This window comes from Salvelinus fontinalis, chromosome 17 (genome assembly GCF_029448725.1).
Source record: "Salvelinus fontinalis isolate EN_2023a chromosome 17, ASM2944872v1, whole genome shotgun sequence".
NCBI lineage: Eukaryota > Metazoa > Chordata > Actinopteri > Salmoniformes > Salmonidae > Salvelinus > Salvelinus fontinalis.
The window spans coordinates 7,431,309-7,572,399 of record NC_074681.1 but is presented as its reverse complement, the minus strand read 5'-3'; the positions used below and the strand labels follow the sequence as shown (position 1 = coordinate 7,572,399).

Below are 141,091 nucleotides of genomic sequence, written 5' to 3'. Positions count from 1 at the left end.
AACCTCTGGTCTACACTCAGCTAACCCTACCCGCTGACCCCTAACCTCTAACCCTAACCCCTAAACCTCTGGTCTACACTCAGCTAACCCTACCCGCTGACCCCTAACCTCTAACCCTAACCCCTAAACCTCTGGTCTACACTCAGCTAACCCTACCCGCTGACCCCTAACCTCTAACCCCTAACCCTCTGGTCTACACTCAGGTAACCCAGTTATAGGCTGGGTTCAAACCCCAAGACTGTTAACCTAAGTTTAGCTCAGTGGGCTAACTTAGGGAGCTAACACAAGTCGTCAGGTCTCAGCCAAGGTTATTTATCAGCCACGGTTATTTATCAGCCAATGTTATTTTTCAGCCAAGGTTATTTATCAGCCAAGGTTATTTATCAGCCAAGGTTATTTTTCAGCCAAGGTTATTTTACAGCCAAGGTTATTTATCAGCCAAGGTTATTTTTCAGCCAAGCTTGGTTCACTTAACCACCTCTGTTACATGTGGTGGTCAGTAATGGTGAAAGTATCTTCAGCTGTAAAAACAAAAGCTATTACTAGAAACTGCTGAGGCCTGTATAATACCAAACTACTGCCTGTATAATACCAAACTACTGCCTGTATAACACCAAACTACTGCCTGTATAATACCAAACTACTGCCTGTATAACACCAAACTACTGCCTGTATAATACCAAACTACTGCCTGTATAACACCAAACTACTGCCTGTATAACACCAAACTACTGCCTGTATAATACCAAACTACTGCCTGTATAACACCAAACTACTGCCTGTACAATACCAAACTACTGCCTGTATAATACCAAACTACTGTCTGCCTGTATAATACCAAACTACTGCCTGCCTGTATAATACCAAACTACTGCCTGTATATCACCAAACTACTGTCTGCCTGTATAACACCAAACTACTGTCTGCCTGTATAATACCAAACTACTGCCTGCCTGTATAATACCAAACTACTGCCTGTATAACACCAAACTACTGCCTGTATAATACCAAACTACTGCCTGTATAATACCAAACTACTGCCTGTATAACACCAAACTACTGCCTGTATAATACCAAACTACTGCCTGTATAATACCAAACTACTGCCTGTATAATACCAAACTACTGCCTGCCTGTATAATACCAAACTACTGCCTGTATAACACCAAACTACTGCCTGTATAATACCAAACTACTGCCTGTATAATACCAAACTACTGCCTGTATATCACCAAACTACTGTCTGTATAATACCAAACTACTGCCTGTATATCACCAAACTACTGTCTGTATAATACCAAACTACTGCCTGCCTGTATAATACCAAACTACTGCCTGTATAATACCAAACTACTGCCTGTATAATACCAAACTACTGCCTGTATAATACCAAACTACTGCCTGCCTGTATAATACCAAACTACTGCCTGTATAATACCAAACTACTGCCTGTATAATACCAAACTACTGCCTGTATAATACCAAACTACTGCCTGTATAATACCAAACTACTGCCTGTATAATACCAAACTACTGCCTGTATATCACCAAACTACTGTCTGTATAATACCAAACTACTGCCTGCCTGTATAACACCAAACTACTGCCTGTATAATACCAAACTACTGCCTGCCTGTATAACACCAAACTACTGCCTGTATAATACCAAACTACTGCCTGTATAATACCAAACTACTGCCTGTATATCACCAAACTACTGCCTGTATATCACCAAACTACTGCCTGTATAACACCAAACTACTGCCTGTATAACACCAAACTACTGCCTGTATAATACCAAACTACTGCCTGCCTGTATAATACCAAACTACTGCCTGTATAATACCAAACTACTGCCTGTATAATACCAAACTACTGCCTGTATAATACCAAACTACTGCCTGTATAATACCAAACTACTGCCTGTATATCACCAAACTACTGCCTGTATAATACCAAACTACTGCCTGTATAATACCAAACTACTGCCTGTATAATACCAAACTACTGCCTGTATAATACCAAACTACTGCCTGTATAATACCAAACTACTGCCTCTATAATACCAAACTACTGCCTCTATAATACCAAACTACTGCCTGTATATCACCAAACTACTGTCTGTATAATACCAAACTACTGCCTGTATAATACCAAACTACTGCCTGTATAATACCAAACTACTGCCTGCCTGTATAATACCAAACTACTGCCTGCCTGTATAATACCAAACTACTGCCTGCCTGTATAATACCAAACTACTGCCTGCCTGTATAATACCAAACTACTGCCTGCCTGTATAATACCAAACTACTGCCTGCCTGTATAATACCAAACTACTGCCTGCCTGTATAATACCAAACTACTGCCTGCCTGTATAATACCAAACTACTGCCTGCCTGTATAATACCAAACTACTATCTGTATAATACCAAACTACTGCCTGCCTGTATAATACCAAACTACTGCCTGCCTGTATAATACCAAACTACTGCCTGCCTGTATAATACCAAACTACTGCCTGCCTGTATAATACCAAACTACTGCCTGTATAACACCAAACTACTGCCTGTATAATACCAAACTACTGCCTGTATAATACCAAACTACTGCCTGTACAATACCAAACTACTGCCTGCCTGTATAATACCAAACTACTGCCTGTATAACACCAAACTACTGCCTGTATAATACCAAACTACTGCCTGTATAATACCAAACTACTGCCTGCCTGTATAATACCAAACTACTGCCTGCCTGTATAATACCAAACTACTACCTGTATAATACCAAACTACTGCCTGCCTGTATAACACCAAACTACTGTCTGCCTGTATAATACCAAACTACTGCCTGCCTGTATAATACCAAACTACTGCCTGTATAACACCAAACTACTGCCTGTATAATACCAAACTACTGCCTGTATAATACCAAACTACTGCCTGTATAACACCAAACTACTGCCTGTATAATACCAAACTACTGCCTGTATAATACCAAACTACTGCCTGTATAATACCAAACTACTGCCTGCCTGTATAATACCAAACTACTGCCTGTATAACACCAAACTACTGCCTGTATAATACCAAACTACTGCCTGTATAATACCAAACTACTGCCTGTATATCACCAAACTACTGTCTGTATAATACCAAACTACTGCCTGTATATCACCAAACTACTGTCTGTATAATACCAAACTACTGCCTGCCTGTATAATACCAAACTACTGCCTGTATAATACCAAACTACTGCCTGTATAATACCAAACTACTGCCTGTATAATACCAAACTACTGCCTGCCTGTATAATACCAAACTACTGCCTGTATAATACCAAACTACTGCCTGTATAATACCAAACTACTGCCTGTATAATACCAAACTACTGCCTGTATAATACCAAACTACTGCCTGTATAATACCAAACTACTGCCTGTATATCACCAAACTACTGTCTGTATAATACCAAACTACTGCCTGCCTGTATAACACCAAACTACTGCCTGTATAATACCAAACTACTGCCTGCCTGTATAACACCAAACTACTGCCTGTATAATACCAAACTACTGCCTGTATAATACCAAACTACTGCCTGTATATCACCAAACTACTGCCTGTATAATATCAAACTACTGCCTGTATAATACCAAACTACTGCCTGTATATCACCAAACTACTGCCTGTATATCACCAAACTACTGCCTGTATAACACCAAACTACTGCCTGTATAACACCAAACTACTGCCTGTATAATACCAAACTACTGCCTGCCTGTATAATACCAAACTACTGCCTGTATAATACCAAACTACTGCCTGTATAATACCAAACTACTGCCTGTATAATACCAAACTACTGCCTGTATAATACCAAACTACTGCCTGTATATCACCAAACTACTGCCTGTATAATACCAAACTACTGCCTGTATAATACCAAACTACTGCCTGTATAATACCAAACTACTGCCTGTATAATACCAAACTACTGCCTGTATAATACCAAACTACTGCCTCTATAATACCAAACTACTGCCTCTATAATACCAAACTACTGCCTGTATATCACCAAACTACTGTCTGTATAATACCAAACTACTGCCTGTATAATACCAAACTACTGCCTGTATAATACCAAACTACTGCCTGCCTGTATAATACCAAACTACTGCCTGCCTGTATAATACCAAACTACTGCCTGCCTGTATAATACCAAACTACTGCCTGCCTGTATAATACCAAACTACTGCCTGCCTGTATAATACCAAACTACTGCCTGCCTGTATAATACCAAACTACTGCCTGCCTGTATAATACCAAACTACTGCCTGCCTGTATAATACCAAACTACTGCCTGCCTGTATAATACCAAACTACTATCTGTATAATACCAAACTACTGCCTGCCTGTATAATACCAAACTACTGCCTGCCTGTATAATACCAAACTACTGCCTGCCTGTATAATACCAAACTACTGCCTGCCTGTATAATACCAAACTACTGCCTGTATAACACCAAACTACTGCCTGTATAATACCAAACTACTGCCTGTATAATACCAAACTACTGCCTGTACAATACCAAACTACTGCCTGCCTGTATAATACCAAACTACTGCCTGTATAACACCAAACTACTGCCTGTATAATACCAAACTACTGCCTGTATAATACCAAACTACTGCCTGCCTGTATAATACCAAACTACTGCCTGCCTGTATAATACCAAACTACTACCTGTATAATACCAAACTACTGCCTGCCTGTATAATACCAAACTACTGCCTGCCTGTATAATACCAAACTACTACCTGTATAATACCAAACTACTGCCTGTATAATACCAAACTACTGCCTGTATAATACCAAACTACTGCCTGTATAATACCAAACTACTGCCTGCCTGTATAATACCAAACTACTACCTGTATAATACCAAACTACTGCCTGTATAATGCCAAACTACTGCCTGCCTGTATAATACCAAACTACTGCCTGTATAATACCAAACTACTGCCTGTATAATACCAAACTACTGCCTGTATAATGCCAAACTACTGCCTGCCTGTATAATACCAAACTACTGCCTGTATAATACCAAACTACTGCCTGTATAATACCAAACTACTGCCTGTATAACACCAAACTACTGCCTGCCTGTATAATACCAAACTACTGCCTGTATAATGCCAAACTACTGCCTGCCTGTATAATACCAAACTACTGCCTGTATAATACCAAACTACTGCCTGTATAATACCAAACTGCTGCCTGTATAATACCAAACTACTGCCTGTATAACACCAAACTACTGCCTGTATAATACCAAACTACTGCCTGCCTGTATAATACCAAACTACTGCCTGTATAATACCAAACTACTGCCTGTATAATACCAAACGACTGCCTGCCTGTATAATACCAAACTACTGCCTGTATAACACCAAACTACTACCTGTATAACACCAAACTACTGCCTGTATAACACCAAACTACTGCCTGTATAATACCAAATTACTGCCTGTATAATACCAAACTACTGCCTGCCTGTATAATACCAAACTACTGCCTGCCTGTATAACACCAAACTACTGCCTGTATAACACCAAACTACTGCCTGTATAATACCAAACTACTGCCTGTATAATACCAAACTACTACCTGTATAATACCAAACTACTGCCTGTATAACACCAAACTACTGCCTGTATAATACCAAACTACTGCCTGTATAACACCAAACTACTGCCTGTATAATACCAAACTACTGCCTGTATAATACCAAACTACTGCCTGTATAATACCAAACTACTGCCTGTATAATACCAAACTACTGCCTCTATAATACCAAACTACTGCCTGTATATCACCAAACTACTGCCTGTATAACACCAAACTACTGCCTGTATAACACCAAACTACTGCCTGTATAATACCAAACTACTGCCTGTATAATACCAAACTACTGCCTGCCTGTATAACACCAAACTACTGCCTGTATAACACCAAACTACTGCCTGTATAATACCAAACTACTGCCTGTATAATACCAAACTACTGCCTGTATAATACCAAACTACTGCCTGTATAATACCAAACTACTGCCTGCCTGTATAATACCAAACTACTGCCTGCCTGTATAACACCAAACTACTGCCTGTATAACACCAAACTACTGCCTGTATAATACCAAACTACTGCCTGCCTGTATAATACCAAACTACTGCCTGTATAATACCAAACTTCTTCCTCTATCATACCAAACTGCTGCCTGTATAATTCGATGTGATTACGTCCCTCCACACAAGGTAGTGACCCTGGCTGTGTACTCGTTCTTTGGCTTCTGTCTGATTGGTCGACAGTTCCTGAACCCTGAGAAGGGGTATAAAGGTCACCAGCTGGACTTGTACGTCCCCGTCTTCACCCTGCTTCAGTTTTTCTTCTATGCAGGCTGGCTCAAGGTGAGTTCCTTATCGATTGATTTGATATTGATTGGTTAGTTTATTGATTGATTGAATATTGATTAGTTGGATAATTGATTGATAGGATATTGATTGGTTAATTAATTGATTGGATGTTGATTTGTTGGTTGATTGATTGGGTGTTGATTTGTTGATTGATTGATTGATTGATTGGATGTAAAATTGGTTGGTTAATTGGTTTATTTAATATTGATTGGGTGGTTAATTGATTGATTGGTTTTCATTGTTACTTGCAGTCTGAATTATGCAGAATGTACAGTCAAGATATGTTATTGTAAGGGACCAGAGTTTTCCTTTCCCAGAGTTTATTTTGGCTGAGACATGGTCAGGAACAACTCTTGGCCTTAGTTATGCTGTATTCCTTGACTGTCCTTCCTTCTCTCTGTTCCCTAGGTGGGGGAGTTGACTGTCCTTCTCTCTGTTCCCTTGGTGGGGGAGTTGACTGTCCTTCTCTCTGTTCCCTTGGTGGGGGAGTTGACTGACCTTAGTTATGCTGAAGTCTTTGACTGTCCTTCCTTCTCTCTGTTCCCTAGGTGGGGGAGTTGACTGACCTTAGTTATGCTGAAGTCCTTGACTGTCCTTCTCTCTGTTCCCTAGGTGGGGGAGTTGACTGACCTTAGTTATGCTGAAGTCTTTGACTGTCCTTCTCTCTGTTCCCTAGGTGGGGGAGTTGACTGGCCTTAGTTATGCTGAAGTCTTTGACTGTCCTTCTCTCTGTTCCCTAGGTGGGGGAGTTGACTGGCCTTAGTTATGCTGAAGTCCTTGACTGTCCTCTCTGTTCCCTAGGTGGGGGAACTGATCATCAATCCCTTCGGAGAGGACGATGACGACTTTGAAACCAACCAACTAATCGACCGGAATATTCAGGTGTGTTCATCTCACTTCAATTGAATTTAAGCCATCAGTTACCAGCGACTGCTGAGTGATAAAGTAATTATCTGAGCATTTGTACCTTTGCTGTATTTTCTGTTAAAAAAAATAAAAATCTCAGTTCACTTTCCTGAACCAATCATTTACCATCTCCTATAAAGTATTGTCTGACCATATTCACTGTTGGGGTTTTATCCAGAAAGACAGTGATACATCTGCTGTCTTTCATTGGTTATTTTGCTGTCTTTCTCCCCCACACATTTCTTTCCAGGTGTCCATGCTGGCTGTAGATGACATGTACCAGAACCTGCCCCCAACAGAGAAGGACAAGTTCTGGGTAGAAAGATACTTATCTGTCCCCTACTCTACTGCTGCTGAGACCCTCAGACCTACCTTCATGGGCTCAACATATGACATAAGGTATCCTACAATGACTGTGATTCATTTGTTCATTCGTTTGTTAATTCATTCATTTATTTGTTTGTTAATTCATTGATTCGTTGGGCAGCTTTGAATCTGGTCCGGCCGTCTCCATGCCCTTCGTCTATAAGGATGAGTGCGGTGATGTGGACAGGAAGGTGAAGGATGTGTCTTTAGTGAGAGACAGACAGCTGAAGGCGTCTCATCTGCAGACAGAACGAGGGGAGGGGCAGTTCAAGGTGGCTGTGGAACTCATCCAAGCCAATGACAATGAGCAGAGCTCTTGTTGAAAGATCTGGGCAACTTGTTTATGGGTTTATTTTTTGGGATAATTCCTGCATTTTCCATGCACCTGTGTGTCAATGATTGTGTGAAATGTCTTCTACAATCATGTTTAGATTGTTTGTAATTCTGGTTATTAAAAAATGATTTTGAAAAACATTCATTCTTTTTTAAAAGAATATAAAAACCATTAAATAAAACAGCTGTGACAGTGATGCATGACTTTTACATTTGAAGCCTGATTCCGTCGATATAACATTGTAGATGGATTTCACGAACTAAATTATAGTTTATCTGCATAAATTAATATACTGTAGGTAGTGAACGAATCTGCCAAGACTGACATACGTATGTAAGGAATAAAGGTGTGATTGTTTTTTCATTTTTTTGTATTCTCTTGTATTGTTTATTTTCTGGTGTATATCCTACGCAATTTGTTGTGTAATTGTAAAATGCAGGGCTTTCTTGGTCTCAATGGGACACCCTGTTAAAATAAAGGTCAAATAAAAAGTACACATTTTTCGATAGCTATTGACTGTCATGGAATGTAAACACGTTGCTAGCTAACATGTTTGCTGCATCGTGGAACGTTAGCTAGCTAGCCAGCTAAATAGAAGGCTAGCAAATGTTAACTTCCTGCCAATGCTTTAACGGTGTAAAAATCGTTGGTGTAAGCTAGCTTGCTAGGCTACTTGCAGACGGAAGCCGACACGGTAACATAACTTGTCGAATTGAAAGCTAGCTGAAGTTATGGGCGGTTCGCCCTTTAGATCCGATTAAGTGCTACCAGTGAGAGCTACGGAAAGTGTCTGCTAGCTGTCAGTTAGCTGAAGCGGTGGCACCGGATGAGAATGTTCCGTTTCGTTTGAAACGGGCGGTGGAGAAATAGCTTTGTGTTGCATTTTTGTTTGTTCAAATATAGAAGCTTTATCCACGACAATCCTGGGCAACAAAGGGAGAACTGAACGGAAAAACTGAAATGTCAGGTGACGTCCACTATTCAAATATGTGTTGACTGTGACGCATAGTTAGCTAGTTAACTAGCCCTGCGACGGACTGTTGTGCCTGGTTAGCTTGAGTTACCTAGCTTTAAAAAACCAGAAAGCGATGTCACCGGGCGACAACCCTCACGTTTTACTGGGAAGGATTCGGTTTCTGAACAAGTGCATAGAATGTTTCAGGAAGAGCGAAGCTGTGCCCGAGTGCCTATGTTTCGTCCCAAAAGAGGTATGTTATAAAATCTGCAAAGATTCGTCATCGAATTCAACCGCTTCGTCTAGTACGTCCACCGCCAACTCATCCGTCGGTAAGACCCTGGTTTCAGTTTGGGAGAGCCCACATCAAGCTCTCCACAGTAAGAAACTATGCAAGTGCAACATCGAACCAAAGAAAGGGACATGTATTCGGACAACGGGGGAAGAGTATTGCAACAGCCACGGCCTGTGGGTTAAAATCAACAAGGTAAGAAAGAGTTGAATGATTAATTGCTTTACACACTTCCTGGTTAGTGGACAACAGAGAATCTCCATTCTTGTTGCAGGACTGATCGCCTTTGCTCAGTACACATTTTGAGGCAGTTGTCCTTTAACCGTCTGTGTTTCTGCTTGTCTATCTCTGTGTCTGCTTGTCTCTCTGTGTGTGTCTGCTTGTCTCTCTGTGTGTGTCTGCTTGTCTCTCTGTGTGTGTCTGCTTGTCTCTCTGTGTGTGTCTGCTTGTCTCTCTGTGTGTGTCTGCTTGTCTCTCTGTGTGTGTCTGCTTGTCTCTCTGTGTGTCTTATAGGATCAGTTGGAGGAGCACCGAGTGGGTCAGGAGTGTGAGGAGGGCTGGGTCCTGGTCTGTAAACACACGGAGGGAGGAGACCGACTGGTACCTGTAGAATCACCTGAGACACTCGGCAGACACCAGCAGCTCTTCGGATATGACCACAAGCCCTGTGACAGGTATATGTGTGTGTGTGTGTGTGAGACAGAGGTGGTGAGTAACTTTGAGACCTGAAGACTTGTAATGGCTCTGCTTGATGCTTTAGCTCAGCGGTTTAACACGGTCTGCTCTCTGTCAGGTGGGAACAGGTGGTGGATGTAGAGAGTTCTCTTCACATCGGCTCTAAACCCAAGGTCGCGGAGCGTGATGAAGCTGCTGTTCAGAAGCTCAGGTCAGTGTGTTTGGAGGCAAAGCCAGCTCATGGTCAAGCCCTGGTCAGTGATGGGTGATAACAGGCTCTGATGAGCTACACAGCTACCTGTTCAAGCCCTGGTCCATGGGTGATAACAGGCTCTGATGAGCTACACAGCTACCTGTTCAACCCCTGGTCCATGGGTGATAACAGGCTCTGATGAGCTACACAGCTACCTGTTCGAGCCCTGGTCCATGGGTGATAACAGGCTCTGATGAGCTACACAGCTACCTGTTCAAGCCTTGGTCCATGGGTGATAACAGGCTCTGATGAGCTACACAGCTACCTGTTTAAGCCCTGGTCCATGGGTGATAACAGGCTCTGATGAGCTACACAGCTACCTGTTAAAGCCCTGGTCCATGGGTGATAACAGGCTCTGATGAGCTACACAGCTACCTGTTCGAGCCCTGGTCCATGGGTGATAACAGGCTCTGATGAGCTACACAGCTACCTGTTCAAGCCTTGGTCCATGGGTGATAACAGGCTCTGATGAGCTACACAGCTACCTGTTCAACCCCTGGTCCATGGGTGATAACAGGCTCTGATGAGCTACACAGCTACCTGTTCAAGCCCTGGTCCATGGGTGATAACAGGCTCTGATGAGCTACACAGCTACCTGTTCAACCCCTGGTCCATGGGTGATAACAGGCTCTGATGAGCTACACAGCTACCTGTTCAACCCCTGGTCCATGGGTGATAACAGGCTCTGATGAGCTACACAGCTACCTGTTCAACCCCTGGTCCATGGGTGATAACAGGCTCTGATGAGCTACACAGCTACCTGTTCAAGCCCTGGTCCATGGGTGATGACAGGCTCTGATGAGCTACACAGCTACCTGTTAAAGCCCTGGTCCATGGGTGATGACAGGCTCTGATGAGCTACACAGCTACCTGTTCGACCCCTGGTCCGTGGGTGATAACAGGCTCTGATGAGCTACACAGCTACCTGTTCAACCCCTGGTCCATTTGGTGATGACAGGCTCTGATGAGCTACAGCAGATATTGAGTCAGTTTGGACACTTTCTGTGAAAAGTGAATGAAGTTAAGGTGGTCTAACCAACAGTACTGTTCACCTTCTCTGTTGTCCAGATATGTTCCTCCCACCTGGACGTTTGAATATGATGAGGATCTGGTGCACTACTTCTACGACCACATTGGAAAGGAGGATGAGAACCTGGGCAGTGTCAAACAGTGTGTCACCAGCATCGATGTGTCCTCCTGCTCAGTGAGTAGTGTGTGTGTGTGTGTGTGTGTGTGTGTGTGTGTGTCAGTCAGTGTTAATTTCGTCAACAATAAATATGACGAAAAATACTCGTCAATAAACCTATTTATCCTGACTAAAACTAGGACAGTGACGCAATACCCTGGAATAAAACGATAACTGTTAAAATGATTTCAAATTTTAGTCAACGGAAACGTGAGATGAGAATTACATGTGAGACTAATGGACATTTGACAAGAAGCTCATTTTTAACCTGTTTCATCTCATCATTAGTATGCTTGACAAGAAGGTTCCTTTTCACCTGTTTCATCATCATTAGTATGCTTGACAAGAAGCTCATTTTTAACCTGTTTCATCTCATCATTAGTATGCTTGACAAGAAGCTCCTTTTTAACCTGTTTCATCTCATCATTAGTATGCTTGACAAGAAGCTCATTTTTAACCTGTTTCATCTCATCATTAGTATGCTTGACATGAAGCTTATTTCCACCTGTTTCATTCCATCATTAGTATGCTTGACAAGAAGCTCATTTTTAACCTGTTTCATCATCATCATTAGTATGCTTGACATGAAGGTTCCTTTTCACCTGTTTCATCATCATTAGTATGCTTGACATGAAGGTTCCTTTTCACCTGTTTCATCATCATTAGTATGCTTGACAAGAAGCTCCTTTTTAACCTGTTTCATCATCATTAGTATGCTTGACATTAAGCTTATTTCCACCTGTTTCATTCCATGTGCATGCAGAATATTTTCACGCAATCCTCTCATTGGACAGAATGAATATCTTTCAGTTGTGTCGTCTGATTGGTCAGATCTGCCCAGCACACATCTCACAGGAGGTCTGATTGGCCTGATCTGAACATTTGAACATCTTGGCCATGTTCTGTTATAATCTCCACCCGGCACAGCCAGAAGAGGACTGGCCACCCCTCATAGCCTGGTTCCTCTCTAGGTTTCTTCCTAGGTTTTGGCCTTTCTAGGGAGTTTTTCCTAGCCACCGTGCTTCTACACCTGCATTCTGTACAGCACTTTGAGACATCAGCTGATGTACGAAGGGCTATATAAATACATTTGATTTGATTTGATCTTCCCAGTACACAGCTCACAGGAGGTCTCTTCAGTCACTCTCTTGAACTGATGTGAAGCCAGAACACTAACTAACCTCAATTAGAAACCATTTTTACTCTTTTACTTTCATGGGTTTTTGCTTTGATCACATCAGCAGGTCTATTTTCCCAAGTGCTCTGTAATTTATTCATCCGTGTTGCCACGCCGCGCTTCGCAGATGCAAGTTGCGGTTGATTTTTGGGGGAAAAACAAATGCTATTTGTTGACTATTTTCAAGGAAACCACTATTATTTACCTCCATGACGGTTATGATGGGGAGAAACTCAGCTGTGAGAATGTTTTACCTGTAGCCTATATGGTTATTATGGCTGGCATTGGTTACAATCTGACACAATTAGCCTATATGGTTAATTATGGCTGGCATTGGTTACAATCTGACACAATTAGCCTATATGGTTAATTATGGCTGGCATTGGTTACAATCTGACACAATTAGCCTATATGGTTAATTATGGCTGGCATTGGTTACAATCTGACACAATTAGCCTATATGGTTAATTATGGCTGGCATTGGTTACAATCTGACACAATTAGCCTATATGGTTAATTATGGCTGGCATTGGTTACAATCTGACACAATTAGCCTATATGGTTAATTATGGCTGGCATTGGTTACAATCTGACACAATTAGCCTATATGGTTAATTATGGCTGGCATTGGTTACAATCTGACACAATTAGCCTATATGGTTAATTATGGCTGGCATTGGTTACAATCTGACACAATTAGCCTATATGGTTAATTATGGCTGGCATTGGTTACAATCTGACACAATTAGCCTATATGGTTAATTATGGCTGGCATTGGTTACAATCTGACACAATTAGCCTATATGGTTAATTATGGCTGGCATTGGTTACAATCTGACACAATTAGCCTATATGGTTAATTATGGCTGGCATTGGTTACAATCTGACACAATTAGCCTATATGGTTAATTATGGCTGGCATTGGTTACAATCTGACACAATTAGCCTATATGGTTAATTATGGCTGGCATTGGTTACAATCTGACACAATTAGCCTATATGGTTAATTATGGCTGGCATTGGTTACAATCTGACACAATTAGCCTATATGGTTAATTATGGCTGGCATTGGTTACAATCTGACACAACATCAGTGTTGTCAGCTAAGGTATATGAGGAGATAGTAGGCATAGTTGGACAAGGCTATCTGAATGTGCACATGATGGAAGTTAGAGGTAGCCTAAACATTCATAATTTAATAGAAAAATGACACTGACTATAAAATGGCCGACTAAAACTAGACTAAAATTTTCCAAGAGTTTTAGTCAACTGATAACTAAGAAGAGAATAAAATGGGACTAAGACTAAAAGGTATTTTAAAACAAAAAAATGGTTGACAAAATGAACGTGCGTGTGCGTGTGCGTGTGTGTGTGTCAGGAGGACCCTAGTGGCGGGGCAGGTTGCCTGACAGATGGAGACACGGAGACCTACTGGGAGAGTGATGGGATGCAGGGACAACACTGGATCAGACTGCACATGAAGAGAGGCACCGTAGTCAAGTAAGTGGTACTGTCAAACAGTCCTGTTACTGCCAACCTGGGGTTTATGTAGGTGGAGAATAGTGTGGGGCCTAGTATGGAGCCTGGGGGCACTCCCTTGGGGACAGGAGGGGCCTAGTATGGAGCCTGGGGGCACTCCCTTGGGGACAGGAGGGGCCTAGTATGTAGCCTGGGGGCACTCCCTTGGGGACAGGAGGGGCCTAGTATGTAGCCTGGGGGCACTCCCTTGGAGACAGGTGGGGCCTAGTATGGAGCCTGAGGGCACTCCCTTGGGGACAGATGGGGCCTAGTATGGAGCCTGGAGGCACTCCCTTGGGGACAGGTGGGGCCTAGTATGGAGCCTGGAGGCACTCCCTTGGGGACAGATGGGGCCTAGTATGGAGCCTGGAGGCACTCCCTTGGGGACAGGTGGGGCCTAGTATGGAGCCTGGAGGCAATCCCTTGGGGACAGGTGGAGAATAGTGTGGGGCCTAGTATGGAGCCTGGGGGCACTCCTTTGGGGGTAGGTGGAGAATAGTGTGGGGCCTAGTATGGAGCCTGGGGGCACTCCCTTGGGGACAGGTGGGGCCTAGTATGGAGCCTGGAGGCACTCCCTTGGGGACAGGTGGGGCCTAGTATGGAGCCTGGAGGCACTCCCTTGGGGACAGGTGGGGCCTAGTATGGAGCCTGGAGGCAATCCCTTGGGGACAGGTGGAGAATAGTGTGGGGCCTAGTATGGAGCCTGGGGGCACTCCCTTGGGGACAGGAGGGGCCTAGTATGGAGCCTGGGGGCACTCCTTTGGGGGTAGGTGGAGAATAGTATGGAGCCTGGGGGCACTCCCTTGGGGACAGTACATCATCAGATGACCACTAGCCCACCAAAAAAAAACATGACTTTATTCAAGTCTTAGGAAGCCCTGAAGAATAACCTTTAACTTGTATTGTTTTTGTGTCCTTGTCCGGCAGTAAGCTGATATTGACCGTTGACTCAACCGATGACAACTACATGCCTAAAAGAGTGACTGTGTTCGGAGGAGAAGGAGACAACCTGAAGAAGCTCAGCGACGTCACCATAGACGAGTGAGTTACAAGAACACCTGGGCTGTATTCAGCAGAGCAAACGGAAGAAAAGGTTTTGAAACAGAGGAGGTGCTACATGAACTTGTAACTTTGTGTGTTTTTTTTTTAAATTTTTAAATTATTTATCTGTCCCTCAGCAATCTGATTGGTGAGGTGTGTGTGCTGGAAGACATGACGGCCCACCTGCCTGTCATAGAGGTCCGCATCGAGGAGTGCAGGGGTGAGAATGGTGGCTACACATTGAATAATTAATATACACACAACTGTACTTATCATTTACGGGCCTGTATTGGCAAAGCATCTCAGTACGAGTGCTGGTATAGGATCAGTTAAGCCTTTTTTGAAATAATAATGAATAACATATGGGCAGGGGAGGAGACCTGATCCTAGATCAGCACTCTGTTCAAAGTTGTAGAGCCGTGACCGACATCACATCCTGTCCAGCTGATGAACTAGACCAACCTCAGATCTACCCTGTCACCTTTATCTGGGAGTGGCTCAGCTGATGGACTAGACCAACCGTAGATCTACCCTGTCACCTTTATCTGGGAGTGGCTCAGCTGATGAACTAGACCAACCTCAGATCTACCCTGTCACCTTTATCTGGGAGTGGCTCAGCTGATGAACTAGACCAACCTTAGATCTACCCTGTCACCTTTATCTGGGAGTGGCTCAGCTGATGAACTAGACCAACCGTAGCTCTACCCTGTCACCTTTATCTGGGAGTGGCTCAGCTGATGAACTAGACCAACCTCAGCTCTACCCTGTCACCTTTATCTGGGAGTGGCTCAGCTGATGAACTAGACCAACCGTAGCTCTACCCTGTCACCTTTATCTGGGAGTGGCTCAGCTGATGAACTAGACCAACCTCAGCTCTACCCTGTCACCTTTATCAGGGAGTGGCTCAGCTAATGAACTAGACCAACCTCAGCTCTACCCTGTCACCTTTATCTGGGAGTGGCTCAGCTAATGGACTAGACCAACCTCAGCTCTACCCTGTCACCTTTATCTGGGAGTGGCTCAGCTGATGAACTAGACCAACCGTAGCTCTACCCTGTCACCTTTATCTGGGAGTGGCTCAGCTGATGAACTAGACCAACCTCAGCTCTACCCTGTCACCTTTATCTGGGAGTGGCTCAGCTGATGAACTAGACCAACCGTAGCTCTACCCTGTCACCTTTATCTGGGAGTGGCTCAGCTGATGAACTAGACCAACCGTAGCTCTACCCTGTCACCTTTATCTGGGAGTGGCTCAGCTGATGAACTAGACCAACCGTAGCTCTACCCTGTCACCTTTATCTGGGAGTGGCTCAGCTGATGAACTAGACCAACCTCAGATCTACCCTGTCACCTTTATCTGGGAGTGGCTCAGCTGATGAACTAGACCAACCTTAGATCTACCCTGTCACCTTTATCTGGGAGTGGCTCAGCTGATGGACTAGACCAACCGTAGCTCTACCCTGTCACCTTTATCTGGGAGTAGCTCAGCTGATGAACTAGACCAACCGTAGCTCTACCCTGTCACCTTTATCTGGGAGTGGCTCAGCTGATGGACTAGACCAACCGTAGCTCTACCCTGTCACCTTTATCTGGGAGTGGCTCAGCTGATGAACTAGACCAACCTCAGCTCTACCCTGTCACCTTTATCTGGGAGTGGCTCAGCTGATGAACTAGACCAACCTCAGCTCTACCCTGTCACCTTTATCTGGGAGTGGCTCAGCTGATGAACTAGACCAACCTCAGCTCTACCCTGTCACCTTTATCTGGGAGTGGCTCAGCTGATGAACTAGACCAACCGTAGCTCTACCCTGTCACCTTTATCTGGGAGTGGCTCAGCTGATGAACTAGACCAACCTTAGATCTACCCTGTCACCTTTATCTGGGAGTGGCTCAGCTGATGAACTAGACCAACCTCAGCTCTACCCTGTCACCTTTATCTGGGAGTGGCTCAGCTGATGAACTAGACCAACCTTAGATCTACCCTGTCACCTTTATCTGGGAGTGGCTCAGCTGATGGACTAGACCAACCGTAGCTCTACCCTGTCACCTTTATCTGGGAGTGGCTCAGCTGATGAACTAGACCAACCTCAGATCTACCCTGTCACCTTTATCTGGGAGTGGCTCAGCTGATGAACTAGACCAACCTCAGATCTACCCTGTCACCTTTATCAGGGAGTGGCTCAGCTGATGAACTAGACCAACCGTAGATCTACCCTGTCACCTTTATCTGGGAGTGGCTCAGCTGATGAACTAGACCAACCGTAGATCTACCCTGTCACCTTTATCTGGGAGTGGCTCAGCTGATGAACTAGACCAACCGTAGCTCTACCCTGTCACCTTTATCTGGGAGTGGCTCAGCTGATGAACTAGACCAACCGTAGATCTACCCTGTCACCTTTATCTGGGAGTGGCTCAGCTGATGAACTAGACCAACCTTAGATCTACCCTGTCACCTTTATCAGGGAGTGGCTCAGCTGATGAACTAGACCAACCTCAGCTCTACCCTGTCACCTTTATCTGGGAGTGACTCAGCTGATGAACTAGACCAACCGTAGCGCTACCCTGTCACCTTTATCTGGGAGTGACTCAGCTGATGAACTAGACCAACCGTAGCTCTACCCTGTCACCTTTATCTGGGAGTGACTCAGCTGATGAACTAGACCAACCGTAGCTCTACCCTGTCACCTTTATCTGGGAGTGGCTCAGCTGATGAACTAGACCAACCGTAGATCTACCCTGTCACCTTTATCAGGGAGTGGCTCAGCTGATGGACTAGACCAACCGTAGATCTACCCTGTCACCTTTATCTGGGAGTGGCTCAGCTGATGGACTAGACCAACCGTAGCTCTACCCTGTCACCTTTATCTGGGAGTGGCTCAGCTGATGGACTAGACCAACCTTAGATCTACCCTGTCACCTTTATCTGGGAGTGGCTCAGCTGATGAACTAGACCAACCGTAGATCTACCCTGTCACCTTTATCTGGGAGTGGCTCAGCTGATGAACTAGACCAACCTCAGATCTACCCTGTCACCTTTATCTGGGAGTGGCTCAGCTGATGAACTAGACCAACCTTAGATCTACCCTGTCACCTTTATCTGGGAGTGGCTCAGCTGATGAACTAGACCAACCTCAGCTCTACCCTGTCACCTTTATCTGGGAGTGGCTCAGCTGATGAACTAGACCAACCTCAGATCTACCCTGTCACCTTTATCTGGGAGTGGCTCAGCTGATGAACTAGACCAACCTTAGATCTACCCTGTCACCTTTATCTGGGAGTGGCTCAGCTGATGGACTAGACCAACCGTAGATCTACCCTGTCACCTTTATCTGGGAGTGGCTCAGCTGATGAACTAGACCAACCTCAGATCTACCCTGTCACCTTTATCTGGGAGTGGCTCAGCTGATGAACTAGACCAACCTTAGATCTACCCTGTCACCTTTATCTGGGAGTGGCTCAGCTGATGAACTAGACCAACCGTAGCTCTACCCTGTCACCTTTATCTGGGAGTGGCTCAGCTGATGAACTAGACCAACCTCAGCTCTACCCTGTCACCTTTATCTGGGAGTGGCTCAGCTGATGAACTAGACCAACCGTAGCTCTACCCTGTCACCTTTATCTGGGAGTGGCTCAGCTGATGAACTAGACCAACCTCAGCTCTACCCTGTCACCTTTATCAGGGAGTGGCTCAGCTAATGAACTAGACCAACCTCAGCTCTACCCTGTCACCTTTATCTGGGAGTGGCTCAGCTAATGGACTAGACCAACCTCAGCTCTACCCTGTCACCTTTATCTGGGAGTGGCTCAGCTGATGGACTAGACCAACCGTAGCTCTACCCTGTCACCTTTATCTGGGAGTGGCTCAGCTGATGAACTAGACCAACCTCAGCTCTACCCTGTCACCTTTATCTGGGAGTGGCTCAGCTGATGAACTAGACCAACCGTAGCTCTACCCTGTCACCTTTATCTGGGAGTGGCTCAGCTGATGAACTAGACCAACCGTAGCTCTACCCTGTCACCTTTATCTGGGAGTGGCTCAGCTGATGAACTAGACCAACCGTAGCTCTACCCTGTCACCTTTATCTGGGAGTGGCTCAGCTGATGAACTAGACCAACCTCAGATCTACCCTGTCACCTTTATCTGGGAGTGGCTCAGCTGATGAACTAGACCAACCTTAGATCTACCCTGTCACCTTTATCTGGGAGTGGCTCAGCTGATGGACTAGACCAACCGTAGCTCTACCCTGTCACCTTTATCTGGGAGTAGCTCAGCTGATGAACTAGACCAACCGTAGCTCTACCCTGTCACCTTTATCTGGGAGTGGCTCAGCTGATGGACTAGACCAACCGTAGCTCTACCCTGTCACCTTTATCTGGGAGTGGCTCAGCTGATGAACTAGACCAACCTCAGCTCTACCCTGTCACCTTTATCTGGGAGTGGCTCAGCTGATGAACTAGACCAACCTCAGCTCTACCCTGTCACCTTTATCTGGGAGTGGCTCAGCTGATGAACTAGACCAACCTCAGCTCTACCCTGTCACCTTTATCTGGGAGTGGCTCAGCTGATGAACTAGACCAACCGTAGCTCTACCCTGTCACCTTTATCTGGGAGTGGCTCAGCTGATGAACTAGACCAACCTTAGATCTACCCTGTCACCTTTATCTGGGAGTGGCTCAGCTGATGAACTAGACCAACCTCAGCTCTACCCTGTCACCTTTATCTGGGAGTGGCTCAGCTGATGAACTAGACCAACCTTAGATCTACCCTGTCACCTTTATCTGGGAGTGGCTCAGCTGATGGACTAGACCAACCGTAGCTCTACCCTGTCACCTTTATCTGGGAGTGGCTCAGCTGATGAACTAGACCAACCTCAGATCTACCCTGTCACCTTTATCTGGGAGTGGCTCAGCTGATGAACTAGACCAACCTCAGATCTACCCTGTCACCTTTATCAGGGAGTGGCTCAGCTGATGAACTAGACCAACCGTAGATCTACCCTGTCACCTTTATCTGGGAGTGGCTCAGCTGATGAACTAGACCAACCGTAGATCTACCCTGTCACCTTTATCTGGGAGTGGCTCAGCTGATGAACTAGACCAACCGTAGCTCTACCCTGTCACCTTTATCTGGGAGTGGCTCAGCTGATGAACTAGACCAACCGTAGATCTACCCTGTCACCTTTATCTGGGAGTGGCTCAGCTGATGAACTAGACCAACCTTAGATCTACCCTGTCACCTTTATCAGGGAGTGGCTCAGCTGATGAACTAGACCAACCTCAGCTCTACCCTGTCACCTTTATCTGGGAGTGACTCAGCTGATGAACTAGACCAACCGTAGCGCTACCCTGTCACCTTTATCTGGGAGTGACTCAGCTGATGAACTAGACCAACCGTAGCTCTACCCTGTCACCTTTATCTGGGAGTGACTCAGCTGATGAACTAGACCAACCGTAGCTCTACCCTGTCACCTTTATCTGGGAGTGGCTCAGCTGATGAACTAGACCAACCGTAGATCTACCCTGTCACCTTTATCAGGGAGTGGCTCAGCTGATGGACTAGACCAACCGTAGATCTACCCTGTCACCTTTATCTGGGAGTGGCTCAGCTGATGGACTAGACCAACCGTAGCTCTACCCTGTCACCTTTATCTGGGAGTGGCTCAGCTGATGGACTAGACCAACCTTAGATCTACCCTGTCACCTTTATCTGGGAGTGGCTCAGCTGATGAACTAGACCAACCGTAGATCTACCCTGTCACCTTTATCTGGGAGTGGCTCAGCTGATGAACTAGACCAACCTCAGATCTACCCTGTCACCTTTATCTGGGAGTGGCTCAGCTGATGAACTAGACCAACCTTAGATCTACCCTGTCACCTTTATCTGGGAGTGGCTCAGCTGATGAACTAGACCAACCGTAGATCTACCCTGTCACCTTTATCTGGGAGTGGCTCAGCTGATGAACTAGACCAACCGTAGCTCTACCCTGTCACCTTTATCTGGGAGTGACTCAGCTGATGAACTAGACCAACCTCAGATCTACCCTGTCACCTTTATCTGGGAGTGGCTCAGCTGATGAACTAGACCAACCGTAGCTCTACCCTGTCACCTTTATCTGGGAGTGGCTCAGCTGATGAACTAGACCAACCGTAGATCTACCCTGTCACCTTTATCTGGGAGTGGCTCAGCTGATGAACTAGACCAACCTTAGATCTACCCTGTCACCTTTATCTGGGAGTGACTCAGCTGATGAACTAGACCAACCGTAGATCTACCCTGTCACCTTTATCTGGGAGTGGCTCAGCTGATGAACTAGACCAACCGTAGCTCTACCCTGTCACCTTTATCTGGGAGTGGCTCAGCTGATGAACTAGACCAACCGTAGCTCTAACCTGTCACCTTTATCTGGGAGGGGCTCAGCTGATGAACTAGACCAACCGTAGATCTACCCTGTCACCTTTATCTGGGAGTGGCTCAGCTGATGAACTAGACCAACCATAGCTCTACCCTGTCACCTTTATCTGGGAGTGACTCAGCTGATGAACTAGACCAACCGTAGCTCTATCCTGTCACCTTTATCTGGGAGTGGCTCAGCTGATGAACTAGACCAACCGTAGATCTACCCTGTCACCTTTATCTGGGAGTGGCTCAGCTGATGAACTCGACCAACCTCAGATCTACCCTGTCACCTTTATCTGGGAGTGGCTCAGCTGATGAACTAGACCAACCGTAGCTCTACCCTGTCACCTTTATCTGGGAGTGGCTCAGCTGATGAACTAGACCAACCTCAGCTCTACCCTGTCACCTTTATCTGGGAGTGGCTCAGCTGATGAACTAGACCAACCGTAGCTCTACCCTGTCACCTTTATCTGGGAGTGGCTCAGCTGATGAACTAGACCAACCGTAGATCTACCCTGTCACCTTTATCTGGGAGTGGCTCAGCTGATGAACTAGACCAACCTTAGATCTACCCTGTCACCTTTATCTGGGAGTGACTCAGCTGATGAACTAGACCAACCGTAGATCTACCCTGTCACCTTTTTCTGGGAGTGGCTCAGCTGATGAACTAGACCAACCGTAGCTCTACCCTGTCACCTTTATCTGGGAGTGGCTCAGCTGATGAACTAGACCAACCGTAGCTCTAACCTGTCACCTTTATCTGGGAGGGGCTCAGCTGATGAACTAGACCAACCGTAGATCTACCCTGTCACCTTTATCTGGGAGTGGCTCAGCTGATGAACTAGACCAACCATAGCTCTACCCTGTCACCTTTATCTGGGAGTGACTCAGCTGATGAACTAGACCAACCGTAGCTCTATCCTGTCACCTTTATCTGGGAGTGGCTCAGCTGATGAACTAGACCAACCGTAGATCTACCCTGTCACCTTTATCTGGGAGTGGCTCAGCTGATGAACTCGACCAACCGTAGTTCTACCCTGTCACCTTTATCTGGGAGTGACTCAGCTGATGAACTAGACCAACCTCAGCTCTACCCTGTCACTTTTATCTGGGAGTGGCTCAGCTGATGAACTAGACCAACCGTAGCTCTATCCTGTCACCTTTATCTGGGAGTGACTCAGTGTCTTTGTTGGCACACTGTAGATATCAGCTTGGACTTTGGAAATAGAGAACTGTGCCTTGAATTAAATACGTTATCAGGCTTATCCTCTCCTGTCAGGACCTCAGCATGTCCCTTCAGTGAATAGAACTATGATACATTCTAGTTGAAAATGAATAACACTTTATTTTTTACATTGAAATAGACTCAAGCTCTTCCTAACCTGTCTCTGGCGTTTGTCTTCCCGTCTCAGACGAGGGGATAGACGTTCGGATCAGAGGGTTGAAGATCAAGTCATCATGTGAGAGAGACCTGGGGCTCAACGCTGACGTGTTTCAGTCTCCTAACCTAGTGCGTTATCCTCGACTGGAGGGGACCCTGCCTGATGTCCTCTACCGCAGGGCCCTGGTTATACAGAGGTAAGACCCTGTCTGATGTCCTCTACCGCAGGGCCCTGGTTATACAGAGGTAAGACCCTGTCTGATGTCCTCTACCGCAGGGCCCTGGTTATACAGAGGTAAGACCCTGTCTGATGTCCTCTACCGCAGGGCCCTGGTTATACAGAGGTAAGACCCTGTCTGATGTCCTCTACCGCAGGGCCCTGGTTATACAGAGGTAAGACCCTGTCTGATGTCCTCTACCGCAGGGCCCTGGTTATACAGAGGTAAGACCCTGTCTGATGTCCTCTACCGCAGGGCCCTGGTTATACAGAGGTAAGACCCTGTCTGATGTCCTCTACCGCAGGGCCCTGGTTATACAGAGGTAAGACCCTGTCTGATGTCCTCTACCGCAGGGCCCTGGTTATACAGAGGTAAGACCCTGTCTGATGTCCTCTACCGCAGGGCCCTGGTTATACAGAGGTAAGACCCTGTCTGATGTCCTCTACCGCAGGGCCCTGGTTATACAGAGGTAAGACCCTGTCTGATGTCCTCTACCGCAGGGCCCTGGTTATACAGAGGTAAGACCCTGTCTGATGTCCTCTACCGCAGGGCCCTGGTTATACAGAGGTAAGACCCTGTCTGATGTCCTCTACCGCAGGGCCCTGGTTATACAGAGGTAAGACCCTGCCTGGAGGGGAGCCTGGTTATACAGAGGTAAGACCCTGCCTGGTTATACAGAGGTAAGACCCTGCCTGGTTATACAGAGGTAAGACCCTGCCTGGTTATACAGAGGTAAGACCCTGCCTGGTTATACAGAGGTAAGACCCTGCCTGGTTATACAGAGGTAAGACCCTGCCTGGTTATACAGAGGTAAGACCCTGCCTGGTTATACAGAGGTAAGACCCTGCCTGGTTATACAGAGGTAAGAACCTACCTGGAGGAGAGCCTGGTTATACAGAGGTAAGACTCTGCCTGGTTATACAGAGGTAAGACCATGCCTGGAGGAGAGCCTGGTTATACAGAGGTAAGACCCTACCTGGAGGAGAGCCTGGTTATACAGAGGTAAGACCCTGCCTGGAGGAGAGCCTGGTTATACAGAGGTAAGACCCTGCCTGGAGGAGAGCCTGGTTATACAGAGGTAAGACCCTACCTGGAGGAGAGCCTGGTTATACAGAGGTAAGACCCTGCCTGGAGGAGAGCCTGGTTATACAGAGGTAAGACCCTGCCTGGAGGAGAGCCTGGTTATACAGAGGTAAGACCCTGCCTGGTTATACAGAGGTAAGACCCTGCCTGGTGGTGAACATGGAGCTTGTAGTGGTCATCATGAAACTCTCCTGATCCTCTTCTACTACCAAGATGCATGCTGGTCTGCGGTGCTCTTCTCCTGTCTGGTCAGTTGGTGTTGTGACTCAGCTTGTGTGTCTCTCAGGTTCATCTCGCTGCTGGACAGTCTCCTGCCCCACCTGGTTCCAGCCTGGGACTACAGCCTGGCCACCTTCAACCACATCAAGGTACGTCTAGTGCTGGGCTGGAACAAAAGCCTGGACTAGCTCCCCAGGACCAGGGTTGGAGACATACCACGGATGTCACGTCTAATCTGCTGGGTGTAAAATAACATCTCTGTCCTCCCTTTCCTTTCATCTTTAAAGGGACGCTGACAGATTTTCATTTACCTACTTAACCCAGAGTTAGACCAACTCATGGATGCCATTTTCGTATAGAGATTACAATGTTGTATCTGTCACATTTTATAGCATCTGTGAGCTCACGGGCATCTCCGTGAGACTGATACAACGTGGCGATCTCTAAGACAACTGGGAAAGAATGAGGAAGTGGATATTAACACATTTTTATAAAATGTTGATTACTATGTATTTGAAGACCTATAAATGGCCAACCACACATTTTTTTGGAGTAGAAAGTTAATTCCCTTGCTTTTGAGAGGAGCTGGCTACTGTACCTGGAGACTTCCAGCAATTGTGCTAAGCTAACTTCAATCATCTCCAAACTACACGCAGAGACATAACATAGTATTTATGAGTTGGTCTGACTCTGGTTAAAAAGATAAACTACATAAATCTTGCGGGTGTCCCTTTTTTAAAGTTTTATTATTCCATCCAGTACATGGACCGTTGTGCTCTATGCTGCCCCCTAGAGTATCAAACCGTTCCTGCTGCTGTCGAAGCGTCGCTCGGCCCTCATCACCCAGTGTCTGAAGGACTCGGAGACCAGCAAGCCCAACTTCATGCCCCGGCTCTATATCAACCGTAGACTGGCCATGGAGCACAGAGACAACCCCTCGCTGGACCCTACTGCCAAGAACGCAGTCTTCACACAGGTAGAGGAGGGGGGGGGGGGGTGTTGGGGTGGGAGGGTGTTGGTGCGGGAGGGGGGATGTGTGTTGGGGAGGGGGGGGATGTGTGTTGGGGAGGGGGGGGGGGGTGTGTTGGGGAGGGGGGGGGGGGTGTTGGGGAGGGGGGGGGGTGTGTGTTGGGGCGGGAGGGGAGGGGGTGTTGGGGAGGGAGGGGGGGGGGTGTTGGGGAGGGGGGGGGGTGTGTGTTGGGGCGGGAGGGGAGGGGGTGTTGGGGTGGGGGGGGGATGTGTGTGTTGGGGTGGGGGGGGGATGTGTGTGTTGGGGTGGGAGGGGGGGGGGATGCGTGTGTTGGGGCGGGAGGGGAGGGGGGGATGTGTGTGTTGGGGCGGGAGGGGAGGGGGGGTGGGGTGGGGGGGATGTGTGTGTTGGGGTGGGAGGGGAGGGGGGGGGGGGGGGGTGTGTTGGGGAGGGAGGGGAGGGGGGGATGCGTGTGTTGGGGTGGGAGGGGGGGGGGGTGCGTGTGTTGGGGCAGGAGGGGAGGGGGGGATGTGTGTGTTGGGGCGGGAGGGGAGGGGGGGTGGGGTGGGGGGGATGTGTGTGTTGGGGCGGGAGGGGAGGGGGGGATGTGTGTGTTGGGGCGGGAGGGGAGGGGTGTTGGGAGGGGGGGGGGGGGTGTGTTGGGGTGGGGGGGGGGGGGGTGTGTGTTGGGGCGGGAGGGGAGGGGGGGATGTGTGTGTTGGGGCGGGAGGGGAGGGGGTGTTGGGAGGGGGGGGGGGTGTGTTGGGGTGGGGGGGGGGGGGTGTGTGTTGGGGCGGGAGGGGGGGGGGGTGTGTGTGTGTTGTAACTTTATGATTTTGGACATCTGACTTTAATCCGTGCAGGTGTACGAGGGTCTGAAGCCATCCGATAAGTTTGAGAAGATTTTGGACTACAGGTACAGTGATTTTCTCTACCCAGAATCCTTATTGACCGTCACAGGAAGCTGAATTTGTTATCTAAAAGATGGTGAAATTAATGTGTTAACAATAAGCTGTTATCATAACAGACTTCCAAGGAAAATAAACCAGTGGTCAATATGTTGTTGTTGATCAGATGGCCGGCGCGGTACGACCAGTCAATATGTTGTTGTTGTTGTTGATCAGATGGCCGGCGCGATACGACCAGTCAATATGTTGTTGTTGTTGTTGATCAGATGGCCGGCGCGGTACGACCAGTCAATATGTTGTTGTTGTTGTTGATCAGATGGCCGGCGCGGTACGACCAGTCAATATGTTGTTGTTGTTGTTGTTGATCAGATGGCCGGCGCGATACGACCAGTCAATATGTTGTTGTTGTTGTTGATCAGATGGCCGGCGCGATACGACCAGTCAATATGTTGTTGTTGTTGTTGATCAGATGGCCGGCGCGATACGACCAGTCAATATGTTGTTGTTGTTGTTGATCAGATGGCCGGCGCGATACGACCAGTCAATATGTTGTTGTTGTTGTTGATCAGATGGCCGGCGCGATACGACCAGTCAATATGTTGTTGTTGTTGTTGTTGATCAGATGGCCGGCGCGGTACGACCAGTCAATATGTTGTTGTTGTTGTTGTTGATCAGATGGCCGGCGCGGTACGACCAGTCAATATGTTGTTGTTGTTGTTGATCAGATGGCCGGCGCGGTACGACCAGTCAATATGTTGTTGTTGTTGATCAGATGGCCGGCGCGATACGACCAGTCAATATGTTGTTGTTGTTGTTGTTGATCAGATGGCCGGCGCGGTACGACCAGTCAATATGTTGTTGTTGTTGTTGTTGATCAGATGGCCGGCGCGATACGACCAGTCAATATGTTGTTGTTGTTGATCAGATGGCCGGCGCGATACGACCAGTCAATATGTTGTTGTTGTTGTTGATCAGATGGCCGGCGCGGTACGACCAGTCAATATGTTGTTGTTGTTGATCAGATGGCCGGCGCGGTACGACCAGTCAATATGTTGTTGATGTTGTTGTTGATCAGATGGCCGGCGCGATACGACCAGTCAATATGTTGTTGATGTTGTTGTTGATCAGATGGCCGGCGCGGTACGACCAGTGGTGGGAGTGTAAGTTCATAGCAGAAGGCATCATCGACCAAGGAGGTGGATTTAGAGACAGTCTGGCAGACATGTCTGAAGAGCTGTGTCCCAGTTCAGCAGAATGCCCCCTGCCTTTACCCTTCTTCAACAGGACATCTAATCAGGTAACTATCCCTAACCTCTTTTACATTTAACCAGGTAACTAAACCTAACCTCTACCTCTTTTACATCTAACCAGGTAACTATCCCTAACCTCTTTTACATCTAACCAGGTAACTAAACCTAACCTCTACCTCTTTTACTACTAACCAGGTAACTAACCCTAACCTCTACCTCTTTTACTACTAACCAGGTAACTAACCCTAACCTCTACCTCTTTTACTACTAACCAGGTAACTAACCCTAACCTCTACCTCTTTTACTACTAACCAGGTAACTAACCCTAACCTCTACCTCTTTTACTACTAACCAGGTAACTATCCCTAACCTCTTTTACATCTAACCAGGTAACTAACCCTAACCTCTACCTCTTTTACATCTAACCAGATAACTAACCCTAACCTCTACCTCTTTTACATCTAACCAGGTAACTAACCCTAACCTCTACCTCTTTTACATCTAACTAACCCTAACCTCTACCTCTTTTACATTTAACCAGGTAACTAACCCTAACCGCTACCTCTTTTACAACTAACCAGGTAACTAACCCTAACCTCTACCTCTTTTACACCTAACCAGGTAACTAAACCTAACCTCTACCTCTTTTACAACTAACCAGGGAACTAACCCTAACCTCTTTTACAACTAACCAGGTAACTAAACCTAACCTCTACCTCTTTTACATCTAACCAGGTAACTAACCCTAACCTCTACCTCTTTTACATCTAACTAACCCTAACCTCTACCTCTTTTACTACTAACCAGGGAACTAACCCTAACCTCTACCTCTTTTACATCTAACCAGATAACTAACCCTAACCTCTACCTCTTTTACATCTAACTAGGTAACTAAACCTAACCTCTACTTCTTTTACTACTAACCAGGTAACTAACCCTAACCTCTACCTCTTTTACATCTAACCAGATAACTAACCCTAACCTCTACCTCTTTTACATCTAACTAGGTAACTAAACCTAACCTCTACCTCTTTTACTACTAACCAGGTAACTAACCCTAACCTCTACCTCTTTTACTACTAACCAGGTAATGAATCCTAACTGTTCTCTCCAGCCCGGACCCATTGTTACCCATGTGGGTTCATACTGAAATAGGAGGATTGATTTTTCTTTCTTACTTTGCTATATGTTTGCTATTTGGAAGAAGTGGTGTCAGGGGGAAACCAGGGGGGGGCTAGTAGTACAACCAGGGGGGGGGGGGGCTAGTAGTACAACCAGGGGGGGGGGGGGGGGCTAGTAGTACAACCGGGGGGGGGGGCTAGTAGTACAACCAGGGGGGGGGGGGGGGCTAGTAGTACAACCGGGGGGGGGGGGGGCTAGTAGTACAACCGGGGGGGGGGCTAGTAGTACAACCGGGGGGGGGGGCTAGTAGTACAACCGGGGGGGGGGGGGGGCTAGTATTTCCACCTAGGGGGTGGCTAGTAGTACAACCAGGACCAGGGGGGGGGGGCTAGTAGTACCAGGGGGAGGGGAGGGCTAGTAGTACAACCAGGGGGGGGGGGGGGGTAGTAGTACAACCAGGGGGGGGGGAATAGTAGTACAACCAGGGGGGGGGGCTAGTAGTACAACCAGGGGGGGGGGGGGGCTAGTAGTACAGCCAGGGGGGGGCTAGTAGTACAGCCAGGGGGGGGGGGGGCTAGTAGTACCAGGGGGAGGGGAGGGCTAGTAGTACAACCGGGGGGGAGGGCTAGTAGTACAACCGGGGGGGAGGGCTAGTAGTACAACCGGGGGGGGAGGGCTAGTAGTACAACCGGGGGGGAGGGCTAGTAGTACAACCGGGGGGGGGGGGGGGGGGGGCTAGTAGTACAACCGGGGGGGGGGGGGGGGGGGGCTAGTAGTACAACCGGGGGGGGGGGGGGGGCTAGTAGTACAACCGGGGGGGGGGGGGGGGGCTAGTAGTACAACCGGGGGGGGGTGGCTAGTAGTACAACCGGGGGGGGGGGTGGCTAGTAGTACAACCGGGGGGGGAGGGCTAGTAGTACAACCGGGGGGGGGGGGTGGCTAGTAGTACAACCAGGGGGGGGGCTAGTAGTACAGCCAGGGGGGGGGGGTAGTACAACCAGGGGGGGGGCTAGTAGTACAACCAGGGGGGGGGGCTAGTAGTACAACCAGGGGGGGGGGGCCTAGTAGTACAACCGGGGGCTAGTAGTACAACCGGGGGCTAGTAGTACAACCGGGGGGGGAGGGCTAGTAGTACAACCGGGGGGGGAGGGCTAGTAGTACAACCGGGGGGGGGGGGGGGGGCTAGTAGTACAACCGGGGGGGGGGGGGGGGGGCTAGTAGTACAACCGGGGGGGGGGGGCTAGTAGTACAACCGGGGGGGGGGGGCTAGTAGTACAACCGGGGGGGGGGCTAGTAGTACAACCGGGGGGGGGGGGCGGCTAGTAGTACAACCGGGGGGGGGGCTAGTAGTACAACCGGGGGGGGGGGCTAGTAGTACAACCGGGGGGGGGGGGGCTAGTAGTACAACCGGGGGGGGGGCTAGTAGTACAACCGGGGGGGGGGGGGCTAGTAGTACAACCGGGGGGGGGGGGGGCTAGTAGTACAACCGGGGGGGGGGGGGCTAGTAGTACAACCGGGGGGGGGGCTAGTAGTACAGGGGGGGGGGGGGGGGTAGTACAACCAGGGGGGGGGGGGGGGTAGTACAACCAGGGGGGGGGGCTAGTAGTACAACCAGGGGGGGGCTAGTAGTACAGCCAGGGGGGGGGGGGCTAGTAGTACCAGGGGGAGGGGAGGGCTAGTAGTACCAGGGGGAGGGGAGGGCTAGTAGTACGAGGGGGAGAGGGCTAGTAGTACGACCGGGGGGAGAGGGCTAGTAGTACGACCGGGGGGAGAGGGCTAGTAGTACGACCGGGGGGAGAGGGCTAGTAGTACGACCGGGGGGAGAGGGCTAGTAGTACGGCCGGGGGGAGAGGGCTAGTAGTACGGCCGGGGGGAGAGGGCTAGTAGTACGGCCGGGGGGAGAGGGCTAGTAGTACGGCCGGGGGGGAGAGGGCTAGTAGTACGGCCGGGGGGGAGAGGGCTAGTAGTACGACCGGGGGGGAGAGGGCTAGTAGTACGACCGGGGGGGAGAGGGCTAGTAGTACGACCGGGGGGGAGAGGGCTAGTAGTACGACCGGGGGGGAGAGGGCTAGTAGTACGACCGGGGGGGAGAGGGCTAGTAGTACGACCGGGGGGGAGAGGGCTAGTAGTACGACCGGGGGGGGGGGGTGGCTAGTAGTACGACCGGGGGGGGAGGGCTAGTAGTACGACCGGGGGGGGGGGGGGGTGGCTAGTAGTACAACCAGGGGGGGGGCTAGTAGTACAGCCAGGGGGGGGGGGTAGTACAACCAGGGGGGGGGCTAGTAGTACAACCAGGGGGGGGGGCTAGTAGTACAACCAGGGGGGGGGGCCTAGTAGTACAACCGGGGGCTAGTAGTACAACCGGGGGGGGAGGGCTAGTAGTACAACCGGGGGGGGAGGGCTAGTAGTACAACCGGGGGGGGAGGGCTAGTAGTACAACCGGGGGGGGGGGGGGGGGGGGGCTAGTAGTACAACCGGGGGGGGGGGGCTAGTAGTACAACCGGGGGGGGGGGGGCTAGTAGTACAACCGGGGGGGGGGGGGGCTAGTAGTACAACCGGGGGGGGGGGGGCTAGTAGTACAACCGGGGGGGGGGGGGGCTAGTAGTACAACCGGGGGGGGGGCTAGTAGTACAACCGGGGGGGGGGCTAGTAGTACAACCGGGGGGGGGGGCTAGTAGTACAACCGGGGGGGGGGGGGGCTAGTAGTACAACCGGGGGGGGGGGGCTAGTAGTACAACCGGGGGGGGGGCTAGTAGTACAACCGGGGGGGGGGGGGGCTAGTAGTACAGCCAGGGGGGGGGGGGGGGTAGTACAACCAGGGGGGGGGGCTAGTAGTACAACCAGGGGGGGGCTAGTAGTACAGCCAGGGGGGGGGGGGGCTAGTAGTACCAGGGGGAGGGGAGGGCTAGTAGTACCAGGGGGAGGGGAGGGCTAGTAGTACGAGGGGGAGAGGGCTAGTAGTACGACCGGGAGGGGAGGGCTAGTAGTACGAGGGGGAGAGGGCTAGTAGTACGACCGGGGGGAGAGGGCTAGTAGTACGACCGGGGGGAGAGGGCTAGTAGTACGACCGGGGGGAGAGGGCTAGTAGTACGACCGGGGGGAGAGGGCTAGTAGTACGACCGGGGGGAGAGGGCTAGTAGTACGGCCGGGGGGAGAGGGCTAGTAGTACGGCCGGGGGGAGAGGGCTAGTAGTACGGCCGGGGGGAGAGGGCTAGTAGTACGGCCGGGGGGAGAGGGCTAGTAGTACGGCCGGGGGGAGAGGGCTAGTAGTACGACCGGGGGGGAGAGGGCTAGTAGTACGACCGGGGGGGAGAGGGCTAGTAGTACGACCGGGGGGGAGAGGGCTAGTAGTACGACCGGGGGGGAGAGGGCTAGTAGTACGACCGGGGGGGAGAGGGCTAGTAGTACGACCGGGGGGGAGAGGGCTAGTAGTACGACCGGGGGGGAGAGGGCTAGTAGTACGACCGGGGGGGAGAGGGCTAGTAGTACGACCGGGGGGGAGAGGGCTAGTAGTACGACCGGGGGGGAGAGGGCTAGTAGTACGGCCGGGGGGGAGAGGGCTAGTAGTACGGCCGGGGGGGAGAGGGCTAGTAGTACGGCCGGGGGGGAGAGGGCTAGTAGTACGGCCGGGGGGGAGAGGGCTAGTAGTACGGCCGGGGAGGGGAGGGCTAGTAGTACGACCGGGGAGGGGAGGGCTAGTAGTACGACCGGGGAGGGGAGGGCTAGTAGTACGACCGGGGAGGGGAGGGCTAGTAGTACGACCGGGGAGGGGAGGGCTAGTAGTACGACCGGGGAGGGGAGGGCTAGTAGTACGACCGGGGGGGGGAGGGCTAGTAGTACGACCGGGGGGGGGAGGGCTAGTAGTACGACCGGGGGGGGGGAGGGCTAGTAGTACGACCGGGGGGGGGGGAGGGCTAGTAGTACGACCGGGGGGGGGGGAGGGCTAGTAGTACGACCGGGGGGGGGGGGAGGGCTAGTAGTACGACCGGGGGGGGGGGAGGGCTAGTAGTACGACCGGGGGGGGGGGAGGGCTAGTAGTACGACCGGGGGGGGGGGGAGGGCTAGTAGTACGACCGGGGGGGGGGGAGGGCTAGTAGTACGACCGGGGGGGGGGGGGGGGGCTAGTAGTACGGCCGGGGGGGGGGGGGCTAGTAGTACGGCCGGGGGGGGGGGGGGCTAGTAGTACGGCCGGGGGGGGGGGGCTAGTAGTACGGCCGGGGGGGGGGGGGGGGTAGTACAACCGGGGGGGGGGGGGGGGGGGGGGCCTAGTAGTACAACCGGGGGGGGGGGGGGGGCTAGTAGTACAGCCGGGGGGGGGGGGGGGGGTAGTACAACCAGGGGGGGGCTAGTAGTACAACCAGGGGGGGGCTGGTAGGACAGCCAGGGGGGGGGGGGGGCTAGTAGTACAACCAGGGGGGGGCTGGTAGTACAGCCAGGGGGGGGGGGGGCTAGTAGTACAGCCAGGGAGGGGAGGGCTAGTAGTACAACCGGGGGGGAGGGCTAGTAGTACAACCCGGGGGGGAGGGCTAGTAGTACAACCGGGGGGGGAGGGCTAGTAGTACAACCGGGGGGGAGGGCTAGTAGTACAACCGGGGGGGGGGGGGGGCTAGTAGTACAACCGGGGGGGGGGGGGGGGGCTAGTAGTACAACCGGGGGGGGGGGGGGGCTAGTAGTACAACCGGGGGGGGGGGGGGGCTAGTAGTACAACCGGGGGGGGGGGGGGGGCTAGTAGTACAACCGGGGGGGGGTGGCTAGTAGTACAACCGGGGGGGGGGGGTGGCTAGTAGTACAACCGGGGGGGGAGGGCTAGTAGTACAACCGGGGGGGGGGGGGGTGGCTAGTAGTACAACCAGGGGGGGGGCTAGTAGTACAGCCAGGGGGGGGGGTAGTACAACCAGGGGGGGGGCTAGTAGTACAACCAGGGGGGGGGGCTAGTAGTACAACCAGGGGGGGGGGGCCTAGTAGTACAACCGGGGGCTAGTAGTACAACCGGGGGGGAGGGCTAGTAGTACAACCGGGGGGGGAGGGCTAGTAGTACAACCGGGGGGGGGGGGGGTGGCTAGTAGTACAACCAGGGGGGGGGCTAGTAGTACAGCCAGGGGGGGGGGTAGTACAACCAGGGGGGGGGCTAGTAGTACAACCAGGGGGGGGGGCTAGTAGTACAACCAGGGGGGGGGCCTAGTAGTACAACCGGGGGCTAGTAGTACAACCGGGGGGGAGGGCTAGTAGTACAACCGGGGGGGGAGGGCTAGTAGTACAACCGGGGGGGAGGGCTAGTAGTACAACCGGGGGGGGGGGGGGGGGCTAGTAGTACAACCGGGGGGGGGGGGGGGCTAGTAGTACAACCGGGGGGGGGGGGCTAGTAGTACAACCGGGGGGGGGGGGGGCTAGTAGTACAACCGGGGGGGGGGGGGGCTAGTAGTACAACCGGGGGGGGGGGCTAGTAGTACAACCGGGGGGGGGGGCTAGTAGTACAACCGGGGGGGGGGGCTAGTAGTACAACCGGGGGGGGGGGGGGGCTAGTAGTACAACCGGGGGGGGGGGGGGCTAGTAGTACAACCGGGGGGGGGGGGCTAGTAGTACAACCAGGGGGGGGCTAGTAGTACAGCCAGGGGGGGGGGGCTAGTAGTACCAGGGGGAGGGGAGGGCTAGTAGTACCAGGGGGAGGGGAGGGCTAGTAGTACGAGGGGGAGAGGGCTAGTAGTACGACCGGGAGGGGAGGGCTAGTAGTACGAGGGGGAGAGGGCTAGTAGTACGACCGGGGGGAGAGGGCTAGTAGTACGACCGGGGGGAGAGGGCTAGTAGTACGGCCGGGGGGAGAGGGCTAGTAGTACGGCCGGGGGGAGAGGGCTAGTAGTACGGCCGGGGGGAGAGGGCTAGTAGTACGGCCGGGGGGAGAGGGCTAGTAGTACGGCCGGGGGGAGAGGGCTAGTAGTACGGCCGGGGGGAGAGGGCTAGTAGTACGGCCGGGGGGAGAGGGCTAGTAGTACGGCCGGGGGGAGAGGGCTAGTAGTACGGCCGGGGGGAGAGGGCTAGTAGTACGGCCGGGGGGAGAGGGCTAGTAGTACGGCCGGGGGGAGAGGGCTAGTAGTACGACCGGGGGGGAGAGGGCTAGTAGTACGACCGGGGGGGAGAGGGCTAGTAGTACGACCGGGGGGGAGAGGGCTAGTAGTACGACCGGGGGGGGGAGGGCTAGTAGTACGACCGGGGGGGGGAGGGCTAGTAGTACGACCGGGGGGGGGAGGGCTAGTAGTACGGCCGGGGGGGGGAGGGCTAGTAGTACGCCCGGGGGGGGGAGGGCTAGTAGTACGACCGGGGAGGGGAGGGCTAGTAGTACGACCGGGGAGGGGAGGGCTAGTAGTACGACCGGGGAGGGGAGGGCTAGTAGTACGACCGGGGAGGGGAGGGCTAGTAGTACGACCGGGGAGGGGAGGGCTAGTAGTACGACCGGGGAGGGGAGGGCTAGTAGTACGACCGGGGAGGGGAGGGCTAGTAGTACGACCGGGGAGGGGAGGGCTAGTAGTACGACCGGGGAGGGGAGGGCTAGTAGTACGACCGGGGAGGGGAGGGCTAGTAGTACGACCGGGGAGGGGAGGGCTAGTAGTACGACCGGGGAGGGGAGGGCTAGTAGTACGGCCGGGGAGGGGAGGGCTAGTAGTACGGCCGGGGAGGGGAGGGCTAGTAGTACGGCCGGGGAGGGGAGGGCTAGTAGTACGGCCGGGGAGGGGAGGGCTAGTAGTACGGCCGGGGAGGGGAGGGCTAGTAGTACGGCCGGGGAGGGGAGGGCTAGTAGTACGGCCGGGGAGGGGAGGGCTAGTAGTACGGCCGGGGAGGGGAGGGCTAGTAGTACGGCCGGGGAGGGGAGGGCTAGTAGTACGGCCGGGGAGGGGAGGGCTAGTAGTACGGCCGGGGAGGGGAGGGCTAGTAGTACGGCCGGGGAGGGGAGGGCTAGTAGTACGGCCGGGGAGGGGAGGGCTAGTAGTACGGCCGGGGAGGGGAGGGCTAGTAGTACGGCCGGGGAGGGGAGGGCTAGTAGTACGGCCGGGGAGGGGAGGGCTAGTAGTACGGCCGGGGAGGGGAGGGCTAGTAGTACGGCCGGGGAGGGGAGGGCTAGTAGTACGGCCGGGGGGGGGAGGGCTAGTAGTACGGCCGGGGGGGGGAGGGCTAGTAGTACGGCCGGGGGGGGGAGGGCTAGTAGTACGGCCGGGGGGGGGAGGGCTAGTAGTACGGCCGGGGGGGGGAGGGCTAGTAGTACGGCCGGGGGGGGGAGGGCTAGTAGTACGGCCGGGGGGGGGAGGGCTAGTAGTACGGCCGGGGGGGGGAGGGCTAGTAGTACGGCCGGGGGGGGGAGGGCTAGTAGTACGGCCGGGGGGGGGAGGGCTAGTAGTACGGCCGGGGGGGGGAGGGCTAGTAGTACGGCCGGGGAGGGGAGGGCTAGTAGTACGGCCGGGGAGGGGAGGGCTAGTAGTACGACCGGGGAGGGGAGGGCTAGTAGTACGACCGGGGAGGGGAGGGCTAGTAGTACGACCGGGGAGGGGAGGGCTAGTAGTACGACCGGGGAGGGGAGGGCTAGTAGTACGACCGGGGAGGGGAGGGCTAGTAGTACGACGGGGGAGGGGAGGGCTAGTAGTACGACCGGGGAGGGGAGGGCTAGTAGTACGACCGGGGAGGGGAGGGCTAGTAGTACGACCGGGGAGGGGAGGGCTAGTAGTACGACCGGGGAGGGGAGGGCTAGTAGTACGACCGGGGAGGGGAGGGCTAGTAGTACGACCGGGGGGAGAGGGAGGGCTAGTAGTACGACCGGGGGGAGAGGGAGGGCTAGTAGTACGACCGGGGGGAGAGGGAGGGCTAGTAGTACGACCGGGGGGAGAGGGAGGGCTAGTAGTACGACCGGGGGGAGAGGGAGGGCTAGTAGTACGACCGGGGGGAGAGGGAGGGCTAGTAGTACGACCGGGGGGAGAGGGAGGGCTAGTAGTACGACCGGGGGGAGAGGGAGGGCTAGTAGTACGACCGGGGGGAGAGGGAGGGCTAGTAGTACGACCGGGGGGAGAGGGAGGGCTAGTAGTACGACCGGGGGGAGAGGGAGGGCTAGTAGTACGACCGGGGGGAGAGGGAGGGCTAGTAGTACGACCGGGGGGAGAGGGAGGGCTAGTAGTACGACCGGGGGGAGAGGGAGGGCTAGTAGTACGACCGGGGGGAGAGGGAGGGCTAGTAGTACGACCGGGGGGAGAGGGAGGGCTAGTAGTACGACCAGGGGGGGGAGAGGGCTAGTAGTACGAGGGGGAGAGGGCTAGTAGTACGAGGGGGGGGAGCTAGTAGGACAACCAGGGGGGGGAGAGGGCTAGTAGTACGACCGGGAGGGGAGGCTAGTAGTACGAGGGGGGGAGGGCTAGTAGTACGAGGGGGAGAGGGCTAGTAGTACGACCAGGGGGAGGGGAGAGGGCTAGTAGTACGAGGGAGAGGGCTAGTAGTACGACCAGGGGGAGGGGAGAGGGCTAGTAGTACGAGGGGGAGGGGAGAGGGCTAGTAGTACGACCAGGGGGAGGGGAGAGGGCTAGTAGTACAACCAGGGGGGGGGGGCTAGTAGTACAGCCAGGGGGGGGGGTAGTACAACCAGGGGGGGGGCCTAGTAGTACAACCAGGGGGGGGGGGCCTAGTAGTACAACCGGGGGCTAGTAGTACAACCGGGGGGGGGGGAGGGGGCTAGTAGTACAACCGGGGGGGGGGGGGGGGGCTAGTAGTACAGCCAGGGGGGGGGGGGGTAGTACAACCAGGGGGGGGGGGCTAGTAGTACAGCCAGGGGGGGGGGGGGTAGTACAACCAGGGGGGGGGGGGCTAGTAGTACAACCAGGGGGGGGGCTGGTAGTACAGCCAGGGGGGGGGCTAGTAGTACAGCCAGGGGGGGGGGGGGCTAGTAGTACCAGGGGGAGGGGAGGGCTAGTAGTACGAGGGGGAGAGGGCTAGTAGTACGAGGGGGAGAGGGCTAGTAGTACGAGGGGGAGAGGGCTAGTAGTACGAGGGGGAGAGGGCTAGTAGTACGACGGGGAGGGGAGGGCTAGTAGTACGACGGGGAGGGGGCTAGTAGTACGAGGGGGAGAGGGCTAGTAGTACGACCGGGAGGGAGGGCTAGTAGTACGACCGGGAGGGGAGGCTAGTAGTACAACCAGGGGGGGGAGAGGGCTAGTAGTACGAGGGGGAGAGGGCTAGTAGTACGAGGGGGAGAGGGCTAGTAGTACGAGGGGGAGAGGGCTAGTAGTACGAGGGGGAGAGGGCTAGTAGTACGAGGGGGGGGAGCTAGTAGGACAACCAGGGGGGGGGGGCTAGTAGGACAACCAGGGGGGGCTAGTAGTACGACCGGGAGGGGAGGCTAGTAGTACGAGGGGGAGAGGGCTAGTAGTACGAGGGGGAGAGGGCTAGTAGTACGACCAGGGGGAGGGGAGAGGGCTAGTAGTACGAGGGGGAGGGGAGAGGGCTAGTAGTACGAGGGGGAGAGGGCTAGTAGTACGAGGGGGAGGGGAGAGGGCTAGTAGTACGGCCAGGGGAGGGGAGAGGGCTAGTAGTACGACCAGGGGAGGGGAGAGGGCTAGTAGTACCAGGGGGAGGGGAGGGCTAGTAGTACGAGGGGGAGGGGGCTAGTAGTACGAGGGGGAGAGGGCTAGTAGTACGACCGGGAGGGGAGGCTAGTAGTACAACCAGGGGGGGGAGAGGGCTAGTAGTACGAGGGGGAGAGGGCTAGTAGTACGAGGGGGAGAGGGCTAGTAGTACGAGGGGGAGAGGGCTAGTAGTACGAGGGGGGGGGCTAGTAGGACAACCAGGGGGGGGGGCTAGTAGGACAACCAGGGGGGGGAGAGGGCTAGTAGTACGAGGGGGAGAGGGCTAGTAGTACGAGGGGGAGGGGGCTAGTAGTACGAGGGGGAGAGGGCTAGTAGTACGAGGGGGAGAGGGCTAGTAGTTCGACCAGGGGGAGGGGAGAGGGCTAGTAGTACGAGGGGGAGAGGGCTAGTAGTACAGCCAGGGGGGGGGGGGCTAGTAGTACAACCAGGGGGAGGGGAGTGCTAGTAGTACAACCAGGGGGGGGGGGGTTAGTAGTACGTGACCCACAGTTAGTTTCTGCTCCCAGGGAACAGGCGAGGCCAGAGACCACTATGTTCCCAACCCGTCCTGCAGAGAGTTGCACAAGTTTGAGTGGATCGGACAGCTGATGGGAGCCGCTCTCCGAGGAAAGGACTTCCTGGTGTTGGCTCTGCCTGGTCTGGTGTGGAAACAGTTAACAGGCGAGGCTGTCAGCTGGAGCAAAGACTTCCCTGCTGTCGACTCTGTCCTGGTGAGCGCTGTGCTGTTGTCACATCTAACATCACTGACTTGAGCGTAAAATCATACATTCATGGAAAAGACAACTGTGAAAATGGCAGAACTCAAAAGTTAGGATTCTGTCCACCAACATTTTCATCCTTGGCATACGTTTCTATTCTGTTTCTACAATCGCTAGTTGCAATATTCTGACACTGCGTTGGATAATGTGATTTCCCCGTCTGTTTTTTTTTAAAGTTAGTTTTTTCTTCTGTTCTGTTTCTCTCTCTACAGGTCAAGCTGCTAGAGGCCATGGAGGTCATGGACCAGGAGACGTTTGACTTTAAGTTTGGCGAGGAATTGGTGTACACTACCCTGCTGAGTGACGGCAGACTGGTAGAGCTGGTACCAGGCGGCAGCAACCAGGTGGTACGCTACCAAGACCGCAGGGAGTTCATTCACCTGGTACAGAAGGCACGCCTGGAGGAGAGCAGACACCAGGTGGGGAAGGGGGTTTTCAGATGGCCTTCCATGTCGGTCTGGGTTGTCTCGTGCGGAGGGAGACGCTGTAACCAGACGTGTGTCTGTTCCAGATCTGTGCTATGCAGGCGGGGCTGGTGAAGGTAGTGCCTCAGGCCGTGCTGGATCTGCTGACCTGGCAGGAGGTGGAGAAGAAAGTCTGCGGAGACCCGGAGATCACTGTGGAGGCACTCAAACGACTCAGTGAGTCATCAGACAGACCTTGATGTAGTTGAAGATGGCTGTAGTCCCAGACTGACTCGGTACCATCACATGTGGCCCCATCTTATGTCCCCTCTCTTACATTAGTTTGATAATAAGCCATAGTGTTGTCTGTCTCCATTAGGTTGATAATAAACCATAGTGTTGTCTGTCTCCATTAGTTTGATAATAAACCATAGTGTTGTCTGTCTCCATTAGGTTGATAATAAACCATAGTGTTGTCTGTCTCCATTAGTTTGATAATAAACCATAGTGTTGTCTGTCTCCATTAGGTTGATAATAAACCATAGTGTTGTCTGTCTCCATTAGGTTGATAATAAACCATAGTGTTGTCTGTCTCCATTAGTTTGATAATAAACCATAGTGTTGTCTGTCTCCATTAGGTTGATAATAAACCATAGTGTTGTCTGTCTCCATTAGTTTGATAATAAACCATAGTGTTGTCTGTCTCCATTAGGTTGATAATAAACCATAGTGTTGTCTCTCTCTCCTACAGCTCGATATGAGGACTTGGAGCAGACTGATGTCAGGGTACAGTACCTGTGGGAAGCTCTCATGAACTTCACTAACGGTCAGTTAAAACCGTCTTCTTTCTGTCTCTGTGGCTCTATCTTCTGTCCTCTATTCACTCACTAACTCTCTGCCTGTTCCCTCCTCTCCTCTTCCAGAGGACCGCAGCCGGTTCCTGAGGTTTGTGACCGGGAGGAGCCGTCTTCCGGCTCCCATCTACATCTTCCCTGACAAACAAGGGTATGTTATTAGGACGCCTTTTAGCGTAGGTTAGGAGGACACCTTTTAGCGTAAGTTAGGAGGACACCTTTTAGCGTAGGTTAGTAGGACGCCTTTTAGCGTAGGTTAGGAGGACGCCTTTTAGCGTAGGTTAGTAGGACGCCTTTTAGCGTAGCTTAGGAGGACGCCTTTTAGCGTAGGTTAGTAGGACGCCTTTTAGCGTAGCTTAGGAGGACGCCTTTTAGCGTAGCTTAGGAGGACGCCTTTTAGCGTAGCTTAGGAGGACGCCTTTTAGCGTAGCTTAGGAGGACGCCTTTTAGCGTAGCTTAGGAGGACGCCTTTTAGCGTAGCTTAGGAGGACGCCTTTTAGCGTAGGACGCCTTTTAGCGTAGGTTAGCGGGACGCCTTTTGGCGTGGCTTAGCGGGACACAATCCTATAGCAAATACCTTATAAGATAATGCTCTTATGCAGATGTTATTGCATCTGGGGGAGTAGTATATTGTATAGTAGTAGTATATATTGCACTTTTTATAACAATTTGGTTTCCCTAACCTCTAGCTCTGAGACTACAGATGCATTAACACATCTCTCCCTAACCTCTAGCTCTGAGACTACAGATGCATTAACACATCTCTCCCTAATCTCTAGCTCTGAGACTACAGATGCATTAACACACAGGTGTCAAACTCATTCCACGGAGGGCCGAGTGTCTGCGGGTTTTCGCTCCTCCCTTGTACTTGATTGATGAATTAACATCACTAATTAGTTAGGAACTCCCCACACCTGGTTGTCTAGGGCTTTATTGAAAGGAAAAACCAAAAACCTGCAGACACTAGGCCCTCCGTGGAATGAGTTTGACACCCCTGCATTAACACATCTCTCCCTAACCTCTAGCTCTGAGACTACAGATGCATTAACACATCTCTCCCTAACCTCTAGCTCTGAGACTACAGATGCATTAACACATCTCTCCCTAACCTCTAGCTCTGAGACTACAGATGCATTAACACATCTCTCCCTAACCTCTAGCTCTGAGACTACAGATGCATTAACACATCTCTCCCTAACCTCTAGCTCTGAGACTACAGATGCATTAACACATCTCTCCCTAACCTCTAGCTCTGAGACTACAGATGCATTAACACATCTCTCCCTAACCTCTAGCTCTGAGACTACAGATGCATTGCCACAGTCCTCAACCTGCTCAAGTACCCTGTATCTACCCAACTACCCCAGGTGAGTTTTAATGGCAATTCTCTCTACTGTTATCAGAATATTTAGACAGTAAGTGGTTTCTTTGGTTCCATGTAACGGAGATTGTAGATATGAAATTGCAATGGTTATACTCTTCCACGGTCTCTAGTGAAAGCTCATGAAATAATACTTAAGTCTCTAATTCCCTAACTTTGTTGTCCCCTGCAGTGCGAAAGTGTGTGAGGACAAGCTGCGCTATGCTGCCTACAACTGTGTTGCCATAGACACTGACATGAGTCCCTGGGAGGAGTGACCACGCCCATCTAGCAGTTTTATGCCACGCCCACCTGTATTTATGCAGCGTTTATAACAAGTGGGGGGGGGAAATGCCGAAAATAGTACTTGTAAACTGGGAACAACAAGTTGTGTGCATTCATGTGCTTTGAACTTACTGAGAATGCTGATTGGCTAATGTAATGAACGCCTCATTAGCATCATTATCTGAAGCTGCTGCCAAGCCCATTATCATTTATAAACTGGGTGGTTTGAGCTCTGAATGCTGATTGGCTGAAAGCTGTGGTATATCCAACCGTATACCTTGAGTATGACAAAACAGATTTTTACTGCTCTAATTATGTTGGTAACCAGTTTATAATAGCCTATAAGGCACCTCGGGGGGGGGGGGGGGGGGGGGTGTGTTGTGGTATATGGCCAATATACTTCAATTAAGGGCTGTGTCCGAGCACTCTGCGTTGCGTCGTGTCTAAGAACAGCCCTAAGCTGTGGTATATTGGCCGTATACCACACCCCCCTCGGGCCTTATTGCTTAAATATACCATATCTACAACGTTGCCAACGTATTACAGCTGTACTGTACATAATAAACTAATGTGGAAATGGAATAAACATGACTTCTGATGTTTTACTTTTCATAATATGGGGAATATTACAATGTATGAACCAGTCAAAAGTCTGTGTCTTGAACTCTGTGAAGCATTTATTTGAGCTGTGATTTCTGAGGTTGGTATCTCTAATGAACTTGTCCTCTGCAGCAGAGGTAACTCTGGGTCTTCCTTTCCTGTGGCTGGTAACTCCTAATGAACTTGTCCTCTGCAGCAGAAGTAACTCTGGGTCTTCCTTTCCTGTGGCTGGTAACTCCTAATGAACTTGTCCTCTGCAGCAGAGGTAACTCTGGGTCTTCCTTTCCTGTGGCTGGTAACTCCTAATGAACTTATCCTCTGCAGCAGAGGTAACTCTGGGTCTTCCTTTCCTGTGGCTGGTAACTCCTAATGAACTTATCCTCTGCAGCAGAGGTAACTCTGGGTCTTCCTTTCCTGTGGCTGGTAACTCCTAATGAACTTATCCTCTGCAGCAGAGGTAACTCTGGGTCTTCCTTTCCTGTGTCGGTCCTCATGAGAGCCAGTTTCATCATCGCGCTTGATGGTTGTTGCGACTGCACTTGAAGAAACGTAAAAAGTTCTTGAAAGGTCCCGGATTGACTGACCTTCATGTCTTAAAGTAATGATGGACTGTTGTTTCTCTGCTTCTTTGAGCCGTTCTTGCCATAATATGGACTTGGTCTTTTTCCAAATAGGGCTATCTTCTGTATACCACCCCTACCTTGTCACAACACAACTGATTGGCTCAAACGCATTAAGATGGAAAGAAATTACACATTAACTTTTGACAAGGCACACCTGTTAATTGAAATGCATTCCAGGTGACTACCTCTATTTGTATTTATTAAGGATCCAAAGCAGCAGCTACTCTTCCTGGGGTTTATTATGGATCCCCATTAGTTCCTGCCAAGGCAGCAGCTACTCTTCCTGGAGTTTATTATGGATCCCCATTAGTTCCTGCCAAGGCAGCAGCTACTCTTCCTGGGTTTATTATGGATCCCCATTAGTTCCTGCCAAAGCAGCAGCTACTCTTCCTGGGGTTTATTATGGATCCCCATTAGTTCCTGCCAAGGCAGCAGCTACTCTTCCTGGGTTTATTATGGATCCCCATTAGTTCCTGCCAAGGCAGAAGCTACTCTTCCTGGGGTTTATTATGGATCCCCATTAGTTCCTGCCAAGGCAGCAGCTACTCTTCCTGGGTTTATTATGGATCCCCATTAGTTCCTGCCAAGGCAGCAGCTACTCTTCCTGGGGTTTATTATGGATCCCCATTAGTTCCTGCCAAGGCAGCAGCTACTCTTCCTGGGGTTTATTATGGATCCCCATTAGTTCCTGCCAAAGCAGCAGCTACTCTTCCTGGGCTTTATTATGGATCCCCATTAGTTCCTGCCAAGGCAGCAGCTACTCTTCCTGGGTTTATTATGGATCCCCATTAGTTCCTGCCAAAGCAGCAGCTACTCTTCCTGGGGTTTATTATGGATCCCCATTAGTTCCTGCCAAGGCAGCAGCTACTCTTCCTGGGTTTATTATGGATCCCCATTAGTTCCTGCCAAGGCAGAAGCTACTCTTCCTGGGGTTTATTATGGATCCCCATTAGTTCCTGCCAAGGCAGCAGCTACTCTTCCTGGGTTTATTATGGATCCCCATTAGTTCCTGCCAAGGCAGCAGCTACTCTTCCTGGGGTTTATTATGGATCCCCATTAGTTCCTGCCAAGGCAGCAGCTACTCTTCCTGGGGTTTATTATGGATCCCCATTAGTTCCTGCCAAAGCAGCAGCTACTCTTCCTGGGCTTTATTATGGATCAGCATTAGTTCCTGCCAAGGCAGCAGCTACTCTTCCTGGGTTTATTATGGATCCCCATTAGTTCCTGCCAAGGCAGAAGCTACTCTTCCTGGGGTTTATTTTGGATGCCCATTAGTTCCTGCCAAGGCAGCAGCTACTCTTCCTGGGTTTATTATGGATCCCCATTAGTTCCTGCCAAGGCAGAAGCTACTCTTCCTGGGCTTTATTATGGATCCCCATTAGTTCCTGCCAAGGCAGCAGCTACTCTTCCTGGGTTTATTATGGATCCCCATTAGTTCCTGCCAAGGCAGCAGCTACTCTTCCTGGGGTTTATTATGGATCCCCATTAGTTCCTGCCAAGGCAGCAGCTACTCTTCCCGGGGTTTATTATGGATCCCCATTAGTTCCTGCCAAGGCAGCAGCTACTCTTCCTGGGGTTTATTATGGATCCCCATTAGTTCCTGCCAAGGTAGCAGCTACTCTTCCCGGGGTTTATTATGGATCCCCATTAGTTCCTGCCAAGGCAGCAGCTACTCTTCCCGGGGTTTATTATGGATACCCATTAGTTCCTGCCAAGGCAGCAGCTACTCTTCCCGGGGTTTATTATGGATACCCATTAGTTCCTGCCAAGGCAGCGGCTACTCTTCCTGGGGTTTATTATGGATCCCCATTAGTTCCTGCCAAGGCAGCAGCTACTCTTCCTGGGGTCCAACAAAATTAAGGCAGTTTATACAATTTTAAAAACATTACAATACATTCACAGATTTCACAACACACTGTGTGCCCTCAGGCCCGTACTCCACCACTACCACATCTACAGTACTAAATCTATGTGTGTGTATATGTAACAGTATAACTTTAAACCGTCCCCTCGCGAACCAGGGACCCTCTCCACACATCAACAACGGTCGCCCACGAAGCGTCGTTACCCATTGCTCCACAAAGGCCGCGGCTCTTGCAGAGCAAGGGGAAACACTACTTCTAGGTTTCAGAGCAAGTGACGTAACTGATTGAAACGCTACTAGCGCGTACCCGCTAACTAGCTAGCCATTTCACATCCGTTACATATAGTGCGTATGTTATCGTGTATGCATCTGTCTGTGCCTATGTATGTTTTGCTTCACAGTCCTCGCTGTTCCATAAGGTGTTTTTTTAATCTGTTTTTTTTTGCCTTGTTGATAGTGTTAAGGCAGAGCGGCGCTTTATTATGGACAGACTTCTCCCTATCTTAGCTACTATTGTATCAATATGTTTTGACCATGACAGTTTACCATCCAGGGTTATGTTTCACTATATTGGATCGCTCCAATATATTGGTATCACTCCGCGGCGGAGGGATACATCCGAGTTGAGGATTGACAGATTTACTCCCGTGTACACCTGTGTCACGGCTGGGGTCCGCCCCTATATATAGACCCCATGGCCACATGTTCTCTTTCATTTTCTCGGCGGACGTCCGTATAGTTTGATGTTCAAACTTTATGAAGTTCGCTTGGTAAGTAATATCTTGCGTGGACGTATACTCACTGGCTGTTTGCAGCTGTCCGCATGACCAGATCCTCTTGAGTGCTGCACTCACTGCGCGTGGTTGATCTGTATCTTCCGTCCGTGGTTTGTCGTGCGTGCTTGTTTCGTTGACGTTACACTACGACTCCGTGTGCATCCTGGCTTGTTCTGTGTGTGTGTTGTGAATTGCTTAATATCTGCTAATTGCCCTACAAGTTTTTTTTTTTCTTGGTCTTTCCCCTACATAATGTAAGAGTAATGTGGTGGGCTTCCACTATATTGAGACATTAAGAGTTACTCCATCATATGGTGCTGTTTTTACTGCTTGGATTTTAAACCAGCTAGGTAATATTGCAGTTGGCGTAAAAAAATATAATTTTAAACTCACATGTATCAAATCCATTACCTGGTTGCTGTTTTGTCTACCTGTTTTCCCCACAGGGGTCTTCCCCATTTTTTGCAGAGGTACTGGGTAATTTAATCCTCACCGAGTTCCTATTCTTCCAAGTGGGTCATGACATCAGCTCTCCCAGGGTGTTGGACCCCTGCTCCGTGGCCTTGCTGGCTTGGCTGAGTTTCTGGCTTCCCTTTGTGACAGGTGTAATGGTGGCATCCCCCTAGAGCTCTGCATACCTCGTGTATGCACTGCCTGGGCAGAGGGGAGCGGGCCATGGCGCATGTGGTTACCTCCCGGTGCCATCTCTGGCTGGCCCAATCCCGTCTGCCAACTGCTCTCCAGAGCACATTTACCACTCTCCCCATCACCCAAGGGCTGACCTTTGTCACAGGGGTTAATGACATTCTGGAACAGACCGATAAGGTTCGGAGGGACGGGGAGACCCTGAGACAGTTCATGCCACCCTCTTCAGGCCCTGGGTCCAAGGCAAACGGACTGTCGCCACCCACCTGCACCCAAACGACGGTGCTGAGGAACGACAGTGGGGAGGGGCACAGCGTGCGGTGGAACAACAACCTGTCAACCGTCACCGCCATAGGGACGTGACTGAGGGACCCAGGCGCTCGGGGCTCCAGAGGAAAGGCGGGCCCCGGCAGGACCCCTGACACACCCTTCCGCTTCTCCTGGTCAAAGGGCAAAGTGGGAGGCATGTGTGGAGTCCCCATGGGTGTTGTCCACAATGCTCGAGAGGTACCGACTCCAATTCCGGTGCCGGCCCCCGTCCTTCAGGGGCCTTCGTGTCACCACGGTGGCCGACCACCTGAAGAAAACCCTGCGGCTGGAGATCTCACTCCTGGACAAGGGTGCCATCTGCAGGATCAAGAGTTCAGAACGTCTAGGTGGGTTCTACTCCACTTATTTTGTGGTCCCAAAAAGAGACAGAGGGTTTCGACCGATTCTGGACCTCCTCGACCTCAATGTGTACTTAAAGGTACTGAGGTTCCACATGCTGTCCCCAGCCTGCGTGTTGCAGGCCATGTCCAGGGACCAGTGGTTTGTGATGCTGGACCTGAGGGATGTGTATTTACATGTTTCTGTTCACCCAGCTCATTAGCAGTACCTCAGATTCACTTACAAATTCATGGTTCTTCCCTTCGCCCTCACTTTCACAAAGTACATGGACTCTGTCCTGGTACCTCGCTCGTCCCGAGGGTTGTTGATCCTCAATTACCTGGACGATTGGTATGAACTGGGTCGATTTGTGCCCCAACCAGGACCCAGGTCCTGTCAGAGACATGCTCCTGACCCACATTGGCGGGCTGGGCATTACTGTAAATGACAAGAGTGATCTGACGCCAACCCAGAGGGTGGACTTCACATTTACATTTACATTTAAGTCATTTAGCAGACGCTCTTATCCAGAGCGACTTACAAATTGGTGCATTCACCTTATGACATCCAGTGGAACAGCCACTTTACAATAGTGCATCTAGATCTTTTAAGGGGGGGGGGGGGGGGGGCAGAAGGATTGCTTTATCCTAGGTATTCCTTGAAGAGGTGGGGTTTCAGGTGTCTCCGGAAGGTGGTGATTGACTCCGCTGTCCTGGCGTCGTGAGGGAGTTTGTTCCACCATTGGGGTGCCAGAGCAGCGAACAGTTTTGACTGGGCTGAGCGGGAACTGTACTTCCTCAGTGGTAGGGAGGCGAGCAGGCCAGAGGTGGATGAACGCAGTGCCCTTGTTTGGGTGTAGGGCCTGATCAGAGCCTGAAGGTACTGAGGTGCCGTTCCCCTCACAGCTCCGTAGGCAAGCACCATGGTCTTGTAGCGGATGCGAGCTTCAACTGGAAGCCAGTGGAGAGAGCGGAGGAGCGGGGTGACGTGAGAGAACTTGGGAAGGTTGAACACCAGACGGGCTGCGGCGTTCTGGATGAGTTGTAGGGGTTTAATGGCACAGGCAGGGAGCCCAGCCAACAGCGAGTTGCAGTAATCCAGACGGGAGATGACAAGTGCCTGGATTAGGACCTGCGCCGCTTCCTGTGTGAGGCAGGGTCGTACTCTGCGGATGTTGTAGAGCATGAACCTACAGGAACGGGCCACCGCCTTGATGTTGGTGGAGAACGACAGGGTGTTGTCCAGGATCACGCCAAGGTTCTTAGCGCTCTGGGAGGAGGACACAATGGAGTTGTCAACCGTGATGGCGAGATCATGGAACGGACAGTCCTTCCCCGGGAGGAAGAGCAGCTCCGTCTTGCCGAGGTTCAGCTTGAGGTGGTGATCCGTCATCCACACTGATATGTCTGCCAGACATGCAGAGATGCGATTCGCCACCTGGTCATCAGAAGGGGGAAAGGAGAAGATTAATTGTGTGTCGTCTGCATAGCAATGATAGGAGAGACCATGTGAGGTTATGACAGAGCCAAGTGACTTGGTGTATAGCGAGAATAGGAGAGGGCCTAGAACAGAGCCCTGGGGGACACCAGTGGTGAGAGCGCGTGGTGAGGAGACAGATTCTCGCCACGCCACCTGGTAGGAGCGACCTGTCAGGTAGGACGCAATCCAAGCGTGGGCCGCGCCGGAGATGCCCAACTCGGAGAGGGTGGAGAGGAGGATCTGATGGTTCACAGTATCGAAGGCAGCCGATAGGTCTAGAAGGATGAGAGCAGAGGAGAGAGAGTTAGCTTTAGCAGTGCGGAGCGCCTCCGTGATACAGAGAAGAGCAGTCTCAGTTGAGTGACTAGTCTTGAAACCTGACTGATTTGGATCAAGAAGGTCATTCTGAGAGAGATAGCAGGAGAGCTGGCCAAGGACGGCACGTTCAAGAGTTTTGGAGAGAAAAGAAAGAAGGGATACTGGTCTGTAGTTGTTGACATCGGAGGGATCGAGTGTAGGTTTTTTCAGAAGGGGTGCAACTCTCGCTCTCTTGAAGACGGAAGGGACGTAGCCAGCGGTCAAGGATGAGTTGATGAGCGAGGTGAGGTAAGGTAGAAGGTCTCCGGAAATGGTCTGGAGAAGAGAGGAGGGGATAGGGTCAAGCGGGCAGGTTGTTGGGCGGCCGGCCGTCACAAGACGCGAGATTTCATCTGGAGAGAGAGGGGAGAAAGAGGTCAAAGCACAGGGTTGGGCAGTGTGAGCAGAACCAGCGGTGTCGTTTGACTTAGCAAACGAGGATCGGATGTCGTCGACCTTCTTTTCAAAATGGTTGACGAAGTCGTCTGCAGAGAGGGAGGAGGGGGGGGGAGGGGGAGGAGGATTCAGGAGGGAGGAGAAGGTGGCAAAGAGCTTCCTAGGGTTAGAGGCAGATGCTTGGAATTTAGAGTGGTAGAAAGTGGCTTTAGCAGCAGAGACAGAAGAGGAAAATGTAGAGAGGAGGGAGTGAAAGGATGCCAGGTCCGCAGGGAGGCGAGTTTTCCTCCATTTCCGCTCGGCTGCCCGGAGCCCTGTTCTGTGAGCTCGCAATGAGTCGTCGAGCCACGGAGCGGGAGGGGAGGACCGAGCCGGCCTGGAGGATAGGGGACATAGAGAGTCAAAGGATGCAGAAAGGGAGGAGAGGAGGGTTGAGGAGGCAGAATCAGGAGATAGGTTGGAGAAGGTTTGGGCAGAGGGAAGAGATGATAGGATGGAAGAGGAGAGAGTAGCGGGGGAGAGAGAGCGGAGGTTGGGACGGCGCGATACCATCCGAGTAGGGGCAGTGTGGGAAGTGTTGGATGAGAGCGAGAGGGAAAAGGATACAAGGTAGTGGTCGGAGACTTGGAGGGGAGTTGCAATGAGGTTAGTGGAAGAACAGCATCTAGTAAAGATGAGGTCAAGCGTATTGCCTGCCTTGTGAGTAGGGGGGGAAGGTGAGAGGGTGAGGTCAAAAGAGGAGAGGAGTGGAAAGAAGGAGGCAGAGAGGAATGAGTCAAAGGTAGACATGGGGAGGTTAAAGTCACCCAGAACTGTGAGAGGTGAGCCGTCCTCAGGAAAGGAGCTTATCAAGGCATCAAGCTCATTGATGAACTCTCCAAGGGAACCTGGAGGGCGATAAATGATAAGGATGTTAAGCTTGAAAGGGCTGGTAACTGTGACAGCATGGAATTCAAAGGAGGCGATAGACAGATGGGTAAGGGGAGAAAGAGAGAATGACCACTTGGGAGAGATGAGGATCCCGGTGCCACCACCCCGCTGACCAGAAGGTCTCGGGGTGTGCGAGAACACGTGGGCAGACGAAGAGAGAGCAGTAGGAGTAGCAGTGTTATCTGTGGTGAGCCATGTTTCCGTCAGTGCCAGGAAGTCGAGGGACTGGAGGGACGCATAGGCTGAGATGAGCTCTGCCTTGTTGGCCGCAGATCGGCAGTTCCAGAGGCTACCGGAGACCTGGAACTCCACGTGGGTCGTGCGGGCTGGGACCACCAGGTTAGGGTGGGCGCGGCCACGCGGTGTGAAGCGTTTGTATGGTCTGTGCAGAGAGGAGAGAACAGGGATAGACAGACACATGGTTGACAGGCTACAGAAGAGGCTACGCTAATGCAAAGGAGATTAGAATGACAAGTGGGCTACACGTCTCGAATGTTCAGAAAGTTAAGCTTACGTTGCATAAAAATAAAAATAAAATAAAAACTTCACTGGCATAGAACTGAACTCAGTCCTCATGAGAGCACGCCTGCGCACCAGAAGGGTTCAGGCGATCTTATCTTGCCTCAACCACTTTCGGCAGGGGGGGATGGTATCCGTCCTAACCTGCCAACACCTGTTGGGCTCGATGACGGCGGCCTCGTCCATCTCCGGCCTCTTCAACTGTGTTTCAACTCCCACTGCACCCAAAGCTCCACCGTCACCGCCAGCTGCGGGTGACCGCACAGTGCCTCAAGGCATTGTTGAGGTGGTGCTGTCACTCCTTTCTCTCAGGTGGGCTGGAGATGCTGAGGATGTGCTGCTGGGAGCTGGTCAGCACAGATGCCTCCCAGATCGGCTGGGGAGGTGTGACCAAGGGCAGGTTGGCCAAGGGCTGTTGGCTACCCACTTGGAGCAGCAGGCACATCTATACACTAGTGCTCCGAGTGGTACTGCTGACTCTGTGGTCTTTCCTTCCACATCTGAAGGGAAGACATGTACTGGTGAGAACGGACAACATTACAGTGGTGGCTTACATCAACCATCAGGGTAGACGGAGGTCGCACCGCCTCCATCTTATGGCACGGGAGCTCCTTCTCTGGGTTCAGGGACGTCTGGCGTCTCTACTCGCAGCACACGTACCTGGCATCCTGAATGTGGCAGCGGATATGCTCTCGAGGGAGAACCCGCCACCTTGGGACAGGAGCCTACATCCCCAGGTTGTGCAGCACCTGTGGGACCAGTTCGGGAGGGTGCAGGTGGACCTGTTTGCCTCCCTGGACAATCCACACTCCCCCTGCGGTACTCCATGTCGGAGCCACTGCCCTCGCTCTGGGCTTGTTCTGGCTCAAGATTGGCCAGGGCTCGAGCTTTACGTATTCTCCCCTGATCTAGGCTGTGCTGAGCAGGACCAGGTTGGCAGAGAATCGTCTGCTTCTGGTGGCCCCATACTGGCCCAGACAAATCTGCTTCAGCCTTCTCATGTCACTGTTGTCTGGCACACCTTGGCAACTTTCCCTGAGACCGGACCTGCCCTTGGCAACTTTCCCTGAGACCGGACCTGCCCTTGGCAACTTTCCCTGAGACCGGACCTGCCCTTGGCAACTTTCCCTGAGACCGGACCTGCCCTTGGCAACTTTCCCTGAGACCGGACCTGCCCTTGGCAACTTTCCCTGAGACCGGACCTGCCCTTGGCAACTTTCCCTGAGACCGGACCTGCCCTTGGCAACTTTCCCTGAGACCGGACCTGCCCTTGGCAACGTTCCCTGAGACCGGACCTGCCCTTGGCAACGTTCCCTGAGACCGGACCTCCCCTTGGCAACGTTCCCTGAGACCGGACCTGCCCTTGGCAACGTTCCCTGAGACCGGACCTGCCCTTGGCAACGTTCCCTGAGACCGGACCTGCCCTTGGCAGCGTTCCCTGAGACCGGACCTGCCCTTGGCAACGTTCCCTGAGACCGGACCTGCCCTTGGCAACGTTCCCTGAGACCGGACCTGCCCTTGGCAACGTTCCCTGAGACCGGACCTGCTGTCTCATGCCGGTGGAACTCTGTGGCATCCAAGGCGGCACCGCCTCCGTCTGTGGGCTTGGCCACTGAACAGCACCAACGGTCCATGTTAGGACTACAGGAGGGTGTAATGAACACCATGCAGAACGGACCTGCCTTTAACCCCCAACATAGTCTGTGAAAAAGAAGTACCACACAAACTATACATGGATATTGGTCCAAGACCTTGTCCTTATTTTATTTTTGTCCCTCAACAACTAGGACTATGCCTTTGAGTTTTTCTACAACCGCCGGTTCTGCTCTTGGTGCTCTGGTATGGAGGTTGTGCAGTACGTCCTCCAATACCTGCAGTCTCGCTTGGATGAGGGCTTGACAGCCTCTACACTGCGGGTATTTGGCTGCTATATCTGCCTGCCATGTGGGGTGGATGGACAGGCCAGTGGGATGCCATCCCTTGATCTCCAGGTTGATGAAGGGGGTTCGTCGCCTGTGTCCAGCTAGGACTCGCTCAATGGCGAGCTGGGATCTGGATGTGGTCTTGGCAGCTTTGGCAAAGCCGCCTTTCGAACCGTTGGAGTCAGCCTCCCTGAAACACCTCTCTATGAAGGTGGTTTTATTGGTAGCGATTACTTCCATGAAGAGGGTGGGTGAGCTCCATGCTCTTTCAGTAAGTTCTGAGTGCTACTGGATGGACCCCAGGGGGAGGAGTATATCTCTCTGCCCCAACCCTTCATTCCTCCCAAAGGTTCTGTCTGACAGGCATGTGAACATCCTTAATATCCTGTCTGCTTACGACCCCCCCCCCGGCAGTGGCGGGGGAGTCTGGGCCTCCCTCTGGCATGCTGTGCCCTGTGAGGGCACTGGCTGCCTATGTGGAGCGGACACGGTCAGTGAGACAACAGACCAGCTCTTTGCTATGGTGAGAGTCCTCGGGGCTGGGCTATCAAATCAGAGGCTCTCTCACTGGAAATGTGGAAACGATTTACGACAGCATACTTCCTGGCTGGCAGGCCAGTGCTGGGATCTGTTGTGGCACATTTGACACGCGGTGTGTTTGCGTCCTGGGCTCTACTGAGAGGAGTGTCCCTCGCTGTTGTCTGTGCTGCGGCCAGCTGGTCTTCCTCTTGCACCTTTGGTAGGTACTATCGGGTAAATGTGGCACCTCCCTCTGCGGTTGGTTCAGCGGTCCTGGGCATCGCCTCCCCTTCCGGGGACTGTGCCGAGACCCCCCCCCCCCTTCCACATTGATGGCCCCTGCATCTCGGTCCTGCGCTGGGACTTCGCCGCTGGCTGGCCAGGTCCCTCTAGCACCGACTAATCTGGTACGTGTATACCAATATATTGAAACATAACGAATGTTACGTATGTAACCATGGTTATGTGAGCTATTTGGATCACTCCAATCCTCTACGGTGCTACAGGCGCCTCAAAAATGATGTAGAGAAGGTGTCGCGGCCATGGGGTCTATATATAGGGGCGGACCACAGCTGTGACACACAGGTGTACACAGGAGTAAATCTGGAAATCCTCACTTCGGATGTATCCCTCCGCCGCGGAGTGATACCAATATATTGGAGTGATCCAAATAGCTCACATAACCGTGGTTCCATACGTAACCTTTGTTACTCCAAGCAGTTTAGTCATCTCAACTTGCTCAATGTCCACATTATTTATTACAAGATTTAGTGAATGATTTGTCCCAAATACGCTGCTTTAAGTTTTAGAAATAATTAGGGTTAAGGTGGTTGGGAGAAGACCGAGTGTGTGCAAAGCTGTCATCAAGGTAAAACGTGGCTTCTTTGAAGAATCTCAAATATAAAATATATTTTGATTTAACTTTTTTTGTTTTTTGTTACATGATTCGATATGTTATTTCATAGTTTTGATGCCTTCACTATTATTCTACAATGTAGAAAATAGTCCAAATAAACTCTGTAATGAGGCGTGTCCAAGGTTTTGACTGGTACTCGGAAGTATACATTTCTGCAGTAATAGTTTTGGGGCTTTCAGATGGCGGTAGTCACTGGTTCAGTTTGCGCTCATGTGTTTCTAGAGTTATCGTACAGTCTCGCGATATCTGACACCTTCAAACTTCCCCATGAACCTTTGCGTGTTCTCTTTCTAGCCGGCGCCTGAGAATGGGTACGTGTTTTCATCCTCCGGTCGCTGCGAGAATCCTTGTCCATCACTTGTTTTACATCAAGAATATAACTATAATGGTTTGGCAGATTATATTTTATTTGAATATCTACTGGAATGTTGTTGAATTGCACTAATATCCCCATAGATTATTTTTTTCACTGAATTATTGTAAAAGGATGTCATGTTACAAGATGGCGGCTCTCATGGGCTTGTCTAGCTGACTTGCAATTGAGCATTTGCAGATAGTTCTCAAATTGCCTCTTGTATTAATAGTTACCTAGTTTAGTCTACCTTAGAGCTAAAATACATTGCTGTGTTGCGTTGTTTTGGTAAACATTTTGCTGGCAAGTCTTGCTCGTTAGCTAGGGATTTTAGTTGTAAGCTAGCGATAGGCCTCTGGATAAGTTTTAATTTTAAATATTATAAACGCTCTCTATTTAGTACCTCTTTTACTAATTCATCTATCGACTAAATCGTTTAATGCTTACGAAGATATGTGTATCTACTGGACTATGTTCAGTGATTAACGGGGTACTTTTCTTAGTACTATGCTAATGTTGGGCAATGTGCTACTCAATCACGCTAGTTAAGGCGAACGTGCTAGCGGTACATAGGTAGTGGTACACTCATTCGGAGAAGCTTTGTGTTTGAGTGAATATGATGACAATTAGGTTTCCCAGATTACTGTGCGGATAACCACCTTGGAGAACTGACACTCGCAAACACAATGGCTTTCTTTTGGCTTGAATGTTTTTTTGTTGCGGAGTTTGTCTCTTTCTCACTCGTGTCTTGTATCTCTGGCCCAGGTATCTCTAGGGACAACTGGCATAAACGCCGCAAGACCGGCGGCAAACGCAAACCCTACCACAAGAAGAGGAAGTATGAACTGGGTCGTCCCCCTGCAAACACCAAGGTAAAGATGCCGAACACGTGTTGCGGTATTGTGGACAGTGGCAGGTAAAATGAGAGTTGATAGTTTGTGGTGTGGATGATTACAAATTGACCATAGGTAGGTCTGATTTGACCGTTTTGGTTAAAGTTTTAGGACCTACCAATGACCCGGACTGTCATAGTTACACTGACACACCTATGCCAAACAATGGGACACATGTGGCCACCGGCTATCCCTATGCACGTAATGCAATGATTTCACTCATGATTTGTTTGGTTTGTACAACAACAAAAAATGTTTCTATTGTCCTAGATCGGACCTCGCCGTATTCACACGGTGAGGACCCGCGGCGGCAACAAGAAGTACCGTGCTCTGAGGGTCGACCTGGGTAACTTCTCATGGGGCTCTGAGTGTAAGTTTCCATATGGTCGTTCTGCTATGGATATCAGCTGTTATATCAGCTGTACACATTAGTTAAATCTACAAGGGTGTCGTGAGTCTTTCCATGAAGATAACCATGTCCAGTTCTGCTACTGAATGTTTGTGATGATGTTCGTGACTCTGAGAAAGACAAAACGCTAGATTCACCCATGAAACGCAATGTGTTTTGAGAGCTCAATTAATTTCGCTTGATTTACTACCTACATGTGTGCATTTGACCATAATGTTACTTTTGAAATGTAAACTTATACTGAACATAACATGCAACAATTATCCAATATTTTATTGAGTAAAAAATAAACAGTCAATTGAAATGATTTATTTAGACCCTAATTGAGGGAATACACATACCTTAAAGGTTGGGGCAAGGATGCCATGGATTCTATTTCGGCTCATGAAACGTGACCAACACGTTGCCTTTATGTTTTTGGTTCCGTGTAAATTTAGCCATTTTTAAAGCTACGTAAACTCTCACGAGCCTGTGTTTATTCCAGACTGTACTTGAAACCCTGTTTCGTAACTCAAGTAATTTTACCGCTACACCCACCGGTGGGAATGTTGGTGTTGACATGGTCTTGTGTTCATTTTGCAGGCTGCACTCGTAAGACCAGGCTCATCGATGTGGTGTACAACGCCTCGAACAACGAGTTGGTGAGAACCAAGACGTTGGTGAAGAACTGCATCGTTCTCGTTGACAGCCTGCCTTACAGGCAGTGGTACGAGGCCCACTTCGCCACTCCTCTGGGACGCAAGAAGGGAGCCAAGCTGGTACGTATAAGTCCCAAATGGTTTTATGTAGTGCACCTGTTTTGGTTTTGATATACATTGAACAAGAAATGTAAATGCAACATGGAAAGTGTTGGTTCCATGTTTAATGAGCTGAAATAAAATATCCCTGAAATGTTCTCAAATTTGTAAACAATCCTGTATATCCGTTAGTGAGCATTTCTCATTTGCCAAGATAATCCATCCACTTGACCTGGTGTGGAATCTCAAGAAGCGGATTAAACCGCATTATTACACAGGTGCACCTTGTGCTGGGGACAAGGCTGCTCTAAAATGTGCAGTACTGTCGACACAATGCCAGATGTTTCCAGTTGACGGGACCGTGCAATTGGCCTGCTGACTGCAGGAATGTCCACCAGAGCATTTAATGTTTCTCTATCATACGCGGTTTAAGTGGGTAAATGCTCACCTTCGATGGCAACTGGCGTAGTGTGTTCTTTACGGGTGAATCCTGTGTTTCAACTGTGCCGGGCAGACGCCATGTATTGCCGTGTGGATGAGCGGTTTGCTGTTGTCGCCGTTGTGAACAGAGTTCCCCGTGGTGGGGTTATGGTATGGGAACATTTTCAGCTTCCAGGAATTGTCTATAATTCCTTGCGACATGGGGTTGTGCATTATCATGCTGAAACATGAGATGGTGGCGGTGGATGCACGACAATGGGCAACTACTGGAAGCTGAAAATGGTCCTGTTCTTTCATGACCTGCATACTCACCAGATATGTCACCTATTGAGCGGGATGCTCTGGATCGACTTGGTCCAATTCCCGCCAATATTTGGCATCTTTGCACAGCCATTGAAGAGGAGTGGGACAACATTCCACAGGCCGCCATCAACAGCCTGATCAACTCTATGCGAAGGAGTTTTTTTTTTTACCTTTATTTAGCTAGGCAGGTCGGTTAAGAACAAGTTCTTATTTTCAATGACGACCTAGGGGCAGATCGACCGGATTTGTACCTTGTCAGCTCAGGGATTCGATCTTGCAACCTTTCGGTTACTAGTCCAATGCGCTAACCACTAGGCTACCTGCAGCCCCTGAATTTGTGCTGCGTGAGGCAAATGGTGGTCACACCAAAACTACATGTTTTCCTTAAGGTATCTTTGACACACATTTGCAGATCTGTATTCCCAGTCATGTGAAATCCATAGATTAGGGCCTAATGAAATTATTTAAATTGACTGATTTCCGTATGTACTGTCACACTCTAAAATAAAATTTGTATATTTACTGTGTAGAACAGTGAACAGCTTGTGGTTGTCTCTAATTGCAAAACAAATTCCTTAAATGTGTGCTGCTTTTGGCCACCGCGTCTGCCGGTATCCACTACAACCAGTCAACAGAATCCTTAATGTAGAGTACTACTTTGACCCAGTCACCAGCTGACTGAGTCCCAAAGCCAGTACACTTCCCGTGATTTTTTTGTGTGTGAAACATTGTCACTATGTTTATAATCTCTGGTCTTTTGATGGAGATGCCCCTTGTCCACTTCGGCCTCTGAATGACCTTGGGTTTTATTACCAGAACTGAGTGAAACTAAATATACTGGATAATTTATTTTTGCGGACAAAATTCTGTGTTATTAGTAAGCCGGGGGGGTCAACTGCACTAGTTGACCCGTTGACAGGTATAAACGGTTCAGTGAAATGCTTTCATGCAGACTCCTCAACATGCAGACTCCTCAACATGCAGACTCCTCAACAATGTATTCGATATCGTACAAGTATTCCATTGGTGCCCATCGTCTTCATTTCCTGTTTTTCAGACTCCCGAGGAGGAAGAGGTGATCAACAAGAAGAGATCTAAGAAGATTCAGAAGAAGTTTGACGAGCGCAAGAAGAACTGCAAGATCAGCCCTCTCCTGGAGGAACAGTTCATGCAGGGCAAACTCCTCGGTGAGTCTACAACCTCTGTTTCTCACTGGGCAGCACTGAAGGGATGACTTGTATCAGCGCTCCTATTCTGAAATGCTTGGTCCATTACACTCCATGTACTAGTTGTTGTGGGCTTTAATCCTGGTACTCAAGGCGTTTAGTTTCCAGTCAGTCCTAAACACTCTTGAGGTATCTAATGCTTTTTAGTCTGGGTCAGAACTGTGTGAATCGGGTGTCATGGTGCAGGGCTGGAATAAAAGCCTGTGCTCTTTGTATCTTTTGGGATTGGATTTGGGGCTCGTTTCTCCCCAGCACTTAACACCTTATTGATCCAACTTCCATCAGTTGAATTGTGTGGTGCTGGGCTGTAACTAACGGGTGTGAGGAACACTGCATTACAATGTGATGGTCAATTTATTCATGATATCTGAATCCTCGGCGACAATAAATCCCATGTCAATTTTCTGGTTGGACTTTCTGTTAACTTCTAATTAGTGTTTCTTCTCTGACTTGGTAATAATTGTTCTTTCTCTCCTCTCTCCCAGCCTGCATTGCTTCCAAGCCCGGCCAGTGCGGCAGGGTGGATGGCTACATTTTGGAGGGCAAGGAGCTGGAGTTCTACCTGAGGAAGATCAAGGCCAAGAAGGGCAAATAGATCTGCTGTTTGATACCATGTCAATAAAAACACACAAAAGTCCCACAAGCTTCAAGGTCTTTCTTTTCGATGTAACTAAATCAATCTTACACTCGGACAGGACATGTTGAATGTGCCAGCGGTGCCCAATTTACCTATTATTCAAACGTTCCATCCACACTTCATGTCAAAAGGTGTCGCTGAAATAGAACTTGGTTCTGTTTGGGATGTTTGTCGAGCTGCGAGTCCCGCCTCAACCATCTACTCCTCGGGAAACATTCAAACCCTGGTGGGTATTTGATAGACTGCTACTGAGGAGAGGAATCTTCCCTTTATATCTGGATTAACTATAGATGTGCCAAGAGCATCATTTTGAGGTCATGAATTTAATGTTTTCATTATTTTCGGTTACGTCTATACTTTATAGGCCTGTGAGAAACAAAAATTAAAAGCTTAATTTAAAGTTTTGGTTTCATGAGCTGCAATAACATCCCAGACATTTTTCATACGCACAACTATCTTACCTCCAATGTTGTGCACTATTTTGTTTGCTTTGCTGTTAGTGAGCATTTCTCCTTTATCAGGATGATCAATCCACCTGACAGGTGTGGCTGATTTTAAACTGCATGCTCATTTTATTTGTCACATCACATACGTGTTTAGAAAATGCAATTGCAGGTGTAGTGCAAATGTTTGTTCTCAGCTCTGACAATGCAGTAATATTTAACAATAGACCTCTAGAGGACCGGAGTTAAGTAGTGTTTGGATGGGTGATGTCAGCGCAAGATGAAGCTACAGTGTACATATGAGTTGAAAATATGGTAACATTAAAGTGGCCAGTGATCACAAGTCTATGTATATTGGGCAGCAGCCTCTAATGTACTGGCTATTTAAGTCTGATCGCCTTGAGATGAAAAGCTGTTTTTCAGTTTTAGTCCTAGCTTTGATGCAGCTGTACTGACCTTGCCTTCTGGGTTTTAGGTGCTAAGCCACATTTCTACAGCCTCCTGAGGTTGAAGAGGCACTATTGTGCCTTCACCACACACTGTGGGTGGACCATTTCAGTTTAACGCAGAGGAATTTGACGCTTTCCACCTCCACTGTGGTCCTGTCAACGTGGATGGGCGGTGGTGCACCTTGTACTGAGGGCAAAATGGCACAGTTTTGTCACAACATAATGCCACGTATGTCCCAAGTTTTGTGGGAGCATGCAATTCACATGCTGACTGCAGTAATGCCCACAAGCGATGTTGGCAGTGAATTGAATGTTCATTTCTCTACCATAAGCCGCTTCCCAACATTTTATAGTTTTTGCCAGTACAGGCAACCACAGCACGTGTATGGCGCCATGTGGGCGAGCGGTTTGCTGATGTGAACGGAGTACCCCATGGTGGGGTTGTGGTCTGGGCAGGCAGGCATAAACTACAGACAACGACCGTAGCTTTCGCTATGGTCGTAGCATGATAATGCAAGGATCTGTACACAATTCCTGGAAGCTGAAAAATGTCCCAGTTCTAACATTGCTTGCATACTCAGCAGACATGTTGCCCATTTGATAGGGATGGGTGGGTTCCTTTATAAATGTAATCTGTTAGTAGTTACCTATCATATTGTAATCAGTAACTTTGCGATTACCCCAAACTCAGTAACGTAATTTGATTACATTCTGTTACTTTTAGATTACTTTCCCCGTAAGAGGCATTAGAAGAAGACAAAAATGTATGTTACCAATTGAACAACATTTTCTTTTAACCTTTATTTAACTAGGCAAGTCAGTTAAGAACAAATTCTTATTTTCAATGACGGCCTTGGAACAGTGGGTTAACTGCGTTGTTCAGGGGCGGAACGACAGATTTGTACCTTGTCAACTCGGGGATTCGATCTTGCAACCTTTCGGTTATTTGTTCAACGCTCTCCAATGTTAAAGTTTACATAGCTGGCCAAATATGTATGTTACATTTTACTTTATGGTTATTTAGGCTAACCTGACGCTTTCTACTACGTATAATAATACAATTAAATGTTATCTTTATGTATTAAACCAAAGTCTATCAGAATTCCAATAAATGTAATACCCATTGATCTTCTAGAATAGGACATGGTAATATGGAAGTGTAGATTAGCCAAATTGTTTAACCTGAGCATGACCCCAAAACTAAGGACTTATTAGCCAGCCCTACTCTGTTGTTTATGATTTTGTTGTCATTGAGGACTGATTGGGCACATTGCGTTAAAAAATAAATGCTGAGCTCATGGAATGGCATGCTTTGAGCATGACTGAAAAGTGCTATTAACACGTGAAAAATGAATGCCATATGCTACATTTGCTATAGGCTTATTGTTTACCTTTTAGTTGGTGACACTTAATCTTGATAATATGCAGCTGTTTAAAGGGCAAATCCACAGATGAAGCAATAACAAAATGGCAAACCCCGCCTCTGTTTTGATAAAACGCTGAGGGTTGGGCCTGGAGAAATGTAACCACTCTCAGATTAATAGAGTTTAGGACTGACCGTCCATTATATCAAAATGTTTTAACCATGTTAAGAGCCTTTACAGTGTTTGTTTACGTTTACAATGTTTACCAAAATTGGAGAAAAACAAGGTTATATTTTGGGTTTGACAGTTGAACTAAGATCAGGAGGCATTTCTAAGTTCTATTATTCAAGAATATACACAGTACCAGTCAAAAGTTTGGACATATCTACTCATTCCAGGGGTTTTCTTTGTTACAGACATCAAAACTATGAAATAACACATGGAATCATGTCGTAACCAAAAAAGTCTATATTATATTTTATATTCTTCAATGTAGCCACCCTTTGCCTTGACAGCTTTGCACACTCTTGGCATTCTCTCAACCAGCTTCATGAGGAATGCTTTTTCAACAGTCTTGAAGGAGTTCCCACATATGCTGAGCACTTGTTGGCTGCTTTTCCTTCACTCTGCTGTTCAACTCATCCCAAACCATCTCATTTGGGTTGAGGTCGGGTGATTGTGGAGGCCAGGTCATCTGATGCAGCACTCCATCACTCTCCTTCTTGGTCAAATAACCCTTACACAGCCTGGAGGTGTGTTTTGAGTCATTGTTCTGTTGAAAAACATATGATAGTCCCACTAAGCCCAAACCAGATGGGATGGCGTATCGCTGCAGAATGCTGTGGTAGTCATGCTGGTTAAGTGTGTCTTGAATTCTAAATAAATCACAGACAGTGTCACCAGCAAAGCACCATCACACCTCCTCCTCCATGCTCCACCTCCATTCACGGTGGGAACCACAGATGCCGAGATCATCTGTTCACCTTCTCTGCGTCTCACAGATACGACAGTTGGAACCAAAAATAAAAAATGTGGACTTATCAGACCAAAGGACAGATTTCCACCGGGCTAATCTCCATTGTTCGTGTTTCTTGACCCAAGCAAGTCTCTTCTTCTTATTGGTGTCCTTTAGTAGTGATTTCTTTGCAGCAATTCGACCATGAAGGCCTGGTGAAGGGCATAAAGGGGGGAAAAAGTGACATCCTCAAACTGCTTATAACAAACTGTTTGTGATACTGAAATTATAACTGTGATACTGAAATTATCACGACTGTTATTTAGGAAAAGTCAAGGATGGGGGACGTGACTTTGAAAATGGCAGAGCAGCAAGGATGCAGAACTCTGGATTCCTTACATATTAGATTTATCTGGATTCCTTAAATATTCTTAGATTTATCTGGATTCCTTACATATTCTTAGATTTATCTGGATTCCTTACATATTCTTAGATTTATCTGGATTCCTTACATATTCTTAGATTTATCTGGATTCCTTACATATTCTTAGATTTATCTGGATTCCTTACATATTCTTAGATTTATCTGGATTCCTTACATATTCTTAGATTTATCTGGATTCCTTACATATTCTTAGATTTATCTGGATTCCTTACATATTCTTAGATTTATCTGGATTCCTTACATATTCTTAGATTTATCTGGATTCCTTACATATTCTTAGATTTATCTGGATTCCTTACATATTCTTAGATTTATCTGGATTCCTTACATATTCTTAGATTTATCTGGATTCCTTACACATTCTTAGATTTATCTGGATTCCTTACATATTCTTAGATTTATCTGGATTCCTTACATATTCTTAGATTTATCTGGATTCCTTACATATTCTTAGATTTATCTGGATTCCTTACATATTCTTAGATTTATCTGGATTCCTTACATATTCTTAGATTTATCTGGATTCCTTAATTATTCTTAGATTTATCTGGATTCCTTACATATTCTTAGATTTATCTGGATTCCTTACATATTCTTAGATTTCTTCGGTTCGCGTCTAGACCTTAAATTATTTTAGCTATCTGCCCCAACTCGGGTTGCTGGAGATAATATTTCTGTTAGCATTTATACTTTTTGAACTAAAACAATATTCAATGGGGAAAAACAGGCCATAGACTTGAATGGTAAAGAAATATATAGAGACTGTGTTTAAGCTATCAACTCCAAACCAATGTTGATGTTTTAGACTGCCCCAAATTAGGTTACTTGAGAATGGGATTGCATTTTTACTTTAAATGAGCTACAAATGAGTTTGAATGGCAACAATAGTGCCATATACATTGGGGACATTTTGAAATACATATCCATGCAACAACATTTTCTTCAGGAAATTGACTTTTCTATACTAAACAAAAATATAAACGCAACATGTAACAATTTCATTGATTTTACTGAGTTACAGTTCGTATAAGGAAATCAGTCAATTTAAATAAATTATAATAAATAATCTATGGATTTAACATGACTGGGAATACAGATATGTATCTGTTGGTCACAGATACTGTACCTTAAAAACGATATATTTAACTATATTTTTGTGCAATCAAATTGCCATCGATAAAATGTAATTGTGTTCGTTGTCCGTATTTTCTGTCTGCTCATAATCCCATTGTCATCACGGGGCACTCTGTTCACAGAGTTCACCTCAGCAAACAGCTTGCCTACACGACTTCATACACGTGGTCTGCGGTTGTGAGGCCGGTTGGATGTACTGCCAATTCTCAAACACGATGTTGGAGGCGGCTTATGGTAGAGGAAGGAACATTCAATTATCTGGCAACAGCTCTGGTGGACATTCCTGCAGTAAACATGCCAATTGCGCACTCCCTCAAAACTTGAGACATCTGTGGCATTGTGTTGTGTGGCAAAACTGCACATTTTATAGTGGCCTTTTATTGTCCCCAGCACAAGCACTGTGTAATGATCATGCTATTTAATGAGCTTCTTCATATGCCACAACTGTCAGGTGGATAGATTATCTTGGCAAAGGAGAAATGCTCACTAACATTTGAGAGAAGCTTTTTGTGTGTATGGAAAATGTCTGCAGTCTTTTATTTCAACTCATGAAACATGGGACCAACATTTTACATGTTGCGTTTATATTTTTGTTAAGTGTAGTTTGTACTGTGAACAGTTGGCTGAGGACACACTGCATCGACCTCTACTCTGATAGACCTTTACTCTGATAGCCACGAGGCTCATAGAACGGTCACACGACCATTAATCAGGCTGTGTGACGTACTGTATATATTTTACAACCTGTCATTTTCTATTCCGTGTAAGGTGTATCTTTCCATGAAACTGTTAGTGTGAAACTGTATTTTCCCACTTTGCTTGATCTTGACCTTGTTATATAATTATGACAGGACAAGAGCTTATCTTGTCAATATTATAACTACCCTTGCCAACATCACATTCCTGACTTATCCAACATGATAAATATAGGTAATAAAATATCTATAAGGAAAATATATTATTTTAAGATTATGTTATATAATTGTATTTAATAAAATTCACTAATTTGTTCACAATCAAATAACATCATTATTGTCCTTACACAAACTATGGTTAGTATATACAAATATCAATTATTGAATATAGCATTTAATTAAATTATTTCAAATTATTTATTTTGTAAAATGAGAATATTGTGTTATTGTAATGGATATCTGCACAGAGGAAAAGACGAAGCGAGAGGGTTTACTCCGCCCAAAATCTGTTCACGAAAATAAAACCATGAAGTGAGGAATTTTTATATGGAAGTCAATAAGTACGTTTCCATCCACAGTTTTTAATGCAGTAAAGTCATACAATATATTTAAAAAATCAAAACAGGACGTTCCGGTACAATTGTACGAATGCCGAAAGATCATTTATTTTCTTTATGCAGATTTTAGAATATTCGCATGAAAAAAAATTCTCGCCAATTGGATGGAAACCTAGCTAATGAAAACGTGTCGAATTTGGTCAACAACATTTCTTTATTGTTAATTTTCACATTGGCTAGAATGGTCTCACCTGATCTCGCCTGCCTTCCATCTCTGAGGACATTGTCCTCAGAGACATATTTATAAATGTCGGTCACTCGTCTATCTTGTCAATATTATAGAAGGTCTTTGTCTTAGGTAAGAAAGTAGGTGAAAAGTCATCTCCCGACTGACATAACGTCATGTGACAGAACCCGCAGCCCTGATTGGATGAAACATGTATTTTTTGTGTGGGACGAACGCGATGTGGGTACTCAAGGATTTTACGACACGGACGTCTGAAGTGCAGCAATAGCAATGCTTTTCAACAAGGTAAATACAGCTAATAAACAAATAACTGACATGCTTTAACAGTTAATGAAGATGTCTTTAAGCTTTGTGTAGTTCCTAGTTGACAGGTTTCTCGAGAAATCGAGATCTTTTCACATTTGACAGCTGTCTTACTAGCCGAGAAAATGCAGCTAGCATTAAGTTAGCTAGCTAGCTATAACGTTAATTAATGCCTAACGTTAGTGTGAAAGGCATTGGTTCCTTTCTGCGCCACATGCTCGCTTTCTGATAGATTATAGCGTTGCCGTTTTGTTGTGAAAATGTGTTATAAACTAGCTAGTAGACGTGACGCAGCTAACCCCATATTCAAACCATTTCAATCAACCTCTTGGTGTTGTCCATTGTTGACGTAAAAGTTCTGCCATTCTTGTACACCTTCTAACTACTGTAGACCAGAAGTAAAGATCCCTCTAAAATCCATTAGAAATCGTAACATTTGACCTACCTATAGTAATATGCTTGTATTCATTAGCTAGTGGGATGAGGTCTCTCTGCTTGTGTCCCAAATGGCACCTTGTTACCTATGGGCCTAGTAGTGCACTACATGGGGAATTAAGGTGCCATTTGGCACGTAATCACTGTGTCACCTTGGCTCTTGCACAGCCATAAGGTTGTAGTAGTAGTTGATTTGTTCTACCTCTCCTCAAGGCTCTGAGAGGGGGTGTGCAGTCTGTCCTGCGGCTCCAGAGTACCAGTGCTGCAGCCGTGGCTGCTACCGGCTCTCAGAATGCTCCGTCAACAGGGTTCTGCTTTGGTGAGTATGGGACAGGGTTCTGCTATGGTGAGTGCTGGACAGGGCTCTGCTATGGTGAGTGCTGGACAGGGCTCTGCTATGGTGAGTGCTGGACAGGGCTCTGCTATGGTGAGTGCTGGACAGGGCTCTGCTATGGTGAGTGCTGGACAGGGCTCTGCTATGGTGAGTGCTGGACAGGGCTCTGCTATGGTGAGTGCTGGACAGGGCTCTGCTATGGTGAGTGCTGGACAGGGCTCTGCTATGGTGAGTGCTGGACAGGGCTCTGCTATGGTGAGTGCTGGACAGGGCTCTGCTATGGTGAGTGCTGGACAGGGCTCTGCTATGGTGAGTGCTGGACAGGGCTCTGCTATGGTGAGTGCTGGACAGGGCTCTGCTATGGTGAGTGCTGGACAGGGCTCTGCTATGGTGAGTGCTGGACAGGGCTCTGCTATGGTGAGTGCTGGACAGGGCTCTGCTATGGTGAGTGCTGGACAGGGCTCTGCTATGGTGAGTGCTGGACAGGGCTCTGCTATGGTGAGTGCTGGACAGGGCTCTGCTATGGTGAGTGCTGGACAGGGCTCTGCTATGGTGAGTGCTGGACAGGGCTCTGCTATGGTGAGTGCTGGACAGGGCTCTGCTATGGTGAGTGCTGGACAGGGCTCTGCTTTGGTGAGTGCTGGACAGGGCTCTGCTTTGGTGAGTGCTGGACAGGGCTCTGCTATGGTGAGTGCTGGACAGGGCTCTGCTATGGTGAGTGTTGGACAGGGCTCTGCTATGGTGAGTGTTGGACAGGGCTCTGCTATGGTGAGTGCTGGACAGGGCTCTGCTATGGTGAGTGCTGGACAGGGCTCTGCTATGGTGAGTGCTGGACAGGGCTCTGCTATGGTGAGTGCTGGACAGGGCTCTGCTATGGTGAGTGCTGGACAGGGCTCTGCTATGGTGAGTGCTGGACAGGGCTCTGCTATGGTGAGTGTTGGACAGGGCTCTGCTATGGTGAGTGCTGGACAGGGCTCTGCTATGGTGAGTGTTGGACAGGGCTCTGCTATGGTGAGTGCTGGACAGGGCTCTGCTATAGTGAGTGCTGGACAGGGCTCTGCTATGGTGAGTGTTGGACAGGGCTCTGCTATGGTGAGTGCTGGACAGGGCTCTGCTATGGTGAGTGCTGGACAGGGCTCGGCTTTGGTGAGTGCTGGACAGGGCTCGGCTTTGGTGAGTGCTGGACAGGGCTCGGCTTTGGTGAGTGCTGGACAGGGCTCTGCTATGGTGAGTGCTGGACAGGGCTCTGCTATGGTGAGTGCTGGACAGGGCTCTGCTATGGTGAGTGTTGGACAGGGCTCTGCTATGGTGAGTGTTGGACAGGGCTCTGCTATGGTGAGTGCTGGACAGGGCTCTGCTATGGTGAGTGTTGGACAGGGCTCTGCTATGGTGAGTGCTGGACAGGGCTCTGCTATGGTGAGTGTTGGACAGGGCTCTGCTATGGTGAGTGCTGGACAGGGCTCTGCTATGGTGAGTGCTGGACAGGGCTCTGCTATGGTGAGTGTTGGACAGGGCTCTGCTATGGTGAGTGTTGGACAGGGCTCTGCTATGGTGAGTGCTGGACAGGGCTCTGCTATGGTGAGTGCTGGACAGGGCTCTGCTATGGTGAGTGTTGGACAGGGCTCTGCTATGGTGAGTGCTGGACAGGGCTCTGCTATGGTGAGTGCTGGACAGGGCTCTGCTATGGTGAGTGCTGGACAGGGCTCTGCTATGGTGAGTGCTGGACAGGGCTCTGCTATGGTGAGTGCTGGACAGGGCTCTGCTATGGTGAGTGCTGGACAGGGCTCTCTGTGAGCAGCTGTTGGGACAGAGCTCTCTGTCAATGCATACCTGTGTATTTATAGACTTCCTGTCTCTCTCTCTCTCCCCTTCTTCCCTCCCTCCCTCTGTCTGACCATCAACAGAGATGACAGACCAGCAGAAAGAGTTCCAGGAACTAGCCAGGAAGTTTTCCCGGGAAGAGATTGTCCCTGTTGCAGCAGCCTACGACAGGAGTGGAGAAGTGAGTAGAAGACATCAACCTGGTGCTCAGCTCTTTCTCAACCTGTTTGTATACCGAGCGGTGGCGTCCTTTCTCAACCTGTTTGTATACCGAGCGGTGGCGTCCTTTCTCAACCTGTTTGTATAGCGAGCGGTGGCGTCCTTTCTCAACCTGTTTGTATAGCGAGCGGTGGCGTCCTTTCTCAACCTGTTTGTATAGCGAGCGGTGGCGTCCTTTCTCAACCTGTTTGTATAGCGAGCGGTGGCGTCCTTTCTCAACCTGTTTGTATAGCGAGCGGTGGCGTCCTTTCTCAACCTGTTTGTATACCGAGCGGTGGCGTCCTTTCTCAACCTGTTTGTATAGCGAGCGGTGGCGTCCTTTCTCAACCTGTTTGTATAGCGAGCGGTGGCGTCCTTTCTCAACCTGTTTGTATAGCGAGCGGTGGCGTCCTTTCTCAACCTGTTTGTATACCGAGCGGTGGCGTCCTTTCTCAACCTGTTTGTATACCGAGCGGTGGCGTCCTTTCTCAACCTGTTTGTATAGCGAGCGGTGGCGTCCTTTCTCAACCTGTTTGTATAGCGAGCGGTGGCGTCCTTTCTCAACCTGTTTGTATAGCGAGCGGTGGCGTCCTTTCTCAACCTGTTTGTATAGCGAGCGGTGGCGTCCTTTCTCAACCTGTTTGTATAGCGAGCGGTGGCGTCCTTTCTCAACCTGTTTGTATACCGAGCGGTGGCGTCCTTTCTCAACCTGTTTGTATAGCGAGCGGTGGCGTCCTTTCTCAACCTGTTTGTATAGCGAGCGGTGGCGTCCTTTCTCAACCTGTTTGTATAGCGAGCGGTGGCGTCCTTTCTCAACCTGTTTGTATACCGAGCGGTGGCGTGCTTTCTCAACCTGTTTGTATACAGAGCGGTGGCGTCCTTTCTCAACCTGTTTGTATAGCGAGCGGTGGCGTCCTTTCTCAACCTGTTTGTATAGCGAGCGGTGGCGTCCTTTCTCAACCTGTTTGTATACCGAGCGGTGGCGTCCTTTCTCAACCTGTTTGTATACCGAGCGGTGGCGTCCTTTCTCAACCTGTTTGTATACCGAGCGGTGGCGCGCTTTCTCAACCTGTTTGTATAGCGAGTAGCTGTCAGTTCAGCCAGCAGCTGCTTTGTATTGGACCACATACCCTAACCCTTTTTATCCCACAGTATCCTTTCCCCATCATCAAGAGAGCATGGGAGCTGGGCCTGATGAACTCTCACATTCCAGAGGACTGTGGTGGAATGGGTCTGGGCATATTCGACTCCTGCCTCATCACAGAAGAGCTGGCCTATGGTTGCACAGGAGTTCAGACTGCTATCGAAGCCAACTCTCTTGGTGTAAGTTCACATTGTCATTTGAGCTGTAAAACTAAAAAGAGTGAAAAACCTAAGATTTTTGAATCTAATCCAAGTGTTCCAGGTTTTACATGTATAGTGGATACATGGCTAAGTAGGTCTTAAAATAATCCTGCTGTGAATTGGAGGTTCATAGTGGCTGTTGGTCTGCAATACTGTCATCTTGTAACCCTGGTTCATCCTGAGTTCTTCTTAGGCTGGTAAAAGTCAGACTTTCCTCAAATTCTCTGGTTTTCTAGAATTCCTGGTTGGAGGATTCCTAGATTTCCTGCTTATTCTGGAAAACCGTGGAATTGTGAGAGAAAAAAACGTGACTGTATTTTTGCAACTCTATTCAGGAATTAAAGAGCTCTTTCTGTTTCTTCCTCACAGCAAATGCCAGTGATCATAGCAGGTAATGATTTCCAGAAGAAGAAGTACCTGGGCAGAATGACAGAGGAACCTCTCATGTGTGTAAGTGTTCATATGAAATACAAGAAGGAATTAGGGATGTGACAAGTGGGAAAACATTTATTCATTGTTTTATGTTTTCCCTTAAAATTATAAAAAAAATATAAAGCAAATCCCCGTGAATTCACAATATCCATATGGTTCTATTACGTTTGCGTCATGGTTAAGCATTGCACCTGTACTACTGTTACAGTACCTCAATACAACCTGGCGATGTTAGCATTTTACCAATTTGTCACGTAACTTCTCAAAGTATTGCCGTACTGTACTTCACTGTTGTCGCTTGCCTTTCTCTGCCATTTGTCCAACTGTTAATGTTTATGAGGATGACGTAGTGGTGGAGAGTCAACTCCTGGTGTAGACTCCCATTTCTTGAGTGTCAAGATTTGATTCCACTAGGAATTGACTCCTGAGATTCAGTATTTTTTTGGAACGGAGGAGACTGATTGATTGCGGTTCTTACACAAACACTCACATCTTGTATAGCGAGAGAGGGGAGGGACACCGTATAGTAGGGCCAGGGTATCGCGATACTCGTCAGTATTGTGGTTAGGATACAAAACACGAAGCAGATTTATTTTCTTTATGAAAACAGTTCTAATGTTGGAAACGCACATCATGAGGATGTCATCCAGAGAAGGGATGTGGCAATTTTGCTTAATGTTTAAACAGCCATTTTTAAAAATTGGTGTTCCGTTAAAACGATTTAAAAAAGAATCATAAAATTCCATATCAATGCAGAATAATTCTCTGATTAGGAATGTACGACTGCTAGGGACAGGCAATGAAGTTCTATCTACCAAATTTTATTTGTCACGTGCTGAATACAACAGTGAAATGCGTACTTACAAGCCCTTAAACAACAATGCAGTTTTAATTAAATAGAGTTAAGAAAATATTGACTAAATAAACTAAAGTTAAAAGTAACCCGATATTTACATAACAATAACGAGGCTATATACAGGGGGTACAGGTACTGTGTCAATGAGAAAGGGGGGTACTGGTACTGTGTCAATGAGAAAGGGGGGTACAGGTACTGTGTCAATGAGAAAGGGGGGTACAGGTACTGTGTCAATGAGAAAGGGGGGTACAGGTACTGTGTCAATGAGAAAGGGGGGTACTGGTACTGTGTCAATGAGAAAGGGGGGTACTGGTACTGTGTCAATGAGAAAGGGGGGTACTGGTACTGTGTCAATGAGAAAGGGGGGTACTGGTACTGTGTCAATGAGAAAGGGGGGTACTGTGTCAATGAGAAAGGGGGGTACTGGTACTGTGTCAATGAGAAAGGGGGGTACTGGTACTGTGTCAATGAGAAAGGGGGGTACTGTGTCAATGAGAAAGGGGGGTACTGTGTCAATGAGAAAGGGGGGTACTGTGTCAATGAGAAAGGGGGGTACTGTGTCAATGAGAAAGGGGGGTACTGTGTCAATGAGAAAGGGGGGTACTGTGTCAATGAGAAAGGGGGGTACTGTGTCAATGAGAAAGGGGGGTACTGTGTCAATGAGAAAGGGGGGTACTGTGTCAATGAGAAAGGGGGGTACTGTGTCAATGAGAAAGGGGGGTACTGTGTCAATGAGAAAGGGGGGTACTGTGTCAATGAGAGAGGGGGGTACTGGTTAATCCACAACCCTTTCCAGAGACATAGGCTACAGTAACAGGGCAATAGCCTGAAAAGTTATTGCTGCTATTTTTTTAAAGTACCGCATCTCTAGACGTATAATTCTTCTCCGGCGTAAAAGGTTGTATTTGTTCCCTGACAACAATAAACGTATCTGATTTAATGTGTTTATGGTATTGTAGCTAGATGTGTTATTTACATTAAACGTCTTGGTAAGTCACGTTATTCAACAAACTTTTTAACGTGTATATCTTTTTTTTAGTAGAGTAGTCTGCCGCAGCTAGGTCGTTTTTTTATTATTTGATTTGAAACCGTTCTGGTTGCCTAGTGATGGAAGTTAGTCCTGCTTCAGAAGCGGTAGTCCTTTACAGTAAAATGCCTGTCCATCTCCAGGGAAGGTTTCCGCCACATTCCGTTATATGTCTGAAAAGGGTAATCGATACAGGCTACCGGTAAACCTACTGTAATTCCACGAGAGAGATCAAATATTTTGTATAGTATGATAAGAAAATGCTGACTGTGTGTTGACTGCCAGGCGTACGGTGTGACGGAGCCTGGCGCGGGCTCTGACGTGGCGGGCCTGAAGACGCGGGCGGAGAAGAAAGGAGACGAGTACGTTGTTAACGGGCAGAAGATGTGGATCACCAACGGAGGCAAAGCCAACTGGTGAGAGGAGACACGCACACCACCATTTTGAAAGTGATTTGTCAATAAAGACAATCTTCCCCCATGCTGAACACATTAATGCCCCTTGGTGAATGAAATGTTTTCTCTAGAAAAAGATGAGGATTGTCTTTTTTAAAGTTTCTTCCCCAGGCAGCATGTGGTGTGATTATGACCGGCTTGTCAATGCTCACAGGTATTTCCTGTTGGCCCGTACTGATGCAGACCCTAAGTGTCCAACCAGCAAGGCTTTCACAGGTTTCATCGTAGACGCCGACTCACCTGGAATACTAGTTGGCAGGAAGGTAAAGATCTGGCGTCTCAATGGCTGATCAATTATATCACTCTGTCACCACCACGCCTCGATCAACAATTCTACGTAGTAGTGACTGGATCTATATTTTGTTGTTGTTGCGCAGACATGCCCAATGATTTAGCTAGCTAGAACTTATAGAATGACTTACTTGTGTATGCTGCAAACTATAGAGGATCTGAGATTGGCGTCTGAACATGTTACTATAGTAACCTATAATATTGATGTGTGTGTAGGAGTTGAAAATGTTACTATAGTAACCTATAATATTGATGTGTGTGTAGGAGTTGAACATGTTACTATAGTAACCTATAATATTGATGTGTGTGTAGGAGTTGAACATGTTACTTATATTTTTATTTGACCTTTTATTTAACTAGGCAAGTCAGTTAAGAACAAATTCTTATTTACAATGACGGATACCGGGGAACAGTGGGTTAACTGCCTTGTTCAGGGGGCAGAACGACAGATTTTTACCTTGTCAGCTCGGGGATTCGATCTTACAACCTTTCGGTTACTAGTCCAAAGCTCTAATCACTAGGCTACCTGCCGCCCCAATATTATAGGTAACCTATAATATTGCTCTGTGTGTGTCTGTGTGTAGGAGTTGAACATGGGTCAGCGGTGTTCAGACACCAGAGGAATCACCTTTGAGGATGTCCGGATACCCAAGGAGAATGTTCTGATTGGAGAAGGAGCTGGCTTCAAGATTGCCATGGGAGCCTTCGACAAGACCAGACCACCAGTGAGTCATTGTTTCCTAGACAACACGGCGGGCTGCATTGTTTGACACCACTGCGGTTGGGTTTGCAAAATTCCCGGTAACCATCCCAAGGTTTTACAGAAATCCTGGCTAAAGGATTGCAGGGTTTTGTGCTTAAAAACCTGGGAATTGTGGGAAAGTTACCAGAATTTTGTAACTCTTATCTGCTATATTATGAGTTAGTGATGAGAGTTCCTCTGTGCATCCAGGTGGCAGCAGGCGCTACTGGTCTGGCTCAGAGAGCTCTGGATGAAGCCACTGGCTACGCTCTGGAGAGGAAGACCTTCGGAAAACTCATTGCTGAGGTTCATCACTTTTGTTTCACAGTTCCACATAGAAATACATGAAGCAATGTCAGTATGGGTATTAGCATGTTGCCTTACTGAAGATGAAGAGATTCAGTCTCAACAAGAGCTCATCACAATTGAAAGTACTTTGTAGTCTGAGGAAACTGGCCCTAGTGCTCTAAGGGTTGACCTTTGGCCTCATACCATTGATAATGCTACTGCAGTCTCCATTTGAAAGTGCCTTTTTTGTCAGGATTAGACTTAATCTTAGTCTGGGGAAACTGGCGGTCCGTGTTCAGTTCCTAGCCGTCATGATTCTGTATCCTATCAGAGGCATATTTATTCTTACATGGCAACATCTCTCGTCTGAAAGTTCCAAAACGTTGCGTCCTGGTAAACACATCTCAATACTCTGAGGTTTGACTTCCCCTCCCCACAGCACCAGGCGGTGTCGTTCCTGTTGGCTGAGATGGCCATGAAGGTGGAGCTGGCCAGGATGGGCTGGCAGAGGTCAGCGTGGGAGGTTGACAACGGGAGGAGGAACACATACTACGCCTCCATCGCTAAGGCATTCGCCGGAGACATCGCCAACCAGGTGGCCAGCGACGCCGTGCAGGTGTTTGGAGGAAACGGCTTCAACTCGGAATACCCCGTAGAGAAACTGATGAGAGATGCCAAGATCTACCAGGTGGGGGCAGTTCTACCTCATCTACTGTTTAAAAAAAAAAAAAAAAAAGTTCTGTAAGAATACTGAACGACCAATTAGTAGCCTGCACCACTATTGTTGTATGCATAGAGTTATCTGACCAAGGGCCCGTATTCACAAAGCATCCGAGTGCTAGAATTCGTTGTCCCTTTTTTTAGCTCATAAGGAGTAAGACTATATGGATGGAAGGGACCTGATCCTAGATCAGCACTCTCACGTTGTGAATTCGAGACCTGGATAAACTTGGTCCTAGCTTTAGACTACTTCCTGGGTTGTGTTCAGAGGTACATTACCACCTGAATGAACTTAACCAATCATTTTTTTGGTTTCCGTTGCAAAATGTTTAGCCACGTTGTGCCTCACTGAACACTTCCCTAGTCTGGTCAACTGGTTAGGGGAAAAACTCCTGGCTTTTAATGTATGGAAAACTGATAGACTTCATTGGAGACATTTTGACGTCTGCTTCTTTCATTCCAGATCTATGAAGGCACCGCCCAGATCCAGAGACTTATCATCTCCCGTGAACACTTCGGCAGGTTCAAGAAATGAGCTCCCAACACCTGTCAAGTCACCAGTTCCGTCCTCTCTGAATGAACACCTGTTGTCTTCCTTCCCGGTTTCTGTTCTACCTTTTTTAACATTTTTATTTTATAGTCATGATCAATACAACTCAGGATGCAGTCACACCTGGGTCAAATACAGGATGTCAAGTACTGGCGACGTGTTGGATAGAACTTGAGCGACAAGCTGGGTGGGGGCAGCATAGCTGCGGCACCCCCTTGGAAATTATAAATACATTTTTAAAAAAATCGCAGCCTGCAATTATGGGATTATTCGGGTGGTTCTATTGTCCCAGACATGCTAACTCGTATGTCAAAGTATTTGTGGTGCATCAGATATGGCACACTCTGCTTTTTATATAGTTCCCTACTTTTGACCAGAGTTTATGGTTAAAAGTAGTGCACTGCATAGGGAATAGGGTGCGATTTCAGACCAACACTTTTGACTGAAGTGTGGAATGGAGTGCAGAATGTGGCCTTACATCACAACAAACCACATGCCTTATTACCCCCTTTTGGTTTCAACGTTCAACTGTAGCTGGAGTGTTAAATGGTTTTGTGTGAAGAAGATTGTAACTTGTGAAAATATAACCGATCAAATGAGTTGGAAACATGTAAAACGTTTTCTAATTGATAAACCTCAAGACAGTCCACCTCAACTTTATCAGCACTTTGTTGAACTGTAATAAACTATGTATACTGATTTAACTTGTATTGTAATTATTACTTTAGTCATTGTACATGAGAAGACTATAAGGAAGTACTGTATAGACCCCTTTCCAGAACACCACACACAGACGTTACGCACAGATGCGCGTCATTCTTGATGGCAGAAAGAAAGCCACGGCCATCTGCACACATTCAACATATCTTAGATTTACGCTTTTATTCTAAATAAAATCACTTTTGTTATTAGTTATTAATAGTTATTTTGCAAAGATTATATTTGGTTGTGATCTTTGCAAAATAACTATTTTGGATGCAGCAGGTAGCATTCTAGCTTACGCTCGATATATAGCTGTAACGAACGCTAGCCAAAGAGCTATTTTACTGCTTGGAAGTGTTTTAAGTATAACGCAGTTGATTTGCGATGACACAAACATATTAAGCAAGACATTCATACGAACTTTAAAATCTAATTATAATCCGAAAGTAGTGTGAAATGCACTCATAAGCAACATGTAAATATACTTTTTTTTGTTGGCGTTCTGCAAGAACTCCATTGTTCTGCCACCAACTTGAGGCAATGTTTGCAAACACAGAAAGGGGTCTTACAAGAAATAGCTGATCTATTGGGATTTGGAAAATCCTGTTAATATTTTTCACCACTTTATGTTCACCCAGCGTTAGATCTATTTACTCAAAGAAACACGTTTGACAGCACAGCAAAAGCCCCCCGGTTGTCACTGGCTTCCATTTATTTAACTAGGCAAGTCAGTTCAGAACAAATTATTATTTACAATGACGGCCTACCAAAAGGTACTAAAAAATAATATATAGGACAAAACACACATCACAAGAGATACCGAAGACAACATAAGGCAACAACACATGACAAGATGGTACAAACATTATTGGACAAAGTCAACAGCACAAAGGGAAAGAAGGTAGAGACAACAACACATCACACAAAGCAGCCACAACTGTCAGCAAGAGTGTCCAAGATTGAGTCTTTGAATGAAGAGATTGAGATAAAACTGTCCAGTTTGAGTGTTTGTTGCAGCTCGTTCCAGTCGCTGGCTGCAGCGAACTGAAAAGAGGAGCGACCCAGGGATATTCCATAGCCACAAAACCTTGCCCATGTCTACAATTTATCTTGTTAAAATTAGATTTTAAACTCAACCTTAATCACACTGCTAATCTTATGCCTAACCTTTAAAACCGAAAATATATTTTTTTGTCGCCAATTTTGAGTGTGTCTGTGGAAACGTTTTGTGCCCCGCCCTGTCTGTCGCGTTGGTGACGTGTACAATTCATGAGGCAAACATTCTGCGCCGCCTGAAGATATCAAGGATGGTAACTTGAATCCTGATTAAAATGACTATTCTTCTTGCTGTAATTTTCCATAAATTGGACACAGCTGATTTAGTTTGTTTCGTATTATATGCTTGTACTTATACAGTGAGAAATATATTCCCTGTCGATTAAAAAACCCCAAGTCTTAGCAAAATGATGGCTAACTGTAGCTAGTAACGTTACTGTCATTGTTTTCATCCGGAGCAGAGGAAATGGCCCGCTAGAAAATCAACTATGTTGTAGCAGCTGCTCATCTCTATCCAACGGCTCTTACTAGAGAAGAAAAAATATATATGTTATCTTCTCAATCTGATTGTTGTATTCTGAGCAGCAGTCAATGTATTATTAGCCAAACTGGTAGTTGCTAGCTAGCTCCATAGTCCGTTTACTAGGCTAGCTAGCTGTGTCTGTCTTGTATCTGACTATGAAATAACAGTTAGCTACATTTCTCCCATTTGTTATTGTAGGGGACCCAAGTAAAAGATGTAGTGATCAAGTCTGATGCCCCCAGTGCTCTACTGTTGGACAAGCATGCAGACTATATTGCTGCCTACGGCTCCAAGAAGGATGACTATGTAAGTATTGGATGTTATGCTGACATCATTTCACTGCCTCCCGTCTGTGGCAGGTGAACAAGGATGTCTTTGATTAGACCAGTCATGGAAAGCATTAAAAAACAAACAACCCTGCATCTCTCCAAGACATGTTTGAGAAACTCTGCTCTAACTACGTGGAGGTAGTTAGCTATCTATGTTTCAATTGTTCATTGATATCATGTGTCCCTCCCTCCCTCAGGAGAACACGTTGTCAGAGTACATGAGGATGAGGGGATGTAGCTAGCGAGCTGTGTGGTTCATGTGTCGTTCCTCAGGAGAACACGTCAGAGAACCTGTTTCATTTGTTGATTGATTCCCTGTATCATCCCTCTCCTCTGCCTGAAGTGGATATAGTTATCTACTAGTTAACTGGTTTCAGTCATTGATATCCTCTGTTTTCCCGCCACAGGAGTACACCCTGTCAGAATATCTGCGGATGTCAGGTATCTACTGGGGCCTGACGGTGATGGACTTGATGGGTCAGCTGACCAGGATGAACCAACAGGAGATCTCTGACTTCATCAAGTCCTGTCAGCACGACTGTGGAGGTATCAGCGCCAGCATCGGACACGACCCACACGTCCTCTACACGCTCAGTGCTGTACAGGTATAATACAACACAACATGACATTACTTAAATTAACAATAACATCAGCGCCAGCATCGGATACGACCCACACCTGTAGTTCAGCACTGTGAAGGTTAGACATGACAACACCACCCACACCTGTAGCTCAACGCTGTGAAGGTTAGACATGACAACACCACTCACACCTGTAGCTCAACGCTGTGAAGGTTAGACATGACAACACCACCCACACCTGTAGCTCAACGCTGTGAAGGTTAGACATGACAACACCACCCACACCTGTAGCTCAACGCTGTGCAGGTTAGACATGACATAACACCACCCACACCTGTAGCTCAACGCTGTGCAGGTTAGACATGACATAACACCACCCACACCTGTAGCTCAACGCTGTGAAGGTTAGACATGACATAACACCACCCACACCTGTAGCTCAACGCTGTGAAGGTTAGACATGACAACACCACCCACACCTGTAGCTCAACGCTGTGAAGGTTAGACATGACATAACACCACTCACACCTGTAGCTCAACGCTGTGAAGGTTAGACATGACAACACCACTCACACCTGTAGCTCAACGCTGTGAAGGTTAGACATGACATAACACCACCCACACCTGTAGCTCAACGCTGTGAAGGTTAGACATGACATAACACCACTCACACCTGTAGCTCAACGCTGTGAAGGTTAGACATGACATAACACCACTCACACCTGTAGCTCAACGCTGTGCAGGTTAGACATGACAACACCACCCACACCTGTAGCTCAACGCTGTGAAGGTTAGACATGACAACACCACCCAAACCTGTAGCTCAACGCTGTGAAGGTTAGACATGACAACACCACCCACACCTGTAGCTCAACCCTGTGAAGGTTAGACATGACAACACCACCCACACCTGTAGCTCAACGCTGTGAAGGTTAGACATGACAACACCACCCACACCTGTAGCTCAACGCTGTGAAGGTTAGACATGACAACACCACCCACACCTGTAGCTCAACGCTGTGAAGGTTGGACATGACAACACCACCCACACCTGTAGCTCAACGCTGTGAAGGTTAGACATGACAACACCACCCACACCTGTAGCTCAACGCTGTGAAGGTTAGACATGACAACACCACCCACACCTGTAGCTCAACGCTGTGAAGGTTAGACATGACAACACCACCCACACCTGTAGCTCAACGCTGTGAAGGTTAGAAATGACAACACCACCCACACCTGTAGCTCAACGCTGTGAAGGTTAGACATGACAACACCACCCACACCTGTAGCTCAATGCTGTGCAGGTTAGACATGACATAACACCACTCACACCTGTAGCTCAACGCTGTGAAGGTTAGACATGACATAACACCACTCACACCTGTAGCTCAACGCTGTGCAGGTTAGACATGACAACACCACCCACACCTGTAGCTCAACGCTGTGAAGGTTAGACATGACATAACACCACCCACACCTGTAGTTCAACGCTGTGAAGGTTAGACATGACATAACACCACCCACACCTGTAGCTCAACGCTGTGAAGGTTAGACATGACAACACCACCCAAACCTGTAGCTCAACGCTGTGAAGGTTAGACATGACAACACCACCCACACCTGTAGCTCAACCCTGTGAAGGTTAGACATGACAACACCACCCACACCTGTAGCTCAACGCTGTGAAGGTTAGACATGACAACACCACCCACACCTGTAGCTCAACGCTGTGAAGGTTAGACATGACAACACCACCCACACCTGTAGCTCAACGCTGTGAAGGTTAGACATGACAACACCACCCACACCTGTAGCTCAACGCTGTGAAGGTTAGACATGACAACACCACCCACACCTGTAGCTCAACGCTGTGAAGGTTAGACATGACAACACCACCCACACCTGTAGCTCAACGCTGTGAAGGTTAGACATGACAACACCACCCACACCTGTAGCTCAACGCTGTGAAGGTTAGAAATGACAACACCACCCACACCTGTAGCTCAACGCTGTGAAGGTTAGACATGACAACACCACCCACACCTGTAGCTCAACGCTGTGCAGGTTAGACATGACATAACACCACTCACACCTGTAGCTCAACGCTGTGAAGGTTAGACATGACATAACACCACTCACACCTGTAGCTCAACGCTGTGCAGGTTAGACATGACATAACACCACCCACACCTGTAGTTCAACGCTGTGAAGGTTAGACATGACATAACACCACCCACACCTGTAGCTCAACGCTGTGAAGGTTAGACATGACATAACACCACTCACACCTGTAGCTCAACGCTGTGAAGGTTAGACATGACATAACACCACTCACACCTGTAGCTCAACGCTGTGCAGGTTAGACATGACAACACCACCCACACCTGTAGCTCAACGCTGTGAAGGTTAGACATGACAACACCACCCAAACCTGTAGCTCAACGCTGTGAAGGTTAGACATGACAACACCACCCACACCTGTAGCTCAACCCTGTGAAGGTTAGACATGACAACACCACCCACACCTGTAGCTCAACGCTGTGAAGGTTAGACATGACAACACCACCCACACCTGTAGCTCAACGCTGTGAAGGTTAGACATGACAACACCACCCACACCTGTAGCTCAACGCTGTGAAGGTTAGACATGACAACACCACCCACACCTGTAGCTCAACGCTGTGAAGGTTAGACATGACAACACCACCCACACCTGTAGCTCAACGCTGTGAAGGTTAGACATGACAATACCACCCACACCTGTAGCTCAACGCTGTGAAGGTTAGACATGACAACACCACCCACACCTGTAGCTCAACGCTGTGAAGGTTAGACATGACAACACCACCCACACCTGTAGCTCAACGCTGTGAAGGTTAGACATGACAACACCACCCAAACCTGTAGCTCAGCGCTGTGAAGGTTAGACATGACAACACCACCCACACCTGTAGCTCAACGCTGTGAAGGTTAGACATGACAACACCACCCACACCTGTAGCTCAACGCTGTGAAGGTTAGACATGACAACACCACCCACACCTGTAGCTCAACGCTGTGAAGGTTAGACATGACAACACCACCCACACCTGTAGCTCAACGCTGTGAAGGTTAGACATGACAACACCACCCACACCTGTAGCTCAACGCTGTGAAGGTTAGACATGACAACACCACTCACCTGTAGCTCAACGCTGTGAAGGTTAGACATGACAACACCACCCACACCTGTAGCTCAACGCTGTGAAGGTTAGACATGACAACACCACCCACACCTGTAGCTCAACGCTGTGAAGGTTAGACATGACAACACCACCCACACCTGTAGCTCAACGCTGTGAAGGTTAGACATGACAACACCACCCACACCTGTAGCTCAACGCTGTGAAGGCTAGACATGACAACACCACCCACACCTGTAGCTCAACGCTGTGCAGGCTAGACATGACATAACACCACCCACACCTGTAGCTCAACGCTGTGCAGGTTAGACATGACAACACCACTCACACCTGTAGCTCAACGCTGTGAAGGTTAGACATGACAACAACACCCACACCTGTAGCTCAACGCTGTGAAGGTTAGACATGACAACACCACTCACCTGTAGCTCAACGCTGTGGAGGTTAGACATGACAACACCACCCAAACCTGTAGCTCAACGCTGTGGAGGTTAGACATGACAACACCACCCAAACCTGTAGCTCAACGCTGTGAAGGTTAGACATGACAACACCACCCAAACCTGTAGCTCAACGCTGTGAAGGTTAGACATGACAACACCACCCACACCTGTAGCTCAACGTTGTGAAGGTTAGACATGACAACACCACCCACACCTGTAGCTCAACGCTGTGAAGGTTAGACATGACAACACCACCCACACCTGTAGCTCAACGCTGTGAAGGTTAGACATGACAACACCACCCAAACCTGTAGCTCAACGCTGTGAAGGTTAGACATGACAACACCACCCACACCTGTAGCTCAACGCTGTGAAGGTTAGACATGACAACACCACCCACACCTGTAGCTCAACGCTGTGAAGGTTAGACATGACAACACCACCCAAACCTGTAGCTCAGCGCTGTGAAGGTTAGACATGACAACACCACCCACACCTGTAGCTCAACGCTGTGAAGGTTAGACATGACAACACCACCCACACCTGTAGCTCAACGCTGTGAAGGTTAGACATGACAACACCACCCACACCTGTAGCTCAACGCTGTGAAGGTTAAACATGACAACACCACCCACACCTGTAGCTCAACGCTGTGAAGGTTAGACAAGACAACACCACTCACCTGTAGCTCAACGCTGTGAAGGTTAGACATGACAACACCACCCACACCTGTAGCTCAACGCTGTGAAGGTTAGACATGACAACACCACCCACACCTGTAGCTCAACGCTGTGAAGGTTAGACATGACAACACCACCCACACCTGTAGCTCAACGCTGTGAAGGCTAGACATGACAACACCACCCACACCTGTAGCTCAACGCTGTGCAGGCTAGACATGACATAACACCACCCACACCTGTAGCTCAACGCTGTGCAGGTTAGACATGACAACACCACTCACACCTGTAGCTCAACGCTGTGAAGGTTAGACATGACAACAACACCCACACCTGTAGCTCAACGCTGTGAAGGTTAGACATGACAACACCACTCACCTGTAGCTCAACGCTGTGGAGGTTAGACATGACAACACCACCCAAACCTGTAGCTCAACGCTGTGAAGGTTAGACATGACAACACCACCCAAACCTGTAGCTCAACGCTGTGAAGGTTAGACATGACAACACCACCCAAACCTGTAGCTCAACGCTGTGAAGGTTAGACATGACAACACCACCCACACCTGTAGCTCAACGTTGTGAAGGTTAGACATGACAACACCACCCACACCTGTAGCTCAACGCTGTGAAGGTTAGACATGACAACACCACCCACACCTGTAGCTCAACGCTGTGAAGGTTAAACATGACAACACCACCCACACCTGTAGCTCAACGCTGTGAAGGTTAGACATGACAACACCACTCACCTGTAGCTCAACGCTGTGAAGGTTAGACATGACAACACCACCCACACCTGTAGCTCAACGCTGTGAAGGTTAGACATGACAACACCACCCACACCTGTAGCTCAACGCTGTGAAGGTTAGACATGACAACACCACCCACACCTGTAGCTCAACGCTGTGAAGGCTAGACATGACAACACCACCCACACCTGTAGCTCAACGCTGTGAAGGTTAGACATGACAACACCACCCACACCTGTAGCTCAACGCTGTGGAGGTTAGACAGATGGATACATAACATAATTTGTTTTTGGACAAGTTCAGATAGTAACAATCTATTTCGTGCCTGGAAAACACAGCTGTAGACATATAACCTTACAGACATATATATATATATATATAACTCTCCCTCAGATCCTCTCGTTGTATGATAACGTGAACGTGCTGGACGTGGACAAGGTGGTGGAGTACGTCAGAGGACTGCAGCAGGAGGACGGATCGTTCGCCGGAGACAAATGGGGTGAGTTTGTGTCTGGGTTTCAATGTCGAGATGATAGTGGTTGATGCTTTGAAGATCATAGATACATGTTATAACTTGAGATGAAGCTGAATTCATCTAACCAAAATCATCCCTACTGCCTCTCAAGACCCTGATGGAGGACTCCCAATCCTTTCCCGTTTCAATTATTTGGGAGAATGTATATTTCCTTCCTTAGATAAAACCCTTGCCAGAAACATTAACAGAACGCTCAAATCAATCCAATCCGACCTCCGTAGATGGAATAATATCCCAGTTGCTTTAACCGGCAGAATATCTATTGTCAAAATGAGTACAGTGCATTTGGAAAGTATTCAGACCCCTTCACTTTTCCCACATATTGTTACGTTACATCCTTATTCTAAAATGGATTTCATCGTTTTCCCCCTCAATCTACACACAATACCCCATAATGACATCACAATACCCCATAATGACATCACAATACCCCATGGTGACATCACAGTACCCCATAATGACATCACAATACCCCATGGTGACATCACAGTACCCCATAATGACATCACAATACCCCATAATGACATCACAATACCCCATAATGGCAAAGCAAATGGACTGAAGGGGGGTTGGGAGGGAGGATGGGGACTGAAGGGGGAGATGGGTTATCTTTGTATGCATTTCTTTGATTGTTTTGTACCTGTAAACCCCCCCCCCCCATCTGAAAAAACAAATAAAAAGTTGGTCACAAAAAAAAAAGAGCTGATAGTGGTGGTCCTGGCAGTCTGTTGTTGCTAATGTCTGTAAGCAGGAAGTCACCCCACTGTCTATCATGATGCCATATTGCTGACCTTTAACCTGTCTGTCTTCATCTGATGTCTCTACAGGGGAGATAGACACACGATTCTCTTTCTGTGCTGTTGCAACACTCGCATTGCTGGTACGCCTCAAATTAACTCTGTCATATTGTCTTTGGTTACTAGCTAACGGATTATATGTATTTTAATCATTTATTTAACTTGTACAGTGCTTTTCATTACAGAAAATTATCTCAAAGCGCATAAAAAGAAAAACAAGGGCTGGGAGTGGAGACAGTTTGGGTGAAAGGCTGGGAGTGGAGACAGTTTGGGTGAAAGGCTGGGAGTGGAGACAGTTTGGGTGAAAGGCTGGAAGTGGAGACAGTTTGGGTGAAAGGCTGGGAGTGGAGACAGTTTGGGTGAAAGGCTGGGAGTGGAGACAGTTTGGGTGAAAGGCTGGGAGTGGAGACAGTTTGGGTGAAAGGCTGGGAGTGGAAACAGTTTGGGTGAAAGGCTGGAAGTGGAGACAGTTTGGGTGAAAGGCTGGGAGTGGAGACAGTTTGGGTGAAAGGCTGGGAGTGGAGACAGTTTGGGTGAAAGGCTGGGAGTGGAGACAGTTTGGGTGAAAGGCTGGAAGTGGAGACAGTTTGGGTGAAAGGCTGGGAGTGGAGACAGTTTGGGTGAAAGGCTGGGAGTGGAGACAGTTTGGGTGAAAGGCTGGGAGTGGAGACAGTTTGGGTGAAAGGCTGGGAGTGGAGACAGTTTGGGTGAAAGGCTGGGAGTGGAGACAGTTTGGGTGAAAGGCTGGGAGTGGAGACAGTTTGGGTGAAAGGCTGGGAGTGGAGACAGTTTGGGTGAAAGGCTGGGAGTGGAGACAGTTTGGGTGAAAGGCTGGGAGTGGAGACAGTTTGGGTGAAAGGCTGGGAGTGGAGACAGTTTGGGTGAAAGGCTGGGAGTGGAGACAGTTTGGGTGAAAGGCTGGGAGTGGAGACAGTTTGGGTGAAAGGCTGGGAGTGGAGACAGTTTGGGTGAAAGGCTGGGAGTGGAGACAGTTTGGGTGAAAGGCTGGGAGTGGAGACAGTTTGGGTGAAAGGCTGGGAGTGGAGACAGTTTGGGTGAAAGGCTGGGAGTGGAGACAGTTTGGGTGAAAGGCTGGAAGTGGAGACAGTTTGGGTGAAAGGCTGGGAGTGGAGACAGTTTGGGTGAAAGGCTGGAAGTGGAGACAGTTTGGGTGAAAGGCTGGGAGTGGAGACAGTTTGGGTGAAAGGCTGGGAGTGGAGACAGTTTGGGTGAAAGGCTGGGAGTGGAGACAGTTTGGGTGAAAGGCTGGGAGTGGAGACAGTTTGGGTGAAAGGCTGGGAGTGGAGACAGTTTGGGTGAAAGGCTGGGAGTGGAGACAGTTTGGGTGAAAGGCTGGGAGTGGAGACAGTTTGGGTGAAAGGCTGGGAGTGGAGACAGTTTGGGTGAAAGGCTGGGAGTGGAGACAGTTTGGGTGAAAGGCTGGGAGTGGAGACAGTTTGGGTGAAAGGCTGGGAGTGGAGACAGTTTGGGTGAAAGGCTGGGAGTGGAGACAGTTTGGGTGAAAGGCTGGGAGTGGAGACAGTTTGGGTGAAAGGCTGGGAGTGGAGACAGTTTGGGTGAAAGGCTGGGAGTGGAGACAGTTTGGGTGAAAGGCTGGGAGTGGAGACAGTTTGGGTGAAAGGCTGGGAGTGGAGACAGTTTGGGTGAAAGGCTGGGAGTGGAGACAGTTTGGGTGAAAGGCTGGGAGTGGAGACAGTTTGGGTGAAAGGCTGGGAGTGGAGACAGTTTGGGTGAAAGGCTGGGAGTGGAGACAGTTTGGGTGAAAGGCTGGGAGTGGAGACAGTTTGGGTGAAAGGCTGGGAGTGGAGACAGTTTGGGTGAAAGGCTGGGAGTGGAGACAGTTTGGGTGAAAGGCTGGGAGTGGAGACAGTTTGGGTGAAAGGCTGGGAGTGGAGACAGTTTGGGTGAAAGGCTGGGAGTGGAGACAGTTTGGGTGAAAGGCTGGGAGTGGAGACAGTTTGGGTGAAAGGCTGGGAGTGGAGACAGTTTGGGTGAAAGGCTGGGAGTGGAGACAGTTTGGGTGAAAGGCTGGGAGTGGAGACAGTTTGGGTGAAAGGCTGGGAGTGGAGACAGTTTGGGTGAAAGGCTGGGAGTGGAGACAGTTTGGGTGAAAGGCTGGGAGTGGAGACAGTTTGGGTGAAAGGCTGGGAGTGGAGACAGTTTGGGTGAAAGGCTGGGAGTGGAGACAGTTTGGGTGAAAGGCTGGGAGTGGAGACAGTTTGGGTGAAAGGCTGGGAGTGGAGACAGTTTGGGTGAAAGGCTGGGAGTGGAGACAGTTTGGGTGAAAGGCTGGGAGTGGAGACAGTTTGGGTGAAAGGCTGGGAGTGGAGACAGTTTGGGTGAAAGGCTGGGAGTGGAGACAGTTTGGGTGAAAGGCTGGGAGTGGAGACAGTTTGGGTGAAAGGCTGGGAGTGGAGACAGTTTGGGTGAAAGGCTGGGAGTGGAGACAGTTTGGGTGAAAGGCTGGGAGTGGAGACAGTTTGGGTGAAAGGCTGGGAGTGGAGACAGTTTGGGTGAAAGGCTGGGAGTGGAGACAGTTTGGGTGAAAGGCTGGGAGTGGGAGGAAGTTTGGATTGGAAATCAGTGTAGCGTCTGGAGGGAGGGGGCATCGACGGTCCAGCCAGGTCGAGACAAATATATCTTCTACCCCCCCCCCCCCCCCCCCCCCCCTGTATGTACAGCACATTGCATATTGTTGCTTGTTTCCTGTATGTAACGTCACAGCACATTGCAACAAATGTTTATTTTGTATATAAGACACCCTCACCTGTCAGTCATTTTGCCTTTTGGTTGCTAGATTAGGGATTGTATCGTTTGAGGATAGACGTGGTTCTGTACAGTGCTTTTGTATCAGTAGGTTTGTACACAACAGTAGTGAACTGTTTTGGTCTGTGTGTCTGCAGGGTAAGCTGGATGCCATTAACATGGACAAGGCTGTAGACTTTGTTCTGTCCTGTATGAATTTTGACGGAGGGTTTGGCTGCAGACCAGGATCAGAGTCTCATGCCGGACAGGTATTCTGGGTTCAGCTATTGGTTCTGCTATTAAACTCAGCAAAAAAAGAAACGTCCTCTCACTTTCAACTGTGTTTATTTTCAGCAAACTTAACATGTGTGTAAATATTTGTAGGAAAATAAGATTCAACAACTGAGACATAAACTGAACAAGTTCCACAGACATGTGACTAACAGAGATGGAGTAATGTGTCCCTGAACAAAGGGGGAGGGGGTCAAAATCAAAAGTAACAGTCAGTATCTGGTGTGGCCACCAACTGCATTAAGTACTGCAGTGCATCTCCTCCTCATGGACTGTACCAGATTTGCCAGTTATTGCTGTGAGATGTTACCCCACTCTTCCACCAAGGCACCTGAAAGTTCCCGGACATTTCTGGGGGGAATGGCCCTAGCCCTCACCCTCCGATCCAACAGGTCCCAGACGTGCTCAATGGGATTGAGATCCGGGCTCTTCGCTGGCCATGGCAGAACACTGACATTCCTGTCTTGCAGGAAATCACGCACAGAACGAGCAGTATGGCTGGTGGCATTGTCATGCTGGAGGGTCATGTCAGGATGAGCCTGCAGGAAGGGTACCACGTGAGGGAGGAGGATGTCTTCCCTGTAACGCACAGCGCTGAGATTGCCTGCAATGACAACGAGCTCAGTCCGATGATGCTGTGACACACCGCCCCAGACCATGACGGACCCTCCACCTCCACATCGATCCCACTCCAGAGTACAGGCCTCGGTGTAACGCTCATTCCTTCAACGATAAACGCGAATCCGACCATCACCCTTGGTGAGACAAAACCGCTACTCATCAGTGAAAAGCACTTTTGGCCAGTCCTGTCTGGTCCAGCGACGGTGGCTTTGTGCCCATAGGCGACGTTGTTGCCGGTGATGTCTGGTGAGGACCTGCCTTACAACAGGCCTGTTACGGACAGTCTGAGAGCTGATGGAGGGATTGTGCGTTCCTGGTGTAACTCGGGCAGGTGTTGTTGCCATCCTGTACCTGTCCCGCAGGTGTGATGTTCGGGTGTACCGATCCTGTGCAGGTGTTGTTACACGTGGTCTGTCACTGTGAGGATGATCAGCTGTCCGTCCTGTCTCCCTGTAGCGCTGTCTTAGGCGTCTCACAGTACGGACATTGCAATTTATTGCCCTGGCCACATCTGCAGTCCTCATGCCTCCTTGCAGCATGCCTAAGGCACTTTCACGCAGATGAGCAGGGACCCTGGGCATCTTTCTTTTGATGTTGTCAGAGTCAGTAGAAAGGCCTCTTTGGTGTCCTAAGTTTTCATAACTGTGACCTTAATTGCCTACCGTCTGTAAGCTGTTAGTGTCTTAACGACCGTTCCACAGGTGCATCTTCATTAATTGTTTATGGGTCATTGAACAAGCATGGGAAACAGTGTTTAAACCCTTTACAATGAAGATCTGTGAAGTTATTTGGATTTTTACTAATTATCTTTGAAAGACATGGTCCTGAAAGACATGGTCCTGAATAAGGATGTTTCTTTTTTTGCTGAGTTTGTTACTGTCATGCATTTAGAAAAATATTTCAGCCATTATTTCATAATTGTATTTCCTCCCTCCCATCTTTTCCTTGGCTACTCTCCTTGCTCTCATCCTCTCTCCCCTCTGCTCTCCTACCCTCCCCTCTGCTCTCCTACCCTCCCCCCTGCTCTCCTACCCTCCCCTCTGCTCTCCTCCCCTCCCCTCTTTCCTTCTATCTCCTCCTCTCTTCTTAGATCTACTGTTGTACAGGGTTCCTGTCTATAACAGGCCAGTTACACCAGGTGAATGCTGACCTGCTGGGCTGGTGGCTCTGTGAGAGACAGCTTCCCTCGGGAGGTCTCAACGGACGCCCTGAGAAAGTAGGAGCTTGGGGTTGATTCGGTCATTAATATCATATAATTCACAGTTCTATTTCATTCTGTGGTTTGGGATTCAGCACAAGGCCTCTGGCTTACTGACAGAAGTTTAATGTGATGAAACATACTTATAGATTCCCTACCCTCATTGCTGGGCATTTGAAACGATTGACTATGGCATCATTTGTTACCATGTCTCATCGTACCTCTCTCGGCTGCCTGATGTATGTTACTATGTCTCGTTGTACCCCCCCCCCCCTCGGCTAGCTGCCTGATGTATGTTACTATGTCTCATTGTACCCCCCTCCCTCTGCTAGCTGCCTGATGTATGTTACTATGTCTCGTTGTACCCCCCTCCCTCTGCTAGCTGCCTGATGTATGTTACTATGTCTCGTTGTACCCCCCTCCCTCTGCTAGCTGCCTGATGTATGTTACTATGTCTCATTGTACCCCCCTCCCTCTGCTGCCTGATGTATGTTACTATGTCTCATTGTACCCCCCTCCCTCTGCTAGCTGCCTGATGTATGTTACTATGTCTCATTGTACCCCCCTCCCTCTGCTAGCTGCCTGATGTATGTTACTATGTCTCATTGTACCCCCCTCCCTCTGCTAGCTGCCTGATGTATGTTACTATGTCTCATTGTACCCCCCTCCCTCTGCTAGCTACCTGATGTATGTTACTATGTCTCGTTGTACCCCCCTCCCTCTGCTAGCTACCTGATGTATGTTACTATGTCTCGTTGTACCCCCCTCCCTCTGCTACCTGATGTATGTTACTATGTCTCGTTGTACCCCCCCTCCCTCTGCTACCTGATGTATGTTACTATGTCTCATTGTTCCCCCCCCCCCTCTGCTACCTGATGTATGTTACTATGTCTCATTGTTCCCCCCCCCCCCTCCCTCTGCTACCTGATGTATGTTACTGTGTCTCATCGTACCCCCCTCCCTCTGCTTCCTGATGTATGTTACTATGTCTCATTGTACCCCCCTCCCTCTGCTAGCTGATGTATGTTACTATGTCTCATTGTACCCCCCTCCCTCTGCTGCCTGATGTATGTTACTATGTCTCATTGTACCCCCCTCCCTCGGCTAGCTGCCTGATGTATGTTAATATGTCTCGTTGTACCCCCCTCCCTCGGCTAGCTGCCTGATGTATGTTACTATGTCTCGTTGTACCCCCCTCCCTCGGCTAGCTGCCTGATGTATGTTACTATGTCTCGTTGTACCCCCCTCCCTCGGCTAGCTGCCTGATGTATGTTACTATGTCTCATTGTACCCCCCTCCCTCGGCTACCTGCCTGATGTATGTTACTATGTCTCATTGTACCCCCCTCCCTCGGCTACCTGATGTATGTTACTATGTCTCATTGTACCCCCCTCCCTCGGCTACCTGATGTATGTTACTATGTCTCATTGTACCCCCCTCCCTCGGCTAGCTGATGTATGTTCCTATGTCTCATTGTACCCCCCTCCCTCGGCTACCTGATGTATGTTACTATGTCTCATTGTACCCCCCTCCCTCGGCTACCTGATGTATGTTACTATGTCTCGTTGTACCCCCCTCCCTCTGCTACCTGATGTATGTTACTATGTCTCATTGTACCCCCCTCCCTCTGCTACCTTATGTATGTTACTATGTCTCGTTGTACCCCCCTCCCTCTGCTACCTGATGTATGTTACTATGTCTCGTTGTACCCCCCCTCCCTCTGCTACCTGATGTATGTTACTATGTCTCATTGTTCCCCCCCCTCCCTCGGCTACCTGATGTATGTTACTATGTCTCATTGTTCCCCCCCCCCCTCCCTCTGCTACCTGATGTATGTTACTGTGTCTCATCGTACCCCCCTCCCTCTGCTACCTGATGTATGTTACTATGTCTCATTGTACCCCCCTCCCTCTGCTAGCTGATGTATGTTACTATGTCTCATTGTACCCCCCTCCCTCTGCTGCCTGATATATGTTACTATGTCTCATTGTACCCCCCTCCCTCTGCTACCTGATGTATGTTACTATGTCTCATTGTACCCCCCTCCCTCGGCTAGCTGCCTGATGTATGTTACTATGTCTCATTGTACCCCCCTCCCTCGGCTAGCTGCCTGATGTATGTTAATATGTCTCGTTGTACCCCCCTCCCTCGGCTAGCTGCCTGATGTATGTTACTATGTCTCGTTGTACCCCCCTCCCTCGGCTAGCTGCCTGATGTATGTTACTATGTCTCGTTGTACCCCCCTCCCTCGGCTAGCTGCCTGATGTATGTTAATATGTCTCGTTGTACCCCCCTCCCTCGGCTAGCTGCCTGATGTATGTTACTATGTCTCGTTGTACCCCCCTCCCTCGGCTAGCTGCCTGATGTATGTTACTATGTCTCATTGTACCCCCCTCCCTCGGCTACCTGATGTATGTTACTATGTCTCATTGTACCCCCCTCCCTCGGCTACCTGATGTATGTTACTATGTCTCATTGTACCCCCCTCCCTCGGCTACCTGATGTATGTTACTATGTCTCATTGTACCCCCCTCCCTCGGCTAGCTGATGTATGTTCCTATGTCTCATTGTACCCCCCTCCCTCGGCTACCTGATGTATGTTACTATGTCTCATTGTACCCCCCTCCCTCGGCTACCTGATGTATGTTACTATGTCTCATTGTACCCCCCTCCCTCGGCTAGCTACCTGATGTATGTTACTATGTCTCATTGTACCCCCCTCCCTCGGCTAGCTGATGTATGTTACTATGTCTCATTGTACCCCCCTCCCTCGGCTACCTGATGTATGTTACTATGTCTCATTGTACCCCCCTCCCTCGGCTAGCTGCCTGATGTATGTTACTATGTCTCATTGTACCCCCCTCCCTCGGCTACCTGATGTATGTTACTATGTCTCATTGTACCCCCCTCCCTCGGCTAGCTGATGTATGTTACTATGTCTCATTGTACCCCCCCCCCTCGGCTAGCTGCCTGATGTATGTTACTAAGTCTCATTGTACCCCCCTCCCTCGGCTAGCTGCCTGATGTATGTTAATATGTCTCATTGTACCCCCCTCCCTCGGCTGCCTGATGTATGTTACTATGTCTCATTGTACCCCCCTCCCTCGGCTACCTGATGTATGTTACTATGTCTCATTGTACCCCCCTCCCTCGGCTAGCTGATGTATGTTACTATGTCTCATTGTACCCCCCTCCCTCTGCTACCTGATGTATGTTACTATGTCTCATTGTACCCCCCTCCCTCGGCTACCTGATGTATGTTACTATGTCTCATTGTACCCCCCTCCCTCTGCTAGCTGCCTGATGTATGTTACTATGTCTCATTGTACCCCCCTCCCTCTGCTACCTGATGTATGTTACTATGTCTCATTGTACCCCCCTCCCTCGGCTAGCTGCCTGATGTATGTTACTATGTCTCATTGTTCCCCCCCCCCCTCCCTCTGCTACCTGATGTATGTTACTATGTCTCGTTGTACCCCCCCTCCCTCTGCTACCTGATGTATGTTACTATGTCTCATTGTACCCCCCTCCCTCGGCTAGCTGCCTGATGTATGTTACTATGTCTCATTGTACCCCCCTCCCTCGGCTAGCTGCCTGATGTATGTTACTATGTCTCATTGTACCCCCCTCCCTCTGCTAGCTGCCTGATGTATGTTACTATGTCTCATTGTACCCCCCTCCCTCTGCTACCTGATGTATGTTACTATGTCTCGTTGTACCCCCCCCTCCCTCTGCTAGCTACCTGATGTATGTTACTATGTCTCATTGTACCCCCCTCCCTCGGCTAGCTGCCTGATGTATGTTACTATGTCTCATTGTACCCCCCTCCCTCTGCTACCTGATGTATGTTACTATGTCTCATTGTACCCCCCCCCCTCCCTCTGCTAGCTGCGTGATGTATGTTACTATGTCTCATTGTACCCCCCTCCCTCTGCTAGCTGCCTGATGTATGTTACTATGTCTCATTGTACCCCCCTCCCTCTGCTAGCTGCCTGATGTATGTTACTATGTCTCATTGTACCCCCCTCCCTCTGCTAGCTGCCTGATGTATGTTACTATGTCTCATTGTACCCCCCTCCCTCTGCTAGCTACCTGATGTATGTTACTATGTCTCATTGTACCCCCCTCCCTCTGCTAGCTACCTGATGTATGTTACTATGTCTCATTGTACCCCCCTCCCTCGGCTACCTGATGTATGTTACTATGTCTCATTGTACCCCCCTCCCTCGGCTAGCTACCTGATGTATGTTACTATGTCTCATTGTACCCCCCCTCCCTCTGCTAGCTGCCTGATGTATGTTACTATGTCTCGTTGTACCCCCCTCCCTCTGCTAGCTGCCTGATGTATGTTACTATGTCTCATTGTACCCCCCTCCCTCTGCTAGCTGCCTGATGTATGTTACTATGTCTCATTGTACCCCCCCTCCCTCGGCTAGCTGCCTGATGTATGTTACTATGTCTCGTTGTACCCCCCTCCCTCGGCTAGCTGCCTGATGTATGTTACTATGTCTCATTGTACCCCCCTCCCTCTGCTACCTGATGTATGTTACTATGTCTCATTGTACCCCCCTCCCTCGGCTAGCTGCCTGATGTATGTTACTATGTCTCATTGTACCCCCCCTCCCTCTGCTACCTGATGTATGTTACTATGTCTCATTGTGCCCCCCTCCCTCGGCTAGCTGCCTGATGTATTTTACTATGTCTCATTGTACCCCCCTCCCTCTGCTAGCTGCCTGATGTATGTTACTATGTCTCATTGTACCCCCCTCCCTCTGCTAGCTGCCTGATGTATGTTACTATGTCTCATTGTACCCCCCTCCCTCTGCTAGCTACCTGATGTATGTTACTATGTCTCGTTGTACCCCCCTCCCTCTGCTAGCTACCTGATGTATGTTACTATGTCTCATTGTACCCCCCTCCCTCTGCTACCTGATGTATGTTACTATGTCTCGTTGTACCCCCCTCCCTCTGCTACCTGATGTATGTTACTATGTCTCGTTGTACCCCCCTCCCTCGGCTAGCTGCCTGATGTATGTTACTATGTCTCATTGTACCCCCCTCCCTCTGCTAGCTACCTGATGTATGTTACTATGTCTCATTGTACCCCCCTCCCTCTGCTAGCTACCTGATGTATGTTACTATGTCTCATTGTACCCCCCTCCCTCTGCTACCTGATGTATGTTACTATGTCTCATTGTTCCCCCCCCCCCTCTGCTACCTGATGTATGTTACTATGTCTCATTGTTCCCCCCCCCCCTCCCTCTGCTACCTGATGTATGTTACTGTGTCTCATCGTACCCCCCTCCCTCTGCTACCTGATGTATGTTACTATGTCTCATTGTACCCCCCTCCCTCTGCTAGCTGATGTATGTTACTATGTCTCATTGTACCCCCCTCCCTCTGCTGCCTGATGTATGTTACTATGTCTCATTGTACCCCCCTCCCTCGGCTAGCTGCCTGATGTATGTTAATATGTCTCGTTGTACCCCCCTCCCTCGGCTAGCTGCCTGATGTATGTTACTATGTCTCGTTGTACCCCCCTCCCTCGGCTAGCTGCCTGATGTATGTTACTATGTCTCGTTGTACCCCCCTCCCTCGGCTAGCTGCCTGATGTATGTTACTATGTCTCGTTGTACCCCCCTCCCTCGGCTAGCTGCCTGATGTATGTTACTATGTCTCATTGTACCCCCCTCCCTCGGCTAGCTGCCTGATGTATGTTACTATATCTCGTTGTACCCCCCTCCCTCTGCTAGCTACCTGATGTATGTTACTATGTCTCGTTGTACCCCCCTCCCTCTGCTAGCTGATGTATGTTACTATGTCTCATTGTACCCCCCTCCCTCTGCTGCCTGATGTATGTTACTATGTCTCATTGTACCCCCCTCCCTCGGCTAGCTGCCTGATGTATGTTAATATGTCTCGTTGTACCCCCCTCCCTCGGCTAGCTGCCTGATGTATGTTACTATGTCTCGTTGTACCCCCCTCCCTCGGCTAGCTGCCTGATGTATGTTACTATGTCTCGTTGTACCCCCCTCCCTCGGCTAGCTGCCTGATGTATGTTACTATGTCTCATTGTACCCCCCTCCCTCGGCTACCTGATGTATGTTACTATGTCTCATTGTACCCCCCTCCCTCGGCTACCTGATGTATGTTACTATGTCTCGTTGTTCCCCCCCCCCCTCTGCTACCTGATGTATGTTACTATGTCTCATTGTACCCCCCTCCCTCGGCTACCTGATGTATGTTACTATGTCTCGTTGTTCCCCCCCCCCCTCTGCTACCTGATGTATGTTACTATGTCTCATTGTTCCCCCCCCCCCTCTGCTACCTGATGTATGTTACTATGTCTCATTGTTCCCCCCCCCCCTCCCTCTGCTACCTGATGTATGTTACTGTGTCTCATCGTACCCCCCTCCCTCTGCTACCTGATGTATGTTACTATGTCTCATTGTACCCCCCTCCCTCTGCTGCCTGATGTATGTTACTATGTCTCATTGTACCCCCCTCCCTCGGCTAGCTGCCTGATGTATGTTACTATGTCTCATTGTACCCCCCTCCCTCGGCTAGCTGCCTGATGTATGTTACTATATCTCGTTGTACCCCCCTCCCTCTGCTAGCTACCTGATGTATGTTACTATGTCTCGTTGTACCCCCCTCCCTCTGCTAGCTGATGTATGTTACTATGTCTCATTGTACCCCCCTCCCTCGGCTAGCTGATGTATGTTACTATGTCTCGTTGTACCCCCCTCCCTCGGCTACCTGATGTATGTTACTATGTCTCATTGTACCCCCCTCCCTCTGCTGCCTGATGTATGTTACTATGTCTCATTGTACCCCCCTCCCTCGGCTAGCTGCCTGATGTATGTTAATATGTCTCGTTGTACCCCCCTCCCTCGGCTAGCTGCCTGATGTATGTTACTATGTCTCGTTGTACCCCCCTCCCTCGGCTAGCTGCCTGATGTATGTTACTATGTCTCGTTGTACCCCCCTCCCTCGGCTAGCTGCCTGATGTATGTTACTATGTCTCATTGTACCCCCCTCCCTCGGCTACCTGATGTATGTTACTATGTCTCATTGTACCCCCCTCCCTCGGCTACCTGATGTATGTTACTATGTCTCATTGTACCCCCCTCCCTCGGCTACCTGATGTATGTTACTATGTCTCATTGTACCCCCCTCCCTCGGCTAGCTGATGTATGTTCCTATGTCTCATTGTACCCCCCTCCCTCGGCTACCTGATGTATGTTACTATGTCTCATTGTACCCCCCTCCCTCGGCTACCTGATGTATGTTACTATGTCTCATTGTACCCCCCTCCCTCGGCTAGCTGATGTATGTTACTATGTCTCATTGTACCCCCCTCCCTCGGCTACCTGATGTATGTTACTATGTCTCATTGTACCCCCCTCCCTCGGCTAGCTGCCTGATGTATGTTACTATGTCTCATTGTACCCCCCTCCCTCGGCTACCTGATGTATGTTACTATGTCTCATTGTACCCCCCTCCCTCTGCTAGCTACCTGATGTATGTTACTATGTCTCATTGTACCCCCCTCCCTCTGCTAGCTACCTGATGTATGTTACTATGTCTCGTTGTACCCCCCTCCCTCTGCTACCTGATGTATGTTACTATGTCTCGTTGTACCCCCCCTCCCTCTGCTACCTGATGTATGTTACTATGTCTCATTGTACCCCCCTCCCTCTGCTACCTGATGTATGTTACTATGTCTCGTTGTACCCCCCTCCCTCTGCTACCTGATGTATGTTACTATGTCTCGTTGTACCCCCCCTCCCTCTGCTACCTGATGTATGTTACTATGTCTCATTGTTCCCCCCCCCCCTCTGCTACCTGATGTATGTTACTATGTCTCATTGTTCCCCCCCCCCCCTCCCTCTGCTACCTGATGTATGTTACTGTGTCTCATCGTACCCCCCTCCCTCTGCTACCTGATGTATGTTACTATGTCTCATTGTACCCCCCTCCCTCTGCTAGCTGATGTATGTTACTATGTCTCATTGTACCCCCCTCCCTCTGCTGCCTGATGTATGTTACTATGTCTCATTGTACCCCCCTCCCTCTGCTACCTGATGTATGTTACTATGTCTCATTGTACCCCCCTCCCTCGGCTAGCTGCCTGATGTATGTTACTATGTCTCATTGTACCCCCCTCCCTCGGCTAGCTGCCTGATGTATGTTAATATGTCTCGTTGTACCCCCCTCCCTCGGCTAGCTGCCTGATGTATGTTACTATGTCTCGTTGTACCCCCCCTCCCTCGGCTAGCTGCCTGATGTATGTTACTATGTCTCGTTGTACCCCCCTCCCTCGGCTAGCTGCCTGATGTATGTTAATATGTCTCGTTGTACCCCCCTCCCTCGGCTAGCTGCCTGATGTATGTTACTATGTCTCGTTGTACCCCCCTCCCTCGGCTAGCTGCCTGATGTATGTTACTATGTCTCATTGTACCCCCCTCCCTCGGCTACCTGATGTATGTTACTATGTCTCATTGTACCCCCCTCCCTCGGCTACCTGATGTATGTTACTATGTCTCATTGTACCCCCCTCCCTCGGCTACCTGATGTATGTTACTATGTCTCATTGTACCCCCCTCCCTCGGCTAGCTGATGTATGTTCCTATGTCTCATTGTACCCCCCTCCCTCGGCTACCTGATGTATGTTACTATGTCTCATTGTACCCCCCTCCCTCGGCTACCTGATGTATGTTACTATGTCTCATTGTACCCCCCTCCCTCGGCTAGCTGCCTGATGTATGTTACTATGTCTCATTGTACCCCCCTCCCTCGGCTACCTGATGTATGTTACTATGTCTCATTGTACCCCCCTCCCTCGGCTAGCTGCCTGATGTATGTTACTATGTCTCATTGTACCCCCCTCCCTCGGCTACCTGATGTATGTTACTATGTCTCATTGTACCCCCCTCCCTCGGCTAGCTGCCTGATGTATGTTACTGTGTCTCGTTGTACCCCCCTCCCTCTGCTAGCTACCTGATGTATGTTACTATGTCTCGTTGTACCCCCCTCCCTCTGCTACCTGATGTATGTTACTATGTCTCATTGTACCCCCCTCCCTCGGCTAGCTGATGTATGTTACTATGTCTCATTGTACCCCCCCCCCTCGGCTAGCTGCCTGATGTATGTTACTAAGTCTCATTGTACCCCCCTCCCTCGGCTAGCTGCCTGATGTATGTTAATATGTCTCATTGTACCCCCCTCCCTCGGCTGCCTGATGTATGTTACTATGTCTCATTGTACCCCCCTCCCTCGGCTACCTGATGTATGTTACTATGTCTCATTGTACCCCCCTCCCTCGGCTAGCTGATGTATGTTACTATGTCTCATTGTACCCCCCTCCCTCTGCTACCTGATGTATGTTACTATGTCTCATTGTACCCCCCTCCCTCGGCTAGCTACCTGATGTATGTTACTATGTCTCATTGTACCCCCCTCCCTCTGCTACCTGATGTATGTTACTATGTCTCATTGTACCCCCCTCCCTCGGCTAGCTGCCTGATGTATGTTACTATGTCTCATTGTACCCCCCTCCCTCTGCTACCTGATGTATGTTACTATGTCTCATTGTACCCCCCTCCCTCTGCTAGCTGCCTGATGTATGTTACTATGTCTCGTTGTACCCCCCCTCCCTCTGCTACCTGATGTATGTTACTATGTCTCATTGTACCCCCCTCCCTCGGCTAGCTGCCTGATGTATGTTACTATGTCTCATTGTACCCCCCTCCCTCGGCTAGCTGCCTGATGTATGTTACTATGTCTCATTGTACCCCCCCTCCCTCTGCTAGCTGCCTGATGTATGTTACTATGTCTCATTGTACCCCCCTCCCTCTGCTACCTGATGTATGTTACTATGTCTCGTTGTACCCCCCCCCTCCCTCTGCTAGCTACCTGATGTATGTTACTATGTCTCATTGTACCCCCCTCCCTCGGCTAGCTGCCTGATGTATGTTACTATGTCTCATTGTACCCCCCTCCCTCGGCTAGCTGCCTGATGTATGTTACTATGTCTCATTGTACCCCCCTCCCTCTGCTAGCTACCTGATGTATGTTACTATGTCTCATTGTACCCCCCTCCCTCTGCTAGCTGCCTGATGTATGTTACTATGTCTCATTGTACCCCCCTCCCTCTGCTAGCTACCTGATGTATGTTACTATGTCTCATTGTACCCCCCTCCCTCTGCTAGCTGCCTGATGTATGTTACTATGTCTCGTTGTACCCCCCTCCCTCTGCTAGCTGCCTGATGTATGTTACTATGTCTCATTGTACCCCCCTCCCTCTGCTAGCTGCCTGATGTATGTTACTATGTCTCATTGTACCCCCCCTCCCTCGGCTAGCTGCCTGATGTATGTTACTATGTCTCGTTGTACCCCCCTCCCTCGGCTAGCTGCCTGATGTATGTTACTATGTCTCATTGTACCCCCCTCCCTCTGCTACCTGATGTATGTTACTATGTCTCATTGTACCCCCCTCCCTCGGCTAGCTGCCTGATGTATGTTACTATGTCTCATTGTACCCCCCTCCCTCTGCTAGCTGATTTATGTTACTATGTCTCATTGTACCCCCCCTCCCTCGGCTAGCTGATGTATGTTACTATGTCTCATTGTACCCCCCTCCCTCTGCTAGCTGCCTGATGTATGTTACTATGTCTCATTGTACCCCCCCTCCCTCTGCTAGCTGCCTGATGTATGTTACTATGTCTCATTGTACCCCCCTCCCTCGGCTAGCTGATGTATGTTACTATGTCTCATTGTACCCCCCTCCCTCTGCTAGCTACCTGATGTATGTTACTATGTCTCATTGTACCCCCCTCCCTCGGCTAGCTGATGTATGTTACTATGTCTCATTGTACCCCCCTCCCTCTGCTAGCTGATTTATGTTACTATGTCTCATTGTACCCCCCTCCCTCTGCTAGCTGCCTGATGTATGTTACTATGTCTCATTGTACCCCCTCCCTCTGCTACCTGATGTATGTTACTATGTCTCATTGTACCCCCCTCCCTCTGCTACCTGATGTATGTTACTATGTCTCATTGTACCCCCCTCCCTCTGCTAGCTGCCTGATGTATGTTACTATGTCTCATTGTACCCCCCTCCCTCGGCTACCTGATGTATGTTACTATGTCTCATTGTACCCCCCTCCCTCTGCTAGCTACCTGATGTATGTTACTATGTCTCATTGTACCCCCCTCCCTCGGCTACCTGATGTATGTTACTATGTCTCATTGTACCCCCCTCCCTCTGCTAGCTGCCTGATGTATGTTACTATGTCTCATTGTACCCCCCTCCCTCTGCTACCTGATGTATGTTACAATGTCTCATTGTACCCCCCTCTGCTAGCTGCCTGATGTATGTTACTCGTGGTGGGTGCTGGCCTCCCTGAAGATCATTGGTAGGATCCACTGGATAGACAAGTCCAAGCTGAGGTCCTTTATTTTGGCCTGTCAGGATGAGGAGACGGGGGGCTTTGCTGACCGACCAGGAGACATGGTGAGCTCATAATATCATCTCGGTGAACCCAGGATGTAGCAGGTAGGGGGGGAGTTTAGCAGGTAGGGGGGGAGTTTAGCAGGTAGGGGGGGGAGTTTAGCAGGTAGGGGAGGAGTTTAGCAGGTAGGGGGTGAGTTTAGCAGGTAGGGGGGGAGTTTAGCAGGTAGGGGGGGAGTTTAGCAGGTTGGGGGGGAGTTTAGCAGGTAGGAACGGGGGTGTATCAGGTTGGGGGGGAGTTTAGCAGGTAGGAACGGGGGTGTATCAGGTTGGGGGGGAGTTTAGCAGGTAGGAACAGTGATGTAGGGGAAGGGAGTTTAGCAGGTAAGGGGAGGGAGTTTAGCAGTTATAGGGGGAGGGAGTTTAGCAGGGAGAGGAAGAGGGAGTTTAGCAGGGAGAGGAAGAGGGAGTTTAGCAGGTAGAGGAAGAGGGAGTTTAGCAGGTAGAGGAAGAGGGAGTTTAGCAGGGAGAGGAAGAGGGAGTTTAGCAGGTAGAGGAAGAGGGAGTTTAGCAGGTAGAGGAAGAGGGAGTTTAGCAGGTAGAGGAAGAGGGAGTTTAGCAGGTAGAGGAAGAGGGAGTTTAGCAGGTAGAGGAAGAGGGAGTTTAGCAGGTAGAGGAAGAGGGAGTGTAGCAGGTAGAGGAAGAGGGAGTGTAGCAGGTAGAGGAAGAGGGAGTGTAACAGGTAGAGGAAGAGGGAGTGTAGCAGGTAGAGGAAGAGGGAGTGTAGCAGGTAGAGGAAGAGGGAGTGTAGCAGGTAGAGGAAGAGGGAGTTTAGCAGGTAGAGGAAGAGGGAGTTTAGCAGGTAGAGGAAGAGGGAGTTTAGCAGGTAGAGGAAGAGGGAGTTTAGCAGGTAGAGGAAGAGGGAGTTTAGCAGGTAGAGGAAGAGGGAGTTTAGCAGGAAGAGGGAGTTTAGCAGGAAGAGGGAGTTTAGCAGGAAGAGGGAGTTTAGCAGGTAGAGGGAGTTTAGCAGGTAGAGGGAGTTTAGCAGGTAGAGGGAGTTTAGCAGGTAGAGGGAGTTTAGCAGGTAGAGGGATTTTAGCAGGTAGAGGGATTTTAGCAGGTAGACGGAGTTTAGCAGGTAGAGGAAGAGGGAGTTTAGCAGGTAGAGGAAGAGGGAGTTTAGCAGGTAGCAGGTAGAGGGAGTTTAGCAGGTAGCAGGTAGAGGGAGTTTAGCAGGTAGCAGGTAGAGGGAGTTTAGCAGGTAGCAGGTAGAGGGAGTTTAGCAGGTAGCAGGTAGAGGGAGTTTAGCAGGTAGCAGGTAGAGGGAGTTTAGCAGGTAGCAGGTAGAGGGAGTTTAGCAGGTAGCAGGTAGAGGGAGTTTAGCAGGTAGCAGGTAGAGGGAGTTTAGCAGGTAGAGGGAGTTTAGCAGGTAGCAGGTAGAGGGAGTTTAGCAGGTAGCAGGTAGAGGGAGTTTAGCAGGTAGAGGGAGTTTAGCAGGTAGCGGGAGTTTAGCAGGTAGAGGGAGTTTAGCAGGTAGAGGGAGTTTAGCAGGTAGAGGGAGTTTAGCAGGTAGAGGGAGTTTAGCAGGAAGAGGGAGTTTAGCAGGATGAGGGAGTTTAGCAGGATGAGGGAGTTTAGCAGGAAGAGGGAGTTTAGCAGGAAGAGGGAGTTTAGCAGGAAGAGGGAGTTTAGCAGGTAGGGGAAGAGGGAGTTTAGCAGGTAGAGGAAGAGGGAGTTTAGCAGGTAGTGGAAGAGGGAGTTTAGCAGGTAGAGGAAGAGGGAGTTTAGCAGGTAGAGGAAGAGGGAGTTTAGCAGGAAGAGGGAGTTTAGCAGGAAGAGGGAGTTTAGCAGGAAGAGGGAGTTTAGCAGGAAGAGGGAGTTTAGCAGGAAGAGGGAGTTTAGCAGGAAGAGGGAGTTTAGCAGGAAGAGGGAGTTTAGCAGGAAGAGGGAGTTTAGCAGGTAGAGGGAGTTTAGCAGGTAGGGGAAGAGGGCGTTTAGCAGGTAGGGGAAGAGGGAGTTTAGCAGGTAGGGGAAGAGGGAGTTTAGCAGGTAGAGGGAGTTTAGCAGGTAGAGGGAGTTTAGCAGGTAGAGGGAGTTTAGCAGGTAGAGGGAGTTTAGCAGGTAGAGGGAGTTTAGCAGGTAGAGGGAGTTTAGCAGGTAGAGGGAGTTTAGCAGGTAGAGGGAGTTTAGCAGGTAGAGGGAGTTTAGCAGGTAGAGGGAGTTTAGCAGGTAGGGGAAGAGGGCGTTTAGCAGGTAGGGGAAGAGGGAGTTTAGCAGGTAGAGGAAGAGGGAGTTTAGCAGGTAGAGGGAGTTTAGCAGGTAGAGGGAGTTTAGCAGGTAGAGGGAGTTTAGCAGGTAGAGGGAGTTTAGCAGGTAGAGGGAGTTTAGCAGGTAGAGGGAGTTTAGCAGGTAGAGGGAGTTTAGCAGGTAGAGGGAGTTTAGCAGGTAGAGGGAGTTTAGCAGGTAGAGGGAGTTTAGCAGGTAGGGGAAGAGGGAGTTTAGCAGGTAGAGGAAGAGGGAGTTTAGCAGGTAGAGGAAGAGGGAGTTTAGCAGGTAGAGGAAGAGGGAGTTTAGCAGGTAGAGGGAGTTTAGCAGGTAGAGGGAGTTTAGCAGGTAGAGGGAGTTTAGCAGGTAGAGGGAGTTTAGCAGGTAGGGGAAGAGGGAGTTTAGCAGGTAGGGGAAGAGGGCGTTTAGCAGGTAGGGGAAGAGGGAGTTTAGCAGGTAGAGGAAGAGGGAGTTTAGCAGGTAGAGGGAGTTTAGCAGGTAGAGGGAGTTTAGCAGGTAGAGGGAGTTTAGCAGGTAGAGGGAGTTTAGCAGGTAGAGGGAGTTTAGCAGGTAGAGGGAGTTTAGCAGGTAGAGGGAGTTTAGCAGGTAGGGGAAGAGGGAGTTTAGCAGGTAGGGGAAGAGGGAGTTTAGCAGGTAGAGGAAGAGGGAGTTTAGCAGGTAGAGGAAGAGGGAGTTTAGCAGGTAGAGGAAGAGGGAGTTTAGCAGGTAGAGGGAGTTTAGCAGGTAGAGGGAGTTTAGCAGGTAGAGGGAGTTTAGCAGGTAGAGGAAGAGGGAGTTTAGCAGGTAGAGGAAGAGGGAGTTTAGCAGGTAGAGGGAGTTTAGCAGGTAGGGGAAGAGGGAGTTTAGCAGGTAGGGGAAGAGGGAGTTTAGCAGGTAGGGGAAGAGGGAGTTTAGCAGGTAGGGGAAGAGGGAGTTTAGCAGGTAGAGGGAGTTTAGCAGGAAGAGGGAGTTTAGCAGGAAGAGGGAGTTTAGCAGGAAGAGGGAGTTTAGCAGGAAGAGGGAGTTTAGCAGGAAGAGGGAGTTTAGCAGGAAGAGGGAGTTTAGCAGGAAGAGGGAGTTTAGCAGGAAGAGGGAGTTTAGCAGGAAGAGGGAGTTTAGCAGGAAGAGGGAGTTTAGCAGGAAGAGGGGGTTTAGCGGGTAGAGGGAGTTTAGCAGGTAGAGGAAGAGGGAGTTTAGCAGGTAGAGGAAGAGGGAGTTTAGCAGGTAGAGGAAGAGGGAGTTTAGCAGGTAGAGGGAGTTTAGCAGGTAGAGGGAGTTTAGCAGGTAGAGGGAGTTTAGCAGGTAGGGGAAGAGGGAGTTTAGCAGGTAGGGGAAGAGGGAGTTTAGCAGGTAGAGGAAGAGGGAGTTTAGCAGGTAGAGGAAGAGGGAGTTTAGCAGGTAGAGGAAGAGGGAGTTTAGCAGGTAGAGGGAGTTTAGCAGGTAGAGGGAGTTTAGCAGGTAGAGGGAGTTTAGCAGGTAGAGGAAGAGGGAGTTTAGCAGGTAGAGGAAGAGGGAGTTTAGCAGGTAGGGGAAGAGGGAGTTTAGCAGGTAGGGGAAGAGGGAGTTTAGCAGGTAGGGGAAGAGGGAGTTTAGCAGGTAGAGGGAGTTTAGCAGGTAGAGGGAGTTTAGCAGGTAGAGGGAGTTTAGCAGGTAGAGGGAGTTTAGCAGGTAGAGGAAGAGGGAGTTTAGCAGGTAGAGGAAGAGGGAGTTTAGCAGGTAGAGGAAGAGGGAGTTTAGCAGGTAGAGGGAGTTTAGCAGGTAGGGGAAGAGGGAGTTTAGCAGGTAGGGGAAGAGGGAGTTTAGCAGGTAGGGGAAGAGGGAGTTTAGCAGGTAGAGGGAGTTTAGCAGGTAGAGGGAGTTTAGCAGGAAGAGGGAGTTTAGCAGGAAGAGGGAGTTTAGCGGGAAGAGGGAGTTTAGCGGGAAGAGGGAGTTTAGCGGGAAGAGGGAGTTTAGCGGGAAGAGGGGGTTTAGCGGGTAGAGGGAGTTTAGCGGGTAGAGGGAGTTTAGCGGGTAGAGGGAGTTTAGCGGGTAGAGGGAGTTTAGCGGGTAGAGGGAGTTTAGCGGGTAGAGGGAGTTTAGCGGGTAGAGGGAGTTTAGCGGGTAGAGGGAGTTTAGCGGGTAGAGGGAGTTTAGCGGGTAGAGGGAGTTTAGCGGGTAGAGGGAGTTTAGCGGGTAGAGGGAGTTTAGCGGGTAGAGGGAGTTTAGCGGGTAGAGGAAGAGGGAGTTTAGCAGGTAGAGGGGAAGGGAGTTTAGCAGGTAGAGGGGAAGGGAGTTTAGCAGGTAGAGGGAGTTTAGCGGGTAGAGGGAGTTTAGCGGGTAGAGGGAGTTTAGCGGGTAGAGGGAGTTTAGCGGGTAGAGGGAGTTTAGCGGGTAGAGGGAGTTTAGCGGGTAGAGGGAGTTTAGCGGGTAGAGGAAGAGGGAGTTTAGCAGGTAGAGGGGAAGGGAGTTTAGCAGGTAGAGGGGAAGGGAGTTTAGCAGGTAGAGGGAGTTTAGCGGGTAGAGGGAGTTTAGCGGGTAGAGGGAGTTTAGCGGGTAGAGGGAGTTTAGCGGGTAGAGGGAGTTTAGCGGGTAGAGGGAGTTTAGCGGGTAGAGGGAGTTTAGCGGGTAGAGGAAGAGGGAGTTTAGCAGGTAGAGGGGAAGGGAGTTTAGCAGGTAGAGGGGAAGGGAGTTTAGCAGGTAGAGGGGGAGGGAGTTTAGCAGGAATAGGGGGAGGGCGTTTAGCAGGTAGAGGAAGAGGGAGTTTAGCAGGTAGAGGAAGGGAGATTAGCAGGTAGGGGAAGAGGGAGTTTAGCAGGTAGAGGAAGAGGGAGTTTAGCAGGTAGAGGGGAAGGGAGTTTAGCGGGTAGAGGGAGTTTAGCGGGTAGAGGGAGTTTAGCGGGTAGAGGGAGTTTAGCGGGTAGAGGGAGTTTAGCGGGTAGAGGGAGTTTAGCGGGTAGAGGGAGTTTAGCGGGTAGAGGGAGTTTAGCGGGTAGAGGGAGTTTAGCGGGTAGAGGAAGAGGGAGTTTAGCAGGTAGAGGGGAAGGGAGTTTAGCAGGTAGAGGGGAAGGGAGTTTAGCAGGTAGAGGGGGAGGGAGTTTAGCAGGAATAGGGGGAGGGCGTTTAGCAGGTAGAGGAAGAGGGAGTTTAGCAGGTAGAGGAAGGGAGATTAGCAGGTAGGGGAAGAGGGAGTTTAGCAGGTAGAGGAAGAGGGAGTTTAGCAGGTAGAGGAAGAGGGAGTTTAGCAGGTAGAGGAAGAGGGAGTGTAGCAGGTAGAGGAAGAGGGAGTGTAGCAGGTAGAGGAAGAGGGAGTGTAGCAGGTAGAGGAAGAGGGAGTTTAGCAGGTAGAGGAAGAGGGAGTTTAGCAGGTAGAGGAAGAGGGAGTTTAGCAGGTAGAGGAAGAGGGAGTTTAGCAGGTAGAGGAAGAGGGAGTTTAGCAGGTAGAGGAAGAGGGAGTTTAGCAGGAAGAGGGAGTTTAGCAGGAAGAGGGAGTTTAGCAGGAAGAGGGAGTTTAGCAGGTAGAGGGAGTTTAGCAGGTAGAGGGAGTTTAGCAGGTAGAGGGAGTTTAGCAGGTAGAGGGAGTTTAGCAGGTAGAGGGAGTTTAGCAGGTAGAGGGATTTTAGCAGGTAGACGGAGTTTAGCAGGTAGAGGAAGAGGGAGTTTAGCAGGTAGAGGAAGAGGGAGTTTAGCAGGTAGCAGGTAGAGGGAGTTTAGCAGGTAGCAGGTAGAGGGAGTTTAGCAGGTAGCAGGTAGAGGGAGTTTAGCAGGTAGCAGGTAGAGGGAGTTTAGCAGGTAGCAGGTAGAGGGAGTTTAGCAGGTAGCAGGTAGAGGGAGTTTAGCAGGTAGCAGGTAGAGGGAGTTTAGCAGGTAGCAGGTAGAGGGAGTTTAGCAGGTAGCAGGTAGAGGGAGTTTAGCAGGTAGCAGGTAGAGGGAGTTTAGCAGGTAGCAGGTAGAGGGAGTTTAGCAGGTAGCAGGTAGAGGGAGTTTAGCAGGTAGCAGGTAGAGGGAGTTTAGCAGGTAGAGGGAGTTTAGCAGGTAGCGGGAGTTTAGCAGGTAGCGGGAGTTTAGCAGGTAGAGGGAGTTTAGCAGGTAGAGGGAGTTTAGCAGGTAGAGGGAGTTTAGCAGGAAGAGGGAGTTTAGCAGGATGAGGGAGTTTAGCAGGATGAGGGAGTTTAGCAGGAAGAGGGAGTTTAGCAGGAAGAGGGAGTTTAGCAGGAAGAGGGGGTTTAGCAGGTAGAGGGAGTTTAGCAGGTAGTGGAAGAGGGAGTTTAGCAGGTAGAGGAAGAGGGAGTTTAGCAGGTAGAGGAAGAGGGAGTTTAGCAGGAAGAGGGAGTTTAGCAGGAAGAGGGAGTTTAGCAGGAAGAGGGAGTTTAGCAGGAAGAGGGAGTTTAGCAGGAAGAGGGAGTTTAGCAGGAAGAGGGAGTTTAGCAGGAAGAGGGAGTTTAGCAGGAAGAGGGAGTTTAGCAGGAAGAGGGAGTTTAGCAGGTAGAGGGAGTTTAGCAGGTAGGGGAAGAGGGCGTTTAGCAGGTAGGGGAAGAGGGAGTTTAGCAGGTAGAGGAAGAGGGAGTTTAGCAGGTAGAGGGAGTTTAGCAGGTAGAGGGAGTTTAGCAGGTAGAGGGAGTTTAGCAGGTAGAGGGAGTTTAGCAGGTAGAGGGAGTTTAGCAGGTAGAGGGAGTTTAGCAGGTAGAGGGAGTTTAGCAGGTAGAGGGAGTTTAGCAGGTAGAGGGAGTTTAGCAGGTAGGGGAAGAGGGCGTTTAGCAGGTAGGGGAAGAGGGCGTTTAGCAGGTAGAGGAAGAGGGAGTTTAGCAGGTAGAGGGAGTTTAGCAGGTAGAGGGAGTTTAGCAGGTAGAGGGAGTTTAGCAGGTAGAGGGAGTTTAGCAGGTAGAGGGAGTTTAGCAGGTAGAGGGAGTTTAGCAGGTAGAGGGAGTTTAGCAGGTAGAGGGAGTTTAGCAGGTAGAGGGAGTTTAGCAGGTAGAGGGAGTTTAGCAGGTAGGGGAAGAGGGAGTTTAGCAGGTAGAGGAAGAGGGAGTTTAGCAGGTAGAGGAAGAGGGAGTTTAGCAGGTAGAGGAAGAGGGAGTTTAGCAGGTAGAGGAAGAGGGAGTTTAGCAGGTAGAGGGAGTTTAGCAGGTAGAGGGAGTTTAGCAGGTAGAGGGAGTTTAGCAGGTAGAGGGAGTTTAGCAGGTAGAGGGAGTTTAGCAGGTAGGGGAAGAGGGCGTTTAGCAGGTAGGGGAAGAGGGAGTTTAGCAGGTAGAGGAAGAGGGAGTTTAGCAGGTAGAGGGAGTTTAGCAGGTAGAGGGAGTTTAGCAGGTAGAGGGAGTTTAGCAGGTAGAGGGAGTTTAGCAGGTAGAGGGAGTTTAGCAGGTAGAGGGAGTTTAGCAGGTAATGGGAGTTTAGCAGGTAGAGGGAGTTTAGCAGGTAGGGGAAGAGGGAGTTTAGCAGGTAGAGGAAGAGGGAGTTTAGCAGGTAGAGGAAGAGGGAGTTTAGCAGGTAGAGGAAGAGGGAGTTTAGCAGGTAGAGGGAGTTTAGCAGGTAGAGGGAGTTTAGCAGGTAGAGGGAGTTTAGCAGGTAGAGGAAGAGGGAGTTTAGCAGGTAGAGGAAGAGGGAGTTTAGCAGGTAGAGGAAGAGGGAGTTTAGCAGGTAGAGGGAGTTTAGCAGGTAGGGGAAGAGGGAGTTTAGCAGGTAGGGGAAGAGGGAGTTTAGCAGGTAGGGGAAGAGGGAGTTTAGCAGGTAGGGGAAGAGGGAGTTTAGCAGGTAGAGGGAGTTTAGCAGGAAGAGGGAGTTTAGCAGGAAGAGGGAGTTTAGCAGGAAGAGGGAGTTTAGCAGGAAGAGGGAGTTTAGCAGGAAGAGGGAGTTTAGCAGGAAGAGGGAGTTTAGCAGGAAGAGGGAGTTTAGCAGGAAGAGGGGGTTTAGCGGGTAGAGGGAGTTTAGCAGGTAGAGGAAGAGGGAGTTTAGCAGGTAGAGGAAGAGGGAGTTTAGCAGGTAGAGGAAGAGTGAGTTTAGCAGGTAGAGGGAGTTTAGCAGGTAGAGGGAGTTTAGCAGGTAGGGGAAGAGGGAGTTTAGCAGGTAGGGGAAGAGGGAGTTTAGCAGGTAGAGGAAGAGGGAGTTTAGCAGGTAGAGGAAGAGGGAGTTTAGCAGGTAGAGGAAGAGGGAGTTTAGCAGGTAGAGGGAGTTTAGCAGGTAGAGGGAGTTTAGCAGGTAGAGGGAGTTTAGCAGGTAGAGGGAGTTTAGCAGGTAGAGGAAGAGGGAGTTTAGCAGGTAGGGGAAGAGGGAGTTTAGCAGGTAGGGGAAGAGGGAGTTTAGCAGGTAGGGGAAGAGGGAGTTTAGCAGGTAGGGGAAGAGGGAGTTTAGCAGGTAGAGGGAGTTTAGCAGGTAGAGGGAGTTTAGCAGGTAGAGGGAGTTTAGCAGGTAGAGGGAGTTTAGCAGGTAGAGGAAGAGGGAGTTTAGCAGGTAGAGGAAGAGGGAGTTTAGCAGGTAGAGGAAGAGGGAGTTTAGCAGGTAGAGGGAGTTTAGCAGGTAGAGGGAGTTTAGCAGGTAGGGGAAGAGGGAGTTTAGCAGGTAGGGGAAGAGGGAGTTTAGCAGGTAGGGGAAGAGGGAGTTTAGCAGGTAGAGGGAGTTTAGCAGGTAGAGGGAGTTTAGCAGGAAGAGGGAGTTTAGCAGGAAGAGGGAGTTTAGCGGGAAGAGGGAGTTTAGCGGGAAGAGGGAGTTTAGCGGGAAGAGGGAGTTTAGCGGGAAGAGGGGGTTTAGCGGGTAGAGGGAGTTTAGCGGGTAGAGGGAGTTTAGCGGGTAGAGGGAGTTTAGCGGGTAGAGGGAGTTTAGCGGGTAGAGGGAGTTTAGCGGGTAGAGGGAGTTTAGCGGGTAGAGGGAGTTTAGCGGGTAGAGGGAGTTTAGCGGGTAGAGGGAGTTTAGCGGGTAGAGGGAGTTTAGCAGGTAGAGGGAGTTTAGCAGGTAGGGGAAGAGGGCGTTTAGCAGGTAGGGGAAGATGGAGTTTAGCAGGTAGAGGTAGAGGGAGTTTAGCAGGTAGAGGGAGTTTAGCAGGTAGAGGGAGTTTAGCAGGTAGAGGGAGTTTAGCAGGTAGGGGAAGAGGGCGTTTAGCAGGTAGGGGAAGAGGGAGTTTAGCAGGTAGAGGAAGAGGGAGTTTAGCAGGTAGAGGGAGTTTAGCAGGTAGAGGGAGTTTAGCAGGTAGAGGGAGTTTAGCAGGTAGAGGGAGTTTAGCAGGTAGAGGGAGTTTAGCAGGTAGAGGGAGTTTAGCAGGTAGAGGGAGTTTAGCAGGTAGGGGAAGAGGGCGTTTAGCAGGTAGGGGAAGAGGGCGTTTAGCAGGTAGAGGAAGAGGGAGTTTAGCAGGTAGAGGGAGTTTAGCAGGTAGAGGGAGTTTAGCAGGTAGAGGGAGTTTAGCAGGTAGAGGGAGTTTAGCAGGTAGAGGGAGTTTAGCAGGTAGAGGGAGTTTAGCAGGTAGAGGGAGTTTAGCAGGTAGAGGGAGTTTAGCAGGTAGAGGGAGTTTAGCAGGTAGAGGGAGTTTAGCAGGTAGAGGGAGTTTAGCAGGTAGAGGGAGTTTAGCAGGTAGAGGAAGAGGGAGTTTAGCAGGTAGGGGAAGAGGGAGTTTAGCAGGTAGAGGAAGAGGGAGTTTAGCAGGTAGAGGGAGTTTAGCAGGTAGAGGGAGTTTAGCAGGTAGAGGGAGTTTAGCAGGAAGAGGGAGTTTAGCAGGAAGAGGGAGTTTAGCAGGAAGAGGGAGTTTAGCAGGAAGAGGGAGTTTAGCAGGAAGAGGGAGTTTAGCAGGAAGAGGGAGTTTAGCAGGAAGAGGGAGTTTAGCAGGAAGAGGGGGTTTAGCGGGTAGAGGGAGTTTAGCAGGTAGAGGAAGAGGGAGTTTAGCAGGTAGAGGAAGAGGGAGTTTAGCAGGTAGAGGAAGAGGGAGTTTAGCAGGTAGAGGGAGTTTAGCAGGTAGAGGGAGTTTAGCAGGTAGGGGAAGAGGGAGTTTAGCAGGTAGGGGAAGAGGGAGTTTAGCAGGTAGAGGAAGAGGGAGTTTAGCAGGTAGAGGAAGAGGGAGTTTAGCAGGTAGAGGGAGTTTAGCAGGTAGAGGGAGTTTAGCAGGTAGAGGGAGTTTAGCAGGTAGAGGGAGTTTAGCAGGTAGAGGAAGAGGGAGTTTAGCAGGTAGAGGAAGAGGGAGTTTAGCAGGTAGGGGAAGAGGGAGTTTAGCAGGTAGGGGAAGAGGGAGTTTAGCAGGTAGGGGAAGAGGGAGTTTAGCAGGTAGAGGGAGTTTAGCAGGTAGAGGGAGTTTAGCAGGTAGAGGGAGTTTAGCAGGTAGAGGGAGTTTAGCAGGTAGAGGAAGAGGGAGTTTAGCAGGTAGAGGAAGAGGGAGTTTAGCAGGTAGAGGAAGAGGGAGTTTAGCAGGTAGAGGGAGTTTAGCAGGTAGGGGAAGAGGGAGTTTAGCAGGTAGGGGAAGAGGGAGTTTAGCAGGTAGGGGAAGAGGGAGTTTAGCAGGTAGAGGGAGTTTAGCAGGTAGAGGGAGTTTAGCAGGAAGAGGGAGTTTAGCAGGAAGAGGGAGTTTAGCAGGAAGAGGGAGTTTAGCGGGAAGAGGGAGTTTAGCGGGAAGAGGGAGTTTAGCGGGAAGAGGGGGTTTAGCGGGTAGAGGGAGTTTAGCGGGTAGAGGGAGTTTAGCGGGTAGAGGGAGTTTAGCGGGTAGAGGGAGTTTAGCGGGTAGAGGGAGTTTAGCGGGTAGAGGGAGTTTAGCGGGTAGAGGGAGTTTAGCGGGTAGAGGGAGTTTAGCGGGTAGAGGGAGTTTAGCGGGTAGAGGGAGTTTAGCAGGTAGGGGAAGAGGGCGTTTAGCAGGTAGGGGAAGAGGGAGTTTAGCAGGTAGAGGAAGAGGGAGTTTAGCAGGTAGAGGGAGTTTAGCAGGTAGAGGGAGTTTAGCAGGTAGAGGGAGTTTAGCAGGTAGGGGAAGAGGGCGTTTAGCAGGTAGGGGAAGAGGGAGTTTAGCAGGTAGAGGAAGAGGGAGTTTAGCAGGTAGAGGGAGTTTAGCAGGTAGAGGGAGTTTAGCAGGTAGAGGGAGTTTAGCAGGTAGAGGGAGTTTAGCAGGTAGAGGGAGTTTAGCAGGTAGAGGGAGTTTAGCAGGTAGAGGGAGTTTAGCAGGTAGGGGAAGAGGGCGTTTAGCAGGTAGGGGAAGAGGGAGTTTAGCAGGTAGAGGAAGAGGGAGTTTAGCAGGTAGAGGGAGTTTAGCAGGTAGAGGGAGTTTAGCAGGTAGAGGGAGTTTAGCAGGTAGAGGGAGTTTAGCAGGTAGAGGGAGTTTAGCAGGTAGAGGGAGTTTAGCAGGTAGAGGGAGTTTAGCAGGTAGAGGGAGTTTAGCAGGTAGAGGGAGTTTAGCAGGTAGAGGGAGTTTAGCAGGTAGAGGGAGTTTAGCAGGTAGAGGGAGTTTAGCAGGTAGAGGAAGAGGGAGTTTAGCAGGTAGGGGAAGAGGGAGTTTAGCAGGTAGAGGAAGAGGGAGTTTAGCAGGTAGAGGAAGAGGGAGTTTAGCAGGTAGAGGAAGAGGGAGTTTAGCAGGTAGAGGGAGTTTAGCAGGTAGAGGGAGTTTAGCAGGTAGAGGGAGTTTAGCAGGTAGAGGGAGTTTAGCAGGTAGAGGGAGTTTAGCAGGTAGGGGAAGAGGGCGTTTAGCAGGTAGGGGAAGAGGGAGTTTAGCAGGTAGAGGAAGAGGGAGTTTAGCAGGTAGAGGGAGTTTAGCAGGTAGAGGGAGTTTAGCAGGTAGAGGGAGTTTAGCAGGTAGAGGGAGTTTAGCAGGTAGAGGGAGTTTAGCAGGTAGAGGGAGTTTAGCAGGTAGAGGGAGTTTAGCAGGTAGAGGGAGTTTAGCAGGTAGAGGGAGTTTAGCAGGTAGAGGGAGTTTAGCAGGTAGAGGGAGTTTAGCAGGTAGAGGAAGAGGGAGTTTAGCAGGTAGAGGGAGTTTAGCAGGTAGAGGGAGTTTAGCAGGTAGAGGGAGTTTAGCAGGTAGAGGGAGTTTAGCAGGTAGAGGAAGAGGGAGTTTAGCAGGTAGAGGAAGAGGGAGTTTAGCAGGTAGAGGAAGAGGGAGTTTAGCAGGTAGAGGGAGTTTAGCAGGTAGGGGAAGAGGGAGTTTAGCAGGTAGGGGAAGAGGGAGTTTAGCAGGTAGGGGAAGAGGGAGTTTAGCAGGTAGGGGAAGAGGGAGTTTAGCAGGTAGAGGGAGTTTAGCAGGAAGAGGGAGTTTAGCAGGAAGAGGGAGTTTAGCAGGAAGAGGGAGTTTAGCAGGAAGAGGGAGTTTAGCAGGAAGAGGGAGTTTAGCAGGAAGAGGGAGTTTAGCAGGAAGAGGGAGTTTAGCAGGAAGAGGGAGTTTAGCAGGAAGAGGGAGTTTAGCAGGAAGAGGGGGTTTAGCGGGTAGAGGGAGTTTAGCAGGTAGAGGAAGAGGGAGTTTAGCAGGTAGAGGAAGAGGGAGTTTAGCAGGTAGAGGAAGAGGGAGTTTAGCAGGTAGAGGGAGTTTAGCAGGTAGAGGGAGTTTAGCAGGTAGGGGAAGAGGGAGTTTAGCAGGTAGGGGAAGAGGGAGTTTAGCAGGTAGAGGAAGAGGGAGTTTAGCAGGTAGAGGAAGAGGGAGTTTAGCAGGTAGAGGAAGAGGGAGTTTAGCAGGTAGAGGGAGTTTAGCAGGTAGAGGGAGTTTAGCAGGTAGAGGGAGTTTAGCAGGTAGAGGAAGAGGGAGTTTAGCAGGTAGAGGAAGAGGGAGTTTAGCAGGTAGGGGAAGAGGGAGTTTAGCAGGTAGGGGAAGAGGGAGTTTAGCAGGTAGGGGAAGAGGGAGTTTAGCAGGTAGAGGGAGTTTAGCAGGTAGAGGGAGTTTAGCAGGTAGAGGGAGTTTAGCAGGTAGAGGAAGAGGGAGTTTAGCAGGTAGAGGAAGAGGGAGTTTAGCAGGTAGAGGAAGAGGGAGTTTAGCAGGTAGAGGGAGTTTAGCAGGTAGGGGAAGAGGGAGTTTAGCAGGTAGGGGAAGAGGGAGTTTAGCAGGTAGGGGAAGAGGGAGTTTAGCAGGTAGAGGGAGTTTAGCAGGTAGAGGGAGTTTAGCAGGAAGAGGGAGTTTAGCAGGAAGAGGGAGTTTAGCGGGAAGAGGGAGTTTAGCGGGAAGAGGGAGTTTAGCGGGAAGAGGGAGTTTAGCGGGAAGAGGGGGTTTAGCGGGTAGAGGGAGTTTAGCGGGTAGAGGGAGTTTAGCGGGTAGAGGGAGTTTAGCGGGTAGAGGGAGTTTAGCGGGTAGAGGGAGTTTAGCGGGTAGAGGGAGTTTAGCGGGTAGAGGGAGTTTAGCGGGTAGAGGGAGTTTAGCGGGTAGAGGGAGTTTAGCGGGTAGAGGGAGTTTAGCGGGTAGAGGGAGTTTAGCGGGTAGAGGGAGTTTAGCGGGTAGAGGGAGTTTAGCGGGTAGAGGGAGTTTAGCAGGTAGAGGAAGTTTAGCAGGTAGAGGGAGTTTAGCAGGTAGAGGGGAAGGGAGTTTAGCGGGTAGAGGGAGTTTAGCGGGTAGAGGGAGTTTAGCGGGTAGAGGGAGTTTAGCGGGTAGAGGGAGTTTAGCGGGTAGAGGGAGTTTAGCGGGTAGAGGGAGTTTAGCGGGTAGAGGAAGTTTAGCAGGTAGAGGGGAAGGGAGTTTAGCAGGTAGAGGGGAAGGGAGTTTAGCAGGTAGAGGGAGTTTAGCGGGTAGAGGGAGTTTAGCGGGTAGAGGAAGAGGGAGTTTAGCAGGTAGAGGAAGGGAGATTAGCAGGTAGGGGAAGAGGGAGTTTAGCAGGTAGGGGAAGAGGGAGTTTAGCAGGTAGAGGAAGAGAGAGTTTAGCAGGTAGAGGAAGAGGGAGTTTAGCAGGTAGGGGAAGAGGGAGTTTAGCAGGTAGGGGAAGAGGGAGTTTAGCAGGTAGGGGAAGGGGGAGTTTAGCAGGTAGGGGAAGGGGGAGTTTAGCAGGTAGAGGAAGAGTGTTTAGCAGGTAGAGGTAGAGGGAGTTTAGCAGGTAGGGGAAGAGGGAGTTTAGCAGGTAGAGGAAGAGGGAGTTTAGCAGGTAGAGGAAGAGGGAGTTTAGCAGGTAGAGGAAGAGTGTGTTTAGCAGGTAGAGGAAGAGGGAGTTTAGCAGGTAGAGGGAGTTTAGCAGGAAGGGGAAGGGAGTTTAGCAGGTAGGGGAAGGGAGTTTAGCAGGTAGAGGAAGAGTGTGTTTAACAGGTAGAGGAAGAGGGAGTTTAGCAGGTAGAGGAAGAGGGAGTTTAGCAGGTAGAGGAAGAGGGATTTTAGCAGGTAGAGGAAGAGGGAGTTTAGCAGGTAGAGGAAGAGGGAGTTTAGCAGGTAGAGGAAGAGGGAGTTTAGCAGGTAGAGGAAGAGGGAGTTTAGCAGGTAGAGGAAGAGGGAGTGTAGCAGGTAGAGGAAGAGGGAGTGTAGCAGGTAGAGGAAGAGGGAGTGTAGCAGGTAGAGGAAGAGGGAGTGTAGCAGGTAGAGGAAGAGGGAGTGTAGCAGGTAGAGGAAGAGGGAGTGTAGCAGGTAGAGGAAGAGGGAGTGTAGCAGGTAGAGGAAGAGGGAGTTTAGCAGGTAGAGGAAGAGGGAGTTTAGCAGGTAGAGGAAGAGGGAGTGTAGCAGGTAGAGGAAGAGGGAGTGTAGCAGGTAGGGGAAGAGGGAGTTTAGCAGGTAGAGGAAGAGGGAGTTTAGCAGGTAGAGGAAGAGGGAGTTTAGCAGGTAGGGGAAGAGGGAGTTTAGCAGGTAGGGGAAGAGGGAGTTTAGCAGGTAGGGGAAGAGGGAGTTTAGCAGGTAGAGGAAGAGGGAGTGTAGCAGGTAGAGGAAGAGGGAGTGTAGCAGGTAGAGGAAGAGGGAGTTTAGCAGGTAGAGGGAGTTTAGCAGGTAGAGGGAGTTTAGCAGGTAGAGGGAGTTTAGCAGGTAGAGGGAGTTTAGCAGGTAGAGGGAGTTTAGCAGGAAGAGGGAGTTTAGCAGGAAGAGGGAGTTTAGCAGGAAGAGGGAGTTTAGCAGGCTGAGGGAGTTTAGCAGGCTGAGGGAGTTTAGCAGGCTGAGGGAGTTTAGCAGGCTGAGGGAGTTTAGCAGGCTGAGGGAGTTTAGCAGGCTGAGGGAGTTTAGCAGGCTGAGGGAGTTTAGCAGGCTGAGGGAGTTTAGCAGGCTGAGGGAGTTTAGCAGGCTGAGGGAGTTTAGCAGGCTGAGGGAGTTTAGCAGGCTGAGGGAGTTTAGCAGGCTGAGGGAGTTTAGCAGGAAGAGGGAGTTTAGCAGGTAGAGGAAGAGGGAGTTTAGCAGGTAGAGGAAGAGGGAGTTTAGCAGGTAGAGGCGAAGGGAGTTTAGCAGGTAAGGGGAAGGGCGTTTAGCAGGTAAGGGGAAGGGCGTTTAGCAGGTAAGGGGAAGGGCGTTTAGCAGGTAGAGGCGAAGGGAGTTTAGCAGGTAAGGGGAAGGGCGTTTAGCAGGTAGAGGCGAAGGGAGTTTAGCAGGTAAGGGGAAGGGCGTTTAGCAGGTAGAGGCGAAGGGAGTTTAGCAGGTAAGGGGAAGGGCGTTTAGCAGGTAAGGGGAAGGGCGTTTAGCAGGTAAGGGGAAGGGCGTTTAGCAGGTAAGGGGAGGGAGTTTACTAGGTAGGAAGGGAGGGGGGTTTAGCAGGTACGAAGGGAGGGGGATACCCTTACATGATGTGTAAACCTTGTCTGACACCTGGAGACTCATCTTAGTTCCCAGTGCTAATGGCTACATTTAGCTAGGTAGGTTCATGTTTCTGTCCTCTTCCTCATTCCGTCTCCTCTCTTCTTCAGGTGGACCCATTCCATACTCTGTTTGGCGTAGCAGGTCTGTCTCTGCTGGGAGAGGGCCAGATAAAGGACGTCAACCCTGTTCTCTGTATGCCTGAAGACGTGTTGGCGAGGCTGGGCCTGCACCCAGACCTCCTCAGTTAGCTCTTCACTCGTCTACACACACCAGGGGCGTGGTCACATCTCTGTTGGCAATTCAGGAAGAAAACAGACAATTCTATTGAATTTACTGAACTGAACCCCAGCCTCCACCTCCCCACCTCTCCACCTCCCCACCTCTCCACCTCCCCACCTCTCCACCTCTCCACCTCCCCACCTCTCCACCTCCCCACCTCTCCACCTCCCCACCTCTCCACCCTCCACCCTCCACCTCTCCACCTCTCCACCTCCCCACCTCTCCACCTCCCCACCTCCCCACCTCTCCACCTCCCCACCTCCCCACCTCTCCACCTCTCCACCTCTCCACCTCTCCACCTCCCCACCTCTCCACCTCCCCACCTCTCCACCCTCCACCTCCCCATCTCTCCACCTCCCCATCTCTCCACCTCTCCACCTCCCCACCTCCCCACCTCTCCACCTCCCCACCTCCCCACCTCTCCACCTCTCCACCTCTCCACCTCTCCACCCCCCACCTCTCCACCCTGCACCTCTCCACCCTGCACCTCTCCACCCTGCACCTCTCCACTTCTCCACCCTGCACCTCTCCACCCCTCCACCCTCCATCTCTCCTCCCTGCACCTCTCCACCCCTCCACCCTGCTCCTCTCCACCCTGCACCCCTCCACCTCCCAACCCTCCACCTCCCAGATTTGGATAATCTAATCCTGTGTAGGGTTAGTGATTTGGATAATCTAATCCTGTGCATGGTTAGTGATTTGGATAATCTAATCCTGTGTAGGGTTAGTGATTTGGATAATCTAATCCTGTGTAGGGTTAGTGATTTGGATAATCTAATCCTGTGTAGGGTTAGTGATTTGGATAATCTAATCCTGTGTAGGGTTAGTGATTTGGATAATCTAATCCTGTGTAGGGTTAGTGATTTGGATAATCTAATCCTGTGTAGGGTTAGTGATTTGGATAATCTAATCCTGTGCATGGTTAGTGATTTGGATAATCTAATCCTGTGCAGGGTTAGTGATTTGGATAATCTAATCCTGTGCATGGTTAGTGATTTGGATAATCTAATCCTGTGTAGGGTTAGTGATTTGGATAATCTAATCCTGTGTAGGGTTAGTGATTTGGATAATCTAATCCTGTGTAGGGTTAGTGATTTGGATAATCTAATCCTGTGTAGGGTTAGTGATTTGGATAATCTAATCCTGTGTAGGGTTAGTGATTTGGATAATCTAATCCTAGTAGCATCCAACATTTTGGCGCTAAACATTTTATCCAAATCTCATCCTTCATGGAGAGTTACTGAATAGCACTGAGTCACATTCACTTCATCTGAGATCCTTAAATGGGTTTTTTTTTTTCCAGAGGGAGTCTGAGGGTGTGTCCTAAATGGCAACCTATTCCCTATCTAGTGAACTCTTTTTGACCAGGGCCCATAGGACTTTTTGTCAAGAGTAGTGCACTAAATAGGGAATAGGGTGCCATTGGAGAAGCACTCTGTATTATAGCGATAATCACTTTAACATATGCATTTATTACTGTGTTTTTGTTTTCTGAGAACCATATTGAAGTGGTTGTTAGCGTCAACTTGTTGTGCTGTTACCTGAAAAGGCTTGGCGTCAATTCCATTTTAAATGCAGTCATTTCAGGAAGTAGACTGAAATCATCGAGAATAGAATCATTGAGGAGAATTGGAATTTGAGTTTTGTTCGAGAATTGACTGAATTGAAATGGAATTGACCCCGACCCTGTTACCTGAATGATATCCACCTGTCCAAGTGTTAAGCAATGGACAAATAATACACTTATGTGACAATACATATCTATCTACTCACCTGCAACAACAGTGTAAACTCATCTTGTAGTAGGCAATAAATACATTGATTCAAGGGCGAAGTTGTGGTGTACATATTGGGGGTCCCGAACAGTAGACGGTGAGTCTGGGGGGACATTTAAAACCTGTTTCCTGCAATTCTACACAGTTTGCCATGACTTATTATGCCTCTCCTGAGGGGTATATGGAGGGCTTTTCAGTGGGGTATATGGAGGGGGTATTCGGAGGGCTATTCAGTGGGGTATCTGGAGGGGGTATATGGAGGGGTATACATTTCACAGGGTAAAAATTCCCTGTTTTAGGTCATTTAAGATCACCACTTTATTTTAATAATGTGAAATGTCAAAATAATAGTAGAGAATTATTTATTTCAGCTTTTATTTCTTTCATCACATTCCCAGTGGGTCAGAAGTTTACATACACTCAATTAGTATTTGGTAGCATTAACTTTAAATTGTTTAACTTGGGTCAAATGTTTCGGGTAACCTTTCACAAGCTTCCCACAATAAATTGGGTGAATTTTGGCCCATTCCTCCTGACAGAGCTGGTGTAACTGAGGCAGGTTTGTAGGCCTCCTTGCTCGCACACACTTTTTTAGTTCTGCCCACACATTTTCTATAGGATTGAGGTCAGGGCTTTGTGATGGCCACTCCAATACCTTGACTTTGTTGTCCTTAAGCCATTTTGCCACAACTTTAGAAGTATGCTTGGGGTCATTGTCCATTTGGAAGACCCATTTGCGACCAAGCTTTAACTTCCTGACTGATGTCTTGAGATGTTGCTTCAATATATCCACATAATTTCCCTTCCTCATGATGCCATCTATTTTGTGAGGTGCACCAGTCCCTCCTGCAGCAAAGCACCACCACAACATGATGCTGCCACCCCCGTGCTTCACGGTTGGGATGTTTTTCTTCGGCTTGCAAGCCTCCCCCTTTTTCCTCCTAACATAACGATAGACATTAAGGCCAAACAGTTCTATTTTTGTTTCATCAGACCAGAGGACATTTCTCCAAAAAGTACAATCTTTGACCCCATGTGCAGTTGAAAACCGTAGTCTGGCTTTTTTATGGCGGTTTTGGAGCAGTGGCTTCTTCCTTGCTGAGCGGCCTTTCAGGTTATGTTGATATAGGACTCGTTTTCCTGTGGATATAGATACTTTTGTACCTGTTTCCTCCAGCATCTTCACAAGGTCCTTTGCTGTTGTTCTGGGATTGATTTGCACTTTTCGCACCAAAGTACGTTAATCTCTAGGAGACAGAACGTGTCTCTTTCCTGAGCGGTATGACGGCTGCGTGGTCCCATGGTGTTTATACTTGCGTACTATTGTTTGTACAGATGAACGTGGTACCTTCAGGCGTTTGGAAATTGTTCCCAAGGATGAACCAGACTTGTGGAGGTCTTGGCTGATTTATTTAGATTTTCCCATGATGTCAAGCAAAGAGGCACTGAGTTTGAAGGTAGGCCTTGAAGTACATCCACAGGTACACCTCCAATTGACTCAAATGATGTCAATTAGCCTATCAGAAGCTTCTAAAGTCATGACACAATTTCCTGGAATTTTCCAAGCTGTTTAAAGGCACAGTCAACTTACTGTATGTAAACTTCTAACCCACTGGAATTGTGATAGTGAAATAATCTGTCTGTAAACAATTGTTAGAAAAACGTCTTGTGTCATGCACAAAGTAGATGTCCTAACCGACTTGCCAAAACTATAGGTTGTTAATAAGACATTTGTGGAGTGGTTGAAAAACGAGTTTTAATGACTCCAACCTAAGTGTTTGTAAACTTCCGACTTCAACTGTACGTATCTGCCCTGTATAGTCTTTATCTTCCTGTACATCTCTCTCTCCCTTTCTATCTGCCCTGTACAGGAGGTTATCTCTCCTCTAAGCAGATTATATTACAGTAAGCTTCAAAAGGACTTAGCTTCACTGGGAACTTATACCCCTGGTATTGTCTGTGTGTCTGTCAGCGCATGTGTGTCTTGTGTCACTGTGTGTGTGTCTGTCATCGCAGGAGGAGGGTTTCAGACCAGAGGAGAGCCCATCACTCAGTCACCTTTAACACAGTCTCAGAGTCCAAACCCTGGGAACAGCCACCTTTAACAGTCTCAGAGAGTCTCAGAGACCAAACCCTGGGAACAGCCACCTTTAACAGTCTCACAGAGTCTCAGAGACCAAACCCTGGGAACAGCCACCTTTAACAGTCTCAGTGTCAGAGACCAAACCCTGGGAACAGCCACCTTTAACAGTCTCAGAGTGTCAGAGACCAAACCCTGGGAACAGCCACCTTTAACAGTCTCACAGAGTCTCTCAGAGACCAAACCCTGGGACCAGCCACCTTTAACAGTCTCAGAGTGTCAGAGACCAAACCCTGGGAACAGCCACCTTTAACAGTCTCACAGAGTCTCTCAGAGACCAAACCCTGGGACCAGTCACCTTTAACAGAGTCTCAGAGACCACCAGACCCAGACAGAAATGGAGATAGAACCACAACTCTACAAACAGCTGAAGAATCAACAACAGTTGAATGAATGAAGGAGTGAATTCATTAATTTTATGTGTCACATGCTTCATAAACAACAGGTGTAGACCAACAGTGAAATGTTTACTTAAAGGTCCTTTTCCAACAATGCAGAGTTAAAGATAAAATATCTTGTTTGATAGATATCTTGTTTGATAGAAATGGTGACACAAGGAATAAATACACAATGAACAAGGAATAAATACACAATGAACAATGAATAACAAAAAGTTGGACAATAACATGGTTATATACAGGAAGTAGACAATAACATGGCTATTTACAGAGAGTACCAGTACTGATTGGATGTGCAGTGGTACGAGGTAACTGAGGTAGCTATGTACTGTACATGTAGGTAGGGGTAAAGTGACTAGACAACAGGATAGATAATAGACAGTAGCAGCAGTATACTGTAGGTAGGGGTAAAGGATAGATAATAGACAGTAACAGCAGTATACTGTAGGTAGGGGTAAAGGATAGATAATAGACAGTAACAGCAGTATACTGTAGGTAGGGGTAAAGGATAGATAATAGACAGTAACAGCAGTATACTGTAGGTAGGGGTAAAGGATAGATAATAGACAGTAACAGCAGTATACTGTAGGTAGGGGTAAAGGATAGATAATAGACAGTAACAGCAGTATACTGTAGGTAGGGGTAAAGGATAGATAATAGACAGTAACAGCAGTATACTGTAGGTAGGGGTAAAGGATAGATAATAGACAGTAACAGCAGTATACTGTAGGTAGGGGTAAAGGATAGATAATAGACAGTAGCAGCAGTATACTGTAGGTAGGGGTAAATGATATATAATAGACAGTAACAGCAGTATACTGTAGGTAGGGGTAAAGGATAGATAATAGACAGTAACAGCAGTATACTGTAGGTAGGGGTAAAGGATAGATAATAGACAGTAACAGCAGTATACTGTAGGTAGGGGTAAAGGATAGATAATAGACAGTAACAGCAGTATACTGTAGGTAGGGGTAAAGGATAGATAATAGACAGTAACAGCAGTATACTGTAGGTAGGGGTAAAGGATAGATAATAGACAGTAACAGCAGTATACTGTAGGTAGGGGTAAAGGATAGATAATAGACAGTAACAGCAGTATACTGTAGGTAGGGGTAAAGGATAGATAATAGACAGTAACAGCAGTATACTGTAGGTAGGGGTAAAGGATAGATAATAGACAGTAACAGCAGTATACTGTAGGTAGGGGTAAAGGATAGATAATAGACAGTAACAGCAGTATACTGTAGGTAGGGGTAAAGGATAGATAATAGACAGTAACAGCAGTATACTGTAGGTAGGGGTAAAGGATAGCTAATAGACAGTAACAGCAGTATACTGTAGGTAGGGGTAAAGGATAGATAATAGACAGTAACAGCAGTATACTGTAGGTAGGGGTAAAGGATAGATAATAGACAGTAACAGCAGTATACTGTAGGTAGGGGTAAAGGATAGATAATAGACAGGAATTCAGTTAGAGATGTGAAAGAGCTTGTGTTCGAGACCTAAATGGTAGAAGACGGTTGGAGACATACTGGCAAGGTTACCTCAGGTGGAAGATAATGTCACTAAATCTGCTGAACATCTGAGACCAAGAGCAGAGAGTCCAAAGAAAATATATATTTTGCCTCTTATTTTTAAAATGTTTATTTCACCTTTATTTAATCGGGTAGTCTAGTTGAGAACAAGTTCTCATTTACAACTGCCGACCTGGCCAAGATAAAGCAAAGCAGTGCGACACAAACAACAACACAGAGTTACACGTGTGATTGTAAGGCAAGCAGGATAGACAACAGAGGGTTGGAACGCCGCCCGGACAAGTAGAGGAACCGACTTCGGTGGAAGTCGTGACGGGGATAAAACAAAACGTACAGTCAATAACATGTAACAGTATAACTTTACGGCCGTCCCCTCGCCCCGACACAGGCGCGAACCAGGGACCCTCTGCACACATCAACAACAGACACCCACGAAGCGCGGTCGTTACCCATCGCTCCACAAAAGCCACGGCTCTTGCAGAGCAAGGGGCAACACTACTTAAGTCTCAGAGCAAGTGACGTAACTGATTGAAATGCTACTAGCGCGTACCCGCTAACTAGCTAGCCATTTCACATCCGTTACACTCACCCCCCTTTCAACCTCCTCCTTTTTCCGCAGCAACCAGTGATCCGGGTCAACAGCATCAATGTAACAGTATAACTTTACGGCCGTCCCCTCGCCCGGACACGGGCGCGAACCAGGGACCCTCTGCACACATCAACAACTGACACCCACGAAGCACGGTCGTTACCCATCGCTCCACAAAAGCCACGGCTCTTGCAGAGCAAGGGGCAACACTACTTAAGTCTCAGAGCAAGTCAATCAATCAATCAATTTTATTTTATATAGCCCTTCGTACATCAGCTGATATCTCAAAGTGCTGTACAGAAACCCAGCCTAAAACCCCAAACAGCTAGTAATGCAGGTGTAGAAGCACGGTGACTAGGAAAAACTCCCTAGAAAGGCCAAAACCTAGGAAGAAACCTAGAGAGGAACCAGGCTATGAGGGGTGGCCAGTCCTCTTCTGGCTGTGCCGGGTGGAGATTATAACAGAACTATGCCAAGATGTTCAAAAATGTTCATAAGTGACAAGCATGGTCAAATAATAATCATCAATAATTTTCAGTTGGCTTTTCATAGCTGATCATTAAGAGTGACGTAACTGATTGAAATGCTACTAGCGCGTACCCGCTAACTAGCTAGCCATTTCACATCCGTTACACTAATAGAAAAATATATATACAATGAGTGCAAATGTAGAAGAGTAGAGAGGTACGGCAATAAAATAGGCCATAGAGGCGAAATAATTACAATTGATCAATTAAACACTGGCGTTATAGATGTGCAGATGATGATGTGCAAGTAGAGATACTGGGGGTGCAAAAGAGCAAGAGGATAAGTAACAATATGGGGATGAGGTAGTTGGGTGTTCCTCTTCTAGCGATGCGTTAGTGTTCTTCGTCTTTCTGTGATGATTAAGCGCCCCCTTGTCACACAGTGGGAGAGAATTACATCCTGGTGATTGTGACCAATCATTTAGATATCATTAAACCCTAGGCTGTACGGTGGAGGGGACCTTCTTGTCTGCAAAAGCCCTATAAGTCCTGGTCAAAAAGTAGCAGACTTTATAGGCAATAGGGTACCCTATGGGACTCAGCCTGGATGTCTCTGGTATCGAAACACTCAGCCTGGATGTCTCTGGTAGAGAAACTGTACGGGACTCAGCCTGGATGTCTCTGATATAGAAACTGTACGGGACTCAGCCTGTATGTCTCTGGTATAGAAACTGTATGGGACTCAGCCTGTATGTCTCTGGTATAGAAACACTCAGCCTGGATGTCTCTGGTATAGAAACTGTATGGGACTCAGCCTGGATGTCTCTGGTATAGAAACTGTATGGGACTCAGCCTGGATGTCTCTGGTATAGAAACTGTACAGGACTCAGCCTGTATGTCTCTGGTATAGAAACTGTATGGGACTCAGCCTGGATGTCTCTGGTATAGAAACTGTACGGGACTCAGCCTGGATGTCTCTGGTATAGAAACTGTACGGGACTCAGCCTGGATGTCTCTGGTAGAGAAACTGTACGGGACTCAGCCTGGATGTCTCTGGTATAGAAACTGTATGGGACTCAGCCTGTATGTCTCTGGTATAGAAACTGTACAGGACTCAGCCTGTATGTCTCTGGTATAGAAACTGTACAGGACTCAGCCTGTATGTCTCTGGTATAGAAACGGTATGGGACTCAGCCTGTATGTCTCTGGTATAGAAACTGTATGGGACTCAGCCTGGATGTCTCTGGTATAGAAACTGTACGGGACTCAGCCTGGATGTCTCTGGTATAGAAACTGTACGGGACTCAGCCTGGATGTCTCTGGTAGAGAAACTGTACGGGACTCAGCCTGGATGTCTCTGGTATAGAAACGGTGTAAGGGCTGTCGTTCTCCTCTTCCTCGGACGAGGAGAGGAGAGAAGGATCATCAGACCAAAATGCAGCATTCGGGAAATAAGCCATCTTTTATTTAAACACGACGATGGCAACACGAAAAACAAAACACTTTCAAAATTACAAAACAAGAAAACGACGTAGACAAAAAAACCTGAACATGAACTTACTAAACTAAAACGTAAAACTCACGGACAGGAACAGACTACATCGAAACGAAACGAACAACCGAACAGTCCCGTATGGTGCAAGACATAACACAGATACGGAAGACAATCACCCACAAACAAACAGTGAGAACACCCTACCTAAATATGACTCTCAATTAGAGGAAAACGAAAAACACCTGCCTCTAATTAAGAGCCATACCAGGCAACCCAAAACCAACATAGAAACAGAAAACATAGACTGCCCACCCCAAACACACGCCCTGACCATAAACACATACAAAAACAACATAAAACAGGTCAGGAACGTTACAGAACCCCCCCCTCAAGGTGCGAACGCCGGGCGCACCAGCACAAAGTCCAGGGGAGGGTCTGGGTGGGCAGTTGACCACGGTGGTGGCTCAGGCTCTGGACGCTGTCCCCACACCACCATAGTCACTCCCCGCTTCTGTCTTCCCCTCCCAATGACCACCCTCAAACTAACATCCCCTAAATGAACGGCCAGCACCGGGACAAGGGGCAGCACCGGGACAAGGGGCAGCACCGGGACAAGGGGCAGCACCGGGACAAGGGGCAGCACCGGGATAAGGACCAGCACCAGGATAAGGACCAGCACCAGGATAAGGACCAGCACCAGGATAAGGACCAGCACCAGGATAAGGACCAGCACCGGGATAAGGACCAGCACCGGGATAAGGGGCAGCACTGGGACAAGGGGCAGCACCGGGACAAGGGGCAGCACCGGGACAAGGGGCAGATCCTGACTGAACGGCTCTCGACGCTCATGGCTGGCTGACGGCTCACGACGCTCATGGCAGGCTGACGGCTCACGACGCTCATGGCAGGCTGACGGCTCACGACGCTCATGGCAGGCTGACGGCTCTCGACGCTCATGGCAGGCTGACGGCTCTCGACGCTCATGGCTCTCTGACGGCTCTGGCTGCTCATGGCTCGCTGGCGGCTCTGGCAGATCCTGTCTGGTTGGCGGCTCTGGCAGATCCTGTCTGGTTGGCGGCTCTGGCAGATCCTGTCTGGTTGGCGGCTCTGGCAGATCCTGTCTGGTTGGCGGCTCTGGCAGATCCTGTCTGGTTGGTGGCTCTGGCAGATCCTGTCTGGTTGGCGGCTCTGGCAGATCCTGTCTGGTTGGCGGCTCTGGCGGATCCTGTCTGGTTGGCGGCTCTAGCGGCTCCTGTCTGGTTGGCGGCTCTAGCGGCTCCTGTCTGGCGTGCGGCTCTAGCGACTCCTGTCTGGCGTGCGGCTCTAGCGGCTCCTGTCTGGCAGACGGCTCTGTAGGCTCATGGCAGACGGGCGGCTTAGCAGGCTCATGGCAGACGGGCGGCTTTGCAGGCTCATTGCAGACGGATGGCTCAGACGGCGCTGGGGAGACGGATGGCTCAGATGGCGCTGGGGAGACGGATGGCTCAGATGGCGCTGGGGAGACGGATGGCTCAGATGGCGCTGGTGAGACGGATGGCTCTGGCCGGATACGGCGCACTGTAGACCTGGTGCGTGGTGCCGGAACTGGAGGCACCGGGCTAAGGATAAGCACCTTCCTACTAGTGCGGGGAGCAGGGACAGGGCACACTGTACTCTCAAAGCCCACTCTATACCTGATGCGAGGTACCGGCACTGGTGACACCGGGCTGAGGACAAGCACATCAGGGTTAGTAGGGGGAGAAGATACAGTGTGTACAGGGCTCTGGAGACGCACAGGAGGCTTAGTGCGTGGTGCCGGAACTGGAGGCACCGAACTGGATACACGCACTACAGAGAGAGTGCGTGGAGGAGGAACTGGGCTCAGGAGACGCACTGGTAGCCTAGTGCGTAGTGTAGGCACTGTAGGTACTAGGCTGGGGCGGGGAGGTGGCGCCGGAAATACCGGACCGTGGAGGCGTACTGGCACTCTTGAGCATTGAGCCTGCCCAACCTTACCTGGTTGAATGCTCCCGGTCACCCGACCAGTGCTGGGAGGTGGAATAACCCGCACCGGCCTATGTAGGCGAACCGGGGAAACCATGCGTAAGGCAGGTGCCATGTATGCCGGCCCGAGGAGACGCACTGGAGACCAGACGCGTTGAGCCGGCCTCATGACACCTGGCTCAATACCCAATCTAGCCCTGCCAGTGCGGGGAGGTGGAATAACCAGCACTGGCCTATGCACTCGTACAGGAGACACCGTGCGCTCTACTGCGTAACACGGCGCCTGCCCGTACTCCCGCTCTCCACGGTAAGCCTGGGAAGTGGGCGCAGGTCTCCTACCTGCCCTTGGCCCACTACCTCTTAGCCCCCCCCAAGAAATTTTTGGGTGTTACTTACGGGCTTTTTGGGCTTCCGTGCCAGACGCGTTCCCTCATAACTCCGGTTCCTCTCTCCGGTAGCCTCTGCTCTCCTCAGTGCCTCCAGCTGTTCCCATAGGAGGCGATCCCTACCAGCCAGGATCTCCTCCCATGTGTAGCAACCCTTTCCGTCCAATACATCATCCCATGTCCATTGCTCCTTCTTTTCCTGTCCCTTACTCCGTTGAGTTTTCCCTTGCCGCTTGGTCCTAGCGTGGTGGGTGATTCTGTAAGGGCTGTCGTTCTCCTCTTCCTCGGACGAGGAGAGGAGAGAAGGATCATCAGACCAAAATGCAGCATTCGGGAAATAAGCCATCTTTTATTTAAACACGACGATGGCAACACGAAAACAAAACACTTTCAAAATTACAAAACAAGAAAACGACGTAGACGAAAAAACCTGAACATGAACTTACTAAACTAAAACGTAAAACTCACGGACAGGAACAGACTACATCGAAACGAAACGAACAACCGAACAGTCCCGTATGGTGCAAGACATAACACAGATACGGAAGACAATCACCCACAAACAAACAGTGAGAACACCCTACCTAAATATGACTCTCAATTAGAGGAAAACGAAAAACACCTGCCTCTAATTAAGAGCCATACCAGGCAACCCAAAACCAACATAGAAACAGAAAACATAGACTGCCCACCCCAAACACACGCACTGACCATAAACACATACAAAAACAACATAAAACAGGTCAGGAACGTTACAAACGGTATGGGACTCAGCCTGGATGTCTCTGGTATAGAAACTGTATGGGACTCAGCCTGGATGTCTCTGGTATAGAAACTGTATGGGACTCAGCCTGGATGTCTCTGGTATAGAAACTGTATGGGTCTCAGCCTGGATGTCTCTGGTATAGAAACTGTATGGGACTCAGCCTGGATGTCTCTGGTATAGAAACTGTATGGGACTCAGCCTGGATGTCTCTGGTATAGAAACTGTACGGGACTCAGCCTGTATGTCTCTGGTATAGAAACTGTATGGGACTCAGCCTGGATGTCTCTGGTATAGAAACTGTATGGGACTCAGCCTGTATGTCTCTGGTATAGAAACTGTACGGGACTCAGCCTGGATGTCTCTGGTATAGAAACTGTATGGGACTCAGCCTGGATGTCTCTGGTATAGAAACTGTACGGGACTCAGCCTGTATGTCTCTGGTATAGAAAATGTATGGGACTCAGCCTGTATGTCTCTGGTATAGAAATTGTATTTCTATTTCCTGTTCTCTCCAAGTTGTCAGCTGAAGGCTGAACTTAATTACACCTGCCTGTTGTTCAGTACAGAGGCAGTGTGTTTAATAAATATGTAATGCGAAGGTAGAATACTGAAGAACATGATTCCTTTTGGACAGCCAGGCATCCCTCTCTCCAGTCCACTGACGCCAATGAGACCAATGTTTCACAATGAGACCAATGTTTCCCAATGAGACCAATGTTTCCCAATGTTTCCCAATGAGACCAATGAGACCAATGAGACCAATGTTTCACAATGAGACCAATGTTTCCCAATGAGACCAATGTTTCCCAATGTGACCAATGTTTCCCAATGTTTCCCACTGAGACCACTGACACCAATGTTTCCCAATGAGACCACTGAGACCACTGGGACCAATGTTTCCCAATGAGACCACTGACACCAATGTTTCCCAATGAGACCAATGAGACCACTGAGACCAATGTTTCCCAATGAGACCACTGACACCAATGTTTCCCAATGAGACCACTGAGACCACTGACACCAATGTTTCCCAATGAGACCACTGAGACCACTGACACCAATGTTTCCCAATGAGACCACTGACACCAATGTTTCCCAATGAGACCACTGAGACCACTGAGACCACTGACACCAATGTTTCCCAATGAGACCACTGAGACCACTGACACCAATGTTTCCCAATGAGACCAATGTTTCCCAATGAGACCAATGTTTCCCAATGAGACCAATGTTTCCCAATGAGACCAATGAGACCACTGACACCAACGTTTCCCAATGAGACCACTGAGACCAATGTTTCCCAATGAGACCACTGACACCAATGTTTCCCAAAGAGACCACTGAGACCACTGACACCAACGTTTCCCAATGAGACCACTGAGACCACTGACACCAATGTTTCCCAATGAGACCACTGAGACCACTGACACCAACGTTTCCCAATGAGACCAACAAATGAACAATGCAGACAACACACATTGTAGGAAGATGTACTTCACTGAAATGTTCAACCTCTCCCTGATCCAGTCTGTAATACCAACCTCTCCCTGATCCAGTCTGTAATACCAACCTCTCCCTGATCCAGTCTGTAATACCAACCTATCCCTGATCCAGTCTGTAATACCAACCTCTCCCTGATCCAGTCTGTAATACCAACCTATCCCTGATCCAGTCTGTAATACCAACCTAACCCTGATCCAGTCTGTAATACCAACCTCTCCCTGATCCAGTCTGTAATACCAACCTCTCCCTGATCCAGTCTGTAATACCAACTTGTTTGAAGCAGACCACCATAGTCCCTGTGCCCAAGAACGCCAAGGTAACCTGCCTAAATGACTAACGACCCGTAGCACTTACATCTGTAGCCATGAAGTGCTTTGAAAGGCTGGTCATGGCTCACATCAACACCACCATCCCAGAAACCCTGGACCCACTCCAATTGGCATACCGCCCAAACAGATCCACAGATAAGCCAATCTCTATTTTACTCCTCACTGTCCTCTCCCACCTTGACAAAATGAACACCTACATTGTGTTGAAATGCTGCCCATTGACTACAGCTCAGCATTCAACACCATTGTCCCCTCCAAGCTCGTCACCAAGCTCAGGACCCTGGGACTGAACACGTCTCTCTGCAACTGGATCCTGGACTTTGAGTGACGTGCTTTACTTTGTTATTTTTAATGCGTAAATGACGCATAACCTGCAAAAGTTTAAGTTCAGCGTAGTCACTGGTAAAAAGAAAAAGGAAACACTAGGCCCAAAACGAGGAGCTGAAGTTCTTCAACAAGTGGAAGCAGCGACTCCTCCCCGCGGCTCAGCGGAGAAATTAACAGCGAGGATTTGAAGGCCGAGATTCTTGCTGCCCTCAGAGCAGACATTTCGTCAGGAAACTCAAGGAGGCGCTCAGTGAGAGTTTACAAGCAGTCAAGAATGAACTTGCAAAGCATACAGCAATGGTTCGTACTGTCTCCCGATCCCTCTTGTCTCAGCCTCCAGTATTTATGCTGCAGTAGTTTATGTGTCGGGGGGCTAGGGTCAGTCTGTTACATCTGGAGTATTTCTCCTGTCTTATCCGGTGTCCTGTGTGAGTTTAAGTATGCTCTCTCTTTCTCTCTCTCTCTCGGAGGACCTGAGCCCTAGGACCATGCCTCAGGACTACCTGGCATGATGACTCCTTGCTGTCCCCAGTCCACCTGGCCATGCTGCTGCTCCAGTTTCAACTGTTCTGCCTGCGGCTATGGAACCCTGACCTGTTCACCGGACGTGCTACCTGTCCCAGACCTGCTGTTTTCAACTCTCTAGAGACAGCAGGAGCGGTAGAGATACTCTGAATGATCGGCTATGAAAAGCCAACTGACATTTACTCCTGAGGTGCTGACCTGTTGCACCCTCGACAACCACTGTGATTATTATTATTTGACCCTGCTGGTCATTTATGAACATTTGAACATCTTGGCCATGTTCTGTTATAATCTCCACCCGGCACAGCCAGAAGAGGACTGGCCACCCCTCATAGCCTGGTTCCTCTCTAGGTTTCTTCCTAGGTTCTGGCCTTTCTAGGGAGTTTTTCCTAGCCACCGTGCTTCTACACCTGCATTGCTTGCTGTTTGGGGTTTTAGGCTGGGTTTCTGTATAAGCACTTTGAGACATCAGCTGATGTAAGAAGGGCTTTATAAATACATTTGATTTGATTTGAACTGGATACAGTTAAAATAAGAAACCCGTCTCAGACATGGAACAAGTCTTGTCATCATGTCAGGAGGACCCGTCTACGCTACAAACCACAGTCTGAGGTAACGTTAGTGAACGTTGCTGGTACCATCAGTTTATGTTATTATTAGATAACGTTAGTGAACATTGCTGGTACCATCAGTTTATGTTATTATTAGATAACGTTAGTGAACATTGCTGGTACCATCAGTTTATGTTATTATTAGATAACGTTAGAGAACGTTGCTGGTACCATCAGTTTATGTTATTATTAGATAACGTTAGTGAACGTTGCTGGTACCATCAGTTTATGTTATTATTAGATAACGTTAGTGAACGTTGCTGGTACCATTGGTTGATGATGTCGTTAGGTAACATTAGCTCTGGTACCATTGGTTGATGATGTCGTTAGGTAACATTAGCTCTGGTACCATTGGTTGATGATGTCGTTAGGTAACATTAGCTCTGGTACCATTGGTTGATGATGTCATTAGGTAACATTAGCTCTGGTACCATTGGTTGATGATGTCGTTAGGTAACATTAGCTCTGGTACCATTGGTTGATGATGTCATTAGGTAACATTAGCTCTGGTACCATTGGTTGATGATGTCATTAGGTAACATTAGCTCTGGTACCATTGGTTGATGATGTCGTTAGGTAACATTAGCTCTGGTACCATTGGTTGATGATGTCATTAGGTAACATTATCTCTGGTACCATTGGTTGATGTCATTAGGTAACATTAGCTCTGGTACCATTGGTTGATGATGTCGTTAGGTCACATTAGTCGTTAGGTCGTTAGGTAACATTAGTGCCTTAGCTGTGGTGAGTCAATTCTCCTGTTGTTGTAAGTGTTATTTTATTACCACGAAGCTGCTCATCTCTGTTCCTCGATGGTACCCGTATCCAGGGTAGATAATGCACAGTTCTATTATTAGGTTATGTCATTTATTTAAAGACTTTGCTGTAAAACGTTTTATACTTTCCTTCAGAACAGCCTTGTTTTGGGTTGTAAAATAAATATTTCTTATTTATTTGTTATGCTTCACTTGTTTTAAATCCTTCTCTATTTCATCAGGGCTCTCGACTCGATAGGTTCAGTGTTTTTATAGCCATGTTATTACCTTGTATTACTGCACATTGACTTGGTCCCGATAGTACCAAGGACCCGCCAGTCAGCATTTCACTGTTAGTCTACACCTGTTGTTTACCAAGGACCCGTCAGTCAGCATTTCACTGTTAGTCTACACCTGTTGTTTATCAAGGACCCGTCAGTCAGCATTTCACTGTTAGTCTACACCTGTTGTTTACCAAGGACCCGTCAGTCAGCATTTCACTGTTAGTCCACACCTGTTGTTTACCAAGGACCCGTCAGTCAGCATTTCACTGTTAGTCTACACCTGTTGTTTACTAGTACAATTTGATTTGATCACTGGTGATTTGATTACAGGTGATTACAGGCGATTACAGGTGGTTAAAGGTGATTACAGGTGATTACAGGTGGGTATAATTACAATAAAACCAGAAGGCTTTATAATGTTGACTGGCGCTTTAGGGAGCTCCTAACAAGTAGTGGTGTTTTTCCACTGATGAGTTTGTTACAATGACCTCCAGAGAAACAGGTAGCCCAGCAGTTAGAGAGATGGGTCATTAAGAGAACAGCTTGTTCAAATTTCCCAACCTGAAAAATGTGTCGATGTGCCCTTGAGCAAGGCACTCACAACAAAATGTGGAATAAGTCAAGGGTTATGAATACTTTCAGAAGGCACTTTAATAACCCCAACTGCTCCAGGGTCACCGTTGGTAAACACCGTCCCTTAAACACTACTAAACGAATGCTTTGTGTTTTAGTCGGTCTCATAAGAAAAACACCTTCAGTTCAAGTTCGAAGCTTGTCCATCCTATTCTCTTTATATTATCTTCTATGCAGCACGGCAGACCGCTCCACTGCGCTGCGCTCCACTGCGGCTGCGCTGCGGCTGTCTCGACGCGTGAAGGAATCAAGAATCAGACACCAGGGTCACATGATCACCAGGAGGCGGGGCGGTCGCGTCTATCGGCCAGTAGCAGCACACGTCAATCCAACACCAGGCTCCATGGAGAATGCGGAGATAACTCGAATAACGGTACGCTACAATATTTCTGTGGGAGAAATTATCTTCGTTTGATAAACAACCGAATATGCGTTTGTCGCGCGCATCAATAAACCGCACATAAAACAACAACAACAACAAACGGCAGAACAGTGTTTTTCGTCTCACCACGAAACCCAACAGCTCCAGCCGAGACAGAACCATTGTCTGAATATACGTTTAGGATGGCCTGGATAGGCAAGGTAAGACGGATTCTCTCGTTAAACAAGTGCAGACGGTATTAACTGTGATTCATAACGAGCAGAAATTGACCGGACGGTGTGACAGTAGTGTTTTGAATTTAAAACGTTGCTTTATTCTGTTGGGACTGTTATCTGACGCTCATGTTCTTCTGTTCGCTGTGTAACAGTTTCCCTTCTCTGCCCTCTTTTTTTTTTTTTGGCCACTAATTGTGGTTGACTGGTGGGTTAACGTTCAATCGGTTGCAATGTAACGGGAAACATTATTGCAGAGGGCCTACAGGACACAAAGTATCAAACGATAACCGTTGATCTGGTTTGTATCCATATGCGTGGTGGATTCTCCTAAGCATATGTTTAGAGAACAGGGTCTGCGATGTGTGCAAATATTTATTTAGTATTGCTTCCATCACCTAAAGTTAAATTAAGTCCCACATGTATTTCCATGTCATGGGCCATTGTGGTAAACAATTTGAGCTCGAATTCGCGTTTTAAATAGACTTATCATCAATTGAAATACCCGGCAGTGACTCCAGATAACCTATTATATTTGTATTGTCAAGCAACTTATTTTTCTGCCAGAAACTCACATGATAATACAACATATATACACACACACACACACACACACACACACACACACACACACACACACACACACACACACACACACACACACACACACACACACACACACACACACACAGTCCGGATAACCTTTAATTAACTATTTAGCAGTCTTATGGTTAGGGGTAGAAGCTGTCTCGGAGCCTGTTGGCCCGAGAGCCAATGCCAGACGGTAACAGAGTGAACAGTCTATGGCTTGGATGCCTGGAGTCTTTGGCAATTTCTCTGGCCTTCCTCTGACACAGCCTGGTATAGAGGTCCTGGATGGCAGGGAGCTCGGCCCCAGTGATGTACTGGGCCTTCCTCTGACACCGCCTGGTATAGAGGTCCTGGATGGCAGGGAGCTCGGCCCCAGTGATGTACTGGGCCTTCCTCTGACACCGCCTGGTATAGAGGTCCTGGATGGCAGGGAGCTCGGCCCCAGTGATGTACTGGGCCTTCCTCTGACACCGCCTGGTATAGAGGTCCTGGATGGCAGGGAGCTCGGCCCCAGTGATGTACTGGGCTGTTCGCACCACCCTCTGTAGCATCTTGAGGTCGAGGGCGGTGCGTTTGCCAAACCAAGTAATTCAGCAAGTCAAGATGCTCTCGATGGTGCAGCTGTATAACTTTTTGTGGATCCTAGGCCCCATGCCAAATATTTTAAGCTTTCAGAGAGGCAAGAGGTGCTGTCGTGCCCTCCTCACTACTGTGTTGGTGTGTGTGTACCGTGTTCAGTCCTTAGTGATGTAGACGAATTTGAAATTCTCAACCCGCTCCACTACAGCTCTGTGGATGGGGGGCGTCCTCTTTCTCCTATAATCCACGATAGTTTACTGACGTTGAGGGAGAGGGGCTGCTGAACATAACAGCATGCCAGTGGAAGGGAAGACAGTAGGGAAAGGGAAAAGGGGGATACCTAGTCAGTTGTAAAGGGGGATACCTAGTCAGTTGTACAACAGAAAGGGGGATACCTAGTCAGTTGTACAACAGAAAGGGGGATACCTAGTCAGTTGTACAACAGAAAGGGGGATACCTAGTCAGTTGTACAACAGAAAGGGGGCTACCTAGTCAGTTGTACAACAGAAAGGGGGATACCTAGTCAGTTGTACAACAGAAAGGGGGATACCTAGTCAGTTGTACAACAGAAAGGGGGATACCTAGTCAGTTGTACAACAGAAAGGGGGATACCTAGTCAGTTGTACAACAGAAAGGGGGATACCTAGTCAGTTGTACAACAGAAAGGGGGATACCTAGTCAGTTGTACCACAGAAAGGGAGATACCTAGTCAGTTATACAACAGAAAGGGGGATACCTAGTCAGTTGTACAACAGAAAGGGGGATACCTAGTCAGTTGTACCACAGAAAGGGAGATACCTAGTCAGTTATACAACAGAAAGGGGGATACCTAGTCAGTTGTACAACAGAAAGGGGGGATATCTAGTCAGTTGTACAACAGAAAGGGGGATACCTAGTCAGTTGTACAACAGAAAGGGGGGATATCTAGTCAGTTGTACAACAGAAAGGGGGATACCTAGTCAGTTGTACAACAGAAAGGGAAAGGGGGATACCTAGTCAGTTGTACAACAGAAAGGGGGATACCTAGTCAGTTGTACAACAGAAAGGGGGATACCTAGTCAGTTGTACAACAGAAAGGGGGATACCTAGTCAGTTGTACAACAGAAAGGGGGATATCTAGTCAGTTGTACAACAGAAAGGGAAAGGGGGATACCTAGTCAGTTGTACAACAGAAAGGGGGATACCTAGTCAGTTGTACAACAGAAAGGGGGATACCTAGTCAGTTGTACAACAGAAAGGGGGGATACCTAGTCAGTTGTACAACAGAAAGGGGGATACCTAGTCAGTTGTACAACAGAAAGGGGGATACCTAGTCAGTTGTACAACAGAAAGGGAAAGGGGGATACCTAGTCAGTTGTACAACAGAAAGGGGGATACCTAGTCAGTTGTACAACAGAAAGGGGGATACCTAGTCAGTTGTACAACAGAAAGGGGGATACCTAGTCAGTTGTACAACAGAAAGGGGGATACCTAGTCAGTTGTACAACAGAAAGGGGGATACCTAGTCAGTTGTACAACAGAAAGGGGGATACCTAGTCAGTTGTACAACAGAAAGGGGGATATCTAGTCAGTTGTACAACAGAAAGGGGGATACCTAGTCAGTTGTACAACAGAAAGGGGGATACCTAGTCAGTTGTACAACAGAAAGGGGGATACCTAGTCAGTTGTACAACAGAAAGGGGGATACCTAGTCAGTTGTACAACAGAAAGGGGGATATCTAGTCAGTTGTACAACAGAAAGGGAAAGGGGGATATCTAGTCAGTTGTACAACAGAAAGGGGGATACCTAGTCAGTTGTACAACAGAAAGGGGGATACCTAGTCAGTCGTACAACAGAAAGGGGGATACCTAGTCAGTTGTACAACAGAAAGGGGGATACCTAGTCAGTTGTACAACAGAAAGGGGGATATCTAGTCAGTTGTACAACAGAAAGGGGGATACCTAGTCAGTTGTACAACAGAAAGGGGGATACCTAGTCAGTTGTACAACAGAAAGGGGGATATCTAGTCAGTTGTACAACAGAAAGGGGGATACCTAGTCAGTTGTACAACAGAAAGGGGGATATCTAGTCAGTTGTACAACAGAAAGGGGGATACCTAGTCAGTTGTACAACAGAAAGGGGGATACCTAGTCAGTTGTACAACAGAAAGGGGGATATCTAGTCAGTTGTACAACAGAAAGGGGGATACCTAGTCAGTTGTACAACAGAAAGGGGGCTACCTAGTCAGTTGTACAACAGAAAGGGGGATACCTAGTCAGTTGTACAACAGAAAGGGGGATACCTAGTCAGTTGTACAACAGAAAGGGGGATACCTAGTCAGTTGTACAACAGAAAGGGAAAGGGGGATACCTAGTCAGTTGTACAACAGAAAGGGGGATACCTAGTCAGTTGTACAACAGAAAGGGGGATACCTAGTCAGTTGTACAACAGAAAGGGGGGATACCTAGTCAGTTGTACAACAGAAAGGGGGGATACCTAGTCAGTTGTACAACAGAAAGGGGGATACCTAGTCAGTTGTACAACAGAAAGGGGGGATACCTAGTCAGTTGTACAACAGAAAGGGGGATACCTAGTCAGTTGTACAACAGAAAGGGGGATACCTAGTCAGTTGTACAACAGAAAGGGGGATACCTAGTCAGTTGTACAACAGAAAGGGGGATACCTAGTCAGTTGTACAACAGAAAGGGGGATACCTAGTCAGTTGTACAACAGAAAGGGGGATACCTAGTCAGTTGTACAACAGAAAGGGGAAGGGGGATACCTAGTCAGTTATACAACAGAAAGGGGAAGGGGGATATCTAGTCAGTTGTACAACAGAAAGGGAAAGGGGGGATACCTAGTCAGTTGTACAACAGAAAGGGGGATACCTAGTCAGTTGTACAACAGAAAGGGGAAGGGGGATACCTAGTCAGTTATACAACAGAAAGGGGAAGGGGGATACCTAGTCAGTTGTACAACAGAAAGGGGGATACCTAGTCAGTTGTACAACAGAAAGGGGGATACCTAGTCAGTTGTACAACAGAAAGGGGGATATCTAGTCAGTTGTACAACAGAAAGGGGGATACCTAGTCAGTTGTACAACAGAAAGGGAAAGGGGGATACCTAGTCAGTTGTACAACAGAAAGGGGGATACCTAGTCAGTTGTACAACAGAAAGGGGGATACCTAGTCAGTTGTACAACAGAAAGGGGGATACCTAGTCAGTTGTACAACAGAAAGGGGGATACCTAGTCAGTTGTACAACAGAAAGGGGGATACCTAGTCAGTTGTACAACAGAAAGGGAAAGGGGGATACCTAGTCAGTTGTACAACAGAAAGGGGGATACCTAGTCAGTTGTACAACAGAAAGGGGGATACCTAGTCAGTTGTACAACAGAAAGGGGGGATACCTAGTCAGTTGTACAACAGAAAGGGGGATACCTAGTCAGTTGTACAACAGAAAGGGGGATACCTAGTCAGTTGTACAACAGAAAGGGAAAGGGGGATACCTAGTCAGTTGTACAACAGAAAGGGGGATACCTAGTCAGTTGTACAACAGAAAGGGGGATACCTAGTCAGTTGTACAACAGAAAGGGGGATACCTAGTCAGTTGTACAACAGAAAGGGGGATACCTAGTCAGTTGTACAACAGAAAGGGGGATACCTAGTCAGTTGTACAACAGAAAGGGGGATACCTAGTCAGTTGTACAACAGAAAGGGGGATACCTAGTCAGTTGTACAACAGAAAGGGGGATACCTAGTCAGTTGTACAACAGAAAGGGGGATACCTAGTCAGTTGTACAACAGAAAGGGGGATACCTAGTCAGTTGTACAACAGAAAGGGGGATACCTAGTCAGTTGTACAACAGAAAGGGGGATACCTAGTCAGTTGTACAACAGAAAGGGGGATACCTAGTCAGTTGTACAACAGAAAGGGGGATACCTAGTCAGTTGTACAACAGAAAGGGGGATATCTAGTCAGTTGTACAACAGAAAGGGGGATACCTAGTCAGTTGTACAACAGAAAGGGGGATACCTAGTCAGTTGTACAACAGAAAGGGGGATACCTAGTCAGTTGTACAACAGAAAGGGGGATACCTAGTCAGTTGTACAACAGAAAGGGGGATACCTAGTCAGTTGTACAACAGAAAGGGGGGATACCTAGTCAGTTGTACAACAGAAAGGGGGATACCTAGTCAGCTGTACAACAGAAAGGGGGATACCTAGTCAGTTGTACAACAGAAAGGGGGATACCTAGTCAGTTGTACAACAGAAAGGGGGATACCTAGTCAGTTGTACAACAGAAAGGGGGATATCTAGTCAGTTGTACAACAGAAAGGGGGATACCTAGTCAGTTGTACAACAGAAAGGGGGATACCTAGTCAGTTGTACAACAGAAAGGGGGATATCTAGTCAGTTGTACAACAGAAAGGGGGATACCTAGTCAGTTGTACAACAGAAAGGGGGATATCTAGTCAGTTGTACAACAGAAAGGGGGATACCTAGTCAGTTGTACAACAGAAAGGGGGATACCTAGTCAGTTGTACAACAGAAAGGGGGATACCTAGTCAGTTGTACAACAGAAAGGGAAAGGGGGATACCTAGTCAGTTGTACAACAGAAAGGGGGATACCTAGTCAGTTGTACAACAGAAAGGGGGATACCTAGTCAGTTGTACAACAGAAAGGGGGATACCTAGTCAGTTGTACAACAGAAAGGGGGATACCTAGTCAGTTGTACAACAGAAAGGGAAAGGGGGATACCTAGTCAGTTGTACAACAGAAAGGGGGATACCTAGTCAGTTGTACAACAGAAAGGGGGGTACCTAGTCAGTTGTACAACAGAAAGGGGGGATACCTAGTCAGTTGTACAACAGAAAGGGGGGTACCTAGTCAGTTGTACAACAGAAAGGGGGATACCTAGTCAGTTGTACAACAGAAAGGGGGGTACCTAGTCAGTTGTACAACAGAAAGGGGGGATACCTAGTCAGTTGTACAACAGAAAGGGGGGATACCTAGTCAGTTGTACAACAGAAAGGGAAAGGGGGATACCTAGTCAGTTGTACAACAGAAAGGGGGATACCTAGTCAGTTGTACAACAGAAAGGGGGATACCTAGTCAGTTGTACAACAGAAAGGGGGGATACCTAGTCAGTTGTACAACAGAAAGGGGGATACCTAGTCAGTTGTACAACAGAAAGGGAAAGGGGGATACCTAGTCAGTTGTACAACAGAAAGGGGGATACCTAGTCAGTTGTACAACAGAAAGGGGGGATACCTAGTCAGTTGTACAACAGAAAGGGGGATACCTAGTCAGTTGTACAACAGAAAGGGGGGATACCTAGTCAGTTGTACAACAGAAAGGGGGATACCTAGTCAGTTGTACAACAGAAAGGGGGATACCTAGTCAGTTGTACAACAGAAAGGGGGATACCTAGTCAGTTGTACAACAGAAAGGGGGATACCTAGTCAGTTGTACAACAGAAAGGGGGATACCTAGTCAGTTGTAC

The 141,091-nt window shown here is 49.0% G+C and overlaps 6 protein-coding genes and 2 non-coding genes across 16 annotated transcripts in view; all 8 read left to right on the top strand.

Annotated features, from left to right (window-relative positions):
- The window catches only part of best4 (bestrophin 4), a 52,723-nt gene extending 44,275 nt beyond the window's left edge, over positions 1-8,448 (top strand). For 3 of the 4 annotated variants that reach the window (XM_055866040.1, XM_055866042.1, XM_055866043.1), the window contains 4 exons: positions 6,321-6,473; positions 7,281-7,361; positions 7,636-7,784; positions 7,873-8,448. In XM_055866040.1, coding sequence (XP_055722015.1) covers positions 6,321-6,473; positions 7,281-7,361; positions 7,636-7,784; positions 7,873-8,074 — 585 coding nt within the window. In that variant the 3' untranslated portion in view covers positions 8,075-8,448. The remainder of the gene's footprint in view (positions 1-6,320; positions 6,474-7,280; positions 7,362-7,635; positions 7,785-7,872) is intronic. The other variant, XM_055866041.1, reaches the window with a different exon arrangement.
- A 217-nt stretch (positions 8,449-8,665) lies between these two features.
- On the top strand, positions 8,666-42,591 carry hectd3 (HECT domain containing 3). 4 transcript variants are annotated; one of them, XM_055866037.1, is made up of 19 exons: positions 8,675-9,527; positions 9,846-10,006; positions 10,126-10,218; positions 11,329-11,464; positions 14,002-14,123; positions 15,069-15,182; positions 15,320-15,411; positions 22,992-23,157; positions 24,548-24,629; positions 25,274-25,456; positions 26,314-26,366; positions 27,487-27,655; positions 38,851-39,054; positions 39,315-39,521; positions 39,614-39,743; positions 40,258-40,332; positions 40,430-40,511; positions 41,656-41,727; positions 41,914-42,591. In XM_055866037.1, the coding sequence occupies exons 1-19, from the start codon at positions 9,174-9,176 to the stop codon at positions 41,996-41,998; spliced, it is 2,580 nt and encodes an 859-aa protein (XP_055722012.1). In that variant the 5' UTR covers positions 8,675-9,173; the 3' UTR covers positions 41,999-42,591. The 4 variants fall into 4 exon arrangements, with proteins under 4 accessions (XP_055722010.1, XP_055722011.1, XP_055722012.1 ...); XM_055866039.1 differs by having other exon boundaries at positions 8,677-9,527; positions 15,320-15,402; XM_055866035.1 differs by lacking the exons at positions 41,656-41,727; positions 41,914-42,591 and adding an exon at positions 41,050-41,251 and having other exon boundaries at positions 8,666-9,527.
- Positions 42,592-54,409: 11,818 nt separating this feature from the next.
- On the top strand, positions 54,410-59,197 carry rps8a (ribosomal protein S8a). Its single transcript, XM_055866034.1, has 6 exons — positions 54,410-54,510; positions 55,317-55,423; positions 55,715-55,814; positions 56,436-56,611; positions 58,392-58,521; positions 59,046-59,197. The coding sequence occupies exons 1-6, from the start codon at positions 54,507-54,509 to the stop codon at positions 59,153-59,155; spliced, it is 627 nt and encodes a 208-aa protein (XP_055722009.1). The 5' UTR covers positions 54,410-54,506; the 3' UTR covers positions 59,156-59,197.
- On the top strand, positions 55,492-55,598 carry LOC129814621 (small nucleolar RNA SNORD46). Its single transcript, XR_008753332.1, has one exon. It is a non-coding gene; the product is annotated as a small nucleolar RNA SNORD46 (small nucleolar RNA).
- LOC129814620 (small nucleolar RNA SNORD38) lies at positions 55,903-55,971 on the top strand. The gene has a single exon (XR_008753331.1). It is a non-coding gene; the product is annotated as a small nucleolar RNA SNORD38 (small nucleolar RNA).
- A 6,464-nt stretch (positions 59,198-65,661) lies between the features above and the next one.
- Positions 65,662-75,981, top strand: acadm (acyl-CoA dehydrogenase medium chain). The gene is made up of 11 exons (XM_055866033.1): positions 65,662-65,771; positions 66,438-66,543; positions 68,463-68,560; positions 69,730-69,900; positions 70,291-70,371; positions 72,522-72,652; positions 72,846-72,954; positions 73,567-73,707; positions 73,935-74,030; positions 74,452-74,700; positions 75,196-75,981. Exons 1-11 carry the CDS (start codon positions 65,757-65,759, stop codon positions 75,265-75,267), a joined length of 1,269 nt encoding a protein of 422 aa, XP_055722008.1. The 5' UTR covers positions 65,662-65,756; the 3' UTR covers positions 75,268-75,981.
- Positions 75,982-77,197: 1,216 nt separating this feature from the next.
- Positions 77,198-119,167, top strand: rabggtb (Rab geranylgeranyltransferase subunit beta). 2 transcript variants are annotated; one of them, XM_055866031.1, is made up of 9 exons: positions 77,198-77,294; positions 77,762-77,869; positions 78,300-78,497; positions 83,927-84,032; positions 84,896-84,948; positions 87,790-87,900; positions 89,634-89,759; positions 101,110-101,259; positions 117,169-119,167. In XM_055866031.1, exons 1-9 carry the CDS (start codon positions 77,292-77,294, stop codon positions 117,307-117,309), a joined length of 996 nt encoding a protein of 331 aa, XP_055722006.1. In that variant the 5' UTR covers positions 77,198-77,291; the 3' UTR covers positions 117,310-119,167. The 2 variants fall into 2 exon arrangements, with proteins under 2 accessions (XP_055722006.1, XP_055722007.1); XM_055866032.1 differs by lacking the exon at positions 77,198-77,294 and adding an exon at positions 77,301-77,399.
- Positions 119,168-134,131: 14,964 nt separating this feature from the next.
- Positions 134,132-141,091, top strand: part of st6galnac3 (ST6 (alpha-N-acetyl-neuraminyl-2,3-beta-galactosyl-1,3)-N-acetylgalactosaminide alpha-2,6-sialyltransferase 3) — a 136,044-nt gene continuing 129,084 nt past the window's right edge. For both annotated transcript variants that reach the window (XM_055866030.1, XM_055866028.1), the window contains exon 1: positions 134,132-134,423. In XM_055866030.1, the coding sequence (XP_055722005.1) occupies positions 134,406-134,423 (18 nt within the window). In that variant the 5' untranslated portion in view covers positions 134,132-134,405. The remainder of the gene's footprint in view (positions 134,424-141,091) is intronic.

What these genes read in the sequence shown, in the direction of transcription:
- hectd3 (XM_055866035.1), top strand. Translation starts at nt 9,174, where the DNA reads ATGTCACCGGGCGACAACCCTCACGTTTTACTGGGAAGGATTCGGTTT. An exon ending in GAGAAGATTTTGGACTACAG is followed by an intron (nt 26,367 to 27,486) that starts GTACAGTGATTT and finishes GTTGTTGATCAG; the next exon opens with ATGGCCGGCGCGGTACGACC. An exon ending in ATCTTCCCTGACAAACAAGG is followed by an intron (nt 40,512 to 41,049) that starts GTATGTTATTAG and finishes CCTAACCTCTAG; the next exon opens with CTCTGAGACTACAGATGCAT.
- rps8a (XM_055866034.1), top strand. An exon ending in CTTCTCATGGGGCTCTGAGT is followed by an intron (nt 55,815 to 56,435) that starts GTAAGTTTCCAT and finishes TTCATTTTGCAG; the next exon opens with GCTGCACTCGTAAGACCAGG. An exon ending in GCAAGAAGGGAGCCAAGCTG is followed by an intron (nt 56,612 to 58,391) that starts GTACGTATAAGT and finishes CCTGTTTTTCAG; the next exon opens with ACTCCCGAGGAGGAAGAGGT.
- acadm (XM_055866033.1), top strand. An exon ending in CAGAGGAACCTCTCATGTGT is followed by an intron (nt 70,372 to 72,521) that starts GTAAGTGTTCAT and finishes GTTGACTGCCAG; the next exon opens with GCGTACGGTGTGACGGAGCC. An exon ending in AACGGAGGCAAAGCCAACTG is followed by an intron (nt 72,653 to 72,845) that starts GTGAGAGGAGAC and finishes CAATGCTCACAG; the next exon opens with GTATTTCCTGTTGGCCCGTA.
- rabggtb (XM_055866032.1), top strand. Translation starts at nt 77,316, where the DNA reads ATGACTATTCTTCTTGCTGTAATTTTCCATAAATTGGACACAGCTGAT. An exon ending in TTGCAACACTCGCATTGCTG is followed by an intron (nt 84,949 to 87,789) that starts GTACGCCTCAAA and finishes GTGTGTCTGCAG; the next exon opens with GGTAAGCTGGATGCCATTAA. An exon ending in CAGAGTCTCATGCCGGACAG is followed by an intron (nt 87,901 to 89,633) that starts GTATTCTGGGTT and finishes CTCTCTTCTTAG; the next exon opens with ATCTACTGTTGTACAGGGTT.